Source organism: Parasteatoda tepidariorum, chromosome 4 (assembly GCF_982258835.1).
Source record: "Parasteatoda tepidariorum strain Cologne lab strain chromosome 4, Ptep-v5.0, whole genome shotgun sequence".
Taxonomy (NCBI): Eukaryota; Metazoa; Arthropoda; class Arachnida; order Araneae; family Theridiidae; genus Parasteatoda; species Parasteatoda tepidariorum.
Window position 1 is genome coordinate 39371890 of NC_141758.1, and position 144179 is coordinate 39516068.

Genomic DNA, 144179 nt, shown 5'->3' on the forward strand with positions numbered 1-144179 from the left:
TTGGAATCTCATATTGTCTTTCTCTCTCTCTGTTTATATATATATATATATATATATATATATATATATATATATATATATATATATATATATATATATATATATATATATATATATATATATATATATATATATATATATATATATATATATATATATACATGGTACTTTTTCAAAATTGTTTCTTAAAACAATTAGACAAATAAAGTATTATAAATATAAATTTTGTACGGATATTTTTTGAACGTAAATAATCATTAAAATAATATAATATTACTGTAACTATCTGTGGTGTTCGTGAGATGTTTTTATCTATCTGATGTTTTTAAGAAAAAGCCAAAAATTTAGATAGTTTTACCTTCTGATTCAAACCAAACATTGTGTTGCAATAATGATTTCTTGATGATTTAGGGTGATTTACTATTAAATATATCTTAGGATGATTTTCAGCATGGATTAGAGGGGGCTAAAGAGGACAGTTTGAGTAATTTTTTTTATTTATCGGTCAGATTCCCCGAGAGATATCATAAATTAGCAACACTAGCATACACTTCCACGCGCAGTTGCTTAATCTCACTGTTAATACTTTTTTTAAAAAATTGTGTTGCAATAAAAATTTCTTTACTTTTTATTGATAATTTAATAAATGACAGTAATAATTATATAATAAATGAATAAAATGCTGAGAAAAATTATTAAAAAAGATAACGAACTTGAAAACTGCATATGAAAATATGCTACTTTTTCTTTAATTACATTTAAATATAATAAAAAAAATACGGTTTACATTTATTTATTGAATAACTGATAATTGCATTCAATCGAGATAATGTACTCTGCATTCTTCCATTATTTTGAATTATCGGTAAAACATCCTCTCTCTCTCTCCCTTCTGAGTCAGGCTCTTACCCTCCCGATAATTACCAAGAAATTATCGGCGCCCATCTTTGCAGCCCGTACCGAAACAAGCCGCCCGATACACCCCGGCTACCCCCTTATGACAACTAAATATGCACTTTTAGCTCAGAAGGATATGCCTCGCTTCCTGTCCACAGATGGCCACTAGACCACACAATATACAGAAAGGTATCACTTTCCATTTCGGGAAAAAACACAGGTGCGTAGCCTTACCTTTAGAACAAAAGATACTTTTTCGAGAACAATATTGATAGCGAAAAGAAGAGAAATGCTAAGTTGTATGTACTTTGCACGGTTTATTTGGTCACGCTATGTAATAGTCGATTTTGAAAGAGTATTTTAAAATTTGTGTAACGTATATGAGGAATATAAATGCCGGTGCTTTATTGCGTTAAATTCATTTTTACCGGAACATGGTAACAGAAAATCCGATATATCGTAATTTTTGCATTAATAATTACCGCAAAATCCCTGAATCACTCTAACTAAATAATATTACTGTAAAAACTACTGATGTAATATTTTACGATAAAAACGGATTTTTCTATAAAATGAATTTTACGATAAAATGAATTTAACGGTATTAATTATTTTTTCTGAAAAATAAAATTAATAAAGGAAAGAAATTATCAATAAATTGGCGAAAAAAGTTATGAATTTCATACGGATAATTTTTTCTTCTTCTATCTTGCTAGTAGAGGATAGTGTTAAACTCTGGGCCGATTTTGATGCCTTTTTTCTACATTATGTCATATTTAAATAATTAAACCATTACAGCATTTGTGATAAATGCATTATACGTTTGTCTACTTATGATTTTTTTTCTTTCTTTTTTTTTTGTGCGTGTGGGTGTGAACGAACATTGTCATGCAAGGTACCACATGGTTTCGTACCATGAACCACCTGATGTGATATTATGAATAGTTAATTCATTTAATTGGAAATTTTACAGAGATTAATTTCATAGAATGAACTTTAAAGAATTTTTTCAACTTACTATATTTATATGACTATCAGTTTCCTTATGCATAATGAATTAATAATTGTATAATGAATTAATTTTTTCTACCATTTATTTAAAATGAATTGTATTAAAATACACATATACTTCAGAGAGTTAAGAAAGATAACCGATGAATGTATTATACAATCTCTCTACGTATTTCTTAATAAAAAAAAAACATTTATAATATTCAAAATCTTATTTATTTTAAAATTTATATAACAGTTGTTGTTATTAAAAATTTGACTATAATTAAAATCGTAAAATAAACTTTATAGTTTGATGCCTTTTTTTTTAACTTACGAGACTAATCAGTTTTTGAGTGTGACCAATTCTTTAAATTTTGTTTTAAAATTTAGTGAAATATAAATTATTAATTTATCTCCTTGATACTTCGAATTACAAAAAAATAAACAAAATACTTATAAAATTAAACCAGCAAACAAAGTTACATTCTAAAACAAATATTTCAGATGAATTTTTTCCTTTACAATTAGTTTTAATTTCTCTTTAACTTGTAAATGGCATCAACAAAATAAACAAATAATTCAGACAACTATTATTCCACCAAATCTACTTTTGGCTTATTTTTATTCGTTTATTTATTGATGTCCCAATTTCAAAAAAATAACAAAATACTTTTAAATTCATTCCAGTCTAAGCGATTTGAGTATGGAATTATTTTCTCGAATTTACTAAAAATGTCATTAACGTTTTCTTTCTCTAAGCTGTTCAATTTATAAATGCAATCAACAAAAGAAACAGATAAACCTATACATCCGTCTCAACTATTAGTTTTAGTTTATTTTTATTTTATTTATTTATTTTTGGATGTTTTAAATTAAAAGAAATAAACGCAATGCTTTTAAATGGAAACTGTGCAAAACGATGTGCATATACTTTTCTTTTGAATTGCTTGAATAACATCAATTAATATTTTCTTTCACAAATATCTTCAATTTATTGTTGGAATCAACAAAAGATATCAATGAACCATTGAAACTATCTTGTCATTGTTATTTTTGGTTCATAAATATTTTTTAATTTTTCTGCTTGTTTATCTTGATTTATTTACTTTTTATTCCTTTTTATTTATTTATTTTATTTATTCCTCTTTATTTTTTTTCTAAATTGCTTATATTTTTTAATGTTTGATGGCTTAAACTTACGTAAAATAACTTTGAAGTTCAAACCAAACAAAGCAAGTAGCATACAAAATTACTTCCTTAAATCTATAAATATATTTCTCTTACACAGCGACAAAAAAAAACCCATTAAAACTTCCCGAATGGCAACGCTAGAAAATCGACTAATGATTGCCGCTAAAAATGTCACATGCCAAATCTAGCTGAGATGGCTCAACATATAGCTCTTTTAAAAACGGAAACTGAAAAAACTAGAGAGAGCATAAGCTAGGCAGAAGTGAGTAGTCTTTGTCGATAGATCTCTATTTTAGTATTTTGTCGAAAGCGCTTTTTTTCACGAGTTTATACATTGCGAATTTATTTGACGATTTTTGATTTATATCACGAATTTATTTGTTTTACTAGAATTTATTTGTTTATGCAGGTTTTTCCATTGCAATTCACTTATTTCAATTTTTAATAGACTTAATTATAGCCAAAATTTTAACCTTTTTAAAGAGCTATCAGTTTTAGAAATTTTATCTTAAGATTTTATACTACAGCACATTTCTAATAAGTTTAATGAATTACATGTCATTTATTTGAATTCAAATTTATTTTAATGACTTAGAATTTACTAAAAAGATGTAATTTTTTTTTTTTTTTTTTTTAAATTGTTATATGGATTTGAATGATTGTTTTGAATTCTTAGAATTTTGTGTATTTGCAATGTACCTAAGTTAGCAGCGAGCGAAGCGAGCTTGGTTTGCGAAGCAAACCTTATAAGATTGCGTAGCAATTTTCGGGGGTTGGCGAGCGTTAGCGAGCAGGGGGCGCAGCCCACTAGCTCACTAAATTTCAATTAACATGTTCTTTTATTTTTATACTTAATTATAATAAATACTTAATTATAATGTAATAAACGAAAAGAGCTGAATTATTTAACTAATTTTCTATCATCATTATTTTCATTTTCTAGGCTTGTGATGTTTCAAATTTAAAAAAATAAACAAAATACTAACATAATACAAAATAATCAAGACTATTTGTTGATAAAATAACGGTAATGCACGCTTTTTAAATAATATTCTACTATAAATCATTAGATAAATTTTGCTGATGACGCAATAATCAATTCAACAGCTTTTCTCTCTTGAAACCTGTACTAAGAAATGCGACCACAATAGAAAACAAAGATACAAATGGCATGTAATTGCTTGAACCCATTTCGAAGAGAATGTTCAAGAATCGAGCATAAATATTCGGAATCTTTTTCTCAACAAATCGGTTTTGCGGTGCTAAATTTCCGATTGTTAAAGTGACACACCTTGATTCGAAGGAAAGAATTTTCTAGAAATTAGGTGAATCTGGGTTGCATCGAATTTTAAATAAGCCTTATATCCTTTGAAAATTTACCGCAACTTTAGGTTACAAGCTACGCGTGATTGCATTAAAGTAGAGTAAATGGTTTCATATATTTGCATTAAACCATCGCTTGAAAATTGTTTTCACCATAGATTGTATGGAGTTGCTGTGCTTCGATTATTGCCTCACTTTTATCAACTATAAATATAATAAAATAAAATGTTTTAAAAAACAGCTTTACATAGTGGACTTACAAGTAGAAAATAATTTTATTTTTGTTATTTTTAAAACGCAAAAATAACAAAAATAAAATGTTCAGTGAATATTTTTCAAAAGACGGTAGATTTCTGGCGGTGATAGAAGTTTATTATGAAGAAGTAAATAATATAATAAACAATGATAATAAACAAATAATAAACAAATCTACATTAATTATTGATATAGGATTTATTAGCGATATTTGGATTCTTAAGATTTTTTCATCACAATCAGTGATATTTATACATTTTTTTTCTTTCCAATATGTGATTGCAATTTTTATTACTGTCTTGACCTGTCTACGCTTATTTTGAAAATGGCGAAAAACGTCTATATGGAATTAAGCCAGTTTTGTGAAAATGAAAAGCATTTGTGGTCCAATTTTCAATATTTAAAAACTTACTCCAATGCTGCATTACTGAGGCCGGGATAATCTGGTTGGTAAGGCACTGGACCCATGTCCAAGAGTTCGTGGGTTCAATCCCCGGCTGCTGAAGATTCCCCGTGCAGTAAATGGTGGCTGATGCAGGTTAAACCTGTCGAGTCACAAAGTCCTCCATGCTCCCATAACAAATCAATACCTCTGGGGGTACTGATACAGGAGTTTCCTTGCTTTCTGGATTGGTTCAAGCCCAGATGGATAATCAATAAATTAAATGATTCAATCGATAGTAGAAAATTAAAAGTTTGATGCAAAAAATTAGCTTGTTAGCCACTTCAAGCGTTTGTTGACAAATGTGAAAGATTTAAAGCTGTGTTAAGTTCAGCTGTGTCAGTTGTTCACTGTTGTTTTTTAAATAAAATGTTAAAATAGTATATTTAGCATAAAATGCTTTATATAATAAGTTTAAAATAATTTACCACGATAAAATATTACATATAAAAGCGCACTTTGTGGTAAAAAGAAATTTTCTAGCCATAATTCCATATATTTTAAGTTGTTCATGATTTGGAAACTCATGTTTTTACTTATATTAATCATTTCTAAAAACTGCACTTTAAAAGCTGTGTTGTACTATCTCTCTTAATTTTATGTTTGAACAACCCAAGAAATTATATGAGGGAAAACTTTTTTTTTCAAGTCGAATTTCCATATACAATTTAAAATGCGTAAATAAATTTTAATGGGAAAAGTTTGCATTATTCTCACGTGCTTTCGCACCATGAGTTAAATACCTCGCTTCTGAAAACACCACTGTTGGCGTGCATTAAAAATCATCTGTAGATGTATACATTTGGATACAAATTCACACGAGTTAGTTGATGTCTTCAATGCTATTACATTTATGGAAACAAAAGTTAGACCATTAAAATATTTATGTACGTTTTTAGTTGTGTAAGTAGGATTGTTATTTTTTATTTTCTTAATTCTCTAAAAATGTATTAAAAATTTTATAATGTAAAATATATATCCGCTTCGGTTCTGTTAAGCCTACTGTTAAGCCTAATTCTATTAAGCCTAGTTCGAGTTCGTTTTAATATTCTCCTTGTACTACTCGTATATTTGTTTGATTTACAAATTAATTTTTACTTAAGATTTAGTGAATATATGCATCCTAAATAAATCATTCTTACTTTATATTGTCACGTAAAAATAACTGTGCTGACTCTTATGTTTTTTTTTCATTATATGTTTTTTATATCATATTATAATTATAAATATTTTTGTTACTGAATACCGAAAATCTTGGCATCTGCTACACACAGAGTTTAAAGAATATTCTTGGTGTTTCAATGCTCCAGAAACTGAGCTTGGTTCACGCCATTTCGGTGTCATAATTGCTGTCGCCATGTTTGGTGACATGAAAAGTTTTTACAGTGAGCTGAAATGTAAAATACGCTTAAATTAAAATATACGTTTGCATTCATCACTTTTTGTTTACCGAAAAATGAAAATTAGCATCCGATATGGACTAAAAACTGTCATTTTAAATATTCTTTAATTTTATATAACATCATTAAACGCTGAACTTAAAGAAAACTTTATTTCCTGGACTAATCTATTTATAGCAAAGAAATGTCATCAAATGTTTCATAAAAACAAGTTTGAAACAAATCTATCAGATTTCAACAGATAGAGGCTAAAAAAATAACGAAAAAAAAGGCACCGGGGCTGAAATGTTGGGTTCTTTTATGAATATCTATGACAGGGAAATTAAACACCAGTAGATACAGAAGAGCGTTTTAATGGTTACTTTTTTCCGCCGAAGCTCTTAAACTAATTGTGAGCTTCAAGCCTAATATTAGTATTTTTCATAGATTTTTATCGTCCGGAACCATAATTTGATCATAAATTCTGAACAACTATTTCGTCACTGAAGGTTGATAGAAAGATAGTTGTTCATAAATATTACATGTTTATTATTTATGAACACCGCTATTATGATGTAAAGCACTTCAAAGTGTTAAACTGACTTTAAAAAATGATTACAATTTATATTATGTGATAATTCTAAATTTTTTACATTTATTTCGGAATTATTTCTATTCAAAAAGTTTAACTGAGCAAAAAATGAGTGTAATTTGTAAAAGATTATACTATTTTGACTTCTTTTTTTCTTCTCTTTTTTTCCGCATTGTGTTTTGAAATTATTTCTTTTCAAGGAGTTTATAAAAAGATTCGGAATTACTCCTATTAAGAGTTTGTAAAATATGATATTTCAACGTTTTTATGTTCAATTTTTTTAAAGATTGTATGATATTAAGACTTGTAAGAAGCAATTTCAATTAATGCCCAGATTTATAACATTATTTTATTTTAAATTTCGGTATCAGCGACAACGAAATTTTATAGAAGATAGCACTATACTAGTTCTTTTGTTTTAATAGTTGAAAAATAATTTTTTATCTGTTTCTTGTTTTATATATTTGTATTATTTAATTGTAACAATTGTAAAATTCATTGCGTGTGTGCGTGGTCAGAATTAATTTATTTTTATTTTTTTAAGAAGTTCTCGCTGGTATGAAAATAAAAACAATTATCTAAAATAACAGTCTTACTTAGAATTATTAGTAGAATATTATTTATTTGCATTGAAAGGAGAATAATAATGTTACGCGCCAATTGTACTATTAATTTTTTCAGATAATTTGTTTGGTTAGGAAATCTTGCATAAACTTTATTTGGGCTAATCATTAAGCTACAAATTACCAACAATAAAAATTATTGCCTTCAATATATGGCCAGTTTCTATTCCTCCTGCAGACAAACATCAATGTCAGTTGTAAAATGTTGTATTAATTTAAAGATTTTTTTTAAAAAATTGGCAATTTAAATATTTATGTTTATAAGTCTAAAACTAAAAAATTAAACGTGAAGATTAGAAAAAAAGTTTTATAGTTTTAAGTTATAAATTCCATCGTTCTTACATTTCACAAGCACTTTCTTTAAAAAAAAAAAAAATTATAGTTTTTATTTAAAAATCTGATTCTGATCAGAATCTAAAATCTCAATTAGTGCAGCAAAATATTATTTGAAGTTATTGATTTAAAAGGATTCCTTTTCAATAAGGGGACCAATTTTCACAGCTAAAAAATCAATCTTACTCTACATTGCGCCTACAACTCTGAAGTCATAATTATGGGATGATAATGAGGAACTCATATAGCTTTTGTTTCGCAACTTTATAGAAAGATTTTATATTTCACCAGGGGAATGCACTGTGCACACTTCTTATATGGTCGAAATAAAGACCGTCGCCAATAGCCCATTGTGCAGTTCTAATGCAACGTAAATAATATACCTACCAAGAATCTAAATTTCAATTTGCAATAAATAAATAATAGTTATTTTATTTTAAAAAAATTTAAAATTTTAAAAGATGTGTTTTTTTAAATTGTTTGTGCTATTTAATAATTTTTATACTTTTTAAGTGGCAAGAAATAATTTATACAATAATGATTTAAAATTCAATTTATGCCAAATTAGTGTTTCTGAAAATTTTAAATTTTTTGGGCATTTCTGTATGGCCTCGTTATGCATAAAACACTAAAACAATAAAACCTACATTTAAAAAAAATATATCAAAATTGTGTTGAAAATATTATCCTGAGTTAAATAAAAGTTTCGTTTTGATATGTTTGTTAACTTTTCCTGTTCAGATATTTTCTGCATAAAGAATAGCTAGCAAAATAAAAATTACCATTTTTTTTTTTTAAATTCAAAAAACCAAAAAAAAGTCTGACCGATGAATATTTATATTATTTTCATCAAGTGCATATCTTTAATATTTTTTCTACAATTACATTGATAAATATAGAGGAGCAGCTAACGGAATGAAATTCGATAGATGCTAGGCAGAAAAGTGCACATTCAGTGGCGGTCTGGATTAGGGGGTGTAGCGAGGGTGGTGCCAGGGCGTGGCACTCCGTGTCCCCCATTAACGTAGGGAGGAAAATCTCTCTCATCAAAGAAACTCTGACTCACAAAATGGTTTGTACTACTCCGGACAATTCATTGCCACGTGCTATCCTTCACGTACAAACTATTTTCTGAGAATCTCTTATTTTTATATTTTGATGTGTGTTTAGGGAGGGTGATTATTGGCTGTTATTCCAAATGCATAGAAAAACCTGAATGAAAATGGAATGAATTCGTCGGAAGCCCGGTGGCTGAAACCCTCCAGCGTGGCAGAGGGCGCTGCATATTATTTTTCATTTAAGTTTGATTTCATTTTTGAAAAACAAACAAATAAATCGGAGGCAGAATTCCTTTTTAATACATCTCTAAATTAGGCCGGAATAGCCTGGTTGGTAGGGCACTGGGCCCATGTCCAAGAGGTCGTAGTCTCTATCCCTCCCGGCCGAAGACTCCCCGTGCAGTAAATGGTGACTGATGCACGCTGAATCTGTCGAGTCACAAAGTCCTCCATGATCTCATAACAAATCATACCTATGGAGATACTGATCCAGGAGTTTCCTTGTCTTTTGGAATTTTTCAAAATTACAAGACTACGGAGATGAGCATTAGTTGTCGTAAACCCGAAATTGGGTCGGCTGTTCAATGACGGTTATAAAATATAATACATCTCTGAGAGTCATGGTGGCTCAGGGGATAGGGAGTTCGCCTGCCAATGAGGTAAATCCCAGCAATGGCTAGTCGATGCGAATTCCACACCCATTTTGCACCAACCACGGTGCTGAAGTAAAAATATCTTCGGTGGTAGAGAGGTCCTCCATGGACTAGAGTCCCCTTACCGTCAAACTAACCATAGGAGATTTTCTTGGTTGCATAAAAGTTTTGGACGGATACTAAATAAAATTTCTTAGATACTTCTGTATCGCTGAGTTCAAACCTGCAGTCAGTTTCTCTCTTCACGCTATATGTTCTTTTTTAAAAAAAAATGAAAAAAATAGAAAAAAATTTAGCTTACTTTTTGATGAAATTTACAAGTTTAAAAACGTTACATTTAACAAGAAGTCACGTTAATGTTGCGACAATCTTCTGGGGGAGTTAGGGCCCATATCAGGATCAATGCTTCGAAACCCATCCCTGGAAGCATCATCATACGCCTTTTGGGATACTTCACTTTTATGATCTGTTTCTACGTGTGCTTCTGAACAGTTCATAATATGGAGTGCGCCCCTAGCCGAGTACAACGAAATATCCCAACATTTACGCCACCCCCCTTTTATATATAACGTTTTAAAGTATTTTTCGGCATAAGCTAAACAAAATTATCAGTTTAAAAAAATCAATTGGTTTTGGAGCTAAACCATTTTCTGATTTGAAATCCCCACTCCCGAATTAAACAATATTAAGTTCTTGGGGGCCGGGATAGCCTGGTCGGTAGGGCGCTGGGCCCATATCCAAGAGGTCGTGGGTTCGATCCTCGCCGGTCGAGGACTCCCCGTGTAGTAAATGGTGACTGATGCACGTTAAATCTGTCGAGTCTCAAAGTCCTCCATGTTCCCACAACAAATCAATATCTCTGGGGGTACTGATCCCGGAGTTTCCTTGTCTTCTGGATTGGTTCAAAATTACAAGGCTACGGAGTTGAACGTAAGTAGTCGTAAACCCATGAAATTGGGTCGGCTGTTCAACGACGGTTATAAAATAAAATATTAAGTTCTTGTATAAATATAACCAAAAATTTCTTTGCATGTGTAATCTTTGTCGTTGTCAAATTTGAATTTTTGTAGATAGAGCTGTAGTTTCATTTCGTAAGTTTTGCTATAGGGATTGAAGGTAAAAGGAAAATGTTTTACTTTCATGTGTATTAAATATTAAAAAGAAAACACTATAGTAGTCGAACTTTTTCGTATAAAGAAAATAAAAACTATACTTCTTATCAAAATTATAAACAATATTAATTTTTTTTTTTTTTAAGATCATTGCACGCATTCAGGTGTCAGATATTTTTCAGCAAATCGTCAACCTCTGCAGAATTTCATAGCATCTAACGATTATTTCTCACACAATTTTTAAGTTTAAAAATTTTTGAACCGTTCAAAAAAAATTTACAATTTTATATTAAAAAATTATCTGCAGATATAACACACGAGCTGGAAATGAACTGCAGATTTTAAAAAACTTCAATTAATTTTCTATTAATTAGTAATATTTCCTAAAGAAAACTGCTTAAAAAAATTTAAAATTAGAGTTAGTCTATTAGCTTTAACTCGTTAAATACAATGCACCTGTAAAGTTTGTGATTTTGCCGACAAATAATTCAATGCATCAGTCCAAGCTTCCCATACGATTCATAACGAATACATTAATTTTTACAATATTTTTGTTTCTAATTTCATTCCTCAACCCTTGTTCGAAGACGGAGTAAACATAAAAAATGCTATCGCAGTAGATTCTAATATGTGTGTTTTGTGTGAAAGCATATAAATGTTCATTTTCACAGAAAAATTTTATTCCCCATATAAAATGCCATGTTTCTTAGACTTTTCACTTTTGCTGAAAAAATTTAACACATCATATCGAATTTGGTGTTTCTAGACCAGGGGTTTCCAACTTACATGAGGCCAGGGGCCACAATTAAAAACACAAATCAAATGGCGGGCCACAACTCTATCAAAATTTTATGTGGGACTCTTTTTTGTTTGAAGGAACATTAAACATTACTGTCAGATTTTTACCAAGTTGTACAAAACAAAAGTATTGAATTACAAATTAAAATAACAAATAGATTTTTAAAAATATTTAATTGCATATTAAAAAAAATCGGACTACAGTAACTTTAATGTGCACCTAAGTATTAAACAATTAATGTGCAACAGATATCTAATTGTTAAGATATAAAACTTTAAAAAGGTTGGTATTAACACAAAATGCTCAATGAGAAAATTGAGGTTTGTCTGCTGCAACCACCAAAGAATAGATATTAACATTTTAAATTTAAAATTTACAAATGTGTGTGTAAATATTTTCGTCCAAAATGAGTGGTTTCAAAAAGTTAAATCGGAGAATTTCTTCGAGAAAATTTCTGATACACGCATGCTAAATTATATTCACAAAATACAAAAAAAAATGAAAGAAAAAAGAGCAACATACACGATTATTTTTGTATTTGAATTAATATTTCCTTGGATACGAAACCTGAGAAATAAATTTTTTTGAACCGTTGGTATGTTAAATTTCACAGAAACGAAGAAATTAAGTTTTTATTAACGAGAAAAGTATTTTAAACCCATACAGATTTTTTACGAAAATTGTCCGCAAAAAATGACAACTAATATATTTTAGTTCGCGGGCTGCAAAGAAAAGCTTTGTGGGCCGGCTGCGGCCCCCGGGCCACCAGTTGGAAACCACTGTTCTAGACAAATGTCCATTTTTATACAATAGTGCGCTTTTTCGAAATAATTTCTTTTTCACACAAAAACCAAATCAAAATTTTGCAATTTTTCCGACAAATGATCGTTTTCTCCCAGAAATTCAATGCACCAATCCGAGCTTCCCATACGATTCATAACGCATACATTAATTTCTACAAAATTTTTTTGTTTCTAATTTCATTCCTCTACTCTTGTTCGAAGACGGAGCAAACACGAAAGATGCTATCTCAGCGGACACAGTAACTAGCAAGGGAAGATTCGAACTTCTCCAAAGAAGAGTGGAAGCTTTCTTTACCTGGGATAAGATGTAAAGATAAGGCGAAGGTGTTCTTCTTCCGAACCCATCTGCTTTTGCCGCTGTCTTAAGATGATAATGAGACAACCTAGACTCCTTTGATTTATAGACCCTGAAGCTGGGTGTAACCTTTGCTTCTGGAGCTACATTAAGGGGGGTTATGTTAAAGGGGGAGGTAGTATCATCATGATAAGGGGGAGGGAAATATTATATCTTCCCAGACCCTTCGCACGATTTGGTAATATAAGGAAAATATGTCAAGTTCTTGAATTAAAGCTGTTAATTCTAAATGTTGCTCATCATTCATGTTGGTATGGGCCACCGCGTGTTACTACATTTTATGTTCTGGCGATCGAATTGATAATGTCCTGGATTGTGTAATAAATTAGAAGTTTCATTTAGAACATATTTTTTGTTTGTGGTATAAAATATTGTTCACGTTTTTGTGGATATTTTTTTAAAAGAAGCGAGCGATCAAATTTTAAAAGTATCACATATTTTACTGGTAAAAATCTTTTTCTATCATAGTGAAAACTTTAATCACGTTTTTCCAATTCGATGTAAGTTGTTTATAAATTTGGGTATAAAGCGAAATAGATCTTGATCGAAAACTTTTAGAACGTAAGCATAAGTTTGATAGATATTTTTAGATTGATTTATATTAGTTTAGAACATAGTATTAAATCGATCGATCTGCGTCTGATCAATTAAATCTCAGAACTGAAGCATATTACTCAAAAATAGAATGCAATTCCAAGCAAAAAAATTAAATTCAATTAAAGAGTTATACTAAAAAAAAAAAAAAAATTTTGGAATTTCTTCTAAACGAGGTAAGTTGAAGTTCATCATATGAAAGGCCTAAAAAATTAGGTCGACAAAAGCCAATTCAACTGAAACAATTCACTCACTCAACAAATATAATCAAATAGCATTTGAAGCAAATTATTATCAATTCATCTGACACACGATCTTCAAATAATAGCAATTTTGATCTTTTATGAACATGGAAACGGAAATTCTGCAGAACACTTTTAGAGCAATATGCAAGGCAAAATAGATACATATTTTGTAAATATAAGTAACCAAACATTGTAAGTAGGGGAGAGTGGGGTCAATTGTAACATTTTTTACATAACTATTTTTAACTAACAAAAAATCCAATATATTATTAGTATTAATTGACAGACGAGTAAAGTAGTCTATCTTCTACTAGAAAAAAAATACCTTATTTTAAATGTTATTATATTAGTTATTAACAATTTTTGACAGTCGTGCACTTGTTACAATTGTCCTCACTTACGGGGTCAATTGTAGCAGTTCATAAATTCAACTAAAACTATACATATTATCATAGTTGTGATATATTTTTTTATTGATCAAAATAGTAGTGATATTTTAGGAGTAAAAATAATAATGAGCAGAGACCTAAAGGGTTAAACTTTTAACTTTAAGGGGTTAAAAATTGTAATTTATGCTGTGAAAGGTGGCAAATGAAATAATGCACATGCAATGTAATATAAATGATATAGGAAACTATTGGTGGTTCTTAAAGAGTTAAGTAATGGTTTGTAAACATAAGATTATTTATTTTTAACTGTTACAATCGTCCCTTTACTTATTGTTACAATCGTCCCCAAGACGCCATTTCAGCTTCATTTGTTAAAAACAATGCTAGTTAATTAACAAAACTAATATTTTTTTTGAAATGTTAATTAAGGTGTCCACTTGCATATTCGGTTAATAATTTTTATTTCTTTAAACAAAATTACTTTGTTACAATATAATATTCTAATACCAAAAAAAAAGTACTTACGTAGTGTAAAAATATCTTTTGTGATGTAACTCTTTCAAAAGTACATAAAAATGGCTGCCAGCAGGGGTGTACATGTAGATTTATTAAATACACCTTGTGCGTCACCTAGGAACCAAATCTTGAACCCGACACTCGAAATTTTTGGTCTGTTACAATCGTACCCTGTTACAATTGACCCCACTCTCCCCTACCCAATAAAAAAGATCCAATGTTTTAGTAAACTATATTAAGAATGGACTTGGAGAGAAATGTTGAAAGATTATTAGAAATCCAAGAGATTTAAAATCTGAAGAGTGGTTTAAAATGTGGTCTATATTGAGAGAATAATGTGAAAATTACTTAAAATTATCAACTACAAGGAAAAGGCGACTTGCAGAAAAGAATGGTCCAAATTCTTGTAGATGGCCAGGGCACTACAAGTGCTGTAGCTCCTGGATGAGAAGGATGAAGTAAACAGGATTTAAACTGCAATGGGTTTTACGTAACTCATATATTTTCATTAAAATAGTTTTAATGTTACATTCCAAAGTTTTTAAAAAAAAATTTTTTTTCAATTGATTCAATTAAATTTTTCGCACTAACCTATTGATATTTTGAGCAACGATGGTTCAGTGGTTAAGGCACAGACCATTGTTAAGGGCTGGGTTTCAATCGCCAAGCATTTTTAAGATCATCCAACTTTATATTAATGTGTACCAGTTGGTCTGTAAAGTAAAGGCGGATCTTGCGCAATGCTGGCTACATTGCCTCCATCATGACCATTGGTCACGAAATTGTGGAGTCTGATTATTCTACCTTACAAATGAAGAAAAGCGTAAATGCTTCAAAAGAAATTTCGAAAAAAGTGTCTCGACAATTGTTTTCTTTCTACACTGTCTCATTCTAAAATTATGGTTAAAAAACCGGTAGCAGTCTGTCCAGTCAATTAATCGTAAAATTTACAGTAACGAACATTTTTAACTTTTCGGTTTTGAAACCGTTTATAATTAGTATGAAACAAACCGTGAATACAAAACTATACGGGTTTTTAACCATTTACAACTAGCGTGGTTACAAAACAGCAAAAACGACATTTAACTGGACATAGGAGCTTGGCATTCCGTTAGATAATGCCATTGGAGAGTACAAATTGGTACAAACTGGGTTGTGCAAGTTACTAGAAGCTCTTCATGTGCTGAAGGGAATGTAGAAATAATTATGGTGTCATCGCTGGGTCTCGAACCTCCGTTCTGTCGGTCACGAGACGGACAGATTAGCTCTCTTGGCTATAATATGTACTCATCTACAATCAACTAATTGGGTTCATTGGATGGATGTAGTTGGTGCGATAAAATTCTGGTTGTTTAACCGTATTAGGGGAAAGCAGTTAATAAACGGTTTTTCTCATAGTAAACAGTTTAAATACCATCTTATGTATAGTTATTTGACTGTTTTGTTTGAATATAGTAAAATAATCAAATAAATTGTTATTTAACCATTTTTTCTGAGAAGTTTCTAACAGTATAATGCTAGTGTTATGAACGTTAAAAAGTATTCCAAAAAACTGCTAAAAACAAAATTTATTTATGAAACAAACATTTTTTGCAATAGATAGGTTATCTTGCAAAAATGCCAAATATATAAATACCACACATTTTTGTCACTTTTCTATTTTCTCGGCAAATATTTATATTCATCTTTTTCAGTAAAACACCTTTAAATTTACTAAGCTTCACATTTGCTATTTAAAATTCGCTAAAACTTTTTTTTTTTTGGAATTTTACAGAAGTTTTCTAGACTATTGCTGTACCAAATTCTATGCCTTAAAAAAAAAAAATCTCAATGTGCTTCATTTTATTTATAAAAAAATGATGAAGGGGGCGAAAATTTGTGAGAAAATGATTTCATTAATTAGTTATTTACGAAATTATTTTCAACTTTTCAACTTTAATCTTTAGTTTTAGAACAAATTAATTCAAGTCTAAAATTTTACAGTACAACAATTATAAATTGTTAATATGTTTCACTGTACAACAACTTTAAATTGTTGCACTGCGGCGTGTTTGAAATAGTTTCAGTATCAAATTATTTGAGTATCAGATTGCTTGAGTATCAAAGTTTATTCCTTAAAGTTTTTTAAAGTTCAAGTCTAAAATGTCTTTTATGGAGAAAATGAAAATTGGGTTTTCATTGTTTTAAAACTTGACAATAGACGGTACGAAAAAAGCACGTAAAAAATTATATAGGACAATAATAATAAAACGTTTGTCATTCTGTTAACTTTTTTATAACACATTGGTTCAAGTCTAAGCACTTCCTTTAGTAATTGTTAATATCGTACTTCAAATCCTTTGAACTAGTGGGCTGCGCCCCCTGCCCGCTAACGCTCGCCAACCCCCGAAAATTGCTACGCAAATTTATATGGTTTGCTTCGCAAACCAAGCTCGCTTCACTCGCTACTAACTTAAGTACATTGCAAATGCTCAAAATTCTAAGAATTCAAAACAATCATTCAAATCCATATAAAAACTTTTTTTTTTTTGAACTATATCTTTTTAGTAAATACTAAGTCCTTAAAACAAATTTGAATTCAAATAAATGACATGTAATTCGTTAAACCTATTAGAAATGTGCTATAGTATAATTCAGAATATAAATCAAAAATCGTCAAATAAATTCGTAATATTTAAATTCGTGAAAAAAAAAGTGCTTTCGACAAAATACTAAAATAGAGATCTATCGACAAAGACTACTTACTTCTGCCTAGCTTAATAGTATGAGATTGCCGCAGCTGATGCTCTCTGGTTATTTCAGTTTCCGTTTTTAAAAGCGCTATATGTTGAGCCACCTCAGCTATATTTGACATTTTTAGCGGCAATCATTGGTCGATTCGCCGTGTAAGAGAAATAGTAACGTAAACAAAACAAAGCAAACGTTGCCACCGGCGGAAAAGAAATACAGCCAAAATTTGGGAGCCACGTAAGAGAATTATATATATTAGATTATGAATTGTTGTACTACAACGTGTTTGAATGTCAAATTATTTGAGTATCAGATTGCATGAGTATCAAAGTTTGAACATTAAGATTTTAAGTCCAAGTTTTAAATGTTTTCTTTGAAGGAAAGCTAGGTTTTATTTTTTTAGCAATTTAATAATAAACGATACTAATAAAGCACGTAAAAAAAAACGATAAAAACAATAAAAAAAGACTAATAAAACTTCTGTAATTCCTTTAACTTGCGTAAAATAGTTTTTTCATAAAATATCAATTTAAATTTTACGTGCATCTAACATTATTAGTTTACTTTTTTTAAAAATCGAAGGCAATTTTATTAAAAATAGTTTTAAAGTCCTCTATTGTCGAATAGTTTCTGGCAGTTTTGTTTATTTGTATAATTGACTGAAATATCTAGTATAATCATTATCGTAACGAAAAGTTCATAAAATTTTGGCCATTTTCGAACTCATTTCTCAGTTATGACACTTAAACTAACCACACCTACGTAAGTGACCAAATTATCGTTTGCTTCATCTTTTATTCTATAAACCTTACCTGCACTCACATTCTACAATTATATAAATAACGTATTGACATTTAGATTTATTCCATAACTGAAAACGATTTTCCAAATTAACCTCTCGATCGGTAGAGGTAAAAGTGGGGGAGTGAAAAAGAGGGGGATAACAGGAGGATAAAAAAAAAAGAGCCCCTCCGAAAATTGAAGCAATTTACCTATCGTCTGATTGCAACCTCGGTGTGTTTGTAAAAGTGCAGACTTAATGAAATACAGATATAGGTGACCTTGAAAGGTTGAGCTAGATCGTGGATGAAGATAAGCTTTGAAATAATAAGTGATGGGGCCGTTAAATGCAGGTTGTAATAAACACTTTTTGCAGGCGATAATAAATGTTATTTTCGAATTAATGTACAGTCAACAGGGAGAAAAATACAGTATTTTTACAGTTGTAACATTCCGACGTGGTTTTCTAATTCTTCATAAAAGTGGATTGTAATGTATCAATTTCTCGTTTGCCATTAAACGATGGGAGATATTAAAAACTGACAGGGCTGAAATTTTAGAATACATTCAGGTTTACTAACTGTTCTGTCAAAGAACATAGATTATGTGGCAAATATATAAAGAGCTTTGGATTATATTGTGTTAAAATGCCCTTTAAATTATCCTTGAAGCGGCTAGCTTTCCACGCTGGATTTTATTAGCCATTTACAGACGAATATCTAGAAAAATTTCGTTTTCCATAAATTTTTTGTGTTTGCTTATGAGCCATGCAAAAAAAATACGAACCTTTCCTTGTCTAAGCATAGGAGTTTTCATTTTAAAGAAAATTCAGCAACATGGTAAGAACAGAATTAAAAATATTATGGCAATGTGAAAACTCTACTTTTTTGTTGTTGCAACTTTTTCATTGAAATAAATGCACAATACAGTTCTAATAGTCACCTAACATGTAAGATCATAGACTATTTTTCATCAACTTTTTAACCAAGATCTTTTTTTTTAAAATTTAGCTAATTTTATTTTATTTTCATTACATTACATTACCTGATGATCTTACTTGACGTGAATGATTTTCATTCTCAACAAAAATGGGGCAATTTCTGAAGTGGTCTTTCATCGTCTACAAAAAACTGTTAGATTTTTGTCAATTCAAAACAGATGTTAAAGTATTTCTATCAATTAATACCAAAAGAAGAAAAATTAAATGAATAAAGAAGATTTAATGCCATATGCTTTTTGAGCTTATCAAGCGTCTTAAATACTTTTTTTTAATGTTGAAAGACTCTGAACGCAAAACAGTGTGTCTATACAAGCAAATTATTAAAGTTTTTTTTAAATTTTTATTTCCAATGCCCGCCTGTGTTTACATTTCGTCAACTCAGGCATTTTACAGGACAGTTTTGCAGGCCACTCTATCAAGGGCACCATATTAGATGGGGAAACGTTGCTCCTATAATAAGGACAGATAGTACAGAGAATGAAAGAACATCCATGCCTTGCCCGGGATTCCAACACAGAACCTTTCTGATACAAGGTCAGTTCCCTGACCCCTACACAGTCCAGTTGGCGAAAGTATTTAATTTCATTAAAGTATTTAAGACAATATTTGAAAAAATTAAGGTCGGATACTTGAGCAAATCACGTACCTCCGATACTTTTTTTCCGTTGAAATTTTTTAAAGAAGTAATTTTTCAGTGTACACCGAAAATCGAAAAAAAAAATTCGGTTGGATACTTTTTGAATGGATCACCTATGCTAAACACTTCTTTTTTTGTTGCAAGACTGTTGAATTTTTTTCAATGTGATGCAATGTCAATGTACAATGCGCAAAAAAAGGATCAACCTGAATAACTTTTGATCTAATGATCTGATCTTCACGTTCTAATACTTAATCTTAATGGCTCGAGGGGGTGACATTAAATATGCTAATTAATAAGTGCAGACAATATTTCAAGTTACGAAATCAGGCTCATAAACTCTAATATACATCTAATATATATAATTCTCTTACGTGGCTCCCAAATTTTAGCTATATTTCTTTTCTGCCGGTGGCAACGTTTGCTTTGTTTTGTTTACGTTACTATTTCTCTTACACGGCGAATCGACCGATGATTGCCGCTAAAAATGTCACATGCCAAATCTAGATGAGGTGGCTCAACATGTAGCGCTTTTAAAAACGTAAACTGAAAGAACCACAGAGCATCAGCTGCGGCAATCTCATACTACTAAACTAGGCAGAAGTGAGTAGTCTTTGTCGATAGATCTCTATTTTAGTATTTTGTTAAAAGCGCTTTTTTTCACGAATTTATTTGACGATTTTTGATTCATATCACGAATTATACTATAGCGCATTTCTAATAGGTTTAACGAATTACATGTCATTTATTTGAATTCAAATTTATTTTAATGACTTAGTATTTACTAAAAAGATGCAATTTTTTTAAAAAACAAGTTTTTATATGGATTTGAATGATTGTTTTGAATTCTTAGAATTTTGTGCATTTGCAATGCACCTAAGTTAGTAGCGAGCGAAGCGAGCTTGGTTTGCGAAGCAAACCATATAAGATTGCGTAGCAATTTTCGGGGGTTGGCGAGCGTTAGCGAGCAGGGGGCGCAGCCCACTAGTATTCTAATATTTCTCTAAATAAACATACCTTTTTTTCAATGGATTCCAATTTAGAGGATACCTGCGGAATGAGAAATATGGTCTCAATAGTTAGGCCAGAAGAGGGCTCTAAAGTTTGATCCTCTTAATATTAATTTTACTTTTTGCGAATTTCGCCACATCTCGAGAACTTTTTGAGCGAATTCGAAAAATTTTGCACTCAATTATAAAATTCATTTATCCAAGAACAATTCCATAAAAAAAATAACTTTTAGTAAATATTTATTATTTTTTAATATTTTATTTAATAATATTAAAAAAAATGTTAAATTGTTAGGTATGCAATTTTTTTTGCATCATTTGAAAGAATATAATTTTACATGGCAAAATACAAAATGTGAGCTAAAACGGTCGAATAGTTCCTAAAAAATTGAATTTCAAAAAAGCCAGATATTTGAAATTCGATTTCTCAGGAGCTATTCTACCGATTTTTGCTCAAAATTTCTATTTTGCCATGTAAAATTATCTTCTTTAGAATGATACGAAAATTCACATACCTTACAATTCAACATTTTTTCGACCATTCTTAAATAAAATAATAAATATTTACTATAAATATTTACTATTTAATAATAAAAAATAATAAATATTTACTAATTTTACTATATAACATCAAGTATCATATAATAAAGGATCTAAGTCCTACAAAATTCAATTTACTAGTATCAGGTGTTAAAAGTCACTTTTTAAAATCAGTCAAGAAATTCATTCAAATATTCATAAATTTATTATATTTTTCAATTCTAAGCATTTATATACTTTATTATTGGTCTTGAAATACTTTTTTAAAAAAATTATACATTTCTAATTTGTTGACTTTTAAGATGATTTTTTTTCTTAACTACAGTAATGTTCAAATAATAAAGATTTTCACAAGATTTAAAAATATATGTTATATAATATTTAGGCAGATGTAAAACGTCATTTCCAAGAACTACACTTAAAATATTCTTTCAGATTAGATTCGAAAGAAACTAAGTTACACTTTTTTCTCACAATAATCTTTGCAATAAGTCGTGTTGTTGTCACCTATGCTTTGGCGAAATGTGTTTTTAGTTCAGTATTTCTTTTTTTGTTGAATTTTTTTGCTTGTTTAATGTTCGTAGAAAAATTTTCTTTCTTCCTTTTTTAATTTTTAAGAAGAAAAATTTTCACCGTTTGTTCTGCTTATTCCTATCAAGTGGAAAAATGAGAAGTCGTTATCTTCGCCATAAAAGAAATCTTTCGAAAAGTGGAAGCAAGAAAAAGAAATGTAAAAGTAAAAATTTTAACAAAAGACTCTGGAAAAAGCAAAAATGTCTTCCAAGAAGACATTGAAACCTACCATTACGCGCCAAAGCGAAGATAGATGTGACGTATAGAACGGCGAAGCGCTTCTTCTTCCACATTGTTCTTCGTCTATCGTCTGCTTTCTACTTTTTTTTTTTTTTTTTTTTTTTTTTTCGGGTTGAAGATGTGGCTCAATCAATAGCGCGGCTTCGAACAAAGATGGAAAAGTTGGAGGGAAAAAATGAAAACGATGAGAAAAGATGTCTTGAAGTGGATGATGTCAGGCCAGTAACGGCAAACCCAGCAAATGGTGGGGCATAAGAATTTGAGATTTTTCTCTTATTTTATTTCTTTGGAACTTTTTGCAGAGTGTGTGCTTTTGAAAGACGGATAAAGTGGTAGAAAAAGTTTTCAAAAAAGCAATAGTGGAAGAAATTTCACATCATAACATCGTCTGCCAAAGTTTTTGAGTTGTTTTAAAAATTCTTTTTTTTTTTTTTTTTTTGTTACCTTCCGTAGTTTTTTATAACTTACAAAATTATTGCGAAGGCATATTTGAGAGTCGAGTAATTTTCTGACAAAACTGGCTGTCAAGAAAAAAATGAAAAGACTATCCACATTTTTCCCACCTTTCATAAATTTCTGACGCATGCGAGAAGAAATTCTACTCAATTTACTATGTTGACAAATGAATTGAATTGCTTGGGTAGTATAATGACGAAATTATTGAATACGGCTTTTCTTACAATCGTTTTTAGGTGAAAAACACCACCATTTCCATGTAAGCAAGAAAATATTTTTGCCTAATGGGCTGCTATCTAGAGGAAATTCTGAAATTTTGAAAATTTGTTAAGTACTTATCCGAAAACTATATTAAATAGCGGTGTGCTGAACTACTAAACGAAAAAAACTTAATGATTAAGTAATTAGTTTAGGAAAAGTAGGGAAAAAAACTATGTATGGTGTTGCTTTTACAATTTTTACCGTGTTTTATTCAATACAGTTTTGTGTTCGTAAGGATGGATTTCAAATTTTAAACACTACAGAACCAGTTAGAGATCTCATATTTCAAAAGAAGCTTAGCTTCTGATGACAGTAAATGTTTTAATCAAGATCTGGCTGCTACAAGAAAATTTATCGCCAATCGAATTTTGATCACTTTCCAAGTAGCTGAAATTCTCAAATTATAACTGGAAATTTGTGCCTGATAACAATACAAGATTCAACCATTTCCTGTCTCTTATAAGCAAAAGTTTATCACCAATTGATATTTTGATCATTTTTCTACCAAAGATTTCAAATTTCAACTGGAGCTCTGGACAAGATGAAAATACAAGCTCAGATGTTACGCGACTAATGAACGAGATATCGCTTAATAAATTTATCGAAAATCCAAATCTCGATCTCTATCTACAAAAACAAAGCAATCGATGGAAATGAAGAAAATAATAAAATGAAATAAAAAGGTTTTAAAAATCCTTCTTTTCAAGTGAGATGCATAATTTTTGTATAAAGCTTTTTTAAACAGTAAAAGATATATATTCGGTCAACAAGAACTTAAATAAACAGATACTTTAATAAAAACTTACTTTGAAACGTTATAAAGTTTAAAGTTGATACAAACGTATATTTATTTATTCCAATTTAATAGTTCTGTGTCAGCTTTAAAATTATAGTTTTATTTATTATATTATATTTTTAACGTAACAAGTTATTTGATTTCCCTTAATGATTAATAAATTTAGATTAATAATAAATGTTTACTTTCCTTGCGTGCAGCTTCTTCAAATCAAGAAGCAGACATACTGAATATGAAGAACTAAAAGGAAAAGAGCGCTTTAAAAAAAGTTTTAGTTGAAGAATAATCAAATTAAAGTAATTTAGTTCAATATCTATATTAATTTTCCCTTTCTAAACCACGTTCTTAATTACATTTATTTATTAAATTAGATAATATAAAAGATATTTAATGTTATGAATCATTTTAAGCAATGAAGTAAATATTGATTTCTTACTTTCATTGCATACTGCATCTTTAAACAGTGCAACAAGTAAGCAGGACTCCAAAAACTGACAGATTTTAATTAAAAAGAAAACAGTTTTTGAAATATAATACAATTTATTGCTAGAAACGCTTGATTTATCTATTCAGTTTAATTTAGTCATAATATAATCATTTAATATAATCAGTTTAATATTCCTTATAATAACAACAGAATTATTTTATAAATCAGTAAATTAAATTAAATTAATGCTGAATTCTTACTTTCACTGCATACAACATCTTCTAACAGTGAAGCATTTATACAGGAAACCAAAGAAATTAAGTTAATAGTTAATTTTTAATACGATAAGCTGTAGTTTGAAACATAGGTAAATCTTAGATTTGCTGCAAGCATTTATTTATTTGTTGGAATTTAGTATTTATTTATCAGCTTTACAATTTTAATTTTATTTATTAAATCATATATTTTAGTCATCAAATTATCAAGAAAGTATTTAATATTTTTAAATCAATTTATTAAAAAAAGTAATTGCTGAATTTATGCATTCACTGTATTTAGCATCTTTAAGCCGTGAGACAGCTATACAGGAAACCAAAAATTAAATCTGTTCACTTTTATTAAAAAATTCGTATATTGAACCTAATAAAATTTAGTTTTGCTGCAAACGTTTATTTCTTTCAATTTAGTAACTCTATATCCGCATTACAATTATTATTTTATTTATAAAATTACGTATTTAAGTCATCAAATTATTGACAGGGTATTTAATTTTTTTAATAAATTTATTGAATAAATAGTAAATACTGAATCTATACATTAACTGCATTGAGCATATTCAAGCAGTGATGCAGGTATACAAGAAACCAAAAACTGAACATAGACACTTTTATTAAAAAAAGTATTGTATTTTTTGTCAAATGTGTGAAAATAAGAACTGTAATTTTGAAAACCAGAATTTCCGGTAAGCAAAGATATTATTATAATACAATACGATAATATACAGTAGTTTTACTACAATTTTTTCCTCGTGTGAAAATTAAAATATTTTGAATCGTAACAAATCTGATAGTTACATAGTAATGATTTTCTCAACATTGAAAAATGTGGAAAAGAAACAGAAATTTTATTGATTTTCCTCTAAAATAAATTGACTCATACTTCATGAATTTGTTTACTTTAAACTATAATAATGTTCAAAATTCTCAACAAATATTAATTTAATTATTTATTTGCTAATTCATTCATAAATTCGCTTATAAATTCACTTCCTTTTCATTCTTTAAAATTTTGCATTTATTTTAAAATTTTAATAAGACTACTTAAATTTCGATTATATGATGAAAAAATAATAATATTTGTATTTTCAAAAATATTTTATTATTATTCTGTATGTGTTGAGGTAAAATAAGAGCAATCGTGTAAATGCTCGCATCAACACTTATGTATATGATAACTTAAAACTAAAGTCGTTAGTAACTTTCGTAGTAGACTCAATAACTTTTTTTGAAATTCATTTCATTTGTTTTTATTCCTTAACAATTTTTGAGAGTAGTTTTCCCAAATAAAAACAAATGAAATGAACTTTTTTTTAAAAAAAGTCAATGAAATTAGCTAATGATTCAGAAATAAATATTGATGAAGAAACTAATCCATTAAAAAGATGAATTAATAACACTATATGTGAGAATTATGCAAGTTAATCTTAAAATAAAACTCTTAAGCCTTTTTCACGAAATATATTAAACCATGATGTAATGGCTACAATTCGAAGTAAGTCCAATATTAGTTACTTTGGATAATCGAGGTCCAACTGAGTTCGCAAACTTATTAAATCTTAAAATATCCTTGACCTCGATTAAATAGAAATTAACAGATTAGAATTTTGTGACAAATTTTAAGAACCATAATTTTTTTAGTAATGCATGACTATGAAACAACTTATGTATTATTTATGGATTAGCTGCCTATTTCTCTCCCTGAATTATTTGATTTCATAAACTTTGGTTGTAGGCTATTTCGAAATTTTAATATCACAATAAATTGCAAGTAAACAATGATATCCCACGATACATCACGATATTTTATAAATTAGTGAACAAAATTTCTGCATTGGTCAATATTCATGTGTTACCCAAATAAATGTAAATAACCATCTTAATGACATATACGATAATGACTTAGTTATTACAATATTTGTGATATTATTGTTATATATTCATGTTATATTTTAAGAAAATTGCACTTTATAAATTTCACTCCAGTGAAAAAAAACAGGAATAGGAAGAAAAAAAACCTAATGAATCAAAATTTACTTCTTAAAGCTCACAATAAAATACAATATAAATAAATAAACGTTAGCCTAAGTGCTAAACATTGTAATGAATCAACGAAAATATTTTTTTAAAGATACTATTTGAATGAAAAATTTGAAATAAATTTTATTCTATGTTAGATTTTCTGCATATTTGTTTCACTGCGTGAAGAAGGTGTATGCAGTGAAAGTAACAGTTCAGTGTTTTTTTCTCTCATACCCTAAAATCCACAGTAAAATAAATTATAATCATTAAAAAAGATAAATGAAAGAAATATAAAAAATGTAAATTAAAATTAAAAAATTGAGTAAACAAATATATTAATATTGAAATGAGAAAAATAATTTCTGTAGTATATTTATTCTACAGTATTTTTCTAAGGTTCCTTTTATTAAATTTCGCTTAATTGTATATTTGTTTCACTGCCTTTAGATGATGCAGGCAGTGAAAAATATCATATCATTGACTAATTCAATGAATTTGTCCCAATAATTAAAACTCCCTTTGTTATAAAATATGATGGAAAGAAATTAATTTTTGAACATCATTTCAAAATACAACAATAAGCTACATAAGTAAATAAGTACAGTGTAAAAAATTCCGGATAGAACCACGGTAAAAAGTACCGGCCCTCAGGGGGCCCGTAATTTTTACTGTTTCTGACTCTTTTACTGATTGTGACTCTTTTGATGTTACGGAACAAAAAATCTGATACACCGTAATTTTCACAGTAATTCTTACCGTAAAATCACCGAATCATTCTAATTAAATAAATATTATTTCGAAAATTACGGTTTAATATTTTACGGTAAAATAGGTTTTACGGTGAAATGGATTTGATGGATGATGCATCCAAAGTGTAGGTACTTTATACAGTAATTCGATCTGGAATTTTACAGTTTATTTTCAGAAAAGGACAACGATATTGTCAATAAGTGTAAGTGATTTTTTTTAAAAATCGTATAAATGAAAACTAACAGTTGTTTATTTAATTAAAACGATTTTTTTTTTATTTTTTTTTATTTTGCACAATATGACTACATGCTTATTAGAGTTTAAATAGTCTTCTATGATCAAAGTTTAAATAGTCTTCTCCTTTTTCTCAAAACTTGAAGAAAATCTCATATATAAGTCAGAATTTCGCAATGGTGCAAAGGTAAACTTAATGCCGCAAGCTTTATGTTTGTTTGTTTTTTTTTTTCAATATTCATTCAGTTTTATCAAAATTTTAAGAACAGTTTAGTTTTTTATTAAATTTTACGACTTGACTGAACTTTTTACCTTTTTTATTTATTAATATTTTCATTTAATGAAATGATAAATAACGAAGTTTATGTAGTTTATCGTTCAATATGACACCGTTTTATTAAAATGTATTTTTACTATCTATTTTATGTGCATGCTTAAAACATTTACAGTGATTGAAATATATATATGTTTCTAGGCAACAAATATCTTGAAATGTTGAAGCAATTATTTTAACAAATTAGACGAGAGATGGAGCCACGATCTAAGTAAGCAACTTGCTGTTAGACATTTATTATAGAAAAGTAAATTATGCATGCTAAAATAAATCGTTATTATTCTAGTCAATTTCTAGAAATTCAAATTTTTGAAATTTTTTCTAGTAAATAAGTAATTTAAAGGTAAAGTTTTTGAAATTGTAATTTGTTCCTAGGACAAAAAAAAACTTTAAATGTTAGAAATATAAGATATTGTCATTGTTTATAAAAACAATACTATTCATTCTTTTTGAAATGATGAAAAACTCATGCTTTTATATCGATTCGAACGGAAGGTATGATTTGATCTCTATTTATTTATTTATTTACTTCAATGAAATTTAATTAATGTTTCGTTCATTAGTGTTCATTCAGTTTGTTTTTTATTTCATTTAATTAATTTATTTAGTTAGAAAATAATTTTCTATGTATTTCTTGAGAAATTTAAAGAAATGCTAAGAACTGTGTCTCTTCCACTGTTGTAGTGCAAATATATAAATATAACTGCGCGAAGTTTTCAATATGCATGTTTTAAATGTACTACTTTCATTCAACGTCAGAAAATTGAAATTAAGATTTTGATGCATATATCTCTAAGAATAAAATAATAAAAACTAGAAGTAATCAATTTATATTTAGAATTTTTTGCATTTTTTTTAAAGCTAGCACCAATGCTGAGGGTAAATTAAGGTGTTGATATTTTTTACTTAAAATAAACTTAAACTTACTTGTAAATCATAATTTTGTCAGTTGCTTCGATAGTTGAAAGTATTTTTTTTTTTTTTTTTTTTTTTTTTTTTTTTTTTTTTTTAAGATTTTAAAAGTCTGACGAAATAGTTGTGAACAAATTTTGTATAATTATTGTTACAACAGCAGAAAAAATTCGAAATATGACTTGGTATAAATGCGACCCCTCGAGGTAACGTAATATTATTTATTAATAAAGATTTACAGAAGACAAATAAATAAAAAAAATCAAGTATGATATGGGACATACGGATGTGTATAATTTAAATAATAAAATTTAGAAAGGGGTACACAAATAAAATTAATTTCTTTTATTCTTCAATCATAATATTTTTTTAAGTAACATCAAAAATAGGAACGACACTATTTAAGTAACTTTTTTTTTGAGAATTTAATTTTGTAGATATTATTTTGAATCAGGAAAATTTTTAATTTTTATCATTTAAAAATTTTAATGATAATTAAATTAAACGATGATCAAGTAATATTTCAATCACCAATGGGAAACCACGGAGGAATTTGACAGTTTTAATATTTATTTATATTACTATTCTTATCCTTTTAAATTTGAAAGCGGTAGTGAATTTTGAAAAATATAACTCTGTGACAAGTTCAGTAGAAATTATTTTTATTTTATTTGTTACACTGTTTTCCGTCTTTGCAATTGGGCACAAATGGATAGTGAGGGCTCTTGAGAATCTTTCTTTGTACTTACTTAAAAATGTTTTTTAAAAAATAAAAACATGAAACTTAAAGCTGATTGAAACACGTTAAATTTTTTTAAAAAAAAAACTACTTTTGAAATCACAAATGGTAAAAATTTATTTGAAATCAATGCTCGTTTCGGTGTCACAACGGTACGCCTTCATCAGTAGGATAAAACATAAGAATGGTTAAAGCAGAGATGTTTAAAATCCGCCAGAGGTTACGTCATACCAAAGAGATAAATATACAGTTAAAAGAGTCAAAAATTTAAAAAATGAATGTTTTTCAAATATAGTATAGCAGTAAGATCATTAACAATAAAACCATTGTTTCTGGTGATATAGTAACTCTCCCAAAAATCCAAGTCAACAGCTGAAATACATATATGGATGATAAAAGTGAAGAAAAGTCGAACCTATGGCCTTCTGTTCAGCAAACATTTGCTCTGTTTGATTTTGATCATCTCTGATTTTACCATTCCCGTATTTTATCCTACTGATGAAGGTGTACCATAGTAACACCAAAACGTGTATAGATTTTTAATAAATTTTTACTATTTGTGATTTTATACGTTGTTTTTAATGAAATTTAAATTCATCCCCAAAAATTACTCTCGTAATTTTATGAAGCGCATTGACTTATAATTTTCTTTAAAACTATATTCCATCCGTAAGAAGTACCGTGTGTTTCTGCTTCAAAAATTGTTAGAATGGAAATAATTGATGTAAATAATTGGAAATGATTGGAATAATTGGAATGGAAATAATGAAAATAATTGGGAAATAATGAAAATAATTGATCATCAGAAAAATTTAAAAATCCAATAGCTGTACTGTATATATATTTTGTTTATTTATTTATTTTAAGCTACTTAAAAACGGAGGTTCATCCGGTTACTGTTTAAAATTTGCGCAAATGAAATGGTTGAGATCGTTCCCTTATTTTCCATAGAAACAGCTTTTTCTCTAAAGGAAAAAAAGTTTCCATTGCTTTAAAAAGGTTAAAGACATTAATTAATATCTTAAAAAATTATTAACTTTATTCTTTGTTTTAATGCTTAGCTTTGGCGTTTTTATGACTACATTTTAAACATTGTTATACGTTATAAAGTCTCAAAATATGTATGTGCTCGTGAGCTTTTAACACTAGTAAGACGACCTTGTTTACAATATCATAAATTTGGATGAACCACAAAATTTATATGGAATGTTAATGCATAAATTCTTGGAAAAACAGAGCTTCCTCATTCAGAGTATTGTGCGGGAGCCGTCTGGTCTATTGAATGAGTAAGATAATTGGACATGGAAGTTGTTGTGGGCGCAATTATCAAAGATCTACGTATTTAGTCATCTGTTACGGTACGTTACCGCTGTGCGAAAAATAAGCCTGTTTGAGATAAACAATATTCATAGAAATGCTTAAGACGAAAAATAAAAAATTTAAATAATTTCACATAAAGTTTAGTTAAATATATTATCGGATGAGTGCTGCAAAAATTTGCACTCAATTTTAAGTCAAAATTAGGGCAGTAATTTGTAATTAAAAAAATAATAATACATCATAGTCTTTCAATAGTGGATTTTCTCTAACTTTTTCTCTATTTTCTTCAATAGTGGATTTTCTTTAACAAAACTTTCATGAATATTTAAAATATTTTCCATGCAAAATAATTGCTGCTTCTCTATGGTGAATTTTTCAGGTATTAATTAATTTTTTCGATTAGTTAACTCAACGGGCATTAATTATTCCTGTGATAATGCAATTGAATTTTATGAAGGGATATTATTTACTTTAAACACTCCTTTATGTATGCATCCGATTATTTTTTAATTGAAAATCATAATCATGATCAGCTAAAACCTCCCGTATAACGAAATTTTCTCAATAGATTTTTTTTAACCGGAACCAATCGATTTCGTTATAGAGAGACACTATTTTTTTCATCAATAAGCCTTTTCCATAGCCTTTTATCCTTTTGACGCAGATGGGACACCGGTGTGCCTTTTATACATTTTTTTCTAAACCTCTAATTACAAGAAAAAATATTGCATTTTTTTAAAATTTTTTTATAAAAAACAGTCTAATATTTACTAAAAAAATCTTTTAGATTAAAGGAATTATATTTGTACTAAAATATAATATCCGGAAAAAATGGTTTGAAAAAAAAAATTTTTTTCATTCATATTCAAAAAATTATGAATTATTGATTTTGTAAATTAAAGAAATTTCAATAATGCATCATTGTATCCCTTAGATCTAAATAACTGCAAATGAGAGCAAATTTCAAAAATTATTGTTTGGAAGTGAGCCGTGTTAAGAAAAATTTTACCTTCAACGCAGAAAATTCTGTTTATTTCATAACCATACTTTTTTAGAATACTAAATATAATATTTTTCATTTATTTTGACCTAAATTAATACAATACGGTAAAAAAGACCAAATTTTTTTTCTCCGAGCACCATTATATAAATTATACAGATCCTACGTCGTGCATTTTTCTACGTCGAATTTTAATAAAATTTTAATTAGACGTGCCGAGACCAGCGATAATAAAATCCCCAAAGTTTCAGAGGGAGAAGTTATACACTGTTAAAAATTTTAGAGCTTATTGAACCAGAATATAATTTAAATTTGAAGAAAGCTTAATACAGCGCCAAGTTGAACCGTATTATCATTAAAAATAGTTCTTCTTGATTTTAATTGAACAATATGTTATTAGGTTTTAGTCTGACTTGGAAATTGGTTCCATTTTAAGGCCTTAATAAGCGCCTTCTGGTTCATTTTTTACTCAATGGGTTCAATACTGGTACTGATTCTTCCGAGTCTATTAGACGAAAAAGGCTAAAGAAATATTATTTTAGGGATTGAACTATAATGAAACCTTTTTATGCATAATTTGCTACAAATATTTTATATATTACGATCATGTTGTTTTTAACTTGTTTGGAAAAATTAATTTAAGACTAAATAAATACCTCAAATAAATCTTAAGTAATGTTACAAAATAATTTGGTCCTACCCTTTAAGAGAAATTTGTTCAACGCTGAACCATAATATTTATAAACCATAATCCGGTGCGGATCTGTTGTAAAATGAACCATGCTAACGAACAAGTTCAATTAAGTTGAAGGTATTATGGTTCATCTTAGCGCCATATTAAGGTTGCAGAAACTTCGGTATTATGGTCTAACCCTTAGACGCAGATGGGACACTGGAGACCCTTATTTAAATTTCTTTTCTAATGCTCTAAATACAAGCAAAATTATATTTTTGTATTTTTTTAATTATAAGAAACTGCCTAATAGTTACTATAAAAAAAATCCGATAGATTATCGGAATTATATTTGTACTAAAATACAAAATACAAAAAAAGTAGTTTGAAAAAAAAATGTTTTTCATTAATATTCAAACATTTATTAATAATTGATTTTGTAAATTAACGAAATTTCAATGATGAATAACCGTTTTGCTTTAATCTAAATAACTGCAAATAAATACATATTTGATAAATTATTGTTTGGAAGTCTGCCGTGTTTGGAATGATTTTTCCTTCGCAGAAAAAGACACCTGTGTTTCAGGCTGTATTTCATGACCATAAATTAAAGTGCTAAATGTAATATTTTTCTCATATTTCGACCTAAATCATACAAAATGACGAAAAAAGTATGAAAATTATGTTTAATAAAATTTCGGCATCAAATTGTTGCCCGCTATAAGATATCTAACTCTTTAATATACCAGCATGAACTATGAATTTCGAAATATTTTAACAACATTTGAAAGCAAATTTCAAAGACAAGTTGGTATGTGTACAGGTTGTTTTTCTGTACCACTATTATTTAATACTTCATTGTTTGCAATTCATACTATTGAAAATAAGGGGATGAAGGAAGGGTGCGGGTGAACTATCGAATTACCAAATAGAACGGAAGACCAAATAAAATGCAAATGTAGATGAATTTTCGATGATAGCTCATTTGTCAGCTCATTGTGGATCATTTTCAACCTTTTCTTTCCCTCTTTTATTGGTGGGGTGAAGAGCAGCTGATGGGGGTTAATCGAATGGAATCAGAAGAGAATGTTCATTTATTTTCCCTCTGGAGGGAATTTCGTCACCTTTAAATGATCTCTCACGCTATCACATGACAATGTCGAATTTAGAAAACAAAATCACTTCATTTTTCTTTTCAAATTTTGAAAACGATTTTTTTTTTTAGATTTCATAGTTTTGCAGACGACTTGTAGTTTTATCTCAATTTTACGTCTCTGTTTAATCAATCAATAGTCAATCTTTCTTCGTCTCGTGGAAATTTTTCGGTTTTAAAGAAAATCTAAAGTTTTGCCTCAATTTTACTCTTTTTTTCAGTTTCCTAAGTGACTTTTTGATTCATTCCAAGCTTCCGTCGATTAGTTTTAGAAGTAACTTTTATTTTTATATCAATCTCAGCATTGCAGGGATTTTTAGTTGAATTTTAATTTTCTATTTTCGTAGGCTAGTTGTACTCTAATTTTTGATGCCTAATAATTATATTTTGTTGGTGACTTTTTATTTCCATTTTTATTTGTTTCGTTTTGTTTGATTTTTTTTATACATTCTTGCAACTCTGTTTCCTTTTAAAAAAGGAAGAAAAAAAAAAGATACGAAACAGCATCCAAATTTGATTCATATATCAATAAAAAAGGTTTTTTTTTTCTTAAATTTGTTTTCAATATATACTTTATTATACAACTACGGAGCAATTTTTAACTCCCATAATTGCTTTATGATCGTCTTTGTTCATTGTTGGGAAATACAAATTTAAAATCGCATATCATTGGAAATCAAAAATAATATTCAATATGTTTTTGATTCACTTTGTTCTTCAAGTAACCTCACAATAAAGTATAAATCACAATGGTTTAAATTAGGAGAAATGAGCGACTATTTCAGCCTTGTAATAATACCTTGAAAGTGCAATGAGTAATAGCAAGCAAAATGTTCGATTGTAAAGATGTTTAAACTCTAGATAGATTATTCATTTTTTGATGATACTTGAAAAGCAAAATGTGGCAGACAAGGGAACTGAAAATTGTCTTTACAACTGCAGCCGATACGATTGAAAAGGTAGTCTGCTTTCACAGTTTAAATTCCAGAACCGTCTCTTTTCTAAGGCACGGCAATATATCGATGTATAGTGAAATATCGATATTTTTAATTAGCACGATAATGATATTTTATGTATTTTTCTCATGATATATCGTGAATATGATAAAAATAACTACAATAAATATCGTTACTATCTACATACGATAAGACTCAAAACTATCGGCACACGATAAATAATGAAAAATATTGGCACCGATTAATATCTACAAATGATAAATATCAAAAATTATCGACATAGGGATAATACCTTAAACATCGACAAACGATAAATATCAAGAAAGATCGACACCAGAGACCAAATGAGTATATATGTATCCCATCAAAATAAAGGTCAACTATATTTAGGATTATTTGGCATAATGCTCTTGGTCGAGGTCAGCTAATGATAGTTAAAATTTACCAAAATCAAGTCGCTTGCTTCTGTTCCTATGCCCTTCAAAGGGGCCATAAAAATCCTGTTTCCACAGCATTTATACTAAAACAGAGCAGTATTGGTGCGATTTTAGTAGATACCAGGTACACTAATATACTGATCAGTACTCAAAATATTATAATTTGTACTTATTAAAACTGGACCGGTTATCGTTATACCATTAGTACCAATTTACAAAACTAATTCAGCATCATTAGTGTCAATAATAGTATGGTGATTTACTTACATTATCCTTAAACAAATTAGCACTAATACTCCATTAATTTTGCTTTTCAGCAAGCTTAGTTTTATTTCAATTAGTTCTTATTACGCCAATTAAATAAGCATCGTTGGCATCAATAATAGTATAGCGATTCTTTACGCTTTTTCTCATCGAATTCATGCCGTTTTTTTTTATTTATTTTGTTTTTTAGAACGTAGCTAATGTTTTGTTATTTCTTAACTGAAGCTATTATCATTATCTATTACCAAACTAAAATTAGGTATCATTGGAGTCAATAATGATGTGATTATTTACGGTTTCCTTAAGAGAATAAAAGAATAAGAAAAATTTCTTCATTAATTTTGCTTTGTAGAACATACTTTATTTTTTATTCATTTGAAATCTATTACCAAAATTAATTAAGCATCATTGGCGCCAATGGTATGGAGAAATTTATGTTTCCCTTATACGAACTAGCTAAACTTCTACATTAATTTGCTTTTTAGTAAATAACTTTTATTTTAATCCAGCTTCAGATCTATGGGTAGCAGCTTGTCTGGGAAGTGCTCAGTGCTGCCCACATTGTTACAATCATGCCGGTGGTCACGAAATTGTGGTGTCTTAACCTCCATAACCCCCTGGATAACAACGGGCTCTTGCGGGAATGCTTTATTTTTTTTTTATTTCAATAGTAGCTATTGCCAAAATCAATGAAACATCATTGACGTCAATGGCTGCTTTTTACATTTGTCTGAAACGAATTTGTACTATTACTCCATCAATTTTGCATTTTAGTGCATAGGTTTTTTTTTTTTTTTAAATTTAATTTTGATTTCAAATTGCTTAGTTTTGTAGAAGCACGTTTTAAACACATAACTTTAAATGAAATAAACGCGCTTTCAGATAACTTGAAGAATACTGCTTATTTGATGTATTCCACCTACACTTACTACGTATACAATCTTACATAACGAATAAAATATAACTAAATATTAAACAAAATGCAATAAACTTCTTTTTTTTAATTAGTGAGAGCTATAAGTTAACAGATATTAATGATGTTATCATTTAAAACGTTTGATGAAACAGAATCATTTATAGTTTAATTCAAAACAATGACTAGTTGTAATGCAAACAATGGCAACCAGTGCAAAAAAAAAAGATTCCATTTTTCAAACGCCTCTTCCGAACGATGTATTTAAAATTTCTGAACGATTTCTCTAAAATTGCTGCATTCAACCACTGTTCGAATTTCGGGGAGCTAGTGTAAACGGTTTTGGAGTTATAAAAGAGATACATACAAACTTTTCCTTTTATTATTCTAGTATTAGAGTACAGGAAAAAAATTTTTTTTTTCTTCATTAGAATAACGAAAACATAGCCCATTTTAAAAAAAGTACTATATCGTACTATATTAAAAGTACTTATATCGAACATATCACGATACATCGGCAAATATCGATATTTTTAACAACATATCGTGATAATAAAGATTCTGATGTACCCAGCGCTACTCTTTACTGCCCCTTCGTTCGAACTCCTTCGTCATAAATTATCCGTAGTCTAATTTTAACCTAAGAGTTATTAAAATTTGTTCATTACTCTAATTCATTTAAGAATTACGATTTGTTTGTTCACGATTTTGAATTTTACCCACAGGGTCACCCTGTGCACTTCTCGAAAAAACATCGTTTTAACGTTGAACTATACTGGTAGATTGAACCATATTCTCTTATCATCATCGTTGAACAACCTACCCAATTTTGAGTTTACATACCAATGTTCAGCTCCATCGCCTTGTAATTTAAAACCCTATCCAGTAGACAAGGGAACTGCTGGATCAAGGTTTTGGGAGAGATTTAGCCTTCATGGAGGACTTTTTCATAGAACTCAGACTCCAATGATATTTTACATATGGGACTAATTTGCGTCCCATATTCGCATATAATGTAAACAAACGTTTTACTGGTAAGAAGAAAAGCAATCGGTTCTTTAATCTTCATATTAAGATTGGAACAAATTTGGTTAATACATATTTGAAAGAATTTGCATAAGGTTATAGTTCCCGACTCTAACGTTAACGTCATTTGAATTTCACAATGTTTGCGAAGAGGCGCTATGGTCTACGCAAGGCGAACTAAATGCAAAAGCTCTAAATTGTGATTCAACGCGCACCGCAATTTCGAACAATACATTTTTTCCTAGGTAAATATCCACAATGAACGACAAGAAAAAAGCAATTTTTCAATTCTATTTAGTAGAATTAATTTTCCATTGAAAGAAAAAAAACAGAAATGCTTTAAATATTATTTTGACATTATGCCCAATTTAGATATTATGTCCTCCAAAAAAAAGTTATTAGAAAACTAATAAATTCTAATAAAAATCGTCTGCTTATGTATGCTTCGGATGAAAATTGTTTTCCTCTCAGACGATACTACAAATAAATCACTTAATTTGTAATATCCTCGCCCAAATCTTCAGTCACTGCGTGGGGTAGAAACTTCCGCCCCTAAACCTTATTAAGGACCCCCTTTTCCGTTCCTATATCCCTCTTGAGTTTGATTCTATTATCGCTCACCACCGTGGACAATTCGTTTGTCCACGTCGAATGCCAAATGGTACGTGTCGTTGTTCTTTTATTCTTTCATTCATTCCTGGTGGCATCACAGAAGGGATGCTCGAAAACACTCAGGGATTCATCCCTGTCCCTTTCGAACGTTTTCTTTGTTGGAGATGATGGGATGGTGTCAGTAAAATGTTCCTCCGTCTGTTTCACTATCTGTCATGGTTGAAAAAGATTAGGGGGATTCACGTTCTTTATCTAGCAGGTGAAGAGCTGTTGATATTTTTTTGCTGATCTCTCAACGCTAACAATACAGAAGTTTGGGTCACAATTATTGGCTTCTGGGTTGGTGTCTGACTCCTGGGGGGAATTTTAATAACAAATGGATTTGTTTGGTGACCAGACGAGATTATTTTGGTACATACCAATGTTTGGTTCATATCCAATAGCATTATAAATAGATTAAATTGTGCGTCTTAATCTTGTTCTACTTCTTTTATATTAATAATAACTATATCTTAATTTATATTAATATTAAAATTAAAAGAACCAACATTACTAATTAGGCATATTTTTTTAATAAAACATACAGGTATGTAGTAACATTGAAACTCCTCTAAATAAACTGTATAGAAGAAGAAAAAAAACTTTCTTTTAATTGCCAATGTTTAAAAAATTGCAGATGTCAATAGCACATTTTAAAAGATCAAAATGAAAGCTTTTAAAATTAATATTTTTAACCATGCGGAACTAGTGTAGACCAAAATAAGAAAGAAAATTGAAAATTACGTTTACCTTTTAAAAATATCACATGAAAAGATAAATACTAATAAACATATAATAGAATATTGCTAATAAACATATTTTGAGATTAGGAAGTGCAATTATCGACTTTTGAGTTACTACTGTGGTGAATTTTAACAGATTATTTTTCTTGTAAAGTGACAAGATGGGATAGTTTATTCGGATTAGGCCAAAGAAAGGAATGTTTAAATTGAGATCCTCTTGTTTTATTTCTTTTACATTAGTATTAATTACGCATTAAAATAAATAAATATGTAAATAAATAAATATAATATATAAATAAATATATAAATTAAAAATAAATATGTAAATAAATAAACGATTATGAATTAAGTATTACTTCTTTAAATAAAATATACAGGAGTTGAACATGAAAACTACAGCATATCTATAAAAAAATTGCACCGTAAGAAACTTCACAGAGCGCAGCGAAAACCTAATTGCCAAAATTGTTTGCATACATGGAAAGATCATAATCAAACTATTTAGGAAAGCAATTTAAAAAATCAATTAATTAATCAGCACATTTGGTTGCTATTTTGCATATATATTCATTAATACATGAACTTTATTTGCCAACTCATGACAAAAATAATGTAGTTAATTTCGTGCGATATTAATAGAACGAATATTTTAGGCACAGAAATATGATTTAAATTAGTATGTTTAGAATCAAATGCACTGTTAGGATTTTCATTTTAAAATCACGATAAAATAAACGGAGGCAGTTTGACCATCCAATTAACTGAAAAGTTTACGGCAAAGAACATTTTTTACCTTCACGGTTTTGAAACCACTTACAACTAGTATGGTTAAAACAACGCGAATACAAAACTATACGGTTTTTAACTATTTACAACTAACATGGTTTCAATGCCATAAAAAAGAAATGTAACTGGGCATTGGAGCTAGGCTTTCCGTTAGGTAATGGGGATTGGAGTTAGGTTGTGTTGAGTTGTGTTTTTTCAAATGAACCGTGGAATGTGTTTTATTTAGTTTATCAGGTTGTTTCACCTATGGTAAGAAATAGGAAATACTTGACTTTTTTGTGCTTAGCAGCTTTATGTTAATGCTATCATCTATGTGTGAATGAGAGTATCGTATTCTAACTAGTCAGGATCACAAATTGGGGAGTGTGGGACCCTCGAAGCTGTTCATGAGTTGAAGGGAATAAATGAAATACTTTGACTTGAACCCACGTTCGGTCGGTCATGAGGAGATTGACTGATTTACTTTCTCGGCAATAATATGTACCTAGCTTCAAAGAACTTAATGACTTCATTACGTGGGCCTAGTTAGTGCTATAAAATTCCGGTTATTTAACCGTATTAGGATAAAGCATTTAATAAACGGTTTTTCTCACAGTTAACAGTTTGAATACCATCTTATTTATGGTTATTTGACAGTTTTCCTTCAATATGGTTAAATAACAATTTAATAAATTGCTATTTAACCATTTTTCGCAAAAAATTTCTAACAGGGTGTTTATCAAAAGAAGAACGAAGGTTTGCTTTCAATTTCTTTGACATGTTACGTTGAATTTGAATTTTGCAAGGGTAACAGAGAAACTATCATGATGAGTTTAAATCATAATGAGCTATCAATTTTGACACAAACATTTCTTCTAAATCTCTATCAGTTAAAAAAGCTTAAAACAGGCAAAATGAGGATTGAATGTGGTTTTGATCCGCAAACTAGAGCGATTTATCTAGCAAATTACTAATTATCGCTTTATTCGTTTAGATGAAACACAAATTCTTAAATATAATTTTAAAAATAAATTAAATTTTATTATAATTATAATTATTTTTATATACTATAACAAAATCGGACAACCTAGGGAAAATACATATGTAAAATGACATTTTGGAATTTTAGTAATTCAATTTTACAATATATGAAATTATTAGGAAATTTTTTACAAGTCGTTTACATCCATTGAAAATTCCTTTATTTAATTACTGGGCAGAAAAATTTAATGCTCTCGATTTACAGTTGGCCATAACATGTTTTTGAACATGAATGCTATTTTTTAAAATATCTCTTTAACGTTGTTCTCCCAAATAAACTCTTGAATTTTCTTTTTGACTTCAAAAACATTTGAAGAGAATACTAATGACAGTTTAGAGACTCTAAAATACCCAAAGATTTTATAACAGATTGTGAAGAATGTAATATTGGTGCATTCTATAAAGCAGATTTAAATGACAAAAAGGAACTACGAAAACAATTTCTTCATGTTTCTTAAAAAATTAAGAAAATAAAATGGGGAAAAAAAGAGAGAATTTTCGCATTGACGCCCGTCAATACGAAAGGTAGCATTTTTGTACTTTCGTATAAGAAAGTACAAAAACGCTGCCTAAGTCTATTGAATCGAAATTTACGAGGAAATGGGGGAGTGGAACAGTTCGATTGCAGGATGAAGCTCAGAGGTGTTTGTAATAATCGCCAACTCCCATTTGTTTCATCCAGCAATCAAACAGCTTTTGATGTTTTCAGCAACGCCTTTCTCAGTAATGATTCTTTACGTTTCGAGAAATACACATTAGGAATGGTCATTATAGCACAACCTGTACTTAAATTCCAGTCCTCCCAAAAAAAGATAAGCATAAGCATATAGCATTTTCAGAGAAAACAGCTGAAAATAAACTAAATGCCAAATTATGCAGTTTGAAATTGAAATTCATTAAAAGCATCTATTTTACACATTAAAGACTATTTTCTTTTAGTTCTATGTTTAAAAACGTACATTATTTCAACAATGACAATCTCTTCAATAAATCATATTTTCACTACATTCCTAGCGTATCCAGGAACGAGGCACGCCACTGAAATACATAATTATCCTCGAATACAGTGGACCCTGATTACCCCCTCCATCCCAATCTGCCCAGTGGTCATTACACAAGTGACTTCACTGGACTTGTCTTTGCAGTTATCTAACTATTCTAACCACTCTGCGACATATTCTCCGCACACAAACTCAAACTCCAGAATTCCGGAGCGGTGGGAAAGCAGTAGACAACTCAAGAGGGGGGGGGGATTTTCATGCAAATCAGCATGATTAGCATGTACGCGGGAAAGGGGAAACGATCAAACTCATCACCAGGGGGGTCTGAGAGCCCTGACCCCCCTCCCTAGATAGAGTAGAGTTTCACTGAAGTCCCCCCGTCCACTTGGAGGTTATGCCAAGGATAATTATTCGCCATCATCACTATCAATTACTCGCATTTGGTGGATTTCTCTCAGTGCTGGTTAAAAGGGAGGAGGGAAAGAGTAGGATGGTGCTGATTCCCCCTCTCCCGTTTTCCGAAATCATGGGAGCGGGGGTGTTGTGTGGGTGGAACTTGTGATGTGTCGCTGTGATTGAGAAGCGTGGTGGATGGTGTTGTTCTCGATTAAAATGAATGAAGTTGGAGAGATATACAATTATCTATAGAATATATATGCAAATGCTTTTTTGCAATTTCGTAGACTATTTTTGTTTTGCTTAAATTTTACCTTAATTTTTTTTTATCTTTCAGCTTCACAGATGATTTTTAGTTCTATTTAAATTTCATTTCTTATGCTTCGGTTTCGCAACCGATTTTTAGCTTTTTATCAAATTTTAATGCTACAGTTTCTTTTTTCTTTTCTTTTCTTTTTTTTTTTTTAAGCTTTGCAGTTGATTTTTAGTTTTATCAAAATATAATTTCGTATCTTTACGTTTAGCAGAAGATTTTTAGTTTCATCGAAATTTCATATTTTATCATATTTTTGCTTGAAAATCGTCTGCTTTTTAATTTTCCTTAAATTTCATTTCTTATGCTTCAGTTTCATATCCGATTTTTAGCTTTTTATCAAATTTTAATGCTACAGTTTCTTTTTTCTTTTCTTTTCTTTTTTTTTTTTTAAGCTTTGCAGTTGATTTTTAGTTTTATCAAAATATAATTTCGTATCTTTACGTTTAGCAGAAGATTTTTAGTTTCATCGAAATTTCATATTTTATCATATTTTTGCTTGAAAATCGTCTGCTTTTTAATTTTCCTTAAATTTCATTTCTTATGCTTCAGTTTCATATCCGATTTTTAGCTTTTTATCAAATTTTAATGCTATCCAGTTTCTTTCTCCTTTTCTTTTTTTTTCTTTTTTTTTCTTAAGCTTTGCAGTTGATTTTTAGTTTTATCAAAATATAATTTCGTATATTTACATTTAGCAGAAGATTTTTAGTTTTATCGAAATTTCATATTTTATCATATTTTTGCTTAAAAATCGTCTGCTTTTTAATTTTCCTTAAATTTCATTTCTTATGCTTCAGTTTCATATCCGATTTTTAGCTTTTTATCAAATTTTAATGCTACAGTTTCTTTTTTCTTTTCTTTTCTTTTTCTTTTTTTAAGCTTTGCAGTTGATTTTTAGTTTTATCAAAATATAATTTCGTATCTTTACGTTTAGCAGAAGATTTTTAGTTTCATCGAAATTTCATATTTTATCATATTTTTGCTTGAAAATCGTCTGCTTTTTAATTTTCCTTAAATTTCATTTCTTATGCTTCAGTTTCATATCCGATTTTTAGCTTTTTATCAAATTTTAATGCTACAGTTTCTTTTTTCTTTTCTTTTCTTTTTTTTTTTTAAGCTTTGCAGTTGATTTTTAGTTTTATCAAAATATAATTTCGTATCTTTACGTTTAGCAGAAGATTTTTAGTTTCATCGAAATTTCATATTTTATCATATTTTTGCTTGAAAATCGTCTGCTTTTTAATTTTCCTTAAATTTCATTTCTTATGCTTTAGTTTCATATCCGATTTTTAGCTTTTTATCAAATTTTAATGCTATCCAGTTTCTTTCTCCTTTTCTTTTTTTTTTCTTTTTTTTTCTTAAGCTTTGCAGTTGATTTTTAGTTTTATCAAAATATAATTTCGTATATTTACATTTAGCAGAAGATTTTTAGTTTTATCGAAATTTCATATTTTATCATATTTTTGCTTAAAATACGTCTGCTTTTTAATTTTCATTAAATGTCATTTCTTATGCTTCAATTTCATAGCCGATTTTTAGCTTCTTATAAAATTTTAATTCTATCCAGCTTCTTTTTTTTTTTCACTCTTTTGTTGCCTCCATGTTTTCCCCATCATTCCTCCTATATCTTATAAATATTTGCCACTATAATTAATAAAATTTTGTGTGTTTATACTTATGAATTTTGTTGTTCTTTTCACTCTTTTGTTGCCTCCATGTTTTTCCCTATCATTTTCAACGCATTTACTCTTGTACACATTGTTTAGAGAAAAGCTGTTTGCGGAAATGGTATAGTGGAGGAATCAGAAGAATGCGACTGATTCCTCCTATATCTTATAAATATTTGCCACCATAATTAATAAAATTTTATATGTTTATACTTATGAATTTTGTTGTTCTTTTCACTCTTTTGTTGCCTCCATTTTTTCCCTATCATTTTTAACGCATTTACTCTTGTACACATTGTTTAGCGAAAAACTGTTTGCGGAAATGGTATAGTGGAATATCAGAAGAATGTGACTGTGGAACTATGGAGGTAATCATTCTTTTAAACACAACTAAAAGTCCTCAACTTCACATACTATCACATTTTAATTCATGTGTTTGTTTGAATAATTGGAGATAACTATTATTTTTCCTCTTTTTGAATCCTTCACTTATTTCAACTGATTATACTATATTTACTTCATTTTCATATAAATTTAGAAAAGTGTTAGGACAATATTATCGCAATTTATATCCATTTTAATTGCAATTTTTATTGAAATTTCTTATTTATCTCTATGAGATAAAAGCAAGTGCAATGGTGTGGGTATCTCTATCCTGATTGGTTTCTGAACCGTGGCATTTGTTTACGTAAGCAGCTGTTCTTTCCATTCGATTTAGAGTAATCTGAGCCCGTCAGGCATCAATTCACTTAAGTAACACATTCTACATTCTTTCACAAATATTTTAATTCTTTCACTACACATGTCTTAACACAAAGACAGACACAAAGCCTTGTAGAACATATACCAGAGACATATACAAGCTTCAATTCACTTAAGTAACACATTCTACATTCTTTCACAAGTATTTTAAATCTTTCACTACACATTTCTTAACACAAAGACAGACACAAAGCCTTGTAGAACATATACTAGAGACATATACAAGTTTCAATTCACTTAAGTAACACATTCTACATTCTTTCACAAATATTTTAATTCCTTCACTACACATTTCTTAACACAAAGACAGGCACAAAGCCTTGTAGAACATATACCAGAGACATCCTCTTTGACATATACAAACTAATTATGCATCGAAACACAGGACAAAAATATATAGGTACACAAAATAAAAATATATCACTGTCACAATAAAATATAAAAACAAATAATAAATCTAAGTTAAGTAAATGACGAGTTTAGAAAAAATTATATTTCATCAATTTCGATGTGCGATACGGATTGTATTTAATTAACTTGACGTTAATTAACACTCTAACTTATATAGGAAACTTAGCTCAACTCACGCCATTTTGCTTATAAGCGATCAGCTGTCGCTGGCATCGTAGGTCACATGTGGGGGTATTTGTGATCTTCTTCTTCTTGAAGTGCAAGTACCCAATTGATTTCAATCTCAAATTTGATTAAACTTACATCGTCATAAACATCTCAAATTTATCTCAAATTGTTTTAATTAATTTCAAATATTTCTTGTTGATGCTAATAACACTAACAACTTAATTTTTTTAAAATATTGTAAAGAGTGTTAGAAAGTTTGAGATTTAGAAATGTCACATTTTTTATTAAATTGTAATTACTTTTAGAATCTTTAAGAAAAAAAGAAGAAAAATAAAACAAGAATTTTTAAAAATTAAGTAATTTAAATTATTTTTAAATTGCAGGATCAAAATATTAAATTGGATCCTTGCTGCAAAAATTGTAAAGTATGTAATTCTTACTATATAATTGATTATGTATTTAAAAAATTAAATTAAATTTCATTAAAATAAAATAATAGTTAAATATTTTTAAATAGTTTTGATCATCCTCAGGTAATCTATTCAGTTAAAAAGAAATAAAATGAAATAGAAATGCCTGGTTTGTTACATTATTGTCAGTTTCCCAAATTCCTCACTCTGACCAAGGAACCATTCTTACAAAATAATTTATTCTCAAGAAGTTTCAAAATGAGTTAGAATGTTTAACAATGGACAGCACTGCGAAGTAAGAAAAACTACAAAGCTATATTTTCTGCTGAATTCCAGCTAAAACGTTTCCGGCGTCTGTTGATCTTCTTCTCAGATTACACCATGTTATTTCAGAAAGTGTTTCAAGGATTTCCTTAGTTGGTAGCGCCGTCTATCGATAAACATTGTAAGCGAATTTGAAACTTGGTGAGAAAAATCAACTCATCCTCTTGGCAGTGCAAGGGAAATTATGTGCTCCTATTTCCTTTTTATTTATTTACTTTATTTTTCATTTATTTATTTATTTTAGTTTTTCAAATTGCCGGTCGAATTTGACACACCGGAATGTAGTGTTATAGATTCTTGTAAATTCATTCATTGTAAATCTATTTCATTCTTGTAAACCTTGTTGTGTCCAAATAAATTAGGAAAAAGAAAGAAATCGAAATAATTTTCACTGATTCATAGCATAATGTTATATTACAATATAGAAAACTCTTAATTTTTTGTCTGAAATGTATCTTTCTAAACAGAAAATATCTAGTTCGATATCTTGAGCTATGTCTTTAGAGCGAATCCTGCACGTGAATTGAAAATGCTCGAATTATTATAAAAATGTCTCTTTTTTTAGTATACATTTTCAGAAATACAATGTATTTCATAAGAAATTAGCCCTTAACTAAATTAACTCGAATATATCTTCCTTAACTTGAAAAATTCATTCAATATATAGAAAACTCTTAATTTTTTGTCTGAAATGTATCTTTCTAAACAGAAAATATCTAGTTCGATATCTTGAGCTATGTCTTTAGAGCGAATCCTGCACGTGAATTGAAAATGCTCGAATTATTATAAAAATGTCTCTTTTTTTAGTATACATTTTCAGAAATACAATGTATTTCATAAGAAATTAGCCCTTAACTAAATTAACTCGAATATATCTTCCTTAACTTGAAAAATTCATTCAATATATAGAAAACTCTTAATTTTTTGTCTGAAATGTATCTTTCTAAACAGAAAATATCCAGTTCGATATCTTGAGCTATGTCTTTGGAGCGAATCCTGCACGTGAATAGAAAATGCTCGAATTATTATAAAAATGTCTCTTTTTTAAGTATATATTTTCAGAAATACAATATATTTCATAAGAAATTAGCCCTTAACTAAATTAACTCGAATATATCTTCCTTAACTTGAAAAATTCATTCAATATATAGAAAACTCTTAATTTTTTGTCTGAAATGTATCTTTCTAAACAGAAAATATCCAGTTCGATATCTTGAGCTATGTCTTTGGAGCGAATCCTGCACGTGAATAGAAAATGCTCGAATTATTATAAAAATGTCTCTTTTTTAAGTATATATTTTCAGAAATACAATGTATTTCATAAGAAATTAGCCCTTAACTAAATTAATCCAAATATATCTTCCTTAACTTGAAAAATTCATTCAATATATAGAAAACTCTTAATTTTTTGTCTGAAATGTATCTTTCTAAACAGAAAATATCCAGTTCGATATCTTGAGCTATGTCTTTGGAGCGAATCCTGCACGTGAATAGAAAATGCTCGAATTATTATAAAAATGTCTCTTTTTTAAGTATATATTTTCAGAAATACAATGTATTTCATAAGAAATTAGCCCTTAACTAAATTAACTCAAATATATCTTCCTTAACTTGAAAAATTCATTCAATATATAGAAAACTCTTAATTTTTTGTCTGAAATGTATCTTTCTAAACAGAAAATATCCAGTTCGATATCTTGAGCTATGTCTTTGGAGCGAATCCTGCACGTGAATAGAAAATGCTCGAATTATTATAAAAATGTCTCTTTTTTAAGTATATATTTTCAGAAATACAATGTATTTCATAAGAAATTAGCCCTTAACTAAATTAACTCAAATATATCTTCCTTAACTTGAAAAATTCATTCAATATATAGAAAACTCTTAATTTTTTGTCTGAAATGTATCTTTCTAAACAGAAAATATCCAGTTCGATATCTTGAGCTATGTCTTTGGAGCGAATCCTGCACGTGAATAGAAAATGCTCGAATTATTATAAAAATGTCTCTTTTTTAAGTATATATTTTCAGAAATGCAATGTATTTCATAAGAAATTAGCCCTTAACTAAATTAACCCAAATATATCTTCCATAACTTGAAAAATTCATTCGATATACAAAGCAACATATTTGGCAAGACCTAAACGTGTCTGCCCGAATTTTTATAAAAATATTCTTTATAAAATTTATATACTTTTTGATACAATAAAATACTGATATATAATTTGAATTTTTGTGTTGAGGAAACATCACTGTAATATTGTAAAATATTAATATAATATTAGTAATAATAAGAACTATAGTTTTTAAGTAAATTTATAGGTAATTTTATAGATAAGAGTAACACATTATTTTAGATGTTTTGAACTAGATAAAAAGTAAATCATTCCAACAGCTATGAAAAATGTATATAAATTTAATTAGTTTAAATTGAGAATGCAACATCAGTTAACAACAGTAAAAACAGTTGAAATTAGTGTTAAATTTTCGTAAGTACCGAATCCAAAAAAAAAGAAAAGAAATTCAATTTTCAAATTTATTAAAATTTTATTAGTTTAAATTGAGAATGCAACATCAGTTAACAACAGTAAAAACAGTTGAAAATTACCATAGTTAAATTTTCGTAAGTACCAAATCCAAAAACAAAAAAAAATAAATTCAATTTTCAAATTCAATTTTATTAGTTTAAATTGAAAATGCAACATCAGTTAACAACAGTAAAAGTAAAAAGTAGAAACAGTTGAAAATCACCACAGCTAAATTTTCGTATGTACAGATGTGATGTATGTACAGACAGATCCAAGAAAAATTCAATTAAAATTTTATTTCGTCTCACTCTACAATAGGCAATTTTCTTTTCATTTAACTACATGTTTTTGAAAATAGCAAAGCTATATTTTAGAAACGCCTAAAGCTGATAAATATCTATAGTTACAAAACAAACTCCTGAATGTTTAATTGATCATACTTTTTGCATGGTAACGAAAAGTTATGGTACATGTTGCAATTAATAATGTTACCATCATCATTATCATGATATGCTTATAGAGCATAATGATTTATTCTTAGAGTTTATAAATATTTTCTTAACGTGACTGATTGTAATCGAGTACATTTCCCTGAAACCGTGGTTTTGGTCATAAAACTTGTAAAATCATTATTTGCTACCGATAGTTAAGCAATATTTATGATTATGTGGCGTAACTACCAATACGAAATTTAAACATCAGTTTACTGGTCTATAAAGCATGCTAACTTGATTCAATCACGAAGTACCTTTCGACAGATGAAGGTTGGCATGGTTGTTAACTCCGCCCCCACAATTATGTTTGAACAATTAACTCCATAAATTATTTTTGCTTCTTAACTATAAATATCAGCGTAGAATGTAATTTCAGGACCACGGGTACGTTTTACACGATCTGTTATGACTCTAACTACTCCTGGATGTTTTATTTTAAATGTTTCCCAATAGTCAAGAGTTGCAATTTCTTGAAAATATTCAACCATGTAGTTTATAGCGATTTTTCTCAGGGCAAATTTACGATACTTTTTAGCTAGAGCAAATATATTGAACACAATATTTTTATCTAGAAGTTTTTGCTCTAACACTTCTTTTGCACGATCCGTTAATTCTTCGTCTATGCCTGGACGCAGTTTGTCGAGTGATTCTTCAACTTCTTCGAAATTTTCCACCATGTACTGTAAGGCGGCTTCTCTCAAATCAGAATCTTGTTGCTTTTGTGCTAGAATATGCATGTCACATACATTATTACTGGTTATTCGATTTATCAGCATATCCCCGCATCTCTGTTCTAAGCCTAACTTCAAATATCGATAAACAGACTCTTCATTAAATTTAAAATGATCAAGAATCAGTGTTTGATCTGTCTCTCGTAGATCTCTTGCCAAGCAATGAAATTCAATATCAAGCAATAAGTAAAAAATTATGTCAACCAAAGTTTCAATCACGTCGGTTCTTTCGCATAAGTCCATGAATGAGTGCATCATTAGAAAATAGGGTGACGCTTCCCCATATACATCCAAAAATCTTTCTACTGCTTTCAAAACTTCTAGTTGATCTTTTTCTCTTTGAAAAAGTGCGTTTAGGTCCGTATGATTAAACGAAACGACCCCTTTCGGTAAAAGTTCTAAAAAGGTACATTTTATATCACATTTCAAAGTCAACCTACCGTTGCCACCTTGCAACAACCTATCTTCAGTCAAAAGATCTGATGTTAGTAAGAATTCTCTGTTCAGGTATCTGTCAATACCAAAAGCAAGTCTATGATTCTTTTGTCCAGATGTCACCACAATTGTTTGTGGAAATCGGAGATTCCTGTTGACGTCCACCAAAGATATTGTTCCATTAATTGTCAATGAATTAGTTGGGAAATAACTTTTCATATCATTTTTCTCTAAGAATTCAAAAGAAATCATACCTCTGTTTGTTTCATCAACTCCGTCAGGATAACACAACAAGTCAAAATAATATGTAAATGTTTCTGGTCCACAGTTCTCTTTCCATATTTCATTTGAATCCATCTGCCTGAGTCTAATATTTCTTCCACACGTTAAGGGTTCGTTTAGTTTTGAAATAGGAATCTCATAATGAATAACCCATTCACAGTAGCAATTATAATAGTCTAAATCATTATATGATAAGGATTTAGACCGTTTCGAAAGCTTAAGACGATCCATTATAACTATTACCATTTCTGGGCGTACCCTTTTAAGTATTTTCCAATTTGGTAGCTCTCTGATTTCCAGAAAATTCTCTTCCATGTACTTGATAACTGCTTCTCTCAATTCGAAATCTTTTTGATTTTCTGCTAGGTCTACCATGTTGAATATGTTATTTTTGATGCTATAATTTTGTCCCGACTCCAGCCATGCATTTTGCAAGATTTGTCAGCTCTTTCTCTATTTCTGGACATTTCTTTTTAAACTCCAATAACTGTAACTTACTTATTTCAGGGAAATGTTCCAACATATAGCTGATGACGGCTTCTTTCAAATCAAAATCTCTTTGTTCTACAGCAAAAGATAAGATGCCAGTGACAAAATGAATTTCCAGTTTAGACGTTAATATGCCTTTAGCATGATCTCTTAGTTCTTTTACTAGTCCCGGACGTTCTTTTTCGAATATTTTGTCAATTTCTACAAATCTGGAACCTAGATAATATTCTACTACGTAGTCAAAAATGGATGTTCTCAAATCAAAATCCCTTTGCCTTTCTGCCAAAGACAGCATATCGAACATACGGAATATATTTATATTTAGAAAAACTTTCGAACCGAACATGTGCTTCGCATGATCTGTTAATTCTTTTGCTATTTCTGGCAGTTCTTTCTCGAGTATGTTCCAACTGCAATGAGCTTCTACTTCTCGAAAATGTGTTATCATATACCATGCAGCGGTTTGTCGCAAATCAGAATCCTCTAGCATATCTGCTAAAATGAACATGTAGCATACAATGTTGCATCCAAGTCGATGCTTCAACAAGTCCCTACACCTCTGCTCTACAACTGAGACCAAACATGGATCCAAGAACTCTTCAGTTACAGTGAAAGGATCCTGGATTAATTTTTCAACAATTAATTGTAAATTATCCGTATGGAATACAGTGTCTAGCAACGTATAGCAAACTATATCAGTCAAAATTTTGTTCACGTTATCAGATAATTCCATTTCCATTTTCTCCATATATTTGTACATTTTTTGAAAATATGGCGAATTATTTCCCCATACTTTCACAAGTGTTTTGAAACGTTTGGGAATGTCCACTTCTTCTAGTCCACCTTGTAACATTTGAAAATAAACATCTAATGGTTCGTGGTTAATTGAAGCTGTGCCTTTCGGTAAGAGTTCATTGAAAATAAATGTTACTTCACACCGCAAAGTCAGCTTGCTATGGTCATTCAAGAGCTTATTGTCATTGAAAATATCGGATGCAAGTAAGAGTTTTCTATCAAAGTATCGATCAATACCAAAAGAAATTATATTTTCTTCACGCGTTACATTACCTACGAACGATTTTGGAAATTTGAATTTTCCTTCTTTGTCCACTAAAGAAATCTCTCCATTGATTGTTCGGAGAGCGTTTGCATTAGATATGAAACTAATTCTTAAATCATTTATCTGAAAAAATCGAAAAGAAGTCATACCTTTATTTTCGGAATTATTTCCGTCAGGATAACACAACAGGTCAAAATAATGCGAAAATCCTTTGGGCTCAAAAGTGTAGTTTCCAATTTTTATTTCATTTTTAGTCTGATATTCGAGACTAATATTGCTTCCGCAAGGTGAGGGTACATTTAGATAAGAAACTGGAAGCTCATAGAGTATAACCCATTCGCAATAGCTGCAAAAATATGCATATTCCAAATCTGAGTTTTCGTCGTTGCTTTCTTCCATCATTCTCAACAAAGAATAGATATTTTCTTAATAAAAATGTAACATAGAAAAAGTAGAAGTACTTTACTTAACATTCTGAAATTCTCTTATCGAATTATTTGTTATCGTCTGTAAAGTTATCTTTTTATTTCAATCCTAGATAAATGAAACAGGCAAACGATAATACATTTTATTTATGGATATGTTTGATACAGGGATATCAAAAAAGAAAAAATAAATCTGAGGAGGTGAAGGTCGGTTAGACCGTGAGCGAACAATGAACAAAACATTTAGAATATATTGATCTCGTGATCGAATTTTCGCATACTATGACACAATCTAAATGGTTCAAATATCTTAGTTAGCGCAGACGATATTTTAAGTTACGAAATCAGGCATAAAAACGCACTTTCTCTGAAGAAACATAATTTTTTTCGATGGATTCCCGATCCCTAAAATTTCGGGAGATTATGTTAATTTTACTTTTTGCGTATTTCGTCATATTTCAAGAACAGGAATCGAAAACATTTTTGCACACAATCATAAAATTCGTTTATTCAAAGATAATACAAAAAATAATCTTTATAACTTATTACATTTTATTCTTTTATATAGTAATAGTCGGAAAAATTTTGAGTTGTGAGGTATAAAGGATTTTACAACATTTTATATGCAATTTTATAATAATGAAATACAAATTTCGAACGAGATCGGTCGAATAGTTTTTCAAAAATTGAATTTTAAATATCTGTTTTTTTTTTGTTTTTTTTTTAATTTTTTTTTTTAAATGTTATTTCTCGCAAACCATTCACGCGAATTCGTGAAATATTAATAATTTGCGTCATAAAATTACATTCTTTAAAAACAGTTTGTTTCAAATAAGAATGGTATTTAAATATAATAAATTCTAATGGAATTACAATTTAAATTAAAATTTATAATTAATGATTATAATTTATTTATAATTGAAATATTGAATTATAATTTTCGCAGCTCCTTTCCCCAGATCATTTATGTCGATCATCTAGAGATCGAATCAGCTAGAGATTATGTCGATCGAATTTTGCGATGGTAAAATATGACAGGTAAGTTAAAATATTCTTTCTTTTGATACACAAACAAAGACAGAATTCTCAATATTATCTTCAATTTCTATTACATACATTAAGGGCGAGGTAAATATTAAAAATTTATGGATACTATTATTTATTATACATGATTTAATATTGTTTCTTTAATTATAAATTTGAGCAAATATTAAGTAAACGAATCGGGGTTGTGATTATTTGTGCAACTTGAAGGTTTATGGATGGAAAGAAATCCTTGTAAATTGTGCACTTAACCTAGACACTAAGAATAATCGTGACACTGGAAAGGTTCATTACGTATTTATTTTTATTTCCGATAGAAAGTTAGTTAGGATCTAAAGTTGACAACACTATTTTTATGTAATTCTTAAACTACTTTTATCTTCATGAAATATTTAGTGTAAAGAGATATCGTTCGAATATATTTCAAAATAGATCAATAGTACCTCAAAATACAGCATTGATTATATCTAATAAGTACTTTTTATTATAATATTTCAATGTATAAAAATCTTTTTTGTTAATTTTGCCTCTTTGTTTTGGAAAATGGTTTAAATTTGAAAACATAAAAACGCCACTCCTCACTTTATGTGACACTTGCAGAAGCTCTAGTAGGATTCAAATTGCTTCAAAAATATTAGAGCAAACTTACTTCAGAGCATATATATATATATATATATATATATATATATATATATATATATATATATATATATATATATATATATATATATATATATATATATATATATATATATATATATATATATATATATATATATATATATATACACCGAAGAGCCATTAAATTATGACCATCCTGCTAATAATATGTAGGACCACCTTTAGCCCCCAAAACTGCTAGCACCCGCAGTGGCATTGATTCCACAAGGTGCTGATAGGTAGTCTGAGGTATCTGGTACCAAGCGCTCACCAACTGGTCCTGCAATTCCCTCACATTGCGAGGGGGTAGCGAGGCAGCACGAATTTGGTTTTCCAAGTAGGACCACAAATGCTCTATTGGATTAAGGTCAGATGAATTTGGGGGCCAAGACATAACTTGAAAGTCACTGGAATGTTCCTCGAACCAATCCATGACGATTGGACCCTTATGACATGGTGCATTATCCTGTTGGTAAACACCATCCCCCGCAGGAAAAACTGTTGCCAATAATGGGTGAACCTGGTCTGCAACTATGTTCAAGTAGCTTACAGACGTCAGGGACTGTTCGATGAGGATCATGGATCCTAATGTGCCCCATGAAAACATTGTTCCTGGGCGAGAAACCATGAAAACCTGGGCGAGCCCATTGGAGGGTGGTCATAATGTAATGGCTCTTCGGTATATATATATATATATATATATATATATATATATATATATATATATATATATATATATATATATATATATATATATATATATATATATATATATATATATATATATATATATACATTAGTTCATAGCTTAGTACAGTTTTTATGGAGAATTTCAGAGGATGGCAGTTGATATATTTTATTTAATGTGTGCATTTCCTAAAATTACATTAATATTTGATTTCACTGACTACAGTTTATTTTGAAATAATAAATTGGAAATTGTTCTTTAATTCCTAACATTTAAAACTTTGACTTCTATCGCGTTAATTAGAAAATAGGAATGAAATAAATTTTCTGAAGAAAAAAAAATGCTATCATTCGAGACACCTAAGTAGCTTAAATTTATTTATAAAATCGTATTACAGGAAAACTAAATTAATTACCCAAACGAAGCAAATTTCAAGAAACTAAAGTCATTATCCTCCTCGAAGCTCCAATAAAATCACCAAAAATATGTATTAGCAAAAAATTGTAATGAATATTTAAGTGTCTTAAATCTAAAAATTCATTAAAGATAAAAATACGAGTTTAATTAGCTGTTTTAAAATCTTGTCTTACAAATCCTTTATGAATAAATAATAATCTTATCTTTGTTTGGAATATCTAATAAATCAAAACTAATATGTTTATTTTAATTAATAGAATATTAGTTCAAAGGACTTCAGGGTTTTTAATAATATCTGTCATAATGCTGTTCGAATTATCCAATTCATGAAATTCAGTTTAAAAAAGCTTGAAATAAAAAAGAGGAAAGCTATTAAAATTTATTGTTGTCTTAAACTTATTTCTTTATAATGTTTTTGAAAAACGTCAATCGGGGAAGAAGGTAGTTTATATAGTCTCATTATTTTAAAACAACAAAACTACATTAAAGCTTTAATATAGTAAAATATGCTATGAAATAATATTTATGTAGTCGACGAAATAATTTTCAAAAACAGAGAATCTTTTATGTATATAATTGGGAGGGGAAAATTAAACAAATTTTCTTTCGACAACTACATTCCTACCCGGAGAAAAAATATTGGTAAAATTACCGTACCGTATGATAAAGACATTCCTGATTCAAAAACAAACATAATTTCGGAAATAAAACCATAATTTACGGTACTTAAACCATTCATATGGTAACAGTTTCCGTTCACGTGGGAACGGCCTACGGGAAATTGGGTGCAGGACCGGTGTGGTGGTGCATTACGCAGCTGTTCAGCATCCTCTCTCCACGGTGTCTCCAGACTCGAAGGCATCCATCGTGGTGTTGCAGACAGAAGCGTGACTCGTCAGTGAAGACAATTTCATTCCATTCTGTCGTCCACATCCTTCTTTCATTGCACCATTGGCGGCGGAGACGTCTATGGTTCTGCGTCAAGGGTAGACGAAGCAATGGACGTCTTGCGGACAGACCACTCTGCTGTAAGCGGCGTCGAATGATACGCGCAGGCACTGGATGATGCGTTACAGACTGAGTGTGCTGTGCTATGGTTTGTGATGTGACTGAACGATGAGTCACTGCCATGCGCACAATTCGCCTGTCCTCACGTGAAGTGGTGCACTGAGGTGGATGCAATCGAACACGTCGTCCGTCGTACCATCCTGCATCCAACGATCACATATCCGCATTACAGTTGTTTGGTTTCGTCCAACACGACTACTGATTTCCCTGAAAAACCACAATTGCCGAACTTGAAATCGTCGAAATCTCCAAGCCTTAAATAGCACTTTGAAGTAGAACCACAGAGTCTGCCTCCAAGCCTTATCACCAATTCGTTCTTTTAAATTATTCTCATAGTTCTTATTGACGTTATTTTTAATTATTCTATTTATAGAAGAATAAGATATTTCTCTCTAGAAGCACTGCAAGATTCTAGCTCCTTTTTTTATCTAGGACATCAGCCATTTCATTTCCATATGATATTTAAAAGTAGTATTGCTTAGTATTATAAGCAGTAATAGGTTAGAAGTGGCTTCCTAATCTCAGACAAGATAGAATTCCAGTATTTAATATGTTTATTTTTGGATTGACTACACTATCGGTAGGAATATTTTCAAAACAAATGATATGACATAGTTAAATATAAAAGACCTTTGAAGTCAGTGTTTCAATTTTCTTCTTGCTTTTTCAAGGTATCTTTTTTGCTTTTTCAATTGTATCAATCAAATATGGAATTGACTATGCAAAACTTGACCGCTACTTCATCTTGTTATAATTTATCCAGTCTGATTCCAGTTCATCTATCCAAATGGGGTAAGTAATATAACGTAATCAAATACACTAGATTATTCGAATCAAGGAAAACATAATTTTAAAAGTTCTATTTAGCTTATCCATATTTACCTCTAGCTTCTTTTAAAGTAGTAATTGTATTATCAATAGATCAAGCATAAAATTGGCCTTTCAGACCTAGACCATTACTTCGTCCTGATCATCATTTGTTCTATCCAGTTACAGTCTATTTATGAAGTCCAGTTCCAGTTCATTTATCAAGTCCAATTCCAGTTCATTTATCAAGTTCAACTCCAATCTATTTAACAAGCCCAATTTCAGACTATTTAAAAAGTCCAGTTTAAGTTTATTTATCAAGTTCAGCTCCAGTTTATTTATCAAGTCCGATTCCAATCTATTTAACGAGTCCAGTTCTAGTTCATTTATTCAAGTCCAGGTAAACAGTTTAACAAAATTTCATACAACACGCTCTTCAAGTGAAGAAAAACAAGATGTTTAACTACAGTACACTCTCGATTATCCGTGCGTGGATTATCCGGTTTGCGGATTATCCGTGCTCATTTCAGAGTCACACAAAAAATTTAAAGAGAAATATTTTCAAGATTAAAAAAATTTGATTCATGAAGTTATCACACTACCAAAGTTTTCGAAGCTATATTCGTTATTGGATTGCAGTATATGGAATATCAGCAGCATGGTCAAAGGTAAAATCGTCTACGTTATCACGATCGTGAAGAAAGATCATACCGCTTGATGAATAATCTTCTTCAGATATTCAAGAAGAATATAAAAGCAGTATTCTTTTACAAGTCTTTATTTTACAAGTCTTTTACAAGTTATTCTTTTGAAATCTAAGGTTTCGAAATTCTTGATGAAGAAAATTTAGAAGATTGGTTTCAAAGTGTGAACCTGGCTTCCACTATTTGACAGATGAAGACATCGTTACTTGTTGTTTTTGTTGTTGTGATTTATCCTCCAAATGCCCGGCAAAGTCAAACAAGGTCCATCAGATCGCCGACCCTAAGAAAAATCGAGGACCAGAAGGGGGGATGAGTATATTCATTACGTGTTAAATCAAATAGTGATGATAGTAACTGATGCAGAAGATGTTGTAAATGAAGGAAATACAATTTATGCTGCTCAATCTATGGAAACTTTATTAGATTTTATATGGGAGGATTTGATTACGGTGACATTACTACGGTTCGTAAAATATGTGTTAATATATATGGCGCATTACACATTTTTTTAAGCAGCGAATGTTAAAAGGAAAATTCCTAGTTTGATGTTATACAGCGATTTATATAGCAACAGTAATTTTTATATTTTTTATACTGATATTGATTTTTCTTTAATAAAAAGGAGTTTTCGGATTATCCGTGTTTTTCGATTGTCCGTGTGACCTGTCCCGGTGATTAACCCGGATAATCGGGAGTGCACTGTATTCGTATTTTACTCTAGACCTTTTCTAAGTAGTAATCAATAAATCTAGAATGAAATCAACCATTCAGAACATGGCCGTTCCAAACCAGTTCCAGTCTATTTATCAAGTCCAGTTCCAGTTCATTCATAAAATTCAGGTAAGCAATGTAACATTGCTTAATACACACACAGGAAAGTAAGATGTTTAACCCTTCATATCTTTCCCTAACTTTTCAGCGTGGTAATTGCATCGTTAATCAATATGGATCAAATATGTAATCGGCTAACTGGAATTTAACCAATATTTCCTCTTGATCATAATTTATCCAAACAGGTAATCTTTGATCTCACTTATTGCAATGGTATCCATACGATCTCCCTTCTTGCATCTTTAGTTTAAGAGTAAGTCATATAAGTAGATTCTTTCCCCATGCATTTATTTGATGTCTTGGTAAGAGCCCGAAACTTTTTTTTTCATTTCCTTTTGAAGCACAGACAAAATTTTATAATTATCGCTTGGATAAAGTGGCTTTAGAATTAACCTTTTTGTCACAATCTGGTACTGTTGATACACTTTTTGTGTTTCTCTAAAGAAATATTCAAATAAATGTGAGAAAATTATCTAACTACGTGACAGAATTTAGCTTCGATCTAGAAATAAAAATATTTTTTTAATGAATTACCTATAAAAGTCTGCTATCTGGTGAATGTCTGACGATGGTTAATGGCCATGATGTTTGTTGTATAAATTTACTTTCACTAGCAAATATTGAAGTTCTGCAGGGTGAATTTTAAAAAAGTGGCTTCAGAACTAACCTTTTTGACTTAAGCCACGGTTGAGACACTTCACTGGCAAATATTGAAGTTCTGCATGGTGAATTTTAAAAAAGTGGCTTTAGAATTAATCTTTTTGTCTTAAGCCACAGTTGAGACACTTTTTGTGTTTCTCTAAAGAAATATTTAATCAAATGTGAGAAAATTATGCTAACTATGTGGCAGAATTTAGTTTCGATCTAGAAATAAAAAAACATTTTTAATGAAATACCTATGAAAGTCTGTTATCTGGTGAATGTTTGATAATAGTTTATGACCACGAATAAAAATACTTTCACCGGGAAATATGGAAATTCTGCATGGTAAATGTTAATTTAAAAAAAAGTCCCATTTTCCACTTATTTACAGTTTTCTAACATTTTTCACAACAGAAAATATATGTGCAGTGCGCAAAGTTAAGAAAAAAAAGACCACCCTGAATAACTTTTGATCTAATGATTGGATCTTTAATTTGCGGATCTTCTTGAACTCAATCTTAATGATTCAAGAGGGTGACCTTAATTATGCTAACTAATTAGTACAAACGATATTTTAAATTGCGAAATCAGACACAAAGTGTACTCTCTGAATAAATATACCTTTTTTTACCTACAGGTTTGGATTTCTGGCCCCCAAAATATAGAAGGCAGCCGCAATCTGGGAAATATGTTCCCAATAGTTTGATCAGGAGAAACTACAAAGTTTGGACAAAAGTAAATTTTACTTATTGCTTATTTCGCTATATTTCGAGAACTTTTTAAGCGAATAGAAATTTTTTTTTGCACACAATAATAAAATTGGTTTATCCAACGAAAATTCCGTGCAAAAAATAACTTGTAATAAATATTTTTTTTTATTTATAATTGTCAAAACAATTTTGAACGGTAAGGTGACATTAGCTCTTAGATTAACAGCATCATTATCCTAATCTGATCTTTCTTTACGTTCATCCGATTCTTTAGAAAATGCACGTAAACCGTCATTCTCATCCCTTTATGCGATTTCTTTTCGCAAACGAGAAAAACGGTCATATTTTTGCACGGAGTTAGGGAAGTCTCTAAATGGAAAATTATTAAAAAATTCATTAAAAATTTAATTTTTAACTTCTCACACTGCATCCGATTGCTGTAAACGCGGGTGCAAATATTTGGAAACTACGTGTATAGGATAGGAGATGCGATTTGGAAATGCGAAAGAGAACCTGATTGGTGAAATATATTTTACCGCTAAAAACTGAATCAGGTTCTCTCCAAAAACGCATTTGTGATTTTTTTTCTTCTTTTCATATGTGGTGAGAATTTACTTTTAGGGAGCATTCTAACTGCATGCGGTTGCTCCACTTCCGATAGCCGTCGAGAGAGGGGGAAAATGGAACATGTTTGATTATAGAAAATTTATTATAGAAATATAAACATTATAGAAAATATATTTCACCAAGCAGGTTTTCATATACCCAGGACAGTGATCGGAGGATCATGGACTGCCTTCAGTGGCAGTAGCCATTATTAGAAACTACCTTCACATGCATGAACGCATAATTGCATATACGAGTCGCATTCAGCGTCACATGTAAGCGCGGTTAAGAATCTCATTGGTGCAGCCGACCTCATAGTCAGAATAACCGTTGACGCATGTTTGTGACTAAACAGAATTCGATAAACGACTTTTCAGTCAGAAAATACTGCACAATATTAAAAATAAAATTATTTTGAGCCATCTAAACTGTAACTGATTATTTTGCGGCTGCTTTCACGTTGTTGTGTTTTGGTTAGCGATTGGTGAGAAATTAGAAAATTATTTTTAAAGTATGTTTCTAATTTAACAAATGTATTATAAATTATTTTCAGATTTACATTAGTATTCAAGTGTTTTTAATCATATATTACTTTTTAATCTCGGTTCATTTATATTTTGTTTAATCACAATTTTCAATCTGACACCAGGCAGAAATTATCTCTTCTTTTTTTAAATGATTTAAACTTCACTTTTTCCGAGTATATTTGTTTATTAATTGCCTTACTATATACTCAAAAAATTACTAAAGTTTACATTGTCACTGAGCCTCTTTTTCAAGATACAAATATATGTAGTGTAATAGCTGCATTTCAAAATAATAATTTTTTGATTTACAAATTACAATTGAATTTGATTACAAATTATTTTTAATCATTAACATTCGTATGGCATTAATGAAAAATATATTACCTTTAATTTGGTCATTGTTAGTAATTTTGGTAAAAATTTCATATTTATTTGTATGATTGGTATATGATTGCATCATGTTAAATGTAAATACCATTACCATAATCATAAGCAATTAGACTATTGGCGATTTAATATGTTATTTTCCATCCCTGTGGCTGATTATTTTCGACCTATCTGCGACAAAACTCTCCAGCACTAATATCTTTCTGCAAGATACTTATAATAATAACAAACATATATGTTGCTAATTTAAAATAATAAAAGCGCTGTGTTTGCAACAAAAAAAAAAATAACGCGAATTGAATCGGACTCCTCAAATGGGGGTTTCCGTTTAGAGATTAAGTTGTTGTAATAAGTAAACAAATAATATCATATAAAAAATATCAGATTTAAAAACTAGGGAGAAATCATTAGCAATAACCACCAAAAATTCGGTATGATTAATGCATCAAAAAGTATATATTCAAATGCACAATGTGAAAATCAATATCAATAACTGCCGAAAATAAAATCGAAACATCGATCCTACTATCGGCGTAAATTGAGCGCATCAAAAAGTATTTATCTAAATGCATGATTCAGATATTACATGAATTTTACGGAGATTAGACTTTTTGAAAGAAAAATATTTCTGCAAGAACTCTGTAATGTTCTGCAATAATGTCGTTGCAATTCTGCCACGGGGTTTTCCATTATATTAAAGTTAACCAGATTCATAAGATATTTATTATCTAATAGTACACCTTTGATTAATGACTAGTAAATAGTAATCAGTCAATATCATGCCAATAGTTAACTTATATGAAGAAAAAAAAGTACAATACTGTTCAGAACACAATCATAAATTTTAACACCATATATTTATTGTTTGTATTATGTATAACTTATTTCAAAACTTATAATTTTTGAGGTCAATTCAGTTAAAACAAATAAATGCTTCTACTTTTTATGTCTAAAATTTACAACTTCATGTGTTGATTGCAGAAATGAAGTTTTTAGATATAATTTTAATTTCCTTTTAAAGCTCTTTATTTAGGTTCATAAACCACACCGCTTTTCCGTTGAAATACTGCCAAAACTGATAAGGTTTATACAGATAACCTTTTAAGTTATACTGCAAGTCTAGTTGCAAGATTACCTAGAGATTTTTTAAATTTGTTTACATGCTTGTTAAATTTCCAGTATCTTTAACTTTCAGGTGCATTATTGCGCATGCTGCTCAGAAAACACCCCAATGTTTTGTCAAATCTCTGTTGTGAATAACTGGCATATATTGATAACCTATTAATTTTAAAATTTACTGCAAGCTTACTTCGATTTTTTTAAAATTCTGTTATATGTCTAGTATGTTTTATATATCAGAAATTTTAGGTTTCCTTTTGCATTTTTATGTTAACATTGACAGTTTTACTTTATAAACATCGTTTATGTTCTGCCGAAGTAATAATTGCTTATTATTACTCTTAGATTAATTATGTATCTATACATATGTTTAATTTCTTGCAATAACATAATTTTAAAAAATATGGGATATTTTTGTTTTAATATTTCATATCATACTCTTAGTTTTTATACATTATATCCGATACTTATGTGTGACATTTCTTGCGGTAAAAACATGGTTCAATGAAATAAAATGAAAACTAAGATAGGTACTTCTAGTCTTGTAAAATTATACTGCTTATTTTTATTATTATACATCAAGTGTCAAACTCTATATTTACAACATTGTTAGTTTTTATGTCATATTTTGAAAAAAATATGATGGTTTAGAAAAATATATGAGTATGATGGTTTTTTTAAGTTGCTATTTGAGAGAAAGAGAAACCTTTACTAATAATAAGCAACAATTCATACTAAAAATGCTTTAATATAGGGGTGCACAACCTTTTTGAGTGAAGGGCCACTTGCACAGCAGGTTGGCTAACGAAGGGCCGCACTTGTATTTAGACATGTTAATGACAAATGTAGCAATGCTTATTTAAACATTAGCGTTCTATTATTTTTATCAATAAACTTAGAAATATCAATAACTTAGTAGTGTTCCATTATTAGAATTCATTCAAAAATAAAAAAAAAACTTATACTTTTTTTTTACAAAAAGAAAAAAAACTTGCTATTTTTATCATATGAACAATAGATTTATCAAAATAAATAAATATTGAAGAAAAGAAATATTTTTTTTTATCATATGCAATACGAAAACTCATTTTAGAATTAAATTCTAATAAATAAAAAAAAACTGCAATGCTCACAGAATGAAAGTAGGAAAAAGTTTAGTCGTAATTGAGTAATATAAATTCAAATTAAATATTTTAATTGAAGAAAATTTATAGGTTTTAAACAAAAGTCTAAAATAAAAACAAAGCTGTGATAGTTCAAGATAAAATTCAATGCTTACTTTGTAATGTACTTTATTATTTTATTTTATTAATTATTAGATTTTTTATATCGTAAACATTTTCCTTTTTTTTATCAAAAAATATCACTTAAGCAACAAAAAATTGAAATCTAAACTACAAACAGTGAGCAGTTTAAGAATTTCTCAGTCATTTTGTGAATTTCTCAAGTTGCAATAACATTGCATTTAAATTAGGGAGGGATGTAACGAGTATTTGGCCCTTCTGTGAAAAATTCAGTTGGTTGAATGATCAGTCAAATATTCGGCAGAATACTTTTAAGAAATGTATTTTTCAAAGTCTTTTTTATTTTTGAATTTTTATAGATATTACTTTTTTTTTAAAAAATTATAATCAGACAAGTCAATTTTGTAATTTTTTCGATACTTTGAGAATTGAGAAGGATTTTTTTCCATTTTTTGCTGTTTTTATTATAACCCAGAATTTTAACAGAACGTCTCATACTATTAATTTATTATCACTTTTTCCCTGTACTGTAATATAAATAACCAGTAACATAGAAAAGTGTGATTTTCAGTATTAAAGTTTTGTTTCAGGAACTAAGAAAAATTTGTTTTTTCTGTTTTTCTTTGTTTTGGGCATTTTTATTATGACTCAGCATTTTTTTTTTAAAATAAAGTTACAAATAAAATTTATTACATAACAATTTTTTTTCTTCTTAAATTATGGCAATGAGAAAAAATTAATTTGAGATTTTCGGCATAAGATTTTCATTTAAAAAGGAAAGAAATTTTTTTTTATCTTTTTATTTTTTTAAATAAAAAAAAAACTTTTTTTAGACATTTTCATTATAACGCAGTAATTTTTAATAGCATTTCTGTTGACTTAATTCTTTTTTCTTAGCTTTTTCTGGTAATTGAAAAACTGAGATGATCAGCTTTAAAAAAAAATTTAAAAAATTAAGATTGATTTTTATGTTCTCTGTTTCGCTTTTCGACATTTTCAAAAACGTTCTTGATTGGCCTTATTTTTTAGAGTTAATTTATGAATACGTTTTTCCAGGAAATATTATTCTGAGCATTAAAATTTTAGTTTCAGTGTTGCTATGCTTCTAAAAGATTTTGCTATTTGGCCCCAAGTGTACGCGTTCATTCGATTTTTTTTTCTTTTTTTTTTTTTGCAAAATATTTCGTTTTTGATCAAATCACAATTCATTACCACATTCGACCAAATCATATTCGTTGCGGAAATAAAAAAGAAGGAAAAATAACTAGGATTTACGATAAAACTGTACCGAAATACCGTATCAAAAACTGATTATTTAACTGCGCGATTAGCAATTACGTGTCGTAATAACATCATAGTTAAATAACGGGATCGTCAAAATCATGTGGAAAAGTATAGAAATAATTGGGAAAAAATATATTTATGCTGAACTCAGCATGAATAAAGCGTGTCAAATGCATGATTTAAAATTTGCATGTCGTAATAGAATAATTGGAATTTTTTATAATACGTGGGAACGCATAGCAATAACTACCGAGAAAATGTTTTGAAAAAAACTAAAGAATTGCAACAAAAAAAAAAGATAAAAAATCACTTAGATTTAAGATGAACTCGTCACAAATAAAGTGCACAAAAAGTGATTATTTGAATTTGCGATCTAAAACTCGCGTCGTAATAAAAATTCCGGAGTAATAAAATTTCTACGGATTTCGAAATCACGTAGAAAAGCGAAAATAACTGTTTAAAAAAATCATTTATATTTTTTTAAATCATTTATATTTTTTTTAAAAAATCATTACGGCTTAAAGAAAGCGCGTTATACGTACATTTACTAAAGAATCTGTTAAAATTTATAGTGTCAAAATGGGATGACTTAAAAGTGCGATTGAAAATTGCAATTTTTTAAATTTTTTTTATTATGTTTAGATGCTCTCGCGGGCCGCACTTCAGTAGTCGAAGGGCCGCATTTGGCCCGCGGGCCGCAGGTTGTGCACCCCTACTTTAATAATTTCTTTAAAAGTAATGTCTAATATTCCTAATAAATTTCTGGAGGAAAAAATATACTTTTTTATTTTAATAATTTTCCTGTATAATGCTTTTTTTTTGTATATTTATATAATTATTAAAATGTTTTGTTTGGTAGTTTTCTTTGATATTAAGAAAAAATTTGTGTTTCAGTTGCACATATTGCTAACTAATGAATTATTATTTTAATTAAAATCTAATTTTGTAACTCTTTTCATTTTTTTAAGTAATTATGCCACCCAAGAAGAAGGAAGAGCCTGAGCGACCAGCTCTTTTGGGACGTCTTGGCACTAATCTTAAAGTTGGTCTTGTAGGTTTACCTAATGTAGGGTAAGTCTAAGTCTAGTTACTGTACTATATTAAATTTATTTACAAAAATGTATTAGGAATTGAAAAAATACAATTGAGGCAGACTTTTTATTTTTTAATCTTTTGTTCACTTTTGTGCTTAAATATTAAATGTAATCAAAATCTAACTTATCTAGCCACATAACTTAGATACCCTGGTATTTATGAATTTAGTTGAGAATTAAATTTTTTTTTTTTAAATGTTATCAAATTTAATGTATTTAAAACAAAAATATATTTTGCTTACATTTATACAATTTTGTTTTTTGTTTAAGGAAACTTATGACCATGCTAATTATTATTGATTTTTTTTATTTAATTTTTCCTCATTTAAGGTAGGATTTAATCTTCCATAAAGTCACTTTTCCTGTTGCCAATTGTAATAATAAAACTAAGCTGGGAAAATACCATAAATTTTTTTCTGTAGTGCAGAAATTTATTTCAGTTTTATGTAATTTGTTTTAAGAAGCTAACCACACAAAGAAAAACTATTGTTCTTCCTGCATACAAATACACAATGCTTTCTGTGTTTCTCATTTTTTTGTATTGTCAAGTATGTTAACAATTTAAATTGGCATGAAAAATACTTATATGCTTTTCATGAGTGTTTTTAAAACTTATTAAATTTATAGTTAGAGTTTTAAAAAATGAAAAAAAGACTTGTTATGCCAGGAATAACTTAAAATATTTATTTCATACAATTTTTCTAATCTAAACTAATTACTTCTTCCGTGGATATCTAATTGAAAAATTTCCCCCCTGTCTTTAAAATGTTAGATACTTGAACTTGAACAAAAATGATTAGTATTTTTATTATTCAGTGATCAGTTTGTAACAATTAAAATCATTATTTTAGTTGGAAATTTTATCTATAGTAGCTGTAATTTACTTTAGTTGATAAAGGTAAAACGATCTGTTGCTATTATTATTATGAAGTAGAATGAATCAAGATATAAGAATATGTGATATTTTATTTCCATTTATATGTAGATTTTTTATAACATAAACCCCCGTGACAGAATTGTGGCATTGTCGCAGAATGGTACAGAGTTCTTGCAGAAAGATTTTTCCTTTGGGAAGTAAAAAATTTTGGTTTTCTTTTTTGCAGAAATTTTCGAAAGATTTTATCTTTTCTTCAGAATGATTTTCAAGAGATGCCTTTCTCATGCGTCGGAGTGGGAAAAAATGCTTGTGTTTTTTTTAATTCTCATTTGAGAATAAGGAAAAATAAAGAATAATGAAGTAAAGGTTTTCTTTTCTGTTGAAATTTTTGTTCTATTTTTTTTTTCAGTTATTGCTGTTGATTTGCCCATAGTTTTTAAAATCCAATATTTTTAATATGATATTATTTATTACAACAACTGAAATGAAAACACCCATTTAATAAGCGCTTTTTGATTAGTCTAAATCGCGCAAATTCGTCGTCAGTCTTTTTTTTTTTTTTTTCCCCCGGATGGAACTGTTGCAGATTTTAGGATTTGTTTGGTATTTTTTCCTCTTACAAAATACAAGAGTAATGCCCATAGTATTAGAATAAAAAGATATTACATATTCAATTTTTTTTTGATTTATTTTATCTGAATATTTCTTTTTTGAAATTGACACTTATGTTACTTTAAATTAGCAACATGTATATTTGTTATAATTAAAAGTATCTTTTAGAAATATATGGTACTAGGGAGGTATGTCACAGAAAGCTCAAAAAAATTCAGCCATGGGGAACATAATATATGCTAATATTTGTTTCTAGCACAGATTTAATTTAACTTGACAATGTTGAACTGTTTACAATTTAATGGAATATAATTAATTTGATTGTGAATTTTGCATATAAAATATTTCAGCACACAACAACTATTGTCGTCAATGTGTTGACTTTAGTTTAAAATAATATAGCAGGATTTTTAACATAAAAATCTGCCATAGAATAACTTTGATTGCTGATTGATTTGGTGAGTGATTAGTTGAACAAAATGTTCAGTATCTGGGTCAAAAAAGCATGATAGCTATGTTATGTATTATTTTTTTCAACAGTACCTGAAATTTCTTATCTTTAATCTGCGCATTTTATTTTGCAGCAAATCTACAATATTTAATATCTTAACATCAAGTCAAGTTGCTGCTGAAAATTTTCCATTTTGTACAATTGATCCCAATGAAAATAAGTATTTTATTTATGTTTTTAAGTTGTTGCATTTCTGTGTTTTGTTTATGTTATATAATTTAAGTTCAGATGTTACATTTCATTGAATTTACCCTATCATGAACATAAATTAAGCATAAAACTACTATTTTTTCATAGTAGGGTGACCCGGGGTAATTCACGATCACTCTGTTTCTGGGGTAAATAATGATCACCTAAGTTTTATTTTAAATAAATTATTTTTTTCTAAATTTGAGACATGAACAAGAATGCTTGTACACTTTACTAAGGTATAACTACATTTACTTAATAATAGTTTTTTGTTTAATCTAACAAAATAAGTACCTTTTAAACTGCTTTCTGTATTTTCCATTTCAAAGATGGGTTTCAAAAAGTGCACATTTCTGCAAAGATCTCCCTCCTTCTCTTAATAATAAATATTTTGAGTTACTTTCTTTTTCTTTGATATGAAAATAGTGTAAGCTCTTGTTTAATTGTGTCACATTTACTGTAAACATTATAATTGATTATAGGAAACTATATCAAATGTTGCCCCCTACAGATGGGGTAATTATTGATCACTGGGGTAATTCCTGATCATTGTCATTTCTTTTCATAAATAGTATTGAAATAAGCTAATAAATAGCTAATTGTCTTTTCTTAAGTAACAGTTCATATTTATCAAGTGGAACAAGTATAAAATACATTTTAACTCAATTTAATCACAAAATTTGTTTTTAACCGTATGCTAGACAAATGTGTACGATTTGTCTTACCTTGCTTCTATCTTAATCTTATGTGTGTACATTGTTAGAATAATTTTTAAGTTTATAAATTAGCCTAATATAAATATGGTGAGAAATTATAAGCCTGAAAAGGATACTAAGCTTCTAGAAAGCAAAATTAGTTCTAGTAATTAAAATTTCTTAATTAGTAAATTTCTTTTAATGATTTAAAATGAAAATTTCAGTGTGAGAGCGTCTGCCAGAGCTGTTAACATACCTGACTTAACTTTACACTCTCCCTTAATGAAGTTACAAAATCCAGCAAAAGTAACTCATGTGGGAACTCTTTTTTATATTTCAGCAGAACATGAGAATGAGTTGGCTGCTTGCTTAAAATGTATGGCACAATATAAAGATTTTTGGAAAATTTGAAGTGTTAACCTTTATTTTTGCTTTTTAAATAAATCGTTTTATTAGCTGCTTAAACATATATTTTTGGTTTATTTGTTTGATCTTGGTGTCTTATTTGTTAATTACCACTGTATAATTATTTTTAAACAGCCCCTTTATGATTAAAACTGGTGATCAGGAATTACCCCTAAAGGATCAAGAGAAGTGGTAATTCCTGATCACTAAAAATTTAAAATATTTTAAATTCTAATTAGATTTTCAAACAAAACAAGGTAGCCTAGGACTCATCTCATATAGCCTCAAACTTCCAGTGAATATTATATTTCTATCTTGAATAGTTTTCTTACAAAATAGATGTTTGAATTTTTTGATCAGGAATTACCCCAGGTCACCCTATTATATATTTTCTGCCTGTACTTTTTTTTTTTTATTATTAATTTTTTGGCTTATGTTTTTTCTATTTCTGGATTTTACTCAAGTTGTACTTAACACTAGGTTGCATAAAGAAAGTCTTTTTTAACTGCTTTTTCATTTGCAAAAAATGTACAAATAATAATGCATAATTTGATATTTTCTTTCCAAGTTGAAGTACATTTTTTATTGTTAATATTTACTAATTACTTGTTATATAACTGTAAATAATATAAAAAATATTAAAAATTAATTAAACAAATTTATTTATACATTAGTTATTCTTTCACAATGCAGTCATTTTGACTGCTTTTGGGCATACTAAGTTTCAGTCTTTCTAGTGTTAAGTGTGTAGCAGCAAGCAAATACAGAAATTATTTATTTAGTAAATTTTTTAAACTTTAAGTATTTTTATATACCTCTTAGATCATTCTAAATGTTTTTATGCAGTAAATTTCTATTTACTTAACAACTTACAGTATAAGCTCATTACAAGAGTATTTTTGACTAAATAAATATAGTATTGTGGAGGAACTTGTTATTTTTACAGGCTACATATTTTAGGAGCACAATAAGTTTTTTGTTTTAATTTTAATGTTATATATGTATTTCTTAAAAATATATGTATATTTTCATATATCGCGTAGCTTTCACTTAGCCATCATAGGGAAAAATACTAATGTGAAGAAAAAAAAAGAGAAAATCAAATGTTTTGTTTAAGAATTAAACATGCGTAAGACTCGAGAGTTGAAAAGTTTTCAAACCTAAATTATGAAAGCATTTGATTTGTTAATGTGATTGATGTGTTTGGTTATTCTTGACTCATTATCAGGTTTTCGCATGAATGTAACGAAATTAGATTTTAATGCTATGTTTCTTACTCCTAGTAGATTAGAGAGCTTTTTTTCAGAAAGGAAGTGCTTTCAGTAATCACCATCAATTTGAAAAATGAGGTTCTATTGAAAATTTAGCAATAACCATTCTTACATTAGTGAAAAGGAATAAGTATACAAAATCAACAGTAACTTTTCTTCTCACAAAAGATGGGGAAAATTATATATATATATATTTTTTTTTTCAGTATTTGAAAATTGATAATAAAGGAGAAAAAAATATTGAAATTTAAAATAAAATTTACAGGGATTATCGCAATATTGAGGAGAAAAATTCTTGCAATATTGAAGAGAAGATAACATTAATTCATATGCAAATTTTCCAGGCCAATGAAATAACATTGTAGTTAAGGGTATTACTTTTCTATTTTTCGGGCACTTTTTTTAGCAATCAAATTAACCTTAACTTTTATTTTTTAAAAAAAAAATTTTTTTTTGATTTTTTTTCAACCTTTGAAATTTGTTAAAAAATTTAAATAAGGATAAAAAAAAATTTCTTGCTGCTTCTCAAATAGCTAAATATTTATTCTGTATCAATAACCATATTAAAAGTATTGTTAAAAAGACAAGATCAGTTAAAGATAAACAAACTTTGGAAAGAAAAATAAACTTTGAATATTATTAGTGTTTTAAAAGAGTGTCATTCAACTTAAAAGAAACATTGTTGAATGAACTTGACATTAATCATCCTTAATTATTTTCTATTTTTTTTTTTTTTTTATCAAATAATGATGTTTTGATGTTTATAAAATAATGTTTATATACCTTAAAGATTTATTATCTGGAAAAATCTTTTATTTTCCAAAGTTTTTTTTTTTCCTTTCCAAAGTTCTGACTATTCCAGATATGGGGCTTTCAACTGTAAAATTACTCTGATCTTTTATTTATTTTTTTATTAAATAACTTGTGCATAATTCATTCTTTTATTTTAGATACGTCGTGTGCCCGTACCAGATACAAGATTTGATTACCTTTGTGAATATTACCAACCCTTGAGGTGAGTTTTAAATAAACCTATTGTGTCAAGAATTGATCTCTAAATGAAGAAAAAATATCATTGAATTAATAATTTTATTGCACATATAGCATGGAAATTTAATCATTGATATTGATTATGATCATAGTTACTTTTTTTTAAAGCACAATAAATTAAAATAAAAAGTAAAATTTGTCTGCAGTTTAATAACAATATAGACCAAGTTTGCAAAATATGAGCATTTTAATTTCAACTTACTTTTTCTTCTGGATTTATAATTAATTATTCAAAAATATAAACCATGTGCTATTCTTTTCTTTTTTTATTATTATTATTTACTTTTTCTTTATATGTGTTTCAAATTTGTCAAAAAAAGTTAGGATTTTTTCTTTGTAATTTATATATTTTGTCACAGTTTATTAAAAAGTTTTTACAAATTTTTTTTTTTAATTTTCTTGTGCAATTTTTAAATTATGGGCCCACGTGTTACCCATTCATTCAAGAGTTAAATTTTTCCTTGATGTTGTGCCATCATATTCTATGTTTTTGTGTTATATGTGTAAAGAAAGTTTTCAACACCCAAAAAAATTTCTAACACATCAAAATCTTTGCCATTACATAAATATTAAATACAGTTGAACACAGATAATTTCTTTTTTGAATTTGTATTACTAACAGGAAAAAAATTATAAAAGTATTGCATCACGTGTGAAGTTACTTATGTATTATATATGGACAGTACCATAATAGATTATCTTCTTTGAGCTCTTTATTACATTACAAAATATTTTATGTGCACTTTCAATTTATTTCTTGTTTTAATTTCAAGTCATATGTGTTCTTTCATTATTTTTATTTCTTCCTTTAAATATTGACACTTATATTTAAGATGTTTTTTAGTCAAGGGATGTTTTATAATCAAGTTGATCAGTTTTTGCCTTTATTGTTAATTGTTTATTTTTGTGATTAATTTTAAATTTAAAACTATTGAAATAATTTATGTTCTTATTTTCCCAGATCAATGTTTTCTTTGAAATAGGTTCAATAATTAATTAATGTTTTATCTATTTTTTCCCCCAGCAAAGTACCAGCTTTTTTAAATGTGGTAGATATTGCAGGACTTGTTAAAGGAGCAAACGAAGGTCAAGGCTTAGGCAATGCTTTCTTGTCGCACATCAAAGCCTGTGATGCCATTTTTCATTTGTGTCGTAAGTTTCGTGCCTTTTTAACTTCAAAGCTTGTTATGAAAACACTATTGTGATCTCGTTTTAATATACACTTGTCAGCACATATATAAAAAATATGGTGATGATGACTTCCGGGACATGCAATTTTTCATCACAAAAGGAAAAACAATCACGATATGGTTAATGGCATAGTTATAGATGTGCTTACTAATAGGTTGATAAAAAATTAAAAATTAGAGGATTTATTGTGTGCTGTCTATATTATGATTGTCTATCATTTTTTTTCCTCCCTCCCCCTATGTTATAGATTTTAGATTGTCTTTTTAAGTGTAAATTTCTATTTTTTTATTCAAGATTTAAAGTGTTTTTATCTTTAACTATTATTCATTGTTTTTAATTTTCATTTCTTAATTTTTATTTTTGAAGGGCTTTTTCAGATTAATTTCTTTGCAGTTCATAAATTTCAAGCTTTTGTTTTTGATAATAAATAGTCCTTAAGTAGTCTCAGGGATGCTACGCCTGCGCCATTTGCGACAAACTGAGACAAAACGGCTTAACTGCGCCATTTTGCGACATTCAGCTCAGTTTCTGCCAAAGCTGCGCTATTCTGAGACAAAACGTCCAAAATTTGACAAACCTGAATTCAGTTTCAAATATTAATCCGCATCGCCGTGAGTCATTGCATTTTGCCGTTCACGCCTCCTAAATACGTCCTTTAAATGTCAGAAATTCCGTTTGGCAAATCAGCTATTGGAATGCATATAGAATATGCGTTTCGTGTCGACAATTGGATTACGTACAGCAGTGAGTAGCAATCAGTATCGTATGCACGTGATCTTGTAAGAAAATAGGGTATTCTTCCCTTATACTATTGGTTATTATCTTGCTTTTTTTTCTTAGGAAACTGTACAGTGCACATAATTATTCAGGGATGAAAGACTTCCTCAAAAAAGCGGAAATCCGCTTTTTTCTCCCAATTTTTAAAATTTCCGAACATGTTCCAGAAACTAAAATTTTTAGGGAGTCCAATTAGAGAAACCCAAGCCAAGATAGTCGGATTACCGCGGCTTCTGCTATAGAGTAGAAAGGAGTCTAAGCGTTTCGTTTCGACCACCGATATTTCATTTTTTTTTTTTTGTTTGGCTGATTTTCGGAATTTTAAATATTAAGAACTGCGCTGGAATATGCTAAAATCGCAATTTTTAATCAGACGATTTGAATATCAATCATCGATTTTCGTATTTAACTGATTTAAAACTTACGTGTTGCGATTTTTTTACGCTATTTAAAAATCGTACTAGCAATTCCTATTCACTCAATTTAAAAATTCAATATCGCGATCTGTATTCTCGCGAGTTTAAAATCCAACGTCGCGATTCGTATTCACGCATTTTTAAATCCAATATTACGATTCGTTATCACGCAGTTGTAATATCAGACCTCGTTTTTCGTATTTGTACGCTATTTAAAAATTACTCATTGCGATTCGTATTCACGTGATCTAAAAATTATGCATCGTAATTCTTATTTACGCGATTTAAAAATTCAATATCGCTATTTGTATTTTCGCGTTTTTAAAATCCAACAGCGCGATTCTTATTCACGTGATTTTAAAATTCAAAATCGTGATTCATATTCACGCGATTTTAAAATCCAACCGCACGATACATATTCACGCGATTTTAAAATCCGAAATAGTGCTTCATATTCACGCGATTTTAAGATCCAATATCATGATTTGTGTTTTTAAAATCCAGCAGCGCGATTGATATTCACGTGATTTTATAATCCAAAATCGTGATTCATATTCACGCGATTTTAAAATCCAATATCGTTATTTGTATTTTCGTGTTTTTAAAATCCAACAGCGCGATTCATATTCGCATGGTTTTATAATCCAAAATCACGATTCAGATTCACGCGATTTTAAAATCCAACCGCATGATTCATATTCACGTGATTTTAAAATCCGATATCGTGATTCATATTCACTTGATTTTAAAATCAAAAATCGCGATTCATATTCACGCGATTTTGAAATCCAATATCGCGATTCATATTCACGCGATTTTAAAATTCAAAATCGCGATTCATATTAATGCTATTTTAAAATCCAATATCGTGGTTCATATTCACACGATTTTGAAATCCAATATCGCGATTTTAAAATCCAAAATCGCGATTCACAGTCACGCGATTTTAAAATCCAATATCGTGATTCATATTCACACGATTTTGAAATCCAATATCGCAATTCATATTCACGCGATTTTAAAATCCAGTATCACAATTCTAGAAAGAAGTCGAATTAAGTTTTTTCTTGAATTATTTACTGTAAAGATGTGATATATTTTTCTACAGTTGTTGCATTTAAACAATTACTAAGTGCATTCATAATTACATTTTATGATTGTATATTTAGCTATATAAATTAAAAGAACATAGTCAACTAACTGATCTTGTGAATGCAAGAAAGTACAATCTACTAGTCAATGCCAATTAGCTAAAAGGTTTACTTTTATGCTTAATAAAGGATGCAAGTCATTTTAGAAAGAAAAGTATATTTATATGTGTGTTTTTAAATTGTTTATAATAGTTTTTATATATTTCTATTTTGATATAAAAATGTATATATGCTAATTTTTGGCTATTAAGTGCTCCCTAAAATTTTCTTGAAAAATTCCTACCTTAAATATTTCAAAATTTCACTGCACCTCCTGAATTCTGTCAAAGAGTGATTTTTTTTCTTGTGTTATTTACATTTTTTTTTAAAACTCTCATTATTTAATTACTGAATTTCTCTTTTAATTATTGAAATCTGCAGACCTTCCATTGTAACTGAATAGTTATATATTTTGAGATGAAATTTGAGCTCAAAATAAAATGGGTATTTTCCCTTTTGAATTACCAAAACTAAATAGATATTTCGTTTTAGAAAGGTTACACCATTATATTTTATAAAATAAGAAAGTTAAAATTTACTTTGTAAAATTCTGGAACAGGTACTATTCATTGGCATAAATGATAAATGCAATATATATGAAAACAACAGAGTCCACCAAACAATTTTGTGGACTCTTATGATCAATCATATGCAGGTTTTTTAAAATCCTAGCAATAGTGAATGTATGTATAATTGTAGTACTCCTAGTATGCTATTAATGGTTTTATGGATCCTGAAAATTATCTTTATATTGTTATCAAACTGATTAATAGTCATTTTAGCTGAGATAAACTGAGTCAAAAAATAATTTTATCTGAGACAAACTGAGCCAAAAAGAGATTTTAACTGAGACGTAATGCAATTTCTGGTGAGGCAATTTGATATTTTGCGAATAGCACCCCTGTAGTCTTTATTCGTAGTTTCTCTCTCTATTTTATTTAAACTTTTGAAATATTCTTTTGCTGATAAAATAACTAATGGTTATTTACGTAATATTTTTAAAATAAAATATGTTTTTTAGAGAACTTTTTTTTCTTCTTTTTTAACTTTTGTATTCTCTTTTTTTCACGTCTGTGTTTTTTTTTTAAGTAGTGCAGTTACATACATCTATTCAGCTTTTAATGATACTTGTTGTATCCTATGCTTAACTAAATGTTATTTTAAGTGATATCATGATTACTTTGACAATACCATCGCTTTGCTCGATAGACTTTCTCACAGTTAATTGTTACTGATTTACTCGCCTTTTAAATCCCGATATTTTCATGTGATATTATTAAGAAATGAGAAATTTGAATTTTAAATTTGAGTAATTACTTTTTGATGCACTTGATTTATGTTAAATCCATGTGGTATTTCGATCAGTTAATTTTTATTTTGGCAGTTATTGCTGTTGATTTTCTCATAATTTTTTTGGCGGTTATTATTGCTAATTTTCGCATATTTTTTTAACATCTCGATATTTTTTAAACGACATTATTCATTTTGTGAGGTGAATCTCGAAATGTACATTTACCCTTTTGTATGTCATTTACCCTTTTTCGACGCGTCCGATTTGTGTGTCTTCTTCATGAATACACGTGGTTTTATCAACAATCCTTTTTTAGTTATTGCTGCAGATTTCATGTTTTTTTTTATATATTTATTTATTTTTTTGATGTAATGACAACTCGCAAAGTGAGAAAAAAGAGAAATGTGTCATTTTTTTTCTATGTATATATTTTATTTGTTGATGAAAAAAAATATTAAACAAAAAATCTTTTCTTTAAAAAAAATTTTTTTTTTTTTTTAATTTTATAAATGTTACTTTTTTTGCATAAAAATGACAGTCTTTTATTTCTCATCTATGTTCAAAAAGAAAAAGAGAAAAAAACTAAGTACTAAAAAAACTGAATATTGGGAGAAAATTGTGAATTTGGTTCAGCAATGAATCAGTCTTCAATGATGAGTCAATCAATGAACAGTTCTTCAAATAATTTCAAAATTGAGTTCTTCTAGACTCCTTACTGTAAATCATTGAATGAAACTACATTTGATTTAATTTAATTTCTCTAGATATTCTTTTTTTTTAAAAAGTATTGTTTATTTAAAAAAATATGTAATGAATAGTCTAAAAAAATACTATTATTTAAGCGATTTTTTAAATTTAAATCTGTTTTAGTATTTCATATTTCGTTTTAAAAAATAGTTTTTTCCACTTGGGTTGGAAAAAACTTATTTCTTCCAGGGTGGTTTTTTTCCACTATGGAAGAAACTTGCCATCCCTTCAGCTAACCTTTTACACATACAAGGGTTCGTGTTTTTCATTTATTTATTTATTTTAAATTTTCAAAGATAATTCAAGAACTTTTATAATTAGTTGCATTTTATGAACTTAACTATGATAGAAATATTATAAAAAATCATAATATATTTGTAACTATATTACTGCGTTAAAAATTGTTTTGTAGCATTAAATTGGTTCATGCAAATGGACAATTCAAAATTATTGAAAATGTAATTGAAATTTATCATTATCAACTACTGAGCAAGCTAAAATGAAAAAACTCTCAAAATTTATTTCACACATCTTTTTTAAAAAAAACTATTCGAATGACGAAACAAATTATGTCACCTTAGACATTAACTTCAGGTTGGCAAATATTTAAACATAAAATAATTTAACTTAGCACTTACAAATGAATCACAGTGTAAGAAAAAGCATTTTGAGTTTATCTTTAAATATTTTTTTTTTTACTGTTATATTTTATTTTTAAAATTTGGTGTAAAAATCAAGAAAATTTTTTATCGTCATCAAGCTCTTTGGGAAAAAACTCATTCACTGTAGCTAAATTTGATAAATGCAAAAGCATATTAAAATGAAAGTTAAGAATCCAAATTCATAAACAGTGGTAAGAAAAAATAAAATATGTTCAATCAGAAAAAGTACATTTTGTAGCTAAAAATATCTGCTCAAGAAAAATTAAAAGGTTTATCACTCAAAACATTAAGTCTAGACAATTGTACCTGACAAAAGTTAAGATGTTTCATTTTTTTTTATTTAGTGCACAGTTCTTTTTACTTTTATATTAAGAAGATAATATTTATATTTATAGGTAATTTTGTTGCTAAAATGTTAATTTTATTTTTTTTAATTCGCTTTAAAATTAAATAAATAAATAAAAAATACTTTTTGGAGTTAAATAATTTATTTATTAAAACATGAATGAAAAAAAAAAAGAATTTTTTATATTTTTTAAAGTATTTATTTTTTTGCTGTAGGGTGTTTTGAGGATGAAGATGTTTCCCATGTTGAAGGTGACATTAATCCAGTTAGGGACATTGATATTATCAATGAAGAATTAAGGCTCAAAGATGAAGAATATCTTCTAGGTATTGTTGATAAACTTGAAAGGACAGTCCTGCGAGGAAGTGATAAAAAATCAAAACCAGAATATGTAAGAAAATAATACTTTTCAGTGCATTTGAAAACTTTGCATGTTGTAGTATTTAAAGTTACATCCTAAGCATATAGTAGAAATTTCTGTGCATATTTAGGATATTAGGATACCTAGCTTTAAAATAATCTGATGATGAATTTCTTATACTAGTTGCCAAAAAACTTATGCTGATAAAGCGCTTCGTACAATCTTAGTGGCACTCTTACCAAGCAAGAAGCAATTTAGGAAGAGGCAGAGGTGATTTTAACTTTTGAGGAATGCGAATCTAGTTCTATCACTCCAGTATATATATTAAAATTTTTCATTACTGTATATATATGTATTGTATTTCAATTTTTCTTTACAGTATATTTTTAAATAAAGGTATATCCTTGTATAAGCCAAAGAGCATGCTTTTCATTTGAAAATTTCTTCAAAATTAAGAACTTGTATATAAGCTGACGTAAAAAAAAAAGTAAGGCATTCTATGCTCAGAATTAAAAATAATCTCTCTTGTAGTAATGGTAGATCTAGTGACGGTTGAACTTGTAATTATGAAATAAAAAAGTAATAGTATTCCTTTCAAATTGTCCTTTTTATGTGTTTTTATTTTTAGGTATTCCGTTTTTTACTTTTTTATATAGATTTCGTGATATTTAGTGATTATTGCTAATGCTCGACAAAAGGAGAAGTACTTCTTTAAGAGATGTCCTCCTGGAATTATTCATGTTAAGTAGATCCGATTACAAACCCTCCCCCTACTTTAGCTGTCATACTCATTACTCAGCGACCATGTCGTATGATTATGCGGCATGTAAAAGTTCCTTAAGATGTCTTGTTGGCTCTTGGTATTTCCAGAAAAATTAAATTCCTAGTGCACTTTAGCGTCCAAATAGAGTCTCGGTGCTGCCGTCTAGTGTGGCAGAAACTAGATGTCCAAATTAACATGGCCAACAGTATCTCACCCATTGTGGTGGTCCTGAAAGAGTGGATACCAATTCTGGAGAACGCACTAGGTCTGCTCATCGGGAAGACTGATTGTGCAGCTCATTGGAAATTAAAAAAGCTTTAGCTTTCAAAAAAATTTTAAAAATTGTCTTATATTCGGAAATTTATGGTAATTATTTTGATTTGTGTAATGTGCTCAATAAACTTTTTAAATAAATGCTCTTGGCACTAAAATCCGAAGTAAAATCAATTCTTTTGTAATTTCCAATGCATTTCTCATGTTTTAAGTCCACTACAAAACAAAAAAGAAATGTCCACTAACTTTGAAATAACTCTAAATGGTGCCACAAACTTTACGGAAAAATGAAATCCTTTGAAGTTTAGTATCGATAAATGCAGACAATGTCTTAAGTTTGTAGTGTTTAAATGATTATCTTAATTTATCTCCAGCTATGTTTTGAAGCTTTTATTTTTAGGATTCTTATTTTACTATTATAAAATGTGATGAATTTAATTTGATGTTTATTTGGATTAGGATATCTTGTGTAAAATAAAAGCCTTGTTAGTTGACGAAAAGAAACATATAAGGTTTGCTGACTGGAATGCTGCTGAGGTAAAGTTAATAAAAACTTTTATCTGATAACCATAAACTCTTTTTGTTTACCATTTTTTTACTATTACTTAGCATAGCACATAATCCTAGTAGCGAAGCAGACTTCTAAAAAATACCACGAAAAATTGCTTTCTGACTGTTCAGCTGTGATCAGTTTGCTTTATTGATTTAATAAAGTATTCAAAATAATACTGTATGAAATTTGATTATTTAAAATAATTTGCTAATAATCAATTAATACCTAATCAAACTAATTAAGAAGAAATTCATATGGGAATTATTTCTCACAACTTAGACATGCAATAAAACTTGTCTGGTCTTGTAACGGAAACTGTTTTTAATTTGGGCATGAAATTCGCAAAAATAAAATTTTATATATGTATCAAAAAGCATGTATTCAAATAAGTTGTCTTTGTGTTACACACTATAAGTCACATAACCTTGCTAGTGGTCAAAATTATTAAATTTGGTCACTGGTTAGGAAGACCAGTAACTAAAAAAATAATACTTTCTTTGTGTTTGAAAATGTTAAAACTGCTGAAACACAATCAAATGTCAATTAAAGAACTTAAGACTAGTGGGTTAGTCACATTCTTTCCTGGGTGACATTTTTAGACTCAACTAATCCTATTGTTTCCATGATTACGCTTTGCCAAATTTTCAATATTCTTTTTTGATAGCAGAACATCTTATGCCTCTATTAAAGTTTAAGTGTTTTACTTCAAAATTGCTTTTCTAAACAAGTTGAAAAATGTGCTTATGCCCATTGATTAATGTATTTATAACTTATGTATAAATACATTAATTCCTAGTAAATAGTGTAATATTTAATTAAATTTTTATTATTTTCAGATTGAAGTTCTAAACAAACACCTGTTTTTGACTTCGAAACCTATGATTTATTTAATCAACCTTTCAGAAAAAGATTATATTAGGAAGAAAAATAAATGGTAATGTATAGCTTGTTTTTCTGCCTTTTCTGAGTAAAATCAAAAAAATAATTTCTTTTGGCATAAAAAGGGACCAAATCATCTATTAAATCCTTTTATCTGTGTCATTCTTTATAACAAAAATATTAAGTATTAGATTTTTTAACCAAATTATCAATTTTCTGCCTTTTTATCAATCTTCTCTTTTATTATTATTACTTTCCTATATGATGTCCATTCTTTACACATTTTAATATTAATGGTACAGTACAGAACCCGTTATCCGGAAATCAAAAAACCGGAACGAATTTCGATAAATTTTCCTGCCATTTTTTGAAAAAAAAGTTTTTTTCCTCATAAGGTTTTAGGATTTTTCTTTCTATTTTGATATTTACCTTACCATCATTTTGGAAATAATCATTAGTGTATTACTTCATTGTTTTTTCTTTTTAAGATTATTTCCAGAAATTTTAAATTTTTTTTTTTTTTAGTTGGGTTTAACAATAAAAAAACGGCTTTTTGTAGTGAATCAGAAAACTGGAAAAATCAGTTATCTGGCATAGCGATGGTCCCGATCGTTCCGGATAATCGGTTCTCTACTGTATTATGCATATAAAATAAAATATGCTTAAATGAAGAGTTTATTGATGAGCTCAGTACTAATTAATGTGAAGTTTTTGACAGTGACACCTGCTGTCTGCTGTGAAAAAAATAATAATATTTTCGAAAAAATTTTAAAATTACCACTCTACCAAAATGTTTATCATGCACTTTTAAAACTTAATTACATTAATTCAAATGAAGCTTTAAAACCCTGAATTGATAAAGTTCAATTTTTTTAATGTGACTTTTTAAAGGATTATTATTGATTAATTATTTTTTTAAAAAGTTCCTATGTTCCAAGTTGAAAGTTCATATAGTAATTTTTAATATCTAAGACTTGTATAACATAAGTTTTTTTAAGTAGCAGTATAATCTTATGCAATTAAAAGTTTCTTAGGTGCCCTTATTCCAAGACAAATTGAACCTTTTTAAAATACAGATCGCTCTCTGTTTAACACACTTATTTAACAACTTTGAAGAGATCATGAAAGATCATCCTTAAACCTTATAAGGTCATTTTTTTTAGTAATGGTGTGTTAAAATATTTTTGAAGTTTATTCATGAAAATGAATTTGATTAGCTTATATTATCGATTTGATTTTCAAGGTCATTTCTTTGGTGAAAAGCTGAGTGGGATCTCCGAAATTAAGCACAAAAAAAAAATCTCTATTTATAAAATGTAACGTAATAGCATGTGATTAAATGAAATATAAGACACAACTGAAAAAAGATCCCCAGTCTCACACTAACATTTACTGCTACCCACATTTTTGCAAATAAAGCCTTTTTTTTTCCAAGCTAAGCTAGAAGATGAGAGAAATGTGAACAATTCATATCATTATTAATGGAATGCGCGATGATTTGTAACAATCAGTTTTGAAAAATTAGTTGCATTTGAACCTTGTTTCTTTAAACTCGCATGTAAAGTAGTTGTCAGGAATTAATATAAACTACTGTTTTTTTTTTTTTTTTTTTTTTTTTTTTTTGTATGGCACTGCTCTACTTACTACACTACTTTGTTTTTAAAAAGTAGAACACTATACTACAGAAAAAGGAGAGATTATAGTACTTTCACTACTTGTTACCACTGATAGTGTCTATCCCAAAATTATTTGAGTGTTAATCCTAAAACTTCTAACAATAATTTTAATATATACATGGTATCCGCGCACCTGGAAAGTCATGAATTTCAATATTGAACAAAATTTGTCATGGATTTAGGTCGCCGATATCTAATTTTTAAAATGGTATCCCCCGCCCCCTCAATTTCAGCATGTTCCAGATATCTGAATTCCTAACAAAATCACTACTCACAGTCCTATTTTATTAGAATATAAAATGTTTTTATCATGTTCTTTCAAAAAATAAAAGAAAAAACATCATTTCTAAAGCAAATTATCTTTTAAACTTCTGTGATTTAAGAATTTTTATTATTTATTTATTTTTTTATCAATTTAAATTTCAAGCTGAAGCAAGCCAATCATTGACGAATTTTTTTTTAATTTGGAAATGAGAGCAGACAGTATTTCTTTCCTTTCTGATGAACAAGAAAGGTATCTTTAGAGTATTATTCTGCATGGAAAAAAAAAATTGCTTTTTTTATTTCTTTTCCAGCTAATTTATTGCTTAACTCTTTCTTAACTCTGTTTTTTAAATTTAAAATCTATAAATATGAGGATGCAGAGTATAACAGTTCTGGTTATAATTATCATTTCAATGAATGTTATTATAATGCTTTTTTTAATTTATTGTTACGTTTTTGTCGGAGAAAATAGTAACTTCTTTAAGTCATGAAAAATTCTTGGAATTAGTCATGGAAAATCATGAAAAGTCATGAATTTGAAAATCTAAAATGTAGCAGATACCCTGTGTATGCTTTTTTCCATAGAAAAAATTAGATAATGTTTCTTCATTTTTTACCCATTGGCAAAATGGGATTTGATGACGAACTCACACTTTTCAACTACAATAATCAAGAGTAATAGTAAACAGTGCACATGTGTCGCCACTGCATGCATTGCTATGGTGACAGCTGCTGTTTGATAATTTTTTTAGAATTCTTTTTTTCATGTTTAATTTTGTTATGCAATAAGTTGGTGAGTTTATTTTTGAGATATGGGACCAGAGAGTTTTCATAAATATTTCTTGAGTTGTGAATAAAAGACAATTTCATCATTTGAACGATATTTTTGTTTTAATTAAGAATCGGAAATTCTAACCTAGGGATAAAAGGATCCATTGTCAACATAACCAATGACTTGCACAAGACTGTAGCAGGGTTGGCAGGTTTTTGACATGTGACAGTTTTTGACGGTTTAAACCATGGTTTAAACCGTCACGTCAAAAACCTCACCGTCAAAAATGTCTAAAATGTCAAAAACCTAGATTCATATGTGAAATTTAATTAATACATAAAATTCATAAATTTTTTATAAAGGATAGTGTTTCTAAATATGTTCTAGAAAAAATAAATTTTAAATTTTGAAGAAACACTTATATTTTGAATAGTAACCAAAATCTTGTACTTTTGAAAGCTCACATCTTTTGTAATATTATGTATTCATTTTCATGTGTTATTGAAAATCTGCAGTGATATTATTAAGAAATTTATTTATAACCAAATTTAGTGTATCAGTGTTTCCCAAAGTGTGGTACGCGTACCCCCAGGGGTACGGGAACAGTTTAGCGGGGTACGCTTTTTATGCGAAATATCTTACAACATATATCAAAATTTCTTATTTAAAAACAAAACTAGCCATGAAAATTTACAATTACGTATTTTTCTATTGGCTATTTTTTGCAGAGTTAACAGTTAATAGTTAGTGGTGTCAACAGCCAGTTGTAATTTTTAACTTATGTGCATTTTTTATAATAAAAAATACATTAATTTTTTTATTAGGGGTACACAGTGCTACGAAAAATTTAGAAAGGGTACACAAAATTCATAAGTTTGGGAAACACTGGTATAGATTATACTAAAAATTAGACATTTTTAAAGATAAACATTAGCAGTTTTGTACATTAGACATCTTTTAAAGAAAAATCTTTTTAATATTCTTTTAAATCTTCTTAAACATTTTTAAAGATAAACATTAGCAGTTTTGTACATTAGACATCTTTTAAAGAAATTTTTCTTTAATATTCTTTTAAATCTTCATTTTAACATAAGACAATGCAAATTTAAGTGCTTTCTGTTAAATACACAGAGTAGTTAGTGTCGATTTACAGTATATTCAGCCTATTCATTTGCTATGCTGAAAATTTAGTTTATCCAAAGACTTGTGAATTTCATTTTGCTGAATACTACAGTCAGTACCGCCTATATGGTCACCCTCTTATAAGGTCACCCCGCTTATATGGTCAATTTTCTAAAGTCCCGTCTAACTTAATAGGAAACACGTGTTAAAGATCACCGCTTATATGGTCATCCTATTTTTCGAGTTACCGGTTATATGGTCAGTTTCCTTTTTTTTTTCTTTTGAAAAAAGATACATTTTAAGAAATTTCTTTAGACAGGAAGACAAGAAAAATGACCTGAAGGTAAACACATTCCTTCGACCCCCGGAGAGAACTGGAATTTCCCCCCTCTATTTCGTCACCCTACCCTCTTTTCTCTTTTGCATTCATTGATGACCTTACCCTCTCCTCATTTGACCACTGGCATTCTTTTCCCCGCCCAAGGGCAAAGGGTCTTTTGATCGTTTGAAGTTATCTCTCAGAGCTTGAAAAGGAGTTGAAGTTGAGAGAAAAGAACATTTTTATTGGATTACTGAACGAATAACATATCCATGCTTTCATTATGGCTTCGAAAAGAAAGAATTTAACAATATCGGAAAAAAATGAATTGGTTGAAAAGTTTAAAAAGTCTAACCTTTCAAAAGCTACTTTTGCCAAAGAAAATTCTATACCGCGAACAACTTTAAACAACATTTTAGCAGCCAAACGTAGCTGTCCAGATGCTTCAATTAGCGACCGAGAAAGAAAACGTCAGCGTGTGTCACCTTATGAGAATGTGGAGAAGGCTCTTCTGTCATGGATCAAATATGCACGATCACAAAATGCTCCTATATCCTGGAATATTCTAAAAGAAAAAGCTTTAGAAATAGCTAAAGAACTAGGAGAATCAAATTTTGTTGCAAGCAATGGCTGGATACAGCGATTCAATGCAAGAAATAACCTATTCTTTAAGAAATTGTGCGGAGAAGCTGCTGATTTTGACAACAGTTCTTTAAAAGAATGGAAAGACATAGTGTTGCGAGATATTCATGAAAGATATGAACCTGCTAACGTGTTCAACGTCGATGAATGTGGACTTTTCTATAGGATCTTACCCGACAGAACCCTTTGCTTCAAAGGAGAAAAATGTGTAGGCGGAAAAAAAAGTAAGGAACGCTTAACAGTTTTGTTATCTGCAAACATGGATGGTTCGGAGAAAATGATTCCTTTGGTGATTGGAAAATTTCTGAAACCGAGATGCATGAAAAATTGTAAATCTTTGCCCCTTTTGTATGATGCCAATTCCAAAGCATGGATGACCCAAACGATCTGGGAAAAAACTCTCAGAAGGTGGGACCTACATTTTTCAAAGAAAAACAGAAAAGTTGCATTGATTGCTGATAACTGCACTGCTCACTGTCCTGTTGAGGGCTTGAAATCGATTGAGCTCGTATTTTTGCCTCCAAACAGCACATGTGTGTTGCAGCCTCTAGATCAAGGCATAATTCAAAGCTTCAAGTCTATGTATAGAAAGCTTCTTCTACGGGATATGATCACCGCCATAGACAAAAAAGAAGAATTTCACGTTTCAGTTTTGAACGCACTGTTCTATATTGACCAAAGCTGGAACATGGTGTCATCGAAAACTATTGAAAATTGTTTCCGTCACGCGGGGTTCCACTGTTCTCCAGACTCTTCGGTATCATTAGAGGACCCTGAGGAAGATCTTCCATTGGCTGAATTGGCAGAAAATCTTCGAAACCGAGGCTATGCAATGCCGGACGTAAATTTGTATTCCCAAGTAGACGTTGATGTCCTCACTAATTGTGAAGCAACTGTGGAAGGCATTGTATCTAATGTCTTAAATCTGAATGCTGAAGGAAGTGACGATGAGGATGATACTGAATGCAATAAAAAGTCTGTATCAACAGCTGATGCTCTTAAGGCTATAGATGACTTAAGGTGTTTTTTTGCAAATTCAGATGCAGCAGATGAACATTTAAAAACTATCAGAGACTTAGAAAAAGTTGTTTTAACAACCAAGAAGAAAAAACAGACAAGCTTATTGGAATATTTTTTTTGAACATGTATATATGCTAAGGTAAAGAATTAAACTTTTCTAAAAGTGTAAAAATTATTCTTGCATTCTTTCTTATTATGCACCTTAATAATTAATTTTTAAACGTTTTTGAAAGTTGAATTATTTGTTTAAGAAATACATTCTGATTCCAGAATATATTCACGCCATATTAACTATACTATATATTTGGTTATCGCATATATGGTCACACCGCTTATATGGTCATAATATTCTGGACCCATGAGCTGACCATATAACCGATACTGACTGTATATAGTTTTGTTGAATATCTAAATATTCAGCTGTTGAATAATTACTTCTTGCTTTCAAGATATGCATTATTTGTATTCTTAATACAAGTGGGGGAAAAAAATTAAGAGGTAAAAATTGTTTTAAAATGATAAGTGTAATAATTATAAATAAATATAATAAACAATATGAATTATATTTATCATTATTCACAAATATAACTACTTTTAAATTCAAATTAACATACTGGATAATAAAGATATTCGGTCTAACATTAAAATTTTTTTTCATACACTTGTATCAAGTTTGTATTTATACAACATAACTTGTAATTTCCTTATAAATATTAGTTATATGTTCCTTATATGTCAAAAATGCATATAAACTTTTAATTTTCTTAAGTATCAGAAAAAAAAAATTTTTTTTTCAAAATATAAATATTTAAAAAAATTTTGTGCAAAATTTTTCTGCACACACATTTGAATATAAATTTCTGAGATTTTAAATCTGTTATTTTACCTTAATTTTAATTAAAAAATATTTCAAAACCTGCTGATTACCTACAGTATAATTAAATTTCAATATAATGCATGGCAACTGTTGGTAGTTTTGAAGTTTATATATTTTCTTGGCAAACTTCAGTTTTTGACATTTTTGACGGGTTTTTGACGGTTTAAACCAGTATTATACCCTTGTCATGTCAAAAACCACTTTTTGACGTCAAAAACCCAACCCTGGACTGTAGACTGTCTTCCACGCAATATAAATGAATCATTCACTATTCATATAAAATTGAAAAAAAAAGGCCAAGCTTTCAAATCATATTTAATGTATGAACTTGTGAATCCGAAACGGATATATGATTCATCTTACAATTTCCTTCAAACACCATTGTACCAATCCGAAAATGTTAATATTGATCTCAATTGGCTGTCCAATGTCTATTCAGTCATCAAAAGAATTTACACTGAATGTGTCTGAGCTGCATTGAAATATCTCTGCGGAATTGTGTACTGAGCAGTTCAGGATTAACAGTTAAAGATGTTCAAGAGGAAATCACAATGCAGTTGCTTTTCCAAAAAAAAAAAAAATTAGACAACAACCGTTTTGCCAATGGGCAACCTGTGATCGCTACACATGTGATCACATTTTTTTTTTAAATTTGAACCACGTCCAAACATATTTTCAGAATTTGCAAAAATGGTCACCGGCTAATACGAAAGTAGCATATCTGGTTAAGTTATCGGTTAAAAAATGCATCTATTTAATAGTTTGGTTAGTTGACAGAATTTTCTGAAGTTTCATTATTTAACATATAGAGTGAATATTTTGTAATATTTGATGATGGAGTTTATTTTCAGCCAAATTAATCATAATTGACTCACAAGACATACCATACCATAAGGGGAGTGTTTTAGTGAGAAATACATAGTGTTCGGATTAATCGTATGGGAACTGGATTCTGTTTTGGGGATGAGGAGATATTTTTTCGAGACATTTCCATTTAATTTTTAATGACTCATTTTGTTGTCGCAGAAAAAAAGAACATTTGTAATCTCTTTTGTTAAACACAAACACTTTTTTTTTTAAACATGAACAGGTTTTTTTTTTCTTAACTTCATGCATCATTTGCCTGAAAAAGATAACCTGTAGTTACCTATGTGCGTGTAATTACCTATATTATGTGCTTATGCTCACCATATTTTTTATAAAATAATTTACTTCTTTTTATCTCTTACTTTTTTTAAACATTTTCCAATGTTCCTTACAATATTGAAATAAATGAATTATAAAGAAGCTTTACAAATCATGTGCTTTTTAAAATCCCTTAAAAGTAATCATAATAAACTTCAAGTTTATAGGCCGTATAAGATTAAGGTCTGGTGATGACAAATTGAATTTTGCTTATTATTAAGGAGGACTTTTAGGAGTCATTTCATTCATAAATTTTAAACATTTATCATTAAAATAAAAATTAAACATTTTATCATTTAATTTACCATTTTATTCTTCTTTGCTATAACTTAAAATTTCTAAAATTTAATTATTTCTCCGAGATACTTTAACATATGGGGTTACCATAAAGCAGCAATTAATCAAAATAGTCTTCTAATTCTTTTTTAAATGCATTCTTCTATTTTTTTTTTATTAATTTATTTTATATATACAATAGAGTCTTGATAATTCGAGTCTCGGTTCTTTGAATTTCCTGTAAATCCGAGCTACTGAAAAAAAGTTAGCTTTGTTTCCAAATAATGACAGGGTGGCCACCCACCTGGTAAACCTTGAAAACCTGGAGTTATCAGAGAATTTTTTTATACTGGAAAAAACCTGAAAAAATCAAGGATATTTGGACAGAAACCTGGAAAAATCAGGGATTTTTTTAAAGAAAAGCTGGAATTTTTTCTTTGTTCTTAATTTTACTAATTTAAATTATTTACTAATTTTCCTAATTAAAATTATTTTACCAACTGTTATACCCACTTTTAGACGAAAATTCATTGCCAAACAGTTGAAATGCCATCAACTTAGCAATACTTTGCTTGCATCAAAATTTGGTTCATTATAACCCTGTTAAACTTCCATGGTTTCTTAAAGAATAGAGAACCTTTCCAGGTCACCTCATTCCCATAAGGTGACCTGGCTAGCACTCTATCCCATGAGTCGAAGATGATAAAATAACATTAAAAAAATATTTTAAATAAAATACTTTATAATATTAACACTTTTCTTGTGATTTTTTTTTTTTTTTTTTTAAATCAGATTTTTTTTTTTTTATTCAAATACATTGTAAAAATTTTATGATTAAAAAAACTTCATAAATCAGGCTAAACTTTCAATCAGCATCCCATGCTAAACTTTATGAAGGAAAAAAAGCATATTGACCTGGAAATTTTAGGATTTTTAACTGGAAAAATCAGGGAAATTTGAAACCCGATTTGAGTGGCCACCCTGAATGACAAACCTCACACAGAACATGTGGCACAATTACTATGATTGATTTTTTGACAATTTCTATGACTGATTGTCGAAAAACGATATTGTACGTTCAACTCTGAAATATGTGAATAGTGTGTTTAATCAAAAAAACGTTCTAAAGTACAATTAACTTGGTGCAGTAATATAATGAATATTGTAATTTTTTTTAATACAGTAAATGTTCCCTGATCCTCTAATGTAAGTAAATTTTCTTTAAATATAATATATTTTTCAGTTAAATACTAAAATTTAAAAATTGCTTTGTTTCCATTTATTGAAATACAGTACAGAACCTCTTATCCGGAAATCAGAAATCCGAAATGAAATTCGATAAATTTTCCTGCCATTTTTAAAACAAACAAAAAATTTCCTCATAAGATTTTAGGATTTTTCTTTCTTTTTTAAAAGATGTTTACCTTACCATCATTTTAGAAATAATCATTAGTTTTTTTTGGTTGGGTTTGACAATAAAAAAAAAACATCTTTTTGTAGCGATTCAGAAAACCGGAAAAATCAGTTATCCAGAATAGCAATCGTTTCGGATAATCGGTTCCCTACTGTATTTATTAAATTTTAAGATATCAATAATTCGAGATGGACTCTGTTCCATCTACCTCAAATTATCAAGACTACTTTATACAGTGTTTTCATTACAGAAAAAAAATGAGAGAGAATTTCTCACCCTTTCTCAAAAACTGGGTGAGATTTCAAAAAGTTAAGTGAGATTTCTAAAAATTAAAAAAAAAAAAAACACGAATAGACTTGGGAAAAAAATATTTCTTTAATTATAATACATTTTTAACATTTTCTAATTTTTAAAGCATTGAATATTTTTGCTGCATTAATACATGGAAAAGGTTCTATATCTACTTTTTCATCAGCTATTCTCATTAGGTTGCTAAAATGCTTATCAGACAATCTGTTACGATATTTTGTCTTAATACGGTTTTGGGTGCTAAATGACCTTGCAACAGATGCTGAACTATTCGGAGTCACTAATTAAATTTGTAGCACTGTGCACACACTTTCCTATCCTCTACATCTGCCTGCATAGGCTTTTGAATTATTTAGGCTATAGAATAATGAAGTTCGTTGAAGTTATTTCCATGTTCATACTTCTTGTTAGGTCTTCCAGCATAATTTTCACATACTTCCAACTCTTACAAATTGCTGTAAATTGTCGATGAGTGAGTTTGGTAATTCATTAACAACTAAAAATAGAGCAATTTTAAACAACTTATTATAAAGGACTCATTTTTTTTCTCAATACTTGTCGTAGCTGTTCTTTTCTAACACATGTCTTTTTCAAAATGGTGAAAGATGAAATTTTTTCCAAAATTCGAGAAATTAGAGCATTTTAAAATTGATTAATAGAGTGCACAAAATTCTCGCGTTAATCAATTTTTAATGCAAGAAAGGAAAAAAATATGCGAGATTCTCGCGTTCTCGCGCTGTAGTGTATATGTATAATAAATTCTTCTATTTTTTTTTATACCTGCCTTATACCAAAGACAATTGTCACTTTATTTTGAAATTGATTTTATTGTAGGTTACCCAAAATCAAGGAATGGGTAGACAAACATGATCCCAAAGCTGCCATGATTCCTTTCAGTGGAGCTTTTGAACATAAAGTTTCAGAAATAGAAGATGCTGAAGAGAAGAAGAAATTCTGCACTGAAGCTGGTGCCAATAGGTACATCATTTATCAATTTATTAAACTTATGGTACAATCTGAAATATTTTATGAATTGTTTGTCTTACAACATTTATAAATTTCAACTGCATTGGGTATCAGTTTCTGTGAAAAATAATTTTTCCAACAATAGAGAAAATTTTTCAAACAAATTTTGTAGCTATAAAACTTCACTTATGTTGTTACATAACCATTTGTATACATGATCTTTTATGTATCTGTTTTAATTATTTATAGGTAATGGCAGGAAGCATTATTGTAATTATAATTTATTGATATATTAATACATAACCTTTGCTAGATCTAAAAAAAAAAATTGTAAATACAAAAATTATGCATCTAGTTGGAGAATATTTTTCAAATATTCCTTGAAGTTGAGACAGCTTTTAGAAAATCCCTATTGATATAATTTTTAGAGTAAGCTTATCGAGTGCCTTGATAGGTAATACTTATAAATTTTAAAAAATGAGTTCGTTTTCAGGTTGCATTAAACCTTCTTTCTCATTTTTATATAGCTTATGTAAATTACTTGGAGAAACAAAAAATTATAACCTTATTTTAACTTGTTTCTGGCTAATTAATTATGTAGAACTCATGATTTTTATAATTCTAGTTTTTGTGTTTGGTCATTATAATCTTCAATAGGTTGACTATTAAACATTTCTCTGTGTCAAAAGTTTTAATATCATTTTATCAAGTATTTCTTTTTGTATTGATAAAATTTATTGTATAGATATTTTATAAATTTTTTCTGTAGTTTTGGAGTATTAAGTATATTTTTAACCAGGGTTTGTTGATTTAAATCAGCTTGATTTAAATCATGATTTAAATCAACTGATTTTTTTTATATATATATTGATTTTAAAAGTTAAAAAACAGTGTTTTAAATTATTGATACTTTTATTATTTTCTTTTCTTAGTTTTGAAATTTATTTTAAATAAATTGCTGCATTAATTAATTTTAGTTAAAGAAATAACTTTCTTTCTTGGTGTGTGTTAAAGTCCAACAACTTTAAAATTGCAAAAAAAAAATTCAAATAAATTTTTTGTTAAAATTTTATTTTTTGATTGAAAAAGCGTGGAATTAAAATCTACATCATATATTTTATTGGTGGAAAATGTATATTTCTAAAGCTTGAGGTTATATTAAAAAGAAATTACCCTAATATGTCAAAAATAGAAAGAATAAAAAAGGCTGATGAATTCAGATATTTTTTTCCTGATATCCTGGCATTCTTCCCTTTCATGATGAACTCAGATATTTTTTTCCTGATATAGTGTCACTCTTCCCTTTCAAAGTCTATTTGAAGCAGTAGAGTTATTAACTGCTAACTGGTATTTTTTTCTTATAATATGTTTGCAGTATCCTTTGATATTATCAGATTTTCCATTAAGAAATTTTGTGGAAAAAAAAATTCCAATAAGTACATTTTTACATAAGTAGTAGTAGTACATAAGTAGATTTTTTAAAAACATTTTTGGGCTTAACTTATCTATTTCGATGTAGGATTAAAAATGAATATTTTAATATAAAAATATATAGATTAAATATTTATTTATTTTTTAATGAATGACTACATTTATAAACACAATCTGTTATATTTATTTCGTCATATTAAAAATCAAGAGAAAAAAAATTTAAATTTTAAATTGAAATTATGGTTTGCTAATTGAAACTTCTTTTAATAGTTGAAGAACCAAACCAAATATACTACAGCTTAGCGGTACATTCACAAATTCAACTTTAGTAAAATTTCACAAAATACTTTTTCTTAAAATTTTATTTTTTTGTCTCATAAGAAACGATAAATCCATATTTTTGTGTTGATTTTTTAATATAATTTTTAATTTTCACAAAATAAGTATCTCGCAGAAAAATCTAGATAGACCCCTGAAGTATTCTTTAAATTCTCTATTTGATCTAGTCTTTAAATTTCAATCATGCATTTGTTTCAAAATGGTTGCTATGCATTTAAAGTTATGTATTATAATAAAAAATTATTTTAGTAAGTTAGAGAGCTTCTAAAATATTGTTATAATATAGTTTTAATATAAATTTAATTTTGATTTAAACATTTATGAAGTTTTTTTAATCATAAAATTTTTACAATGTATTTGAATAAAAATCAAAAAAATCTGATTTTTTTTTTAAAAAAAATCAAAAAAAAATCACAACCCTGTTTTTAACTGATGCTGTAATTTTAAAACTTATAAACTGAATGGTTACATTTTTTTATATTTAGTAACTTAGAAAAGATAATTGTGACTGGATATCGAAGTCTTCAGCTGTGTTACTTCTTCACTGCTGGTAAAGATGAAGTTAAGGCATGGACGATTCAAGTAAGCTTTTTTTTTTTTATCATATTTTTTGGTAAAAAAAAATTTTTGTGCTTAAATGCATGGTTTCTAATTATTTTTAGATATGTGCCCTATTTACAAAACAATTATTTATCAATGTCCTTTAAAAAAGGGGTCTGATATGTTTTTTAGGTATATTACACTGTAGACAAATAATTATAATACTGAGAACAAAGTAATAGAATATTTTTAGTTAGAATGATTTTCTATTACTATTTTTGAAAAATGCATATTTCACATCAAAAATAACATACATTTTAACTTATTCTGTTATATATTTTATTCATCAATTTAGAGTGTTATTTTTATTGTTTTTTTATTTCATGAATATTCACTAAAGAATACAGTGAAACCTCCTGTTATGGACACTCCTGCAAAACGGACGCCTCTAATATGGACATATTTTTAATTCCCCGGGAATCTTCTGTGAGTAAACCATCATGTACATTCTCCGGACAGTCATTTTGGCCCGGAAACGTTATTTTCTATCTCTTCAAACCGGACACTACTTTTTTTAAATTTGAAAAAAAAAAAAACTATTTCTGCTTTAAATCGCAAGGGAAAAAACTCAACTTTTCAGCATGTAAATTTTTTGTCTTATCCATAACTAAAAATATTATTAAGTTCTACTGAATTATGAAGCACTACTGAAGAATCAATCTTTCTCCTGTCACCTTTTCTTATCTTTGTAAAGAAAGGAGAGAAAATGATACTGCTCTCCTTAAATAATTTGGACAGTGACATCTTTTGATGTTTTCATCTGAACCACACAGGTTACGAGACCCCTCAAGTTGAAATTACATCTTAAATGATCTCAACCCTTCTTCCCCATTGAAAATTTCTTTAATTTTCTTATGACTGTATTTCTTTGAAGACTGTATTTAACACAGCTAGGGTGAAAATGAGAACAAAAGTATAATCTTTGAGGTGTTCATATAAATGAAACATTTATTCAGACACTTGAAAGCTGATCGATTGTTAATAATCAACTCCATAGGTCCTCATGATTAACAGGTAGGCATTGCTTTTTTTTCTGTGAATCCTGGGAGGTTTACTTTCAAGAAGGTATTAACCACGTTCTCTATTGTTAAATTTTGCAGCCTTTTGTAATTCATTGTAGTTATGAATAGCTGTTTCAAATTGATTATAAAAATCCAACCACTTGGTAGAATCTCTGTAAAATGTTCCTATTTGCAGAGGAGGTAGATTCATTCTTTTTGATTCAGTTTTAACAACAACAGTTTCGTTTCTATCACTTACAAATCTCTGAATCCTCCCTTTCTATGTCACTATTTTTTCTTGATATTCTTGGCAGGTGGTTATTTTGCTTTCGAACTCCTGTTCAGCAAAAGTGTTTTCCAGTTTTTCATCCAATTGGTTTAATTCCATCATTTTTGCATTTAGTTGCTCACTTAAATCCATTAAAAGTTCTGCTTTTTCAGCATCCTGCGATTCATCTGCTTAACTCGCTTCAATTTTCGATATTAATTTAGTAGTTAGTTGTCTTACCACAGTTCATTTCATTTTTTGATTCCCTAACATTTCTTTCGCAACCATGGTCCTAAACTAATTTATCCAAGTATTCTTCCAAAAGTTTTCATTTCCATAAAAAGTCCCCTATTCCCGGGTTTCGGCACCATGTGCAATTTGTACTCTAAAGATACTTGGATACCCAAAATAAAGATGATTGCGGAGAAACGAACACAACATTTATTTAATAAAGACAGTACAAGAGGGAATAAAAATATAACAAAATATGAGAAAGTAAATAATTGGCACAGCGCCATCTATTGATATAATGTGAATTTTAGACATTATTTAACCCCTATCAAATGATAGGTAGGTGTAAGGGGATGTAAACCTAATGATTGAAACCGACTGAGGACTTTAGCTCCTATTCCGTATCATATGTCTAACTTGAGTATCTATGCTGATAGGAAAATTATATTCATTTATCTGCATCTACATTTAAAATTATGTATTCATATCAAACTTCTTTATATATTCATTTTTTGATTTTTTTAAAGTTTAAATAAATATCCTTGAAGATAGTTATTGTAAATTATTTAATTATTTCTACATCTTTGAAAATATTCTAAAAACAATTTACTGTGTTAAACTTCGTTAATAGGGTACTTCCTGTAAACGAGCAATTTTTTCTGTCCCCAGAATGTCCGCTTAACGGAGGTTTCACTGTATATCTTTACTTGTAAAATATAATTAATCTCCAGCTTTTTTCGTTTAATGATTTTTACCATTTTTAATATATTTTGTACAAATATATTTGGTAAAATTTGTTTCTTCAAATATCATTTTATATCAGTTTGACTTATTAAAATTTTTCTAGGATTCAGTAAAATTTTGGTAGTGTTAAACACTGTTTAACAATTTTAATGTCTTTAAGAAAAGACATAGGTTGCAAAAATATAAGACTTTAAGTATTGCTTTGTACAAGGAAGAAATTGCATGGACTGATCCTATAGGAGCAGATTATCTCGAGGAGCAGCTTTTGAAACGCCATGGGATTAGGCTGAACTTTTCCCGCAGCGACACCTGTCAGCTGAGTTCCCGAAGTGCAACAGTATTCAACAAAAAGTAATGGCAGCGTGGAAGTGAGGGATTCTTTTCTTTTCCCCCTGTTTTTAGAACATTCATTTTCGATTTCTTTGTGGGCCCCCTGATGTACGTCTGTGCATCAGGGAGGCGTGGAGTCTGATTTTTAGAAGGAATATGATGACGATTTTTGAGCATGAGACAAATCCATTTACATCTCTAAAATTGTTCTATAATTTTTAATTTGTGGCCTGTGTGGCTGTAGATAGTGATGTTATGTATTTATACGTTTTTTAATTTTTTTAAAAAAAAGAGTGCTGTCTAACAAATAAAATGTGGTGAGTTTACAAATTTCTGTATTTTTGTTTTATCTGTCTCATGTGTTTTTTAACTCTAGGCAATCCATTCCTTTTCAGCTATTTATTTTTCTTTCAGGTTATTGCGACAACGTAAATTCTTTTTTAAATTATACTTTTGGCCATGTTTCGAATTAAGATGATACGTATCCGTTTACAGGATATTGTTATTCTAGTAATTTGTAATTGTTTCTTCTAAATTAATTCTTAATGGTTCATTCTAAATTAATTATTTAATCTTTTTTACTTATTAAACCTTTTTCCCTAAGCCATTAAGAACACACGTTATTATTTGGTGCCTTAGTACCAGGTGTGAGCTTGAGGATTTTATTTTTTTAAATTTTCATTATAAATGATATATATTTTAAGTAAAATTAAATTTTGGAATGGATTGGACTAATTTTGATAATTTTTTTTTGATAAATATGCTGCAAAATTTATGGCACATGGCATATTAAAATAATACACGTGCATGATTCATATTTCTTCATTCTCTCTTCCTCTGCATTATTGTTGTATCTCTCCAATGATTTTGATAATTTATTGATTGAAATATTTCATTGTTTGAAAGGTAATGCTTAATCGCAATAATTTTAATTAAATGAATGTCTTGTGTGGTTTCAAAAGTAATGAAAATTAAGTGTATATATGTTGAAAAATTAGTATTCTTGATTTTAAGGATTTGTAGTGGATAATTTTAAGCAATAGTTATATGAAAATAGTATTTTAAATGCAGTAGGGCTATACATTTTTAATGACTGTAATACCATTGGTTATATATATATATATATACAGTTTTATGAATATTATATTGATAACAACTTGATTTTTTGTAATTTTATCTGTGATTTTTATCTTGAATATTTTTGAGAATGTATTATATTTCTATAATTTAACACTTATCTAATTTAATGGCAAAATCTAATTTTTCTTTGGCGATTTCGCTGCAACCTTTCAGTGGCAGCAGGGATGCAAATTTAAATTTTTTTCTTAACAATTTAGAGCAAATAGCTATATTAGAGAAATGGGACGACACAAAGAAATGTCTAATTCTTAAATTAAATTTAACAGGAGAGGCATTAAGAGTAGTCAGTGAAGCACACACTGAAAATAACAATGAATTTGAAATAATAGTAAAGATACTTAAAGATAAATTCTTAAAAAAGGCAAATTATGCTGAATTACAAAAAAAGTTTAACACACTTATGCAAGGTCCTAATCAAAGTATAAAAGATCTAATAGATGAGGTGGAGAAAGCTACCAATCAATATTTGGAAATAAATAATAAGAGTAGTGAGGAGACTTTGAATTTGGCTAAAAAAATGAAGGCTCAAAAATTGTTAGATAGTATGAGACCCGATATTCGACTTGAAGTCATGAAAAGGGGAGCCACAAGATTTGAGGAAATAGGCAAAATAGCAAGTGATGTGGAAAATGCTCTCGCAATTAATGAAAATCATGTAAATAATTTAACGAAGACAACAGATGTAGATATTCTATTAAAACATCAGGTAGAAAGTAATCGCAGGATAGAGGAATTAACTCAAAAAATAGAGGATTTAACTAAGAATAAATCTGTAAATAATATTTCAAGAACTAGGAACTTTGTGCAACCTAAAATAACTTGCCATATATGTAATAAATATCACTTAACAACGGAATGTTGGTATTATCCAGGGAAAGATAGTAATAATAGTAATAGAGTAACACCTTATGATAGGAGTCGTAGTAATTTCAGAAGAGGATTCAACAGAAATTTTAGGAATAGGGGTAACAACAGTAGGGACAGAAGACGAAATAATTTAAACTAGTTAATGGTTCTTGTAGCAGGTGGAATGAAACAGGGTTTACAAGAACCAATAACAAATCAAATGAGTTAAAGCTGGATAAAAATACAAAATTGAAAAAGAAGGAAATTTATAAACAAAATGTCAGTCCAAATTATAATAAAAAATATAAGAGTAGGATATTTATAAGTAGTAATATCAAACATAAAAATTTTAATTCAGATAATAATGATAAAAAAAATCAGGTAATAACAAATTCTAACTATAATTCAAATAACAATCAGAGATGTAGAAATGATATAAATAAAAATAATGATGAATTAAAAGACATAAATGAGGAAATAGAATTAAGAAATAAGCATGTTATGACATGTGGTGATATTAACAATTCAGATGCTCTTCCTATTATAATTTTAAAATTTGGAGATTTATTAATACCTGCTTTATTAGACACTGGTGCTAATTTGAGTTTAATTGATCCTGCAACTGTAAATGAGATAAAAGAGAAGACTAAAGTTAATTATTTATCTCGATCAGTAAGAATACATACCTTAGATAACAACACTATACCATACTTATCAGCTATATCCTCAAAATTTAAGATCAAGACTAAATGGTTTAATGGAACCTTCTTTGTAACTCAAAATTCTTGGCATTACAAATATAAAATTATCTTGGGTTATGATTTTATACAGCATAACAAAATTATTTTGGACACACCAAATAGGAAATTAATTATGGGGCATGAGTCATTTGAATTTTTTGAAGATACTCCTCGTGTGATAAATAATTTATGTAATAATGTGCAGATAGATAAAGATAATATTGCTTGTGCACCCGAGAAAATAGTAATTGAGCCTAATACCCAAAAATTAATTAAACTAACTGTATCTCAAGATATAAGCAATTGTAAACAAATATTATTTTCTCCTAATATTAATAAACTAAAGTATACAATTTATGAATCATTAATTGAAATGACTGATAAAAATTTTGCAACTATGATTGAAAATAATACTGACAAAAGAATAATTATAAATAAAGGAACTAAAATTGGTAAAGTATTCGAAATTGAGAAAAATGATATTATGATACCCACAGAGGATGAGCATTTACAAATAAATAATTTAAATTTGGAAGATATTCATAAACTTAGAAAAATAGAAATTAATACCAGTGATTTTGACTTAAAACATTTGAATAAGGATGATGCAGACAAGATGCTCAAAATTTTAATGAATAATGCTGAGGTTTTCTCTAAATCTTATGCTACTCTAGGCTCTACTAACGCCGTTATCCCTGAATTTAAATTATTACACCAATTTCCTATTCAGACTAGACCGTATCCAATTCCTAATATTGCCAAATCATTTGCTAAAAAAGAGATTCAAAAATTGTTGGAAGCAGGCATTATTGAACCTTCATCTTCAAATTATTGTTTTCCGGTTATTTTTGTCAAGAAGAAACCTTTTGTTAATGACCCTAACTTACAAAAATTCCGCATGGTCATTGACTATCGCTTACTAAATTCTGTAACTGAGACTTTTAAAATTTGTTTACCTAAAATAAATGACATTTTACATGACATTTCTGGAAAAGCATTCTACACGGTTTTAGATTTAAAGAGTGCATTTTTTCAACTGCAATTGAAAAAGCAGGATAGAGCCAAACTTGCATTTTGTTGCGAAATTGGAAATTTTCAGCCCACTCGTCTTCCTTTTGGATCTCGTAACAGCACTTCTTATTTCCACAATTTGATTTCAAAGTGTTTAGATGATATAAAAGGGCCTAATGTACAATATTTTTTAGATGACATAGTGATTGCTGCTAATTCAATAGAAGAGATGATTAATTATTTGATTAAAGTCTTTGACAGACTTAAAAAATTTAACTTAACTTTAGATCCTGCAAAAATTCAAATATGTAAATCTGAAATAGTTTATTTAGGTTTTAAACTTCATGCCAATGGTTTTTCCCCAGCTCCGGATAATGTAAAAAAAATTTTAAACTTTCCTATTCCTAAAGATGTCAAGCAAGTACAAACCTTTTTAGGCATGATTAATTATTTTCGTCATTTAATTTATAATTTTGCTGACATTGTTAAACCTATAGTAAATTTAACTAAAAAAAATGTTGAATACAATTGGAATGAAGAATGCCAAAATGCTTTTAAATCTATTTCAGAGCAATTACTACTTACACCTACTTTAAAAAATATTGATGATAGCAAAAAATTTTATATTGTTACTGATGCCTCTAATAATTCTTTATGTGGTATTTTAATGCAAAGAATTGAGGAAAATTTTGTACCTATAGAATTTTACTCCAGACAACTGACTTTTGCAGAGTCCAAATATCCATCAATTAGGCGAGAACTTTTAGCTATTGTTGATTCAGTTAAACATTTCCATCAACATCTTTATGGTAAAGAATTCATTGTTTTAACTGATGCGAAAGCATTAACTTTTCATATTGATTTGCAAAAACAACCAGAGATTGTGAGTAGGTGGCTTATGTATTTACAGGAATTTAATTTTCAAATTAAGCATATAGAAGGTTTAAAAAATCCAGCTGATTATCTATCCAGAGTGCCCATTACAGATGTTGTTGTTAATAATGTAAATATATTTGAAGTGAATGAAAATCTTAAAATGGAGAATATAATTAAATTTCAACAAAATTGTAACAAAACTAAAGAAATATTGGAAAAACTTAGAATCAATGACAAATTCACTTCAAAAAAATTTTTTGTAAATGATAAAGGAATACTTATGATGAGAATTAAACCTCCTAAACATCCTCATAAAACTATTAGTAGAATTTTTATACCCGAATCTCTTAGAGGTGAGGTTCTTAAGGCAGCTCATGCTGCACATTTTGGTACTTTTAAAACATACAATTTAATGAAGAGAAATTATTCCTGGTATGGCATGTTAGCTGATACACAAAATTTTGTGGAATCATGTGATGCTTGTTTGGCAAATAAACCTAAACCAAAAATTACTGAAACTAAATTTATTGAGAAAAGTGATCTCAATGTGGGACAAAGATTGTCAATTGATATTGTAGGAAAATTGCCTAGGTCTATTGACAACAAATTTTTTATTTTAACAATTATTGATAATTATTCAAGATATTTAGAGACCATACCATTAACAAATATAAAATCATCAAACATAATCAGTAGCTTAAATGACTATTTTTCTAAATTTGGGTTAGCTCAAGAAATAATTAGCGATAATGGCACTAATTTCACTTCTGATGAGTTTGTTAACTTTTTAAAATCATTAAATATTGAACATAGAAAAACTTCATTTTATTATCCTTTATCTAATGGTTTACTGGAGAGATCTCACAGAATTTTAAAAGAATCTATAGCTTCAATGTGTCACAATAGTTGGGAGTGGACGAATAAACTTTTATTTTTCAAATTGCATTATAATTCCTCAATAAATGTGGTTACAGGTTATACTCCTGCAGAATTGTTTTTTGGTCGAAATTTAAATCTCCCATTAAATGTAAGTGTTAATGTCAACAATGAAGAAAACCCATCTAATTACATTAAAAAATTAACAGAGCACATTGCAGAGACCAGAGAAATAGTGAGGCTTAATGAGAATAAATATTTTGAACTACATGAGAAATACATAAAGGGTAGACCAACTCCTAATTATGAGTGTAAGGATCTTGTTTATTTAAAAATAAATACTGATGTTCGTTCTTTAGATCCCAAATATGAAGGTCCTTTTGAGGTTACGAAAAAGTTTAGAAATAACAATTACCTAGTACATATAAAAGATGATAGAAGAGACATGTACAAAAAATTTCATGTCAGTAAACTTTTCAAAAAAAAGTCATTAAGAGAGGAACTAAAAAATGACAACTCAATTGAACATGATATCAGCATTGAATATTAAGCTAAATAATGGTTAGAGTGTTTATCATATTTTGTTAGGGTATTGATTTGACAATTTTAACTCAAGGTTTATTTAAATGTAATAAATTCACCACCATTGTTTTGTAATTGTATATGTATGTTATATTATTCGGATACTCACCATTTTTTTATTCACTTAACCACATGCTTCCAAAGAAAGAAATGTGTAAGGCAGCTGAATTTTTTTTTCTTCATTTTTTTTTGCTATTTTAGTGAAGCAATGTTAAACACTGTTTAACAATTTTAATGTCTTTAAGAAAAGACATAGGTTGCAAAAATATAAGACTTTAAGTATTGCTTTGTACAAGGAAGAAATTGCATGGACTGATCCTATAGGAGCAGATTATCTCGAGGAGCAGCTTTTGAAACGCCATGGGATTAGGCTGAACTTTTCCCGCAGCGACACCTGTCAGCTGAGTTCCCGAAGTGCAACAGTATTCAACAAAAAGTAATGGCAGCGTGGAAGTGAGGGATTCTTTTCTTTTCCCCCTGTTTTTAGAACATTCATTTTCGATTTCTTTGTGGGCCCCCTGATGTACGTCTGTGCATCAGGGAGGCGTGGAGTCTGATTTTTAGAAGGAATATGATGACGATTTTTGAGCATGAGACAAATCCATTTACATCTCTAAAATTGTTCTATAATTTTTAATTTGTGGCCTGTGTGGCTGTAGATAGTGATGTTATGTATTTATACGTTTTTTAATTTTTTTAAAAAAAAGAGTGCTGTCTAACAAATAAAATGTGGTGAGTTTACAAATTTCTGTATTTTTGTTTTATCTGTCTCATGTGTTTTTTAACTCTAGGCAATCCATTCCTTTTCAGCTATTTATTTTTCTTTCAGGTTATTGCGACAACGTAAATTCTTTTTTAAATTATACTTTTGGCCATGTTTCGAATTAAGATGATACGTATCCGTTTACAGGATATTGTTATTCTAGTAATTTGTAATTGTTTCTTCTAAATTAATTCTTAATGGTTCATTCTAAATTAATTATTTAATCTTTTTTACTTATTAAACCTTTTTCCCTAAGCCATTAAGAACACACGTTATTAGGTAGTTTCCTAGAATTCGATGTCCACATATTTGTTACTTTTGCATCTTCCACATCAGGCAATCATAAAGTGTAAATATATACATAATTTGAACATTATTTTAAATCAAACAAACCTTATTTTAATTATTCGCATCAAATCTTATTTCTAATTCCCTAAAAACTTGAAACTAAAGATTCTAAACAAAATTAAAAGAACATCATTGTTAAAAAAATTATACTTAATATTAAAAGATATATTGTACTTTATACATCAGACAACCAATCGGTTATAGTGTAAGTAATATGTATAAATAAAACATCATTTTTATTAGATTTTAATTAGTAATTTAATATGTTTTTGAGAGATAATAGATTAGTTACAGCTTATTATTATAATAAAAGGAAATTGAGATTTTTCTTTTAATTTTTTGTGTGCAGAAGGGAACCAAGGCTCCTCAGGCAGCTGGTAGAATTCATACAGATTTTGAAAAGGGTTTTATTATGGCTGAGGTTATGAAATTTGATGACTTTAAAGAAGAAAAAACTGAAGCTGCTGTGAAGGTAAATTGGATGATTATTTTTATCTGTGTAAATTGAATCTGATATGTTTTTTTATCTCTGATACTTGTAAGTTTTTAGTTTTGAAACTGTAAAGTGAACAAAAGGTTATATTCCAACATCAGTAAACCCTCGTGTTAATCCACTCACAAGCAAAGTTGCAAACATTTTCCAAGTGTACCTGGAGTTCTCATGGGTATTCTTTTGGCAATGAAGGTGTATCAGGCTGACAACTGAAGATCACGACCAAACAACTGAGACAGTGTGTATCCAGTAGTCTCATAGACAGCCCTGTGATATACGGGCAGAAACAGCGGTAGCTTCAAGTTCTAATCTTCCTGATTCCTTGACACAAGAAATGGGTTATTCAAAATGGTTGAATTCCCAACTATATCTGCTCTGAGAATTTGACATAATCCTTAAAAATAGCTGAGGTAAAATCCGTTCCTCCGATGTGCCAAATAAGATACCCATTGCTATGCCAAGATTCCCATTGCTATATTCCCTTTTTCTTTATAACACGCCATTTCTAATACAGTCGAACCTCATCAATACGAAATTAGCAGGACTATCATAATTATTCCATGTTAACCATATTTCGTCTTATCCGACACATCATGAAAATAATTATGTACTATTAATATATATTTTGTACAGCATTAATATATGTAAACAATACTATTAAGTTCCAAACAAGTTGAAATATGCATAAAATTCTTAATTACTTTATAAATCTATTTTATTCATTTGCCCATCTGCTACTGCTAACAATGGAGGAAAATAGAAATAGCGTTCCTCAAAATTAATAATTAATACTACATTCTACATGCGTCCTCTCAGTACTGTGTCCAGTAAAATTTCATTTTAAACGTGTAAAATACAATAATAATTGATTGCTGTCTCACGGGACCAAACATGTTTCATGTAAAGCGATGTTTCGCATTAATGAGGTTGGACTGTGTAGAGTGGTCCCATAGAGTCCAATACTGTTTAGTAGTAAATAGAAATTCCTGCCAGCTTGGTCTTATACTTGCAGATTCCTTCATTTCAAGAATAGGCCTTTATATCAGGCAAGTGAATTTGGTTTGTCTTTTCCCTTCATCGCTCCATAGATCTGGTTTCAACATTGTTGGAGCTGTAACGTGGCGTAACACAGAATTTGTTAGACGATAATTCTTCTTTATTCTGGAGCAATGTTGGCAGCTTTCATCCCAAGGTTTCCACAATAATGGGTTAGAATTTTCATACAAAGTTCTCTTGCGATGATGAATTGTTTAAAATTCCCGAGTCTCATCTTCCGGATCACCATTTCTTCTGAACTTGAGTTTAATTTGTTTTTCTTTAACTCCAGCTTAAAATTATTTTCTTGTAAGAAGTAGATTTTGAGGATTAATTCGTCATTGATATCTGCCACATGATGGTAACTGGCACCTCTGAAAGTAATCTTAAAGTGAACTTTTCTGTGAATGTTGATTTTGTCACCAGTCACAGTCCATAGTGTGTGGGGCGAAGGTTGATTAATTTTTCACCTAGTTTCTGTGCTGAATCTGTTACGATAATGGTCATGATGGCCCCAGTTTCAACATACACCATGAAACTCCATAACGAAAAGTCCACTGCCGTCACCACTCAAAAAAGACATTTTTCAGCACTTTTACTCAAAACTTCTCACTTCCAACAACCCTAGGAGGTTTCGAGCAGTTTTTACATACATCAATATACTCTTACAGCTCTAACGTCTTGCTTTCTCTAAAAAGGTATTGATGAGTTTATGAGATTAATAATGCTGTTAAGAAATTGAGCATGCAATTTTATGTATAAGCCAGTTAAAATCATTAAACATATGTTCACTGTATGAACTCAAATTACACCTAATGAATTGTTATGCCAGTTCTTCATCTACATATTTATTTAAAATTACTTAAAATATTTATATACCCTCCCCCTCTGAAAAAGAGAAACTTATAAATATTTGTAATAATAATACCTATAAAAGCTATATATATATATATATAAAGTAATTTGGGCTCCCCCTAGGTAAATTATTGCAGAAGTTCTTTTCTAATAAACTATATTGAGGAATTTTGTAACTCTTGGGATGATCAAGATTTTTTTGAATTCTTGTATTTAAATAATATTTTAAAAAACATTCTTCTTATTTTAATAGGCTGCTGGAAAATATCGGCAACAAGGTAGAAATTACATTGTAGAAGATGGAGATATAATACTATTTAAATTTAATGCAGGTGCAGGTCTGCAAGCAAAGAAAAAGTGATGTAAATTGCAATACTCAGATCTAATAAATTCTTGTATTTATTATTATGTGTATTCATTGAACATATACACATGTCTGTAACTAGTCAACAAATAGATCAGTTGCAGAAATAATTTTAGTCTTAAAATATTGATTTCAGATAAAAGTGCTCTTTAAACAAATTTTCTGAAATTTCTAGGATGTCGAAATAAAATAATTCTAACTAGAATTAGCTATACAAATAAAAAAGATATCGCATAGATCCTCTCTGACACTAAGTAACTTAGGATATTAGGTATGCAACTTAATGAATAAGGATAATATTTTTTTGATGTATTTTTATTTTTCAATTAAATTGCTGGGAGATTACTCAGATATATAGATCTACAACAATGATTAAAATGTCTTAATCTTAACAGGGTTCTTGCTGTCCTAAAATGTCCTAAAAAAGTGCTAAAATTTTCCCCCAACTTTTTTAGGGCCTAAAAAGTGCTAAAAAAGTGCTAAATATTTTTTATTTTGGCGTTTTGAATCTTTTTTTGAGTGATCGGATTCCTTAAATCGGTTTCCCTAAATCCTTAAATTCTGTTGCCTTCAGCTCTCCTGCTGCCTCCATCTTTTTAGAAGATTCTTGGGCTTTGGAGAAAGAAGTTCTTTCTTCTGAGATTTTATGGGCTTTAAAAGTTGTAGAAAGCTACTACTCCTACAATTCTTCCAAAGACACTGGAAAATTATTTAGTACAATGTTTCTAGACAGTTCAATAGCACGTCATTTCACCTACAGTGAATCTAAGTGTGCATATCTCTGTCATTTTGGACTTGCACCTCATTTTAGCATGCTACTTCTGAAGTGCATTGATAATGCCAAGTTTTATACATTGCATTTTGATGAGTCTTTGAACAAAGCGACACAACAGAAGCAGTTGGATATACATATCCACTTTTGGAACCCAGTAAAGAACATTGTAGAGACGCCATACTTAACATCAGCTTTTCTGGGCCATTCTGTAGCAGATGACCTTTTGGCCTGTTTTTATGCATCAGTCAAAAATGTAGACCTTAAGAAATTATTGCAGATTTCTATGGACGGTCCTGCTGTCAATTGGAAGTTTTATAATAATATTCAAGAAGATTTGTTAAAAGAACATGGTGTTCAATGCAATGCAATAGGAAGTTGTGGACTTCATAGTTTAAATAACGCATTCTACAAAGGTAAATCTGAAACAGAATAGGTCATTGGTTCCATCCTGAGCTCAATCTTCTATCTTTTTAAAGATTCACCCACAAGAAAAGAAGATTTTATTAATCAATCAACTGAGAACAAATTACCACTAAAATTTTGTAACCACCGTTGACTGGAAAATGCACCTGCAGCTGAAAGAGCAATATTGCTTTGGAATGATCTGAATTCTTATGTGTAAAATGTTGGCAAGTTTAGAACAGTGAAATGTAAATCCTTTTTAACTTTACAAGAAGCAATAAAAGACAAATTAATTCTTGTTAAGCTGAACTTTTTCTTAAATGTGTCGGAGCTAGTTTCACCTTTTTTGAAACTGTATCAAGCAGATTGGCCACTTTTACCATTTTTTGCTGCAGATATCCAGGATTTGGTATTACATAGTGTGCAATTATATAACATTCTGAAGCCAGAATCTACAGAAAACTTAAATTCTCTGGAGAAACTGTGCCATTTTAATTTTTGTGATGAAAAGAATTATGTCTCTCTGACAAAAATCAGTGTAGGTTTTAAAGGTGACCAAATTTTAAAGCAGTTGGCCTCAAAAGTTATTTCTGACCGGGATCATATTAATATAAAGAAAGATTGCAGAAAGTTTATCACCAAAATGTTAGAAACTTTACTAGAGAAATGTCCAATAAACTATTCTGTTGTTAGAAATGTTGCTTGCATCAATCCAAAATTAATGTCAGAAAACAAAAGCAAGTGTGTTCTAAAAATGAGAAACATATTAAATTACTTAAGTCAAAAATAGAAAATTGAGGAAAAAGATTGTGACAAAATTAAGCTGCAATTTGCATCATGTATAGATTAATTATGTAATTTTTATTTCATGAATCGTGAAACACTTTATTTGTATTTTTTTAATATCATGTATAGATTAAGTATGTTATTTTTACTTTACATCAAGTGCTAATTTTTTTTTCTTAGTCCTAAAAAAGTCCTAATTTTTTTTGAAATAATTGAGCAAGAACCCTGCTTAAGTGTTAAGAATTAATCATACTCATTTCTTTTTTAATCTATTGAAAAATCTCACCTCTTGTCCATGGACTTAAATTTTTCATTTTTTCTTTTAATATTCTACATTATTCAGATTTCATAACACTTATATTCTTCCTCTACCTTAAACAAAAAGATTTTTGGTGTTAGTTTTTGATAATTTATGACATTTCAAGGAATAAATTCAAAAATTTTTAAATTTTAACTAGAAATTAAAAAGAATTGTGGTGATTTATACATAGCACTCTTTAAGTATTATGTATTCAAATTTGACCACTATATGCACACATCTGCTCAAAACATGACAGCTTGCCCTTAAGAACTACATTATCAGTTGAATTGAAATGAGTGACAACAATAAGTGAATTCCATGGATAACCCAAAAGATTACTTTTATTTTTTAAAACAATTCTTCAGTTGTAAATTTGGCTTTTTCTTTTTGTATTTATAAAACTGGTGGGCACGTCCCCTGCTCGCTCGCCAACCCCCAAAAATTGCTATGCAATCTTATATGGTTTGCTTCGCAAACCAAGCTCGCTACTAACTTAGGTACATTGCAAATGCACAAAATTCTAAGAATTCAAAACAATCATTCAAATCCATATAAAAACTTTTTTTTAAAAAAAATTTGAATTCAAATAAATGACATGTAATTCTTTAAACCTATGTGCTATAGTATAATTCGTGATATAAATAAAAAATACTCAAATAAATTCGTGGGGGAAAAAAAACGCTTTCGACAAGATACTAAAATAGAGATCTATCGACAAAGACTACTCACTTCTGCCTAGCTTAATAGTATGAAATTGCCGCAGCTGATGCTCACTGGTTATTTCAGTTTCCGTTTTTAAAAGCGCTATATGTTGAGCCACTTCAGCTAGATTTGGCATGTGACATTTTTAGCGGCAATCATTGGTCGATTTTCTAGCATTGCCATAAACTTTGTGTACCTAATTAAGTATCACAAGACAGAATTTGAAAGAATAAAAAAAAGGCATTGCAGAACTTAGTAAATATACAAAATACTAAAAGCATTCTAAAAATGCCAGAGTTGGTATTGGTTCTGAGATCACAGATAAACCAAAAAGAAGATATATTGAATGATATTGAGAGTTGACTGCATTTAAAAGTTAGATCTTGCTCTCTCTATTTACAGAATCAGTTTAATAAATTGAGTAGTAAATGGAATAGAGCAATTACAATGATTATTAAAAATAAATCAAAGAAGAAGAATGTTTTCTATATAAAAAACTTTTTTTTTTCCAAAAAAAATTTCTTTAAAAATCAGGACAATATATTTGATACAACAGGTTGCAGGAAGTACTGGCAAAGATAGTGTTTAAGTGTGGCCTTAAGTTTTAAACTAAATAAAAACTAATATCAGCCATATTGTATTGTTAAATTTTACACTAAATAAAATTTTGAAACTTATTATTAGTATTTTTTAAAACAATGTAACTCTATAACTTAATGAATATTCCTTCAAACAGCTTAAAATTTAACGGTGTATGTTTCTATTATACAAGTTAGTTACTTTTGATTTGACAAGCGTTTTCAAGGGTATTATTATGTCTAATAGCATTTTGAATAAGTCACCAATTTGTTAATTAAAAAACCTGTCCATGCAAAGCAAACTACAATCATATACTTTATTTTTAATTAAATTGTATAAAAGTTTGAAAAATATGAGATCCGTAATTAGCAAATGAAACTGGTTATATTTAAAAGAGAAAATCATTTTCTGGAATTTATTTTTCAAATTATAAATTAAATATTTCAGAAACAGATGTCATCTCTTGCTACACTACTGAGCGTACAATCACTTATATTGTACATTGGTGTGAAACAAACAAAAATGAACTTCAAAAAAGCTGCATGATGAGCCTAAGATAAAGTGACCACGTTTTTATTGAGACAAATGGGATGAAATGAGAATTACAATTTAGTCAAACTTTCAACACGCACAATATATATATATAAAAATACGAATAAATGTTTGCAAAAATATTTTCAACATCAACTGGAAGTAAGTCAGATGTTGTTTGAATAGTATAGGTATAGAATGTGCGCTGCACAACCTACTCCAATATTTTTTTGCTTCAAATGTTCGTTAAGTTTCGTAAAAACGTTATTGATGTCTATTCTAGCCTTTCCACCAAAATTTACGTTAGTGTTATCAGCACAATGGGCAATAATTTTATTGTTTAAATTATTCTTTTTTAAATAAGTACTTATTAAATCAAAAATTATTTGTGAAGTTTCATCAGGCAATGAAACAAAATCTAATATTCTAATTTTAATTCCTGTTTCTGGATCAAAAAATCTAACACCTGTGGGAAATAATTTTAAATCTTTGTGGTTGGAAGCATCAGAATATATGGATATAAATGCGCATTTTTCTAATTCTTTCTGCAATTGTGAAAACGAATATGGTGAAAAAACATTACAAATAATTGCTTCGGATTTTGTCCTTGCACATGCATATTTTTTGTCGTATAATGTTTTGATCACTTGCGACGTATAATCCATTGATCTGAAACTTTGATTGTGGTTTATGGTGCGGAAAGCAAATAGCCCTTCCGCTAATGCTAGCTGTTTTTCCGTGTTGCTAAAGCTAGCACTGCGAAAAAACTGTTCCATTTTAGATGAGGAAGCGGCGTTATTAAAAAATCTTTTGTGCCTCTTTGTCACTAGATGTTTAGTAATATCGTTTTTTCTACCATGTGAGACCGAAAATTCAGCATTGCGTTTATCACACCGTACCATATTTTGGTTTTTTTAATAAATGAAAATTCTCTGCTTAGCTCTTCATTAAATTTGCATCCTCTTTTTTTACTCATCTTTTATTTTGTGGGTAAATACTAGAAATAAATAAAAAAAATTACTACAACAAAGGCTAAAAAAGAGTATTAAATTTTACCTTATTGACCGTTACTTTGTAACGACTATAGCTCAACCTTTGTCAATCAAATAATGAGTCAAACCGAACGTCAAATTGAAAACAACAAACCGCACTGTCTAACGGCAGTCCGCACTTATCTGAATTAATCCGAGACATAAAGACAATGATCGCACACCTCCGAGTAAATCTAACTTGGTACATTGCCTAATTTAGTTTACTCTGCACGCATTTTATGTGTTTTTTATTTCTTTATATTCACCATAATATTTAATAAATAATAGGAATATATTTTTACAGTAAATTTTAAATAAGAAATGCAGATATTTTCTAAAAAGCGGGACATTTTTAAAAATCGGCGGGACAGTCCACCAAAAAGTGGGACTGTCCCGCCAAAATCGGGACGTGTGGTCACTTTAGCCTAAGACCCGAACAAAGTTTTGGAAAATAAATATAATTTAGCTTGTTTTTTTGGTTGATCACATAAAAGGAAAAAATATTAGCTTTGAACTTAGCTCTAGTTGCAAGCTGGTATTAATAAGAAAATTAGCAAATACAAAATCTTTTTAGCTGCCTTAAGAACATTGAACTAAAAATATTGATTAGCAGAGCATACGATTCCATGAAAAATTGAAAATTATTTATTTCCCACATTAAAATTTTTATTTCGGAATAGAATAAGAACAAACTTCAAATATTATGTAAATCAAGAATATACATCGAATAATGCAATTCTAAAATATTCCAAAAACTCAGAGTAGTTTTCTCCTTATTGATTGTATGTAGTTTAATATAAAGGGTGCTTTCTACAACATCAGATAACCTGAGTAGTTAGTTTTTTTTTTTTAAAAAAATAACGCCTTTTGTAGATACATATTTAGGTTTAATTACTGTCAAAAATTGAAATGTTATTAGAGTATATTTGTTATAAGAGTACAAACTGTAGATCAAAAAATATATTACCTACATGCAGTATTCAGAGATAACGTTACAAATTCCATCCAGCAATCAGGTGAATAAAGGCTGAAAGATCCAACACAATCAGAGCTGCAAATTATTTGAAAGGTGATATTGAATATATTTTTTTTTTTTTTTTGAAAAAATGAAAAGCATTAAAATAAGTTGCACATTGAAAAAATTTCTTTTCAATGAAGGAATAGAAAGATTTTGGTTACCCAATCCAATGAAAATATACCACTTTCAATGCATTAATTGGCAGTCCACTTAGATGGTCAACCGTTTTTGCCTGTTAGATGCTTGATCATTGTTAACGGGTTACACAATGAGCACCAACAATATTCAATCTTTAAACATCATAATTTTCTTCTAAATTACACGCATTTTTATCCGTAACAACAGCAATAAAATATTTTTAGAAAGATAATTTCCTTTTAGTTTAATAGAAAAACAAAAACATGGTTGCTACTCTAACAAAAAGAGTTAATTCTCGAACTTTTTCAAGTGCATTTTAAGATATATTAAATTCAAAAGTGAAGTCACTAGCCTGGGTGAGGACCAAATAATTACAACACCGATATGAAATAAACATTAAACCTCTCATGTAAAATAAATAACATAAAGAAATAATAAAATGTCAATGGCAAATCACAATAGCAGATTTCCAGATGAACCCCAATTACTTAAATTATTATTGAATATATATTCAATAATAATTTAAAAATTTATATAAGTATGAAGAATAATCATATAAATCTGTCTTACTCTTAAATTGATAAAAGAAATTTCTGACCTTCAGTTATAATGCCCGGAGGGAAAAAAAAGTGGTTCATAAGAGACGAGACCACCCATTTGATAAAAGTGATTAAAAAAAAGTCGATGCCTCATTCAATCGCCTATCAATTCCTTATCGTTATACTTCTTCAGCTTTAAAATAGCACAATTTGACTTCAGTTCTAAATATAATCATTTGCAGTAACATATTATTGTAGACAGAACTGTTGTGTTTCTGCAAAATGATGAAACAATTATGCTACCACTTTTTTGTTTTTAGAAAAGGAACCTTCCTTTTAAAAGAATGCTAGGCACAAATGCTAAAAAATTTGTTTATAATAAATTCATTAACTTAATTTAAATCTATAAATTATGTATGCATTTTCTAAATTGTTTATCTTTATGTTACTTGAAAGAAATTCTTTAATAAAATAGCACTGAAAACAAAAATGAATAAATTTTAGCACACTGAATAAGTTTTTATTAGACATGATTGGTTAAATAAAAGTTTTAATGCCTAAAAATACATTTAAACATACTCCTAGTAAAGTTGTGTGATTATTATACTGCTCAAACTCCTAGGATTTATAGAGTTATTCTAGATTTCCATGAAAACTCCAGATTCCCCCCCCCCCCCGTGTTATTTTAAAACTCCCTGAGAATTCCAGGTATTCTTCACTTCTAGAAATAGTGACCACCAAGCACATCACTTTCCTGACACGCCATATTAAACTGTAATTTTTCTAAGGTTCAAACCAGGAAGAAGCATAAAACACAGCATTCAATTCATTCCAATTACAAAACAAAGAGGAAGTAAAAATAAACTTGCTTACCATTGAAATTATTAATCCTTATTAGCAAAAACTTTTCCCAATACTTATAAGCCCTGCAATTCAGCAAAAATTTTTCATTTGTCAGCACTCAATATCGATAATCAATGTACGTTTCAATGAATAGAGGTTAACAAGTAAAATTTAAACTTGTTTAGATAGTTAATCGAACGACACTAAAATTTATTGCGATTTAGATTTTGTACAGAATATGACTCAATCTGTTATTTATGTCTGCATGATTAGTAATCTACATGCCACAACTGATTTGAACTTCACTGTTTCAAATAAAACTGAAAAATAAATATTGTTTATTCTGGCAGTTCATTGTTCGAACAGTCATAATAGCATAAGTGTTGACTGCATTCATTGGCTAGGTAATAAAATCCAACACTAAAGTGAATGAGGAAATAAATAGGCGGCATGTCTCTAGCACAATTTGGGATTGTAGATCTTGTATGGTTATCTAAAGCTAAATCCCCTCCCAAGAGTTCAAAGTCCTCAATTGCATTACTAAGAGCCGTAGTGGCTCAGGGGATAGAACACTCGTCTACCAATAGTGTGACCCGGATTAAAATCAGAGCTATCACTGATCAATACGAATCTCTCACCAACCACAGAGCTGACGTAAAATATCCTCAATGGTAGACGGATCATGGGTTAGTCCCCTTGCTGCCAGGCTAACCGTGGGGATTCTCATAGTTTTTCATTCCATGTAACGCAAATGTTTCATCAAAAAGACCTCCAAGAAGGTTGACAAAATTCTTTAACGAGCACCAACTTCATAAATCTACCAAACGGTTTACGAGAACCATGATGGCTCAGGGGATAGACCGTTCCCCTTCCAATGCGGTGAACCGGATTTTAATCCCAGCGATGGTTGGTCGATACGAATTCTGCATCCGGCTTGCACCGACCACAACGACGTAAAATATCCTCAGAGGTAGACGGATCATGCATTAGAGTCCCCTTGCAATTAGGTTAACCATGAGAGGTTTTCGCCTCTATATGACGCATATGCAGATTAGTTCCATCAAAGAATCCTCCAGGAAGACAAATTTCTCTCAAAACTTGATCCAAGAGTTCCCTTGTCTTCTGGATTGGGTTCAAAATCACAAAGATAAGGAGTTGACCATTGATAGTCGTAAACTAAAAAAATTGGGTCGGTTGTTCAACAACGGTGATAAAATAAAATTGCATTATTACTTCGTACTGCATGAAAAACCAGGTGTTATTCAGCATTTACGCTCTCCCATCTCTGTTCCTTATTATTGCTAATGAACAAGTTTAGTAACGATTTTTAAACTTCATAACATATAAAGAAACATTTCCAAATTAAAAATTCTAATTAATTATACAAGATATTCAAGAATGACTACTCTTGTTTTTAGAATTTGAATCCATTTTAAGGAGAAAAAGTATCTAGTATACATATAGGAATCTCAAACTAATATGTGAGCTATGATATTCAGTTGACAAATCATACGGATGTATAAAACATATTTGATTACCAGTTTCAACTTAAAAGTGTTTCTTATAGTATTAGTAATATTTCCTATCCGAATCCTCCTCCAATGAAACAGTTTACGATTATTTAAATACCCTGAATAAGGTAGAAGTTTCAGGTTACTCGGAAGCATGCCGTACTTTTATTTTAGTTGTTATTTTGGCACAAGAAGTAACGAAATAAGATTGACAGAATTGAATTAAGAACACTAAAAATCTGATATTGATTTAATTAGTCACCCTCTAAACAGAATATTAAAACCACCTAAAAACTGAACTTGAAAACAAGAAAATACCAGACTAATAAAGACAAGTAATAATATTTATTAAATATTAAGTCATATATAAACAATTTGTTCTGTAAATAATCTATACAATTTTTCATATTTTTCTGCAGAAATTGGGAAAGGACTATACATAACATGGAAATCTGTACAATTTTGTACAAATATTCAAATACAATAGATCATTATATCTACACTTAAAATGCTTAGTAACATATACAAAAAGGAAATTACTTACCTAGTTGTTTGTAACAGCTTTTCATTTAAAAATTATTTTGAAGGGATATAAAGAAGTAATTTATAAAATGGACATATTATATTAATGAAACATAAAGTGAAAATATCAACAAGTAATAACGAATTACAGATATAACAAATAGACAAATGTAACGTTAATGAAAACATGAAAGAAGTATTATAGATAGTTACAAATCTTTACATGCTTGATTTTGGAGGTTTCAGTTTTAAATTAAAAATTGTTTTGTGAGGTTATCACATGCAAGAATTTTAGAGTTCTGAACAAAAACCAAGTTGATTTGCAATAAAATAAAATCAGTACTAACACATTCCTGTAAGAAAAATAAGATAGGCGACAATTCGCAGTGCAGGATAAATATGAAATAATCAATTAAAACAAATAATTTTGCTATACAAACAAATTTACAATTATTCAATCAAAACTGAATGATGGACTTAAAAAAAAATACAATGAAAATATAATATACATTAACTTATTACAAAATGAGACACAAAATAAAAACTTATATAAAAATCGGCAAAATATTTCATTATTGCCCAACATTTGAATAATTTATTTAATATCAAAAATTCATCAACCAATTCTATTCTTGCATGTCATATTAATGAATTATATAGCATTCAGTATTTAGGGCCAACTGAAAATGTACCATTTTTAATCACTAGTATGAAATTCTTTTAATTAACAATTTTATAAGTTTTTTACTTTTAAAAGTTATATTGAAACTATTGTTTTCAGATAGATTCTTTAATAAGATTTAGAATATTTTTGATTTCAACATTGGAGTTTAATGGTATGCAAGGCAAGGTGTTTTGCTATCAACATCCTTAATATATTGCTCTTTGAAACCCTGTCAGAAATGAAGTGAAAACAATTTACATATTTGAGGTGGCAATTAATATCTATTAAATCACTAGTATGGAAGGTGAAATTATAAAAATCAGAACATGTTTGATTACCTGATAAAGTTTGAAAGTGTTCATAAAAATCACCCTTCCATTCCTGTTTTCTTTGGCAATCAAAAAGGTTTTGATGGTTTCTGTCTCTCCTTCATTAGTAGTGATTTGTTAGATTTCATTTTTTCCTCTTTGCTTAAATGTTGATCCGCAACTCGTATTTTGCTTAACTTTGTAAATTCCTTTTTTAAAAATAAATTTGGAGAGTGCACACTGTTTTACTTACAGCCTCAAGTCTAAATGCATGCTGCACTAAGAATAAAATTTTAATATTTTTACACATTTAACTAACAAAGAAAATAAAGCTTTTTCAAAATAATACCAACTGCCCCAAAGTCTTATTAAATTAATCAAACCAGTCAGTAAACGATACTGAACAAACTTAATTGAAAGCAAAATTTTAAAACAAGAGTAACAAAAATAATTTCTGACATAACTATTTCGTTGACTTTGAAAAATAACTTAAATTTTCATAAGAGTCATTTAAAATTCGATGTTTTTTTTATTATTATTACTAAATTTTATTATTGTTATATTTTTTTATTATTATAATTATTTGTTACAATTTATTATTATTACAGTTGACAGAACTATTCAAATTTTCATTAAACTTTTGATTCTGGAAATCGTTATAATTAGAATCAGCGTGAAGTAGATTCAATTGTTTTTAATTGATAAGGGTATAAAAAACATATGATTATCGTAAACACAATTTTCAATTTTGACACAAATTAAGCTAGATTTATGATGTGTGATTAAGTAGCTTTCTAGTTATAAGGCTTTAAATATCTGACATTACTTTATGATCATACAATAAAATTTTCTACTTTAAGACTAATTTCATAATAAGTGATTAAGCTCAAAATTATTTTAAAGTATATTTTCATTTTATACATTTTAAAGTAGTATTGCCATTAATATTTTCATATAAAAATAATAACAGGATATAAACATTTAAGAACAACATTTATGAAAACTTTTTTTTTTAATTTTTATTTATGAAAACATTTTTAGCACTGATGGGTTAGATAGCATTAAAATAACAGGGAAGAAAAATATAGTAAAAAAGATTAGCCATTTAGACTTTTCATTATTGTCTTTTAAAATTTAGAACACTTTTTAAATGCTTTAATTGTATCAATCTCAGATTAGAAATACTAGATCGGCTTTTGATTGCAAGAGATTTGCTTGTAATTTAACTAAGACACTTTCTTATCAAAACTAATGTCTTGAAATTATCAAAGGAAGCATTTTTGCAAACTAAGTAGAGGAATCATATTGTTTGATAAAACACAAAAAACTTTAATTGAATATCAAATTCTGTTTGGAAAGCTATTAGATAAATACACTAACTTCTAGACTATTTAATGTAATTACCCCAAAGCTCATTCAAATTTTTACCTAATTAAAAACGAGAACATTTGGTACTATTCCACTCCAAAGGACCGTAAAAAACATACCACCTTAGTACCTATATTGATATATTAGGTACCCGTGATCACAATACAAAAAGTACCGATCACCGTAAGAGATTGAAAATTTCTTTACAGCCCCCAAATAACAAAATAGTACCCAAAATTAAGATAATTAGCATTAATATTTGATTAACAAATTTGAAGTTTCCAAAAATTATAACTAAATTTATATATAAAAAGGGTGAAGTTGTATTATAAAATGTGTATTTCAGTGAAGTAAACAATTGTTAGTATGATCATGATATGTCAATTGTCAGTTTAAATTTACATATTCTGAGAACTCTCCACTACATTCTCATTTATGGAAAGATCAATATCAGGTTCAACATCCACCGTCATAGAAAGGTCGCAGCTATCGGGAGCCATATCATCTGTTATTTCTCCTTCACTTTTTATATCAGATGGTAGACCTTTCTTTGTGAGATGAGTTTTTAAATGTTTAGAGAGATGATCGCTTCTCATAAATCTTTTCAAGCACTCTGCACACTGGAACCTCTTTTCTCCTATAAAAAAATAGAAAGAAAAACAATTTTTACAATGTAACTAAAAAAATATATTCAAAGTAGATATTCTGGTAAATTCTAAATCAATTATCGGAACCATTTTCAACAGAGAGAGGCCTGCGTCAGGGGGATTCCCTCGCCTGTCTACTCTTTAATCTAGCTCTGGAGAAATGCATCAGAGATAGTGGATTAGACCGAAAAGGCACCCTTTGGAATAGATCAGTTCAATTACTGGCATATGCCGATGACATCGATGTCATAGGAAGGTCAGAGAGAGAGGCCTTTCTGGCTCTTGAAACTTCTGCCACAAATATGGGCCTTACCATCAACAAAGATAAAACTAAATTTATAGAATCTCCAGCCACAACTGTAAATCATGATCCTTTATTCATAAATGGTTACACCTTTGAAAAGGTAAATGAATTCAAATACCTTGGAACAATGATCAATGACCAAAACAGCATAAAAACAGAAGTAGACAACCGAATTAAAATGGCAAACAAGTGTTTCTTTGGACTAAGAAAGCAATTAAGATCAAGCCTAATCAGTCGAAAAACCAAAATTAAAATTTATAAGACTCTTATTCTACCTGTATTGCTCTATGCAAGTGAAACATGGACACTAAACGCAGACACTCAGAGTACTCTTGGTGTTTTTGAAAGGAAAAACTTTAGAAATATTTTTGGCCCAGTACAGGAAAGATGCTGTTGGCAAATCAGATACAACTTTGAATTATATAGACTCTATGGACAGCCACAAATAGTGCAGGTCATCCGAAGCAATAGATTAAGATTGCTTGGACATATCTGGAGAGGTCCAGAAAACAATGCAGTATGAATCGCAACCTTTAAAAATCCTTCTGGATCTCGGGGCCAGAAGAAGACCTCCAACTAAATGGCTGGACGACATTAATAAAGATCTCAAAGTAATAAAGATTAACAACTGGAAAAAAGTCGCCATGGATAGGAGGTGTTGGAAGCTAAGCGTGGTTGAGGCAGCCAAGGCCTGTAAGGGGCTGTCGTGCTGAAGAAGAAACCAATAGTAACCGACCTACCCCTGAAGGAGTTTGCGGATAAAGGTTTCACACGTTTGCACGTGACTAAACACTACCTAACTACAGAAAAGTAAAAGTACAAAATTAAAAAGATTAAAACACATAGGAAAAATCCCAAAATCGAAAAAGTAAAATAAAAATAAAACAAAATAAAAATTAAAAGTGCTTAAAACATCAAAGTGGATAAAATCAACCGACAATAAAAGTGTCAAAAATACAGATAAAAACATATAAAAGTAAGGTCAGGTAAAACATCAAATGGTAAAATATGAAAAATCACATTAAAATTAAATAAGACTAAAATAAGCTTAGTGGAATAAATAAAATAGTCGACTAAAATTTCAAGTGTCTCCCTTTCAAGGCTAAGTGCCTCTAAGATTAAAAATGTTCTAAGGTAAACCAAAGTTTCACTGAGAGGATAACACTCAAAGATGACACCAGGTAAGACAGAGGGTGCTGAATTTGACCAAGAGCAAGATTTCATTTCGAATGTCCCATGTATAATGAAGATGCCAGTTCAAGGGGAGAATAAAGTCATGGAAACGGCAAGTGCCGAAGTAAAATACTAAAAGCAGAAATTTAACAAATTTAATCAACAGTGCTGAAGAAGAAGATATTCTGGTTTCTTTTAATGTGATCACCTTTTCATTTGGAATGTTTCCACTGTTTTTGTAAATACAGATAAACAGTAATTGGCAAAGTAAATTTTGCTACATTTTACGTAAGAATTTTAATGTTATTAGTTTTTCTTATTCTTTAAACATTTCACTCAATCCTTTATACAACAGAAGACCTTTATAACGTAAAATTTGAAGCATAGGCGTTATACCAAATTTCGTGTTATACACATCTCATTTCATGTATATTAAATTTACCTATTAAAAATGGCAATATATCAATGGAATTATTAAAATATATAGAATTGCATTATATAAAACACCTAATGTATTATTTTTATGACACACTTGGTCAAATTTATAAATAGTCTACTTGACAACTGACAGTTGTGATAATTTGCCCCAGTTTCAAAAAAGCTCTCACACTATTTTTAAAGTGTTTCTTTGGTAATGAAAAGCAAAAAATTTGGAATAAAACACAATCTAGTTTTACCAAGTGCAATATATTTTCACCAAAGCAATCAATGCACATCTAAGTAATTAACAAAAGATAATTTCCCTGCAATTAAAAAAATTCTAACAATCATCTTTACAGGGTATCTGCTACACTTTAGATTTTCAAATTCATGACTTTCCATGACTCATTCCAAGAATTTTTCATGACTTGACGAAGTTAATATTCATTATCTTCTTCTTCCTTATTCCCGAAATTAGTAGGGCTAAACAATGTCCATGAAATTCATGACCCGGAGAAAGTCGGCCACCAAAAGTGGGTTATAAAAAGCATTATAATAACATCAATTGAAAATAAAAGGTATAACCAAAACTGTTATACTCTGCATCTTCATATTTATAGATTTTTAATTTAAAAAACCGAGAAAATAAAGATTTGAAGCAATAAAATAGCTGAAAAAATACAAAGGTTATTTTTTTTTCCGCAGAATTATAATCTAAAGATATTTTTCTTGTTCAAGGGAAAGGAAAGAAATACTTCTGATTTTTCTGTTCTCATTTTGGAATAAAAATAATTCGCCAATCACTGGCTTGCTTCAGCTAGAATTTTAAATTGATAAAATAAAAAAATAAACAATAAAAATTCTGAAATCACAGAAGTTTAAAAGATAATTTGCTCTAAAATAGACGTTCCCCCCCCCCCCCCCATTTTTTGAAAGAACACAATTTTTAAAGAACATGATAAAAACATTTTATATTTTAATAAAATATGACTGTGAGTGGGGAGTTTGTTACAAATTCAGATATTCAGAACACCAAGAAATTGGGGGAGGGGTAAATACCAGTTTAATAATTAGATTTTTTTGGTGACCTAAATTCATGACTTTCCATGACTTCTTTTTAAAAAATAGTTAAAATCATGACAAATTTTGTTCAATACCAAAATTCATGACTTTCCATGATTTTTCATGACTTTCCAGGTGCGCAGATACCCTGTCTTTATAAAAAAGAGTAAAACAATAAAATTTTGCTATGGTATAAGTAGTCCAATTCATGAACACACAAAGAGCAAATTTCTCAACCATATTACAGATTTGACACTAACGTACCTGTGTGTGTTCTTCGATGGCGCTGTAGTTCGTCAGAACGTGTAAATCTTTTACCACAAAACATCCAACTGCATACAAATGGTCTCTCACCCGTGTGCCATCTGAGATGAGCTCGAAGATGAGATGTCTTACCATAAACTTTGTTGCAGCCAGGAACATGACAGATATGTTGTTTCTTTTTTGATTCACTATTTCTAAAATAAACAAAGGAAAGGATATTTGATTTAATAAAAAAACCTTAAACACAAAACAGTCAAAAACAAAGAATATTCAAATAAATTTATCTTTACAACAAAATTCAAATTAATATAGGAACTATATCCCTCCAGCAAAAGTGGCTATTCTCCTTTTAGCGAAAGGAAATTTTTTGAAAGAAACTTGAAAACTTTATTTGTTACATATAAACTTAAGTATCTCAATCATAAAGTGAAGTTTAATTTGAAATAATATGTGTTAAAACTGATCTAATTATCAAAAAAAACAAGACATTTTTAAACTTGAACCTTCAAGCATTGAGCCCCTTGGACCAAGCTATGCAAAAATTTAGATTAACAATACAATATTAATTTACAAACGAATTGTGAAATACTCGTTTTCAAAATTTCCTTCATAAATCTATGTGCTTTTTCATAGACTTTTTTTTCTAGTTACTGCTACCAATATCACGATTTTTTACTGTTTGATTGTGACGACTAACAAAATTTGAAAAAGGAAATAAAATGGGAAAATAGTGTCACTGTTCATATAATAAATATCGCAGAAATTCAGAAAAATAATATATAAATATCGCAGAAATTCAGAAAAATATATAAATATCGCAGAAATTCAGAAAAATAATATATAAATATCGCAGAAATTCAGAAAAATAATATATAAATATCGCAGAAATTCAGAAAAATTCTGCCTCAAAGCAGCCTATAAACTTCAAATATTTTCCAGGGAAGGAGCCACAATGGGATCCTCACCTCAATCTTGAAATTTTATATCAGGCATAATTAGATTCTTTTAGTTAAAGAAAAAATTAAAGTTGGTTGAGGAAAAGCTTTATTTCTTTAAAAAATTAGTTTTTCTTCAGTAATCTATGAGTGAGAAACACCTGCTGTGCATGACTTATAAAAGTTGGGTTTAATACAAAATTTTTTGTTCCAACACGGATACAGCAATTCCTCCTTATGAGAAAAAATAAATAAATAAAAGGTTTTAATTTTTGCCGCTAACTTCTTTTTGTTTGATACACGTTTTTGATTTCTATTTTTGACAAAAACGTACTAATTTTGACATTGACGACAGGTCTAGTTTTACCTTTTTTTAATTAGAGAAAGAAATTTAAAAAAAAGGATCATCAGGAAAAAAAGCTAAAAATCAGGACAGAATATTTGGTATGAGGAAAATTACGAACTCCTTTTTTTTTTTTTTTTTTTTTTTTTTAATTTAGATTTTTTTTTTCCCGGATTCTTCGGAAAATGTTGATTTTAATCCATGTGAATAAAGTTTATTTTATAAATTTTATTAAGTGTCAAAGTTTTGGAAAATGCTTTTTCGAGGATGAGGATTAATAACACTGTCAAAAAGTTTATAAATAAGAACATTACAGAAATATAAAGACTAATCAAAATAAACTTTAAACACATGGATTGAAATCAGTTGTCCACAACTAGGATTTTTCAACATTTCTTCATGGGTTTATTCAAATTAATTTTTGTAAAGCTATGAGTTTTGACAGTTAAACTAATATTACTATGATCAGTTTTGAAATCAAAGTCTTCAACAGTTATATTTATTGGCATTACTTTCTTTTAAATACTTTTAATTTAATGATTTCAAGATTTTTGTGAAGGATGGATTAAAATTTGCAATATCACACAACTAGTAACCCTCTCCCTTGTCCAAACTTCTTATTACTCCTTCAACAATGGTCAATTTTATTAAGTGACCCAATAATACAGAATTATCGCTCATTATACTAATGTAAAACAATAAAATGTGTAAACGAACCTTCCATCAGAATCTCTACAATTCGGACAAGTACAAGCCACTCTTCTCATTCTCCGGCCAGCAGCTGCTTCTGAACTAACTGGAGTACCGTCAGTTGGAGTTGCAGCAGATGGTGTTGGAGTGGTAGAGTTCTGAATCACTGCAGTCTGCTGCTGAGATGAGTTGACTACAGGATTCGTAGCTGTTGCCACTACTTGCCATTTATTAGGATCATTTGGATCTTGTTGTAACTGTTGAGCTAAAAACATAAAACGAGCACTTATAATACTTTAATCAAAAAACATTTCATAACAAAGCAAATTTTGCAACACTTATTTCTCAAGATTGCAAGTAGTAATCTTTGAAGTTCAGAATTTGTTATTTAAAAAGCAAATTTTATTTTACATTCTTTCAGTTTGAAAATCCAAAAATTTACCTTTAAATAAATTAATATGCTAGCTACTAAACTGCATGAAATATGAACTTTTTTTTAAGATCTTTGTTCTTTTCTTTAACGAAGTAAACTTGACTGAATTTCACAACAATTGTGATTTTTACTTAAAATGATTATATATTGACCAACAAAATAGTTAAAAGAAAAGAAAAAACTTAAGACCAACTTTTTTTTTATAATTGGCTAATAAACTTTGGATTGAACTACTTCTGATTATAAAATCACACAGAATTTGCAATTAATTTAAACATTTTACAGTCAAAATGAACCAAGGAGTTTAAAATATTTTTAAACTCAATATAGATGAGAGTAGTGATAACTATTATAGCTGAAAAGGTCCATTGTAAACTAGCTGCTTACTAAAAATAGAATTAGTAGACGAATACATTTTGTGCATTAATATTAGACATACACAATTTTGTTTATAATTCAACTAAATATTTGAAAAACATCTTTCTGGACTATATGTGTTTCCATATTTGCAAATTCCTGTTTAATAGTTCAGATAGTCGAAAGCATACTGTATTACAAAAACTTCCAATTATCTGATTATCAATTTACATAAAGTTTAACTTACTGATAATTTGTGCACCAGGATGAATTGTTTGAACAGGGCTTAAAGGTGGAATCTGCTGCTGATGTGTTGGAGTAGCTTGAACAGCAGTTGCAGCGAGAACATTGGGGCTTAAACCAAGACTCTGCAAAGTCTGAGCATTTGCTATAATTTGTTGCGCCTGGCCTCCCTGCACTTGAACCCCTTGTAATCCAGCAACAGGTAAACCCTGCACCTGTATTACATTAGCAGGTCTGAGTCCAGCGAGTGATTGTACACTTACAGGCGAACCTGGCCACCATGTTGCACCGCCACTACCAGCAATTATCTGACTAACCTGGCCTTGAACTATTTGTCCATTAGGTAACTGAAAATTTGTTAAGGTCATTTGTTGTTGTTGCTGCTGTTGTTGTTGTTGCTGCTGCTGTTGTTGTTGTTGTTGTTGTTGTTGCTGCTGTTGTTGTTGCTGCTGCTGTTGATGTGAACCATTAATGGATGCTGCTGATGTTGTGACTGTAACTGCTTGTCCTTGACCAGCATTCGCTGGTTCTGAAGAGGAAATAACTGAATTTCCACCAGAAGTTGTCCAAGTTGTTGTAGTAACTGCCTGAGAGTTTGCTTGTGACATATGAACTGGGGCCGCTACTTGAAGTTGTTGAACTTGTCCTTGTCCAGAAATCTAAAAGTAAAAAAATTAAGTTTAATATAAGAGATACAAGAAGGATGAATAAAAACTAAAAAGTATATGAACGTGAAGGTTACATTACAGAGTTTAATATGCAGGAACAATTTAATACTTACATTTCAAGAAAAACTGACCAACTGCGTACCTTGTACATTAATTATAAAAGTACCAAAATATAAATCTTGTTAAATTTAAGTTTTTGTTGTTAGCACATAATAGAAAAGAATCATGAAGTAGAAATTGCAAAGTTTAAATTATATAACATTTATCTATAAAAATAACTTTATAGTTACCATTTTGTTTTTCAAACCCGTTTAAAATTAGATTTATAATTAAAAATGTCTAACTAAATTCTTCCATATTAGGAATAGCTACAGCCAGAGAACAAAGATAAATATCTGAATGAGAATAAATTTAGACTTAGAACCCAAGCCTGTGAAAAACAGGATAAAAAATGGGTAGGTGTTATTTTGTTTGAGATGTTTTTTCTAATTCAACTTTCAACTCTAAAAAATCATTGATAGCATCGCCTCTAGTGCAATCTGACTGTAACACGAGGTTGTAGATCTCTTTCAGAGATCGTCATAAAGAGCTCTCTAAATAAGAGCCTCACACAAATATTTTGAATACATTTTAATTTACCTATTTATTTTGTTATTATTTTTGTTTTGATATTTTTGTGTTTCCTTATTTGACCTTTTCTGCTGCTCCTGGTGCAGAGGTTTACCCGGTCCGGTCCCTGGGAGAGGTTTTGATGGTCTTTCTTAAAGGTTTTCTTCAACACAGTCTATGGAAAAAATTCTGTGCCCCACAAAAGTGGTTGTAAATATAGAAGGTCAGTACATAGAGGTGGTTTTTCCAGGAGGTTTCACTGTATTATGTTTTAGTCAACTCTTATTTCTAAAAATCCTTTTTTGAGCACTTTGACAAAACCAGTATTTCCTTATGCTTTTTTTTTTTTTTTTTTTTTTTTTTTTAAAGATTTAATTTGGTGTTTCTACTCAATAAGTTAAACTGACCTTATTCCTTCCTACAAACTAGGAAATCCTTTCCCGGAGCAAAAACCTTTGATCTAGAACTTACAAAATTAAAGGTTTAAAATTAAAAGAAATACAAAGGTTTTTATGTATTATAAAAAAGACCATAAAATCTCATTTTACAAACATTACTTTTCATGTAAATATATCACCTCATTAAAAAGAAATAACATACAATGGTAGGCTATGATCTTTTTTCCTTTCTTAAAATTACAATACAAGCATAATATAATTATTTAAAAGAAGTACTAAACTAGTAAGAATCACAAGAAAATAATCATAAGAAAGAAAATAATAATAAGAAAATACTCAGGAATTATAAAAAAAATTATAATAATATACTAAATTTTTAAAAGTTGTGAAAAATAATATGAGTTCGGAGAAGGTGGAATATACTTTGACTACCTTAAAACTCCAGCATTAAGTACACAAAAAGGAATTAGCTTATGTAAATAGAAATTATCAGCAGACCATGTGAATTAGGGTTCAAATTATATAAGTAATGATAATAATTTTAATGTTAGAAGGTTTAGTTACATTGCTTAAAGTTATCTTTTGAGAATTGTTAAACAATAGCAATCCTAATGTCGCAGTTTTGAACAATCAAGTTAAAGAAGGAAAGAAAAAAAACAAGGATCACACGTTTCAAGTAACACATACCTGCCAACGTTGGAGAAATAAAATAATGGAGATTTTACTAGCAACATTTTTTAGGCTACAAGTAAAGTTTTGATACATCATGCATAATCATGAAAGTCAAGAGGAGAAATTCTAAATTGGAAATAATATAAGCACTTAGCGAAGTAAAAAATATGTATATAAATCTTAATCTAAAGAAGATTTTTTTAAACCATTATTTATAATTGCTTAAACTATAAACACTCAACATACTGCAGTATTGGCAATAGCACCACATCTGTTGAGGAATAAGAGAAGTATTTTTTGCCATCAGGGGATATTTTATTGCCAAAAAAAAATTTCTTTTTAATTTCTTCAACAAATGCGGAGAAATTTGAGAATTATGGGTAAATAGGAGATAGTAGCAAAATACAGGAGTCTGCGTTAATAAACAGGAGACTTGGCAGGTATGGATAAACCACCTGAAATTTTTGGACAAGCAGCTGATTAAATTCAGAGTTATTTATCAGATATTCTATCTCAATCTTTAATGTTAGGACTGTCTCAAGGTTTTTATTTTTTTTTTCTTCTTTTTTTTTAATTTTTTTTTTTAAGGAAATCTACTTTTATGGAATAGTACTCAGAGATGAATTTTAATTGAAGTAAGAGTATCTAAACTACATACCAAACTAAGACGAAAATTTATTCAAAAATATAATATTAAAAAATAAATAAAATAAATTTGCTAAAACTTGAAAAAAAGTGGTTTTAAGTGCCCCACCTTTCTGTAGCAAAAATGTATATGGTTATGCAGAAGGTATACAGTAAGCCAAGCATTAAATTTGGCTTCCTTGCAGAACATGTAAAGAATTCAATTTCATACATATGATTTTAATCTTTCTAAGTCATGAATTTCAATTTAAGCTGTTTGCAATTATTTCTATACATAGTCATCATAAATGTTTAATAATCCATTTACCAATTTTTGTCTAGTCAGGGCAGTCTTAAGTTGAACAAGACGTTCTTTTAAATCTCGCTCAACATCTTCCGGCTCCTCACTATCCTCCCTCTTTAAACTTAATTGTTTCTCCCATTTACCGCAATCCTCTTTTTCATTAACTTTGGGTTTGGTTGTAGAGTCTTCAGAATCATCTGAATCTGAAGATGAATCACAGTCATGTACAATTTTATTTTTCTCATCCTGAAATAGATGTCTGCAATTCTTAACTAATCAAATACTACATAGGTAGGCCATAATATATTAAATACAAAATTTCAGGAAAATTAATTTGGTGTGTAGTGAAACTTCCCAGATTTCATGAGGGCTATAATAGACTTTGCTTAAATTTACAATGTCTGTTACAATTTAAAATAATAGGTGTATTTCAGTTATTAGTCAAACCCTGAAACTAAACCCCTTTTTTTTCCAGAAATATATACTCAAGAATCTTTTTAAATTTACATGATTCTTTAAATTCAGAAAAAAATACAAATCTGTCTTAATGCCATATTATCATGAAAGTCAAAAAGCAAGTCACTAGGGGTCGTGAAAGTTAAGGCTCCACAATCTCAACACCAATGGCAGCAACTTGGTAATCATTGTGCAATATATGCCTTCATTTCACAGTAATTTTCATGAAAAAGTTTAATGTTCTATTCTAATATTCGAACTTATGCCCTAACAGCTCAGTATTAGAACTTTCTCATGATAGATTGAATTTTTAAATCGGTAATGACTTTCCCTGTTGAGATTGAAACAAGACAATCGAGCTGTTAAACACAGCAATTCTCATATACTAACCATCAATAATAAATAACATCCAATTTTGGTTTTTAGGAAAAATACCATTTTAAACTTAAATAATTTAGGACTAGAAATATAGAATAGAGCAAAAAAATAAATTATCTTAAAGACATGCACAGTAAATGCACTTTTAAACCGCCTACATCACATGACCAGTTTTCACAATTTCAACGCCAATAGTGGCAACATGGAATATGGTGGCATTGTGCAATATCTGTTTTTATTTCCCACTTATTTTCATGAAAAAGTTTAATGTTCTATTTTAATATTCAAACTTATGCCCTAACAGCTCAGTATTAGCTAGATCATGTTAGATTTTCTCATGCTAGATTTGATTCTTAAATCACAGTAATGCTCAGCTTATATAGAATTATTAAAACACTAAACACACTCTCAAGCTCTGAACAACCAGCGAATAGTAACTTCTATAAAATACTGAATTGCAGCATCCTAAGACTTCCTTTTTTTCCACAAGGTTTTCCTTTACACAACAAATTTGTTTAATGCAGCATAGATTTGCAATTCTTCTAGGAACATTAATGAAAGAAGCTAAGATCTAATGCTCTCAATAAAGCTTCTCTGGTCACAGTATTTTTTGATGCCTTGATTGGGAGCTTAGGTGCAGAGCTGTGCACTGGCGTCCTGCCCTATATGGTATATGTATACGGAACTAGGAAATGTCAGTGATGTCAAAGACAATTCATTTGACGGAACTTATTGAATATTATAATCTTCAGTATTGGTACCCAATACGTTGAAAAGACTTAGCAAAATTGTTTTCCTCTTAAAAGCTTATTAAATATTAACTTCTGTCTAAACAACTATGATAAAATAAAAATTTCTGTCTAAATTTTACCAGTGTGAATTTGAAAAGCCCTGACTTATCATATGAAGACATCAATTGAAATAAGGAAGGCTCAACTTAGATGGCTTTTAACAGAGAATTTCTAATGAGAGTTTTTAATCCAAACACTTGTTTGTTTTTTATATGCCTGTTGAAAGATTGGGTTAAACAGGAAGTATTTTAAAAGAAAATGTTCTATATTATTAAGTAATTCATTTATATAGTAAGCTTAGCAACTTTAGATTGAATATTCATAAAAAGAAAGAGAATAGCATAACACATCTTCTGCATAACCATATGAAAAATTGTGGGATAATGATCATTTATTGAGATTTAAAAAAAAAAAAATAAAGTAGAGCATAGAGATTTAGTGTAATAATACAAGCTTTTGAAAAAAGGACGTTTATAATACCCAGCTAAACTGACGTATCTTAATACATAACTGGAAAAAAGAAAATTTATAGATAACAGCAAATTTTGTAGAAAATGAACTTTGCTGTACTAGGTTCATGATTTTCAAATAGCTTACACTTACAAAAGCGCTTTATTTTTATAAAATTCGTCGAAATATCTTAGATTGATTTTTTTTTCCATATGAGAAACCTTAGGATGATTTTCTTAAAAAAATTAATACAGATTAGTAAGATTTTTTTTTAATATTTCGTAGTAATCTAACAGTATGACTAAACCTAAATAATATTATGTTAACAAATAAAACTTTTAATAAATTGCATTTTCAAGTACTTTTTGTGGATGCTTTTTGACTTACTTTTTGCTCTTGGATTAAATATCACAATGAATTGTAACAAGACGTGAAAAATAAACATCCAACTATTTCACAAAATACACACTTAAGTCTAAACAGGCATCCAGCATTATAACCAAAGCTTTTACCCCACACCATAATTCATTAAAATAAACACTTACCAGCATCATGACAAGACAAAACAGTTTCGGCCACCAGGTTAACAATTTAAAAAATACTTTTGAAGTTCTTTTAAGTAACAAAATAAACAAAAAAAATTTTTAAAAAACTCAGTTAATATTTACTTTTACACCTATCATTATAAAAAATAATTTTTATATTTAAATTTATAGCAATTAATGAAAGTTTTTTAATCATTTCTTAAAGGAAGTTTCACTACATAGAGATTAAAAGCCTTTTCATTAAAAAAAAAAAATGGAAAATAGAAATATTCCCGCTTAGAAATAAGCTTCTCAAATAAATTTAATTAATATTATTAAAAAATAAATAATTTTAATTATAATCACAAGCTTTATGAGGACACACAGATACACACAGCCAGGCTTGTATAAAACAAAAATCTTAATGCACACAGATATTTCAGACTAGTACAGGACCATAATGCACAGTTGATTAACAAAATATAATTTATGTTGGTCAAGTAACTATTTATTATGTTAGCATAGTAATACTAATAAAAAAAATTTAAAATTTTCATTAATGAGAATTTTTAAAAAATGTAAAAATTAAATCAGAATTAAAAACACATCTACATTCTGTTTATGGCATATCAGAATTTGATAACATACATACAAAATAAAACAAAAAGCATTTACAATTAAGCAAACACTATTGTATTCAACAAAAAGTCAAACTAATAATACACTGTAATAATTTAAATTTAATCCTGCCTCATAACACCTGATTTCTTATCTTATTAATTATAAAACTACTTTGCATTGCAAAATATCTTTTCTACTTACCTGAACTTTAATTAAATTCTAAACCTGTTTATATGTAGAGACTGTAGAGAAAGAATAACGTTACTTGGCAAAAAATTATATTGATTGCTCTGATACTATAGTATCTCACAGCTACTCTTTATTTTTATGAATAATTAAATTTTGATTTATATTTCAACTTATTATTATGTTTTATTATCAACATTGATTATTATGTTTTATTATCAACATTGATTTTCATGTTTTATTATCAACATTGATTTTCATGTTTTATTATCAACATTGATTTTTATATTGGTAAGCCTCAAGTCAATTTCGTTAATTTTTTAAATAATTGCAGTTAGCAAAACCATTGAAGCATCCTTAGAAGTAGAACATGAGCTTAAAAAGGTTCCGATAATCTGAACTCGAATATTTAGATCAAAGAAAAATTTATGAAGCAACTATATTTAACTTAGAAATAAAAGAAATTCAAAATAAAAACATCAATTTATAATGGCTATGGCAGTTGCTTGTTTTCCAGTGATTTTAAATTTATCATAAATAATCAAGCAGTCATCATATTCAGCCCTGTGGCAAAATTTTTTCGAGCTACCTGCGACAAAACTGTCTAGCACTAATATCCTTCTGTAAGATATTTTTAATAACAAACATATATGTTACTCATTCAAAACAACAAAAGCAACATGTTTACAAAAATAAAAACACTCTTTTAATTGAACATGTAATAATTTTTTATTTTAATATTATGGGTGATATCCTCGCATTTTGTTGGGGGGGGAGCACTAATTATATCCTTCGCATTTGGTAAATCTTCGCATCATCACAATAAAATATAAATAAAAATCGTGAAATCCATAGTAGTAATTGCCGAAAGTAAAGATCAAGAATGAAAACTCCTAAAAAATCAAATCGAACTCCTAAAAAAGAGATTACTCAAATGCATGTTTCGTTTCGAGATTAGTATGTCGTAATAAATAATACTGTAAAAAAATATCGGATTTAAAAACTAAGGAGAAAACAATAGCAATAACTGCCAAAAATTGATAGAATCATTGCCTTGAAGAGTAAATACTCAAATGCACAACTTGAATTTCCCATATTGTTTGAAATATATTGGGATATTAAAAAACCACGAGAAAATCAATATCAATAATTGCCGAAAATGCAATCGAAACATTACATCAATTTACGATACAATGACATAAATTGATAGCATCAAAATGTTATTACCTAAATGCATGATTCAAATTCCACATGTAAATTTCAGTAGAAAAGAAAACTAAAAATTTTTACTTTAAAAAAAAATCTTTCTGCAAGAGCTCTAACATTCTGCGACAATGTAGCTGTGCCCCTGCGATTCTGGCACGGGGATATTCAGTAATTAATTTTGCTTGAAAAAAAAAATTTTAATAATTTAAATTTCTTTCCTACAGAAATTTACCTGTATAATTTGAATCATTGAAATCATGTGGTTTTATCCCAATATATTTCAATCAATATGAAAAATTTGAAATGTGCATTTGAGTATCGACTTTTTAAGGTAATGATTGTATGGATTGTTTGGATGTAACTGATATTGTTTTTTCCAGCTCTCAGTTGATCTTTTTCAAATTCTTGAGAAAAATAAGATTTGGGTTTATGTTTTTTCCAACCCAGAACAAACTCGATTTAAAATTACACTGATATGAATTAAAATTATGTATCGCGTTCGCGATTCATATTTACACGATTTAAGATTCCACTGCGTGTTTCGTATTTTTGCGATTTTGTACTAAATATCGCAATTTAAAAGCCACTATATAATTTATATTCAAGTGTCTTAAAAATTATAAATCAGAATTCATATTCGCTTCATAAACCTTATCATGAATTATCATATTCATGAATTAAAATTATGTATCGCGATTCGTATTTACACGATTTAAGATTCCACAGCGTGTTTCGTATTTTTGCGATTTTGTAACAAATATCGCAATTTAAAAGTCACTATATAATTCATATTCAAGTGTCTTAAAAATTATAAATCAGAATTTATATTCACGCAATTTTAAAATCAAACCCAGAGATTGATATTTAAGAAATTTTAAAATCAAACATTAAGATTTCACATAATCTTAAAATTAAATACCTAGATTTGTATTCGCCTGGCTTAAAAATCAAACCTTGATATTCATTTTCACACAATTTAAATGAATAAATAAAATCCTGCATCAATATTTTTATTAAAACGTTAACAACATTCTGCGAATAAAGGCTCCCTACATACACTTTTACCTTGTCCAAATTTCTGGTATTTTTTCAATTATTCAAAAAGTGTTTTTGGATTTCTATTTTTAACTTTTTTACCAAACTCAACCGTGGAGTGAATTAATATGAAGTTCAATAAAAAGCAAAACATTTTTTTAAAAAATCTGATTTTCAAACAAATTTTGCGAAAATGAGGGGGTTGAAACTCCTTACAAGAAAGAGCTAATCAATATCTTCCAGAAAATTCATTTAATTGAGATTTTGTGTGCACAGAAAGTTTTTCATTTTACCATTCTGTTTATCAGAGTTATTGAAGTAAGTTTTGACTTAAGAAAGATAATACATTATCACACTGTACTCTACCAGTATTATTGATTTGATATACTTATGCATTTAAAAACTTTTAAAGGAATATTACATTATAATATTATTCTCTTATAACAAATGACTTTGTATCACAAATTGTATTCATCAAGAAAATATAGGGTGTACCAAATTTTTATACAATGAGGTCCATTCAATACTGTGTAAATTTGAGAACTTTTACAATCCAAACGAAAATATAATTTTTAATGACACAATTTATACTGCTTGCTACTTCTAACAACAGGCATTCTTAGTTTGTTTGAGAAATGAAAATTAGGTACAGTTAACTCTTCAGAAAATCAGAGATGCAACAGAATAAGAGGAGCATATTAACAAAAAGCCTGCAAGTCATAATTTTGGATTCTTTAAATAAAAACTTTAATTATATATTACAGTAGAACCTTGATCTCATTTCTCGTGGGAACAGTTACTACAAACCATAGATTCGAGGTAACGAATGTGGGTGAATTAAAAAATATTGATGAGTGATGAGACGGAATTATAGGAGTCAATATTTTGCTCGCAATAAGTTATTAACATTATCTAGTTCGCTTGTAGCAGATAAGAAACAGGGTAAATATTGTAATAAATCCGATAGTGGAGGATAAGATGCTGAATAAATGCATTTTTTCGTAAAGAACTAGATTATCTAGAAGACAAATCGAAGTACTTAATGGTTAAGAATTATAATATATAATGAAAATAAAATACCTACATTTATAAATAATACTACATTTATAAATAATAATGAAAATAAAACACCTAACCTCATAGTACAGATAGCAAGAAATGTTACGATTTTAATAAGATACAGTAAAAACATAACATCAGAATGATCAAAGAAATGTGTGACTTACCTGAGCGATAGGACCCATTTGAGATGCTATCTGAGATAACATATGTGCTGGTACATTAAGTGTGATGGGCTGGCCTTGAGATTGAAGAACATTAGCTCCAGGAACACCTTGCACAGTTTGCATGGGAATATGAACAGTCTGATATACAGTCTGACCATTGGCATTGGTTATAGGCACTTGTACGGGAAAGGTCTGTTGTATGGGCATAGGAAGTTGTAAAGCTTGAACCACATTGCCTTGACGAATTGTAACATTCTGGCCATTGATTTGGGCCACAGCAGTACCAGTCATCCCTTGAAGAACTGCTTGTGTACCATTTTGGACGGAAGTGGGCCCTTGAGCTCGTAGAAAGGTTTGACCAGGAGCCAATATAGTCTGATTGGTACCAGCGATTTGGAAAGTTTGTGGGACAGCAGGTATGTATATGGCTTCCTGCCCGTCGATCTGTATGTTTTGGATCTGTTGTGCGGGGATGACATTGTAGGTGATGTTTCCAGGACTGCCAGTAACTATCTGCGCTCCCTGGGGGAAGACTTGACCATTGACTGAAGCCACGTTTTGTGCTGTGGCTACGGTGGGTATGCTTTTAAGAGCAGCCACGTTGCCCGAGACATGGACATTGGCGGCCGCTGCAGTGGTCTGCTGCTGGACACCCGTGACTTGGGTGACTGTACCGTCGGGATTCAGGACTCCAACAGTTTGTGGCTGGAAAGGCAGGATGTGGGCTCCGGTGGCCGTGGCTATAATTTCAGCTCCGGATTGAATTACTTGGTGGTTAGGGCCCAAAACTTTGATCGGGGAAGTGCCCTGGGAAACACCCTCGTGCGTTGGTGACCCGATCTTGCTGCAAGTCGCGGCCAGGAGCGCCAACGGGGACGGCTGAGTGTCCTACATAGGCGGGGTCAAAAGAATAAAGGGGTGTGAAAATGGGTATGGCAAAGCAATCGCCATCTTGCCAGGAGTGAATTCCAGCAATGGCGAGGTAAAAGTTACTAAATACACCGAAAATTCACTTACCTGCGAATTACTCGTGGGTACTACGTATTCTTGTTGCTGTTTCCGCGACGCCACACTTGTCATTTCACGCTAAAACATCCGAAAATCGAAATTTCCTAACGGCAGACATCGAGCTCGTTATGGCGTCGACAACTAACCGCGGAATGATACACAAAAAGAGAAACGTGTCAGGTAGCACTGCCCTCGGGGAGGAAACGAATCCGCTTAGATAAGTAGTTCTGTCACATTTTCAATCCGTTTTTAATAATTGTTCCTTATTTTTCCGATACAATATTACAAAAATTTAATTCATAAAGCTTTTAAACTTGATACATTTTATAAAAACTTTTAAAGCTACTTTTACTGAATTGGAACGTGGGAATTTTCAGGGAGGTACATGTACAATATCGGGGGCAGCCAATGCAGTAGGCGTGGACGTTCAGGCGGGTCACAAAGAATTTCCATTGCACAAACAACACCGCCCAGCTACACTAGGATAAATGCAAAAAATCAACAATTTGTAATCAGGGACCGAATTATACTAAAAGTCGTGAATGCATCTTAAATAGTAGGAGGTCAAATTCTGATGTGTGCATTAGGCTTCACTTATCAGAATTCTTGATTAATCTCAAAACCATGAATAGAGAGTTTTAATTTTTTTTTTATTTTCCTATTTTGTAAAATTAATTGTCAGGAGCGTTCCACCTGGATAGTTTTCTCATTTCCTTTTAAAGAATCGTATTAAATGTGATACTATAAATAATAGATTCCGAGCCTCTTAATTTAAATTGTAAGTTTTGAAAATTCTATTTATATTTTATTAAATGGCAAGGTGATGTGTCTGTCTGGGGGAAAAAACCGGTTCCGCTAGTGAATAGCAAGATGAACTCAATTATTTTCTTATTTTACCTTTTCTTGTCGATAATTCCAATATATAGTTGTTTTTATATATTAAAAGTTGCTTTTATGTAGTAAATTTAAAAAGCATTAAGTTTTCTTTTTAAAGAATTTTTTTTTTCTAATTGAAAAAGAAAATTTGACTAAAATAAATTAGTGGAGCGAATACAAAATAAAATTAATTTACAACTTTGTATAGAATTGTTTTGTTTGTATTTTGTGGGATATCATTTATTATCCTTAAAACAAACAACAAAAAAATTCCTTTCTTGTTTTTATTTTGCTTATATTTTTTTCAAAGGAATGAAAAGTTATGATAATAAAATAAACACTACATTCGAAAGATATGAAGAAAAGAAATTAAATAACATTATTTGTAGCAAAACAATTAATATTCAGTATTATTAGAAGGAATCTGTTTTATATTTAATTAGTATCTTCGAATAATAATTTCCCAAAATTAATCACAAAAAAAAATTATAAGTGGCGTAATCTACTTTTTAAATTGAATACTAATTTCAAAATTTTGATCAAACTTCTTTCTTTTAGCAATTTAGGAATATTTTCGTAGCAATTTATTTCTTGTAATTTTTTTCTCTTTGAAATGTAAGATCCTTAATTAATACAGTAAAATGAGTTGTTATTTTTCTAAACCAATTAAAGCTAATTTTTTTCAAGGACGAAAAAAATTTTTTGGGTATTTTAGACCTTTATTAAATAATAGATCATCTCAATTCAAGCACGAAATACGACTGATATTGTTAATTTTGGGTTCTTACTGAACAACACAAATATGTATCAAAATAATACGCAGGGTGTTTCCGCAATCATAGCAATTAATATGTATTTTTAAAATCCTTGTTAAAGCTGAAGAAGCATATACGTTAAGGCTCATGAATTAAAAACAAATCTTATCAAATTCTAACGAATATAGTAATTCTCACTATCGAGGAAGTGAGAATTAAAAACAAAAAATCTTTTGATCACCCGAGAAAACGGAGAGGTGGTGCATGATTATGTTAGAGATACTTTCGCTTTTTAACCAGAAATCAAACTCTAATATTTGCAAACCCACTTTTCTCAAAAGTGATTGGTTATACTTTGATAAAGTTTTTGTTTTTCCCTTTCTTAATAAATTTCCAACCACACATTTGCGTAATTTTTCAAGCATTAGTATTTTCGTATTTTAACACGTATTCTAAAAATATAAATTTAAAGCAGTCATTACGAAACGCCCATTATCTGACAAACTAAATTATTAGAATAAGCATCTAAGCCTTAAAAATGATATACATGATTACAATATTATCTTCTGCCTGGTTTTATGTTTCCACCTACCATGTCTAGGCTGACCGCCTTTCTCCTGCATGGGAACCTCGTGTTTCAAGAAAATCTTCCCTAATTTTGATAATTTAAAACAATAAGTAATAAGAAAATCTGCTCTGTAAGTTTCTCTAAAATAAAAGTAAATAAAAATCTGTTCTTAATAGTTGGAATCGAAAAAACATGATGGTTGCTATTTATTAATATAATAACTTGAACCAATAATTAAATTATAACTAATTAATATAGTTTAATTCAGTACGGTGTAATTATAAATTATTACTCTAGGTGTTTTCGAAAAAAATAAAACCAGTTTAGTGTGTTTTTTTTTTCCGAAATGTAATCGATTTTATTATTTTTATTCGTGTTATCGTTGCAGTTTTCCATATTTTTTCAATTTTCCTCCTAACCCACATTCTTTTTTTTTCTTTTCTTTCTTTCCTTTTTTTTTTTTTTTTTTTTTTTTTTTGTTAGATTTGCACAAATTTTACGAATTTACGCTGGGTACCCCATAAATCTAACAATTAAATCCTATTCACGATTATTTCATATGATCTCACTAAACGAGTTTTAATTATTAGTTTCTAATTATAATGAAAATTATCAATATTTATTTTTACAGATTCGAGCAATTTTTCAGCACGTTGGTGGTTGTAAAACTTATGTTTCGTGGTTTTTATTTTATTCCCTAATGTTTCCTTTTATTTTTATTAAAATACTATACTGTTTAAACTGAGTTATGGAATGAACTATCTCACAATACTGACTATGGAACGATCGCAAAATATTTTAAACTAGAACTTATTGTCCTAAATATTGTATTAATATATAGTAAATAATATTGTATTAATATAATATTATATATATGTATTATATTAATATTTTATTTATATTTCCAAATATTGTATTAATATTTCCAAAATAATAATTTGTATTATTTTGTATTAATATTTTACGTAATAATTAATATTTCCCAATAAAATTTCAATTGTTATGAAATAACTTTCTAAATTATAAATGAATTTTTATAATTTAATGAGCCCCTAAACGCGTTAAACTTAAAGAATAAGTTCCATGATTTTAATTCTATTTTTTAATTAAACAAAACGCTGCTCAGATGGAATTAAGAAACATGCTATTTCGTCACTACTGTCTGGCTTTGCAATATTTACCGAAATAAAATCTGAAATTCATTTTAAATCGTGACATATTTCGCCAGCGGCGCCTACGTATTCATAACATTGTGCTGGAAAAGAGCTTTACTGTAGTAGATGCACCCGCGCTTTCGGAGAGAACAGGAAGAAACTACAGCTCCGTGCCGCTGACCTTGGAAAGAAAGATAAAAATAACAAAAAAGAGGAAGTTGTTGAGCTTGGCGAATGCGAAAAAAGTGGTGGAGAGCAAGGAACAGACTGCTCCGCGGCTCTAGCAAATAAAAAATCATAATTAAACTTCTTTTGCATTTCTGAGCATTGCATGTCTTGTTAATTAAAATTAACAATCCTCTAGGATTTTCCTTATTTGCGGGTCAAGAATATTTTTTTATCTGATGCAATGTGACAGCAAGAAAATATTATATTAATCAGTTGGAATAATTTAAATTTCGATTCTTATTCTAATTAATAATTTTTCTATTAGCTGTAAAAGAAAAGAAATAATTTAATAAATAATTCGTCGGTTCGAAATATCGTTTTCTTTTTATCGTTTTTATCTTCCTTTTTTTAAAGAAATAATTTAAAAAAATAATTCGTCGATTCAAAATATCGTTTTCTTTTTTATCATTTTTATCTTCCAGTTTTTAAAAAAAATCTTTTTTTTTTTTTTTTAAATGCGTCATTGTTAATTCTTTGCTATATACTTTGATGCAGCGTATCATCAAAGAAATATCGTCTCGTCAGATTCATTTTGAAATAAATGCAATTCTGATTCTTATTAATAATTATTCATCCATCGGCTGGTTTAAAAAGAGAATTATTTGTCAATTCAGTATATATATTGTATAAATATATTCTGTTTACATAAATACGAGATAAGAATATTCGCTGCTATGCTTCGATGCAGCGTGTCATCAAAAAAATATTCTCTGATTTAATTAACAGGATACTTATTTATCTGTTACCTGTTTTAAAAGGAATATAATTAGTTGATTCCAAAAATATCGTTTTATTTTTACATAAATAAGACAGTATTAATTTTCTGCAACGTTCAGATATAGCACAATTCCAAGAAAGTATTGCCCGATTCAGTTTGAAATAATTAAAAATTTAATTCTGATTCTAATTAGTAACATACTTTTAAATTGTTTTAAAAAGAAAACAATATCATGTGTTTCGAAATATCGTTTTCTTCTCATATATGTAAATTCGACCATACGTCTATTCAGTGCAATAAATTTAAAAAAAAAAAAATTGCGCAAAATAAACTCATTTTATTCCTGTTATTTTTATAATTAATATTATTTTTTAAAATTTTTATTAGCTGCTCATTTATTTTGGCTCCGAAAGTAATTTTTAATTTATCATATTTGAAAGCTTCATTTACTGTGAAATCGCAAAATTGGCAATCGCAAAATTGGCAGGACTCAAGATCAATGGCTCTCAAAAAGAAATGAAAAGAGGCCAGCGATCAAAGATTTAATAATCTGAAAGGAGAGAAAAAAAGAAGAAAAAAAACTCAGATTAATTGGGAAGTGCAATTTATTATTATTATTTTTATTTTATTTTTTCTTATTATTTCTTATATTTCTTATTATTTTTTCTTATTTTATTATTTCTTTGCTTGAACACTTTTTTTTTAAATTAAAACTAATTTTAATAAGCTTATAACACATGCAATAGGTTTGAAATTTAAGAAAAATCCAAATTTTGCCGAGTCTTAAATTAATAAAGATAATATGCAATTGTATGTTAGGGGATATTAATTACGTTACCTATGCATCTATGAGGGATGGGTAGCTGTAATTTGCTTATTTTTAGTGGAGAGGGACTGGTGTGAGCTATGTTTACGTAAGGCATTAGATTCCTTTTTTTAGGAGAAAAAAATTTCGATGCTAAATGAATGATATTTGGTTCTATTTCGTAAAAATCATTCAATAATAATTTACTTACGGAATCATTTAAATTAACATCATAAAAAAGAGACAAATATGCAAGAAACATTTAAAATAAAATCAATATTTCAATTTATATTTTTCGAAAATCTTAAGCAACCTATCTTGCAAATCTCGAATTCGAACTAATAAATAATCATTTGTTGATTATTGATATTAACAGCAATTTCATTAGGAGGAATGCGATTCGAAAATTAACATATATCATTAGAGGAAATCCCACAACAATGAGTGATAACTAGAGGTAGGCAATACAACATGAATTTTCGATATTTTTGTATCGATAATTTTGTAACGATATATTAATTTCTCGATAACGATATTTGAAGTATGTTCCCCCGATATATGACGTAAAGTAGCATGTACCTCGATATAATATATTCCACGATAAATATCGAAAAAAAGGTATACAGTAAGTATATATCACGATAATTATCTTATCAAACAATATTATCGTGATTGTACTGATTTCAAAAGACTATTTAAATATGATTAAATTGTTTAAGACAATTTTGAAAGAAAAAAAAAAACTTTTTATACCTTTAGCATAAAATTATTGATACTTAACGATGTATCGCGATATAATTCCGATGTGACTAATTTAAATTATTTTTATACTGTGAACTTTTTCTTTATGATTCGTGATATGCTGTCCACAAAATTATCGATCTTTACCAATAAATCGTTATTAATTTCCGATTTTACTGATTTACATTATTTTTACCAAAGACAATTTCTTTCGCTACATATTGTCATAAAATGATTGATATTTAACAATAAATCGCGATAGTTTTCTTGTCTTATTATTTCACATTATATTTAGGTTCTAAAAATTTTTTTTATTTTTATTATTATTATTTTTTTTTTTTTTTGCTATATAGTGACACATTGTTCCAAAATTATCGATATTTAACGATATATCGTGATTCAAAAATTCGGATATCGCCCAGCTCCAGTAATAACTCTGTATATGGGAGACTAAATAAAAATACTTTGCTTTATGTCATATTAAATGTAATACGCAAATACTGTTGAAAAAACAAAACAATAAAACCGCGAAAAACCACGTGTTCTATCAGATATTGGGATGTTCTGAAAGTAGCACAGCCCCCAATAGGCATATAAAAATTGGAGGGGGGGAAGCGAAAGTTTCGGGATGATAGATGTTAGGGAAGGGCTGGAACATTTCCACCATGTTCAATCCTCTTTATCACAGCTTAGACAAACCCTAATCCATCCTTCAATATAGATAAACTACAGGTGTGTAAAGTTTTCAAACATTCGGTTTTATATCATCTTTGATATAGTTCTCTGTTATTGTGTTGAAATCTTAGCTCAGCTTTACTTTTTTTTATTTACTTATCTTACACCCTGCTTTAAATTGACAGGATGCCTTAGTTTTTATTCAAAAAATAGACAAATAAATAAAGCCTTTTTTTTGTCTTTTTTTTTTTTTTTGTCTTCAGAAAAAAATAAAATATGTATTTTTCCAAAACAACCAATCACGAATTAAAAGAAAAAATAATGACTATTCATTTTTCGGCTTTTTTTTTCTTCCTCTTTTCTTTTCTTTTTTTCGTGAAACATTTGATATTTTGATTTGCTTATTTTTAAAAAAATCTGAAGCAGGTGAAACTCTTTAAATAATTAATTAATTTGACTTTAAAAAAGAAATAATGTTTTTTTTGTTAATTATTTTGTATTAAATATAGAGGTCTTGTTTTATAAGACTGAAATGTCCACTATCTTCTTTTGGATACACTTAAATAATATATTTTTATTTAGTTTTATATTTCAAAAAACCGATGAAGTTGAATAATTGGGGTGAAATTTTAAACATTAATTTTTATGTAATATGCCTTATCTTCAATCAGAAAATTTCGGATATAAGCGAAAACTTTATAAATCAGAATGTTTTTCCCTATTAAAATAGAATAAACAAAAAGTTTTTTGCGTCAAAAATTTTTTTCTCTTTTAGCTTCTTGCGTTAGAATATTTTTTCTTATGATAATTTTTCGCTGTATTTTATTATTATTATTTTTTTTTTTGAATTCATAAAATAAAACTAATTGTAATTAATAGCGTGTATAGCCGAATTAAAATTTC

General features: G+C 28.9%; 3 protein-coding genes across 5 annotated transcripts in view; 1 reads left to right on the forward strand and 2 right to left on the reverse strand.

The window, feature by feature from the left end:
• LOC147810905 (uncharacterized) overlaps window positions 1-5127 on the reverse strand; it is a 14185-nt gene extending 9058 nt beyond the window's left edge. Inside the window, exon 1 of the mRNA XM_087162151.1 lies at window positions 5072-5127. Within this exon, the coding sequence (XP_087018277.1) occupies window positions 5072-5127 (56 nt within the window). The remainder of the gene's footprint in view (window positions 1-5071) is intronic.
• Window positions 5128-60733: 55606 nt separating this feature from the next.
• Window positions 60734-106752, forward strand: LOC107448640 (obg-like ATPase 1). 2 transcript variants are annotated; one of them, XM_016063921.4, is made up of 12 exons: window positions 60734-60793; window positions 65812-65914; window positions 68011-68093; window positions 71452-71512; window positions 72572-72699; window positions 78383-78558; window positions 80024-80101; window positions 80954-81051; window positions 91707-91850; window positions 94094-94190; window positions 104314-104436; window positions 106601-106752. In XM_016063921.4, exons 2-12 carry the CDS (start codon window positions 65817-65819, stop codon window positions 106706-106708), a joined length of 1194 nt encoding a protein of 397 aa, XP_015919407.1. In that variant the 5' UTR covers window positions 60734-60793; window positions 65812-65816; the 3' UTR covers window positions 106709-106752. The 2 variants fall into 2 exon arrangements, with proteins under 2 accessions (XP_015919407.1, XP_015919408.1); XM_016063922.4 differs by having other exon boundaries at window positions 60734-60766.
• Window positions 106753-116193: 9441 nt separating this feature from the next.
• LOC107448644 (transcription factor Sp3) lies at window positions 116194-137364 on the reverse strand. 2 transcript variants are annotated; one of them, XM_043042195.3, is made up of 7 exons: window positions 136766-137364; window positions 135749-136636; window positions 128900-129121; window positions 125605-126259; window positions 124595-124832; window positions 122600-122793; window positions 116194-119366 (listed from the first exon to the last, which is right to left on the reverse strand). In XM_043042195.3, the coding sequence occupies exons 1-7, from the start codon at window positions 136826-136828 to the stop codon at window positions 119128-119130; spliced, it is 2499 nt and encodes an 832-aa protein (XP_042898129.1). In that variant the 5' UTR covers window positions 136829-137364; the 3' UTR covers window positions 116194-119127. The 2 variants fall into 2 exon arrangements, with proteins under 2 accessions (XP_042898129.1, XP_042898130.1); XM_043042196.3 differs by lacking the exon at window positions 128900-129121.
• Window positions 137365-144179: the final 6815 nt, after the last annotated feature.

Excerpts from the sequence above, each read along its gene's own strand:
- LOC107448644 (XM_043042195.3), bottom strand. The coding sequence starts at position 136,828 with ATGACAAGTGTGGCGTCGCGGAAACAGCAACAAGAATACGTAGTACCC. Across the intron at positions 136,637-136,765 it reads TACCCACGAGTAATTCGCAG|GACACTCAGCCGTCCCCGTT; the intron begins GTAAGTGAATTT and ends CCGCCTATGTAG. Across the intron at positions 126,260-128,899 it reads CCCTGACTAGACAAAAATTG|ATTTCTGGACAAGGACAAGT; the intron begins GTAAATGGATTA and ends TTTTACTTTTAG.
- LOC107448640 (XM_016063921.4), top strand. The coding sequence starts at position 65,817 with ATGCCACCCAAGAAGAAGGAAGAGCCTGAGCGACCAGCTCTTTTGGGA. Across the intron at positions 65,915-68,010 it reads GTAGGTTTACCTAATGTAGG|CAAATCTACAATATTTAATA; the intron begins GTAAGTCTAAGT and ends TTTATTTTGCAG. Across the intron at positions 72,700-78,382 it reads TGCCATTTTTCATTTGTGTC|GGTGTTTTGAGGATGAAGAT; the intron begins GTAAGTTTCGTG and ends TTTTTGCTGTAG.